The sequence below is a fragment of the Cupressus sempervirens genome, chromosome 9, assembly GCF_028749045.1.
Source record: "Cupressus sempervirens isolate cs-2001-9-10 chromosome 9, ASM2874904v1, whole genome shotgun sequence".
Lineage (NCBI taxonomy): Eukaryota > Viridiplantae > Streptophyta > Pinopsida > Cupressales > Cupressaceae > Cupressus > Cupressus sempervirens.
In genome coordinates this window covers 188,780,670-188,924,848 of record NC_143126.1, presented here as the reverse complement: position 1 = coordinate 188,924,848, position 144,179 = coordinate 188,780,670, and the positions used below count along the sequence as shown (strand labels likewise).

The 144,179-nt window shown below is 35.5% G+C and overlaps 1 protein-coding gene and 1 pseudogene across 6 annotated transcripts; one reads left to right on the top strand and one right to left on the bottom strand.

Moving 5' to 3' along the window:
* Positions 1 to 44,792: 44,792 nt before the first annotated feature.
* Positions 44,793 to 117,543, bottom strand: RGTA1 (RAB geranylgeranyl transferase alpha subunit 1). 5 transcript variants are annotated; one of them, XM_089799478.1, is made up of 9 exons: positions 117,415 to 117,543; positions 117,111 to 117,273; positions 116,786 to 116,945; positions 101,591 to 101,757; positions 101,382 to 101,486; positions 88,327 to 89,115; positions 87,945 to 88,131; positions 53,399 to 53,588; positions 44,793 to 45,485 (listed from the first exon to the last, which is right to left on the bottom strand). In XM_089799478.1, the coding sequence occupies exons 2-9, from the start codon at positions 117,218 to 117,220 to the stop codon at positions 45,100 to 45,102; spliced, it is 2,094 nt and encodes a 697-aa protein (XP_089655604.1). In that variant the 5' UTR covers positions 117,221 to 117,273; positions 117,415 to 117,543; the 3' UTR covers positions 44,793 to 45,099. The 5 variants fall into 5 exon arrangements, with proteins under 5 accessions (XP_089655604.1, XP_089655605.1, XP_089655607.1 ...); XM_089799479.1 differs by having other exon boundaries at positions 117,111 to 117,328; positions 117,415 to 117,510; XM_089799481.1 differs by having other exon boundaries at positions 101,591 to 101,762; positions 117,415 to 117,488.
* On the top strand, positions 115,161 to 115,825 carry LOC149538109 (polyadenylate-binding protein 2 pseudogene; annotated as a pseudogene). Its single transcript, XR_016355974.1, has 2 exons — positions 115,161 to 115,424; positions 115,529 to 115,825. The product of XR_016355974.1 is annotated as a polyadenylate-binding protein 2 pseudogene (transcript).
* Positions 117,544 to 144,179: the final 26,636 nt, after the last annotated feature.

Here is a 144,179-nt window from a genome sequence, read left to right as displayed (position 1 = left end):
AAAGCCTTCTCAAATTGAAATTTGAGTTAAAATCTTGAACAACTACTTCTCGCCTTTTTAATTTTTTAAATTCTCACCATGTAGTTTACTATACTTTAGATTATAGAAATAAAATTAGGGTTTAATTTTGGATAAATTGTAGGTCTATAGAATTATTTTTGAATTTTTGAATAAGTAAATACCACAATGGCTAAAACAAGAATTTCAAATCTTGTGGTTTATTATTTAGATTAAAGAACTATAATAAGGTTTAATTTTGAATGACGCCTATAGATTATAAATATGTAGAATTTTTTGAATTTTTTAACGAGTGCATACCACTATGGCTAAAATAAACATCATGAGTATGAGTAAATGGAAAAGACATGAGAAAGAGATAATACACTTCCACAAACTAGTTAAAACACCAAGTTTCACTAATCAATTCCATGATATTTATGATCATATTATCCATTGAAAAAGGGGAAATAATAAAATTTAGATTTCCACTAGGATCAATGAAGGAAATATTATCCATTTAACAACATGCTAAATTAAAAGACAAATAAAATTGTACTGTGAGTTACTGCATGAACAAGCCTAGCGCTACCTTAAGTATTCCCTTGTCTAGAAATTGTCATTGTATGGACTAAAAATTATGATGAAAATAGAAAAGCAATTATCAAATAAAATACTCGAGGAAATTTTGTCAATAATCAAGAGTGAATTTTCTAGTCTGTTGGACCTAGGGTTTGAAGCACAAAATTCAAACATGCACATTAACATGTGAGAGCTAGCAGAGAAATATGAGAAATTAAAAGCAAGTGAAAAGATTTATATATCAAAGGAATAACATGCAATTGTAGATTGGATCAAGATCACAAGCCTCATTATTATGATATTTTTGTGCAATGGGTTTAGGATAGTATTTCCTTGCTGGCATTTTTTCTGGGATTGGAAAGTAACAAAGAAGTGGGTGCTAGAATTTTTGAAATAATTTTTAATATTCACTATAAATCATAACCAATAAGATATAATTTAATTGATCACATTGTCTATTTCATGCAAGAACAGTTACCAATGATTAAAAAAGGTGTATAGAAGACATTTAGATTCACAACCTACTTGTGTTATCTTCTTTTAGCAAAGCATTGTGAAATATTTCACACAAACAATCTTCAAATTCAGGTCCATAATCCAATATAAAAATGGAAACCTCTGATAAGGATGACTAATAACATTTTTTTAGAATTACAACGATTTTGTAGATTTCTTTTTGGAACCAATATATCGCAAAATTACATGCACTTCAATGTCCATATCAGTTGTGTCTTGAAGAGATTGCATTCAACGCGAAAGTTGAATACAACTGGATAATTGATACTTTATGGAAGACTACACTACATTAAGGTTTTATGGTTGAGTGATAGAACCCTACAAACTTCCAATACATGTGACACAAAGGATTTATTTTTTGGAATATGTACAGAAGATGGAGAGCACAGATGTAATCTTTCATGGTTAGTAAAAGAAAGTGATATCTCCTAAATTTCCTTTTTCTTGTCAAGAGTCCACAAATGAGAAGAGGATTCAAAGTGGAACAAGATTTATTTCACAAATTTTAGGTTTGATGATGACAGTCATTGGCAGTATGATCCATTCAACATAATTAGATCAAAGCTTACGAAGAAAGGAACTCCACAAGAGCATGGCAACATGCGAATATGTCAATGATAGAAAAATTTTAAAAATAGAATCTAGTGATGTGGTGAAAAAAGAGATGGAAAAATATGCTACTAAAAACAATATTTCAATACAAGAATTGTCATCACAATTATACTATCGTACAAATAGAAAGGGAAAGTATAACCTAGTACATCCTCAATTTTTACTGGAAAGTTGAACAATGGTCTAGAGAATATATTCCAAAAGCCCTATTTGATCAATGCAAAAGTGGTAATTTGACTGATACCAAAAATTTTGATTATTGGGAAATGAGGAAGAATCTCAATGAGCAATTTACCTCTATGGGTCTTTATGAAGTGGATGAGGATGAAATATAAAGAAAAAATTGTAGAATAATAAGCATCTGGTTGAAGCATATTATAGTGAGGATGATATTGAAGATAATGAGTACGAGAAGGCTTATGTGGATCTTACATTCGCTAATTCCACTCCCAAAACTACTAAAATCTATTAAAATTTTAGTGGATTTGATATGGAGGTGAAGGAAAATTAAGAAACTTGCAATACATGCCGAGTGATGCTAGTGTCAACCAAGCCACAATATGTGCAGAGTAGAAGTAGTGTTGATCAAGCATCAGTATTGACTGAGTGACGGTATATGTGTTGAACAAGAAATTTAGTAGTAACTGAGTAATCCAATGATGACCAAGTGTAATCCAGTGATGACCAAGTGTAAGAACACAGTGATGGCTGAAGAACAACAGTTTAAAATTTTATGAGAAATTGTAATTTCCAACCAACAGAGTTGATTTCTTGCAATATGTAAAGCGTGTTGAGGATAAGGATGGATGACCTGGAACATTTAATCAAGGGAAATTATGTTTTTGTGTTTCTATATATGAATTCAAGAAGAAGCTTAGAGAAGTTTCTAGAATATAAAAGAGGAGAAAAATTTTTGGAAGGATTCGATGAATCTAACCTAAACCTAAGATCTACGGTGATGTTCAAGACAAAAAAGATCAGAATTACCTATTTGAGGTACAAGGGCTAACCTAATAAGGTTGGAGAAGTTGTTGATGTTATTGATTGGAAAAATTAAGCAGAAGGTTGAGAAGATTTTACAAGAGGTGAGGAGTGATAGCTTGAAGAGTTGTCAAGTGAATCAGAGACTAAGATGACAATGAAGGTTAGTCAGTGAATCAACATTTGAGCCAAACTGAGGTCTATAATTGCAAAGTGAGTTGTATTTGTCATATCAAAACTTGTTGTTACTTTCTAACCATTGTATCAATTTAAAATCCTTTAATCAAGGTTGACCTAATAGTCATATGTAAATCCTTTAAACAAGGTGGCATTCTAATGGATTGTTTTAAAATCCTCTAACAAGGCCACTCCTAACAAGGTGATTAAATCATTTAACAAGGCCTTTTGTAACCTTTAACAAGGTTGGCTCCTAATAGAACTCGCTTTAGAAGAGTGAAAAGAAGTGATACATATTTACTTAGTGAGTTTGATCCCAAATCAGTGAAAGATGCTCATGAATATCTAAGAGGTAAATTAGGGGTCGTTCCCCTAAACAAGGCTACTTAAGCTGAAATGGTGCTTTGCATAAAATGTGTTGATCATAATAGTTTACAAGATGACACAGACAATCCTAATTTAGGAGTTGTCGAAGGTAGTCATGAGGAAGAAGGACATAATGTTGTATCACTCATACACAGATTACAAAGGATGAATTCATAACTCACATAAAGATATCTACATGAAAAGATGCATGAGATAGATCAAGTGTATTTGGCATTATTGTCAAAGAGGGAGATGTTGTGAAGATGTTACCATAAGAAAGAGGGAGAAGATGAAAGATAGTTACCCATGCAGAAAGAAAAGAGAGGTTTGCATGAAAGAGGGAGATATTGTGAAGAAAAGGAGAACATGAAGTAATTAGTAAGAGGGAGAGGTTGAATAAGAAAGAAAGAGGTCATAGAATTAGAGGTGTTGTATGGATAAGAATCAAAATGAAACTAAGGATATTAATGAAGATTTAATATTGTAAATAGAGGGAGTTTTCTTGATTCAGTACAAGCTTTGAATTGCATGGTAACTAAAGGTCTTGCCATCAAAGCCAAAGAGAAAGATTGTTGGAAACTATAATGGGAACAATTGATATGTTGTCATTGATGTCACACTTTATTGGTGTGACAATTTGCTATCTGATTTGAGTGTCATATCTATTTGATTGATGAAGAGGATATGAGAAGTTGGTCATAAAAAAAGCACCTAGAGGAAAGGTTGAGTTATGAAGAGGAAACTACAAAAGAACACTTGATTAGTTAGAATTTGACAAGATAAAGTGGTTGTTTAATCATACAAGAAGTAAAGAAGATGATTATACTTAAAACCTAAAGAAGTGGCCAAAGATAGATCAAATGCATAGGCATGACTGAGCAATAGAGAAGAAGATCAAGGAACTTGCAATACATGTTGAGTGATGCTAGTGTTGATCATGCCACAGTATGTGTCAAGCAAAAATAGTGTTGACCGAGCATTAGTATTTACTGAGTGATAGTATATGTACGAAAAAATAAATTTAGTAGTGACCGAATAATCCAATGATGACTGAGTGTCAAAACACAGTAATGGTCAAGGGACAATATTTTAACAGTTTATGAGAAATCATAATTTCCAACTGACATAGTTGATTTTTTGGGAAATGTAAAGTGTGTTGAAAATAAGGATGGATGACCTAGAGCATTTAAATCAAGGGAAATCATGTTTACATGTTTCTACGTAAGAAATCAAGGAGAAGTTTGAAGAATTTTCTAGAAAAAAAAAGAGGAGATGAATGTTGTAACAATTTAATGAATCTGACCTAAACCTAAGATCTACGGTAATGTTTAAGTGACAAAAGATTAGACTTTCTCATGAGGTACAAGGGCTAACCTTGTTAGGATAAACCACGGACAGAAATAAAAACTACATGCAAATATAACCAATAACAAAAAATAATAGAACACACAGAAATGAACACAAGGCACCAAGATTTAACGTGGTTCACCCAATCCCTGGGCTACGTCCACCAAATAGCAAGTTCGATCTTATTACAATCCAGTGATTACAACCTGATTACAACGATCTTATGAAGTATGTACAGTACTTTCCTGATCAGTCACCACAATCTAACAATCTCCCACTTGGGGACTGATCAGGCTCCACACTAAACAACAATCTCCCACTTGGAGACTGATCCTGTAGCAATACCACTATCACATGGGGCTCCCACTGGATCAAACCATCCTGGACTCTACTGTTCTTTTATTCATGTTCAGCCTAAAAGACCAACCGAAGCTGAAGAGGAGTTCAGCTTCTCCCTTGTTACAACCTTTGTCAACATATCTGCTGGATTGTCATTGGTATGTATCTTCTCCAGCTTTAACTGTCCATCCTCCAAAATTGACCGAATGAAATGGTACCGCAACTGTATGTGTTTGGTCTTAGAATGTAGAGCTGAATTCTTAGCAAGATGAATGGCACTCTGACTATCTGTGAACAAATAATTATCCTTCTGAGGATGTCCCAATTCTTCCAAGAAGAACTGAAGCCATATCATCTCCTTGGCTGCCTCTGTAGCAGCAACATACTCTGCCTCTATAGTGGATAAAGCATTAATCTTCTGTAACCTAGAAACCCAGCTCACGGCTGCCCCACCAACAATAAAGACATAACCTGTAGTACTCCGCTTGGTATCAATATCCCAAGCCAAATCTGAGTCAACATAGCCCTGTAAATCAGTAGTAGAGCCCCCAAAGTGTAAACACTTATTGGATGTTCCTCTCAAATATCTGAGAATCCACTTGACAGCATTCCAATGCTCAAATCCTGGATGACTCATATACCTGCTAACGACTCCCACTGCATGTGCAATATCTGGCCTAGTGCATACCATAGCATACATTAAACTTCCTACAGCTAAAGCATAGGGTACCTTGGACATCTTATCCTCCTCTTCCTGTGTCTTGGGACACATCTCCTTAGTCAATTTCAAATGACCGGGTAAAGGTGTGCTGACAGCTTTAGCATTCTCCATAGAGAAATGTTGCAACACCTTCTCAACATAATTAGCTTGAGATAGCGTCAATGTTCTGTTCTTCCTATCTCTGCAAATCTTCATACCAAGGATTTATTTTGCTGCCCCCAAATCCTTCATAGCAAATGCATGTGCTAATTGGCGTTTCAGCCCCTTAATATGATCAATGTTAGACCCAGCTACAAGCATATCATCAACATATAAACATAAAATAATGTAGCTATCATCATCCAACCTCTTAAAATAAACACAGTAATCTGAATGACACCTATTATATCCATGCTCATGCATAAAACTGTCAAATTTCAGATACCATTGCCGAGGTGTTTGCTTCAAGCCATATAAACTTTTCTTCAATTTGCACACTAAGTTCTCCTTACCTTTGACCTCAAAACCCTGTGGCTGAGCCATATATATTTCTTCATCCAAATCACCATGAAGAAAGGTTGTTTTAACATCCATCTGCTCTAAATGCAAATCTTCAGTAGCCACAAGACTTAAAATAGTACGAATAGAAGTCATTTTAACAATAGGAGAAAATATCTCATCAAAATCAATTCCCTTTTTCTGTGCAAATCCTTTTACAACTAACCTGGCCTTAAATCTTTTCTTACCTCCTTCCTCTTCTTTCAACCTGTAAACCCATTTATTCTGTAAAGCCTTTTTACCTGCAGGCAACTTGCACAAATCCCATGTCTTATTTTTCAGCAAAGAGTCCATTTCATCTTTCATTGCAGACTCCCACTGAATCTTAGTATCCACCTGCACAGCTTCATCATAACTTTCAGGTTCACCAGCATCAGTAAGTAAAATAGAATACAAAGAGGGAGAAAACCTTTGTGGAGGTCTAATTTGCCTTGTTGACTGTCTAACATTCACTAGTGTGTGTGGTATTTGTTGTTGCATTTGTTGCACATCATGAGGAATGGCTAGAACATCAGCTTTTGGAGTATCATCCAGCACTACATAATCATCTTCTTTCTTCTCATGTTGTTGCAACAGATCTTTGTACAACACTTTCTCATTGAATATGACATCCTGACTTCTAATAATTTTAAAATTTTCAAAATCCCAAATCCTATAACCAAATTCATTAATGCCATATCCAACAAAGACACATTTCTTTGATTTAGCTTCTAGCTTGGTTCTATTTTCAGAGTCTATATGAGCAAAAGCTTCACAACCGAAGGTCTTGAGAAAAGAATAACTCACCTTCTTACCAGTCCATGCTTCCTCTCGAATACCACAGCCCAAAGGAGTAGAGGGACCTCTATTAATCAAATATACTGTAGTATTGACAGCCTCCGCCCACATGTGTAAGGGAAATCCAGCATGCAACCTCATGCTCCTTGCGCACTCCATTATAGTCATGTTCATGCGTTCAGCCACTCCATTTTCTTGTGGAGTCCTTGGAACAGTTTTTTGTCTACGAATACCATTAGTGGAGCAATAATCTTCAAATTCATGACTGCAATACTCACCACCATTATCAGATCTTAGACATTTTAATTTCTTACCAGTCTCATTTTCAACCAAGCATTTCCATTTCTTAAAAGTTTGAAATACATCAGATTTCTGTCTAAGGAAATAAACCCATACTTTTCTAGTTGCGTCATCAATAAATGTAACATAATAATGAGAGCCACCAAGGGAAGATACCTAGGCTGGTCCCCATACATCTGTATGCACAAGCTCTAATTTCTCCTTTTTGTTTTCCTTCCCTGTCTTTACAAAACTCACTCTCTTTTGTTTTCCATACACACAACTTTCACAAAAATCCATATTCACACATTTTAGTCCTGGTAAAACTTTCCTTGAATGAAGTACTTTCATACCTTTCTCACTCATGTGTCCAAGTCTATTGTGCCACAACGTTGTATCAGAATCTACAGCAGCTATTTGTTCTCCCTGCTCAACTGTAGTAATTGTTCCTGAATATTCATTTTTCTCTGAAACAATCAAAGTAGAAGGAACAATATGACCTGTATAAAGATATAAGGTGCCTACTTTCACACCTTTTGCTACTACAAGGGAACCTTTTGAAACCTTCCAATTTTTATCATTAAAAGTAACTACACAACCCTCATCACCGAGTTGCCCTGCTGAAATTAAATTTCTACTTAGTTTTGGAACATGTCTTACCTCATGTAGTAGCCAATTATTCCCATTCTGCATCTTAATCTTAGTTTTTCCCTTTCCAACAATCTGACAGGGTTCATTATCCCCCAAATAAACAAGCCCAAAATCCCCTTGGACATAATCAATGAAATAACCTCTATGAGGTGTAGCATGAAATGAAGCACCAGAATCTAAAACCCATGAATCATCAACACTCTCTAAAGACAAAAGCAAAGCATCCTCTTCGGATTTTTTACTTACCACATTTGCCTCCTTGTCTCCATCTAATTTATCCCCTTCATTTTTCTTTCGATTCCAACAATCTTTCTTTTTGTGCCCTAGTTTCCCACAGTACCAGCAATCATTTGGTCCTCTTGATTGAGACCTCCTCTCCTTTAACTTTCCTCTTGATTTCCCACGATTTCCAGAGTTACTTCCTCTTTCAGTCGTTCTGCCCCTACTTTGTGCATTTAAAGCACTTCCTGATGTAGATCCACTTGAGGATTTTCTACGAGTTTCTTCACTTAAAATAACACTGATTACATCATCATATTTTAGGGTACTAGATCTAGGAACAGAATTACTCACCGCCATTACCAAGTCATTCCAGCTTTCAGGCAAAGAACACAAAATCAAGAGAGCCCTAATTTCTTCATCAAAATTGATACCCACAGAAGATAATTGACTAGTAATAGTATTATACTCATTTAAATGATCTGCAACAAATCCACCTTCTGTCATTTTCATATTAAATAAACGCTTCATGAGAAATACCTTGTTTGAAGCGGAGGGCTTTTCATACAGTGTCTCTAGGGTTTTCATCAAATCTTCTGTCGTCTTTGTTTTTGTAATATTAAATGCCACCGATGGTGCCAAGCATAACCGAATGCTTCCGAGTGCCTTTCTGTCCAAAAGATCCCATTCAGCCTCTGACATAGTTCCTTGATTCTTGGCTTTTCCTTCCAACGGCTTCCATAAATCCTTCTGCTGTAAATAGTCTTCCATTTGCATCTTCCATAACTGGAAGTTCTGCCCATTAAACCTGTCAACCCTCAACTTACCCTCATCTGCCATCGCTCCCACTCAATCGTGAGACTCCCACTTAACCGTGAGACTTTCCTGCAGAGGATAACTGAAAGACAACCTCGCTCTGATACCACTTGTTAGGATAAACCATGGACAGAAATAAAAACTACATGCAAATATAACCAATAACAAAAAATAATAGAACACATAGAAATGAACACAAGGCACCAAGATTTAACGTGGTTCACCCAATCCTTGGGCTACGTCCACCAAACAGCAAGTCCGATCTTATTACAATCCAGTGATTACAACCTGATTACAATCCGTAATCCCTTACAGCTCAATACCGCCGCAAGAACCAATTTCGTATCACAACATAATGAAAAATACCCAACCCTAAGCCCTTTTATACAAGTATTAAACCACTTTAGGGTTATAACATGTCGGCCATATGTCGGCCAGAATCTAACAAACCTAATAATGTACAGTACTATTTATGAAGTATGTACAATACTTTCCTGATCAGTCACCACAATCTAACAAACCTAATAAGGTTGGAATAGTTGTTGATGCTATTGATTGGAAAACTTAAGCAGAAGGTAGAGAAGAGTTGAGAAGAGGTGAAGAGTGATTTCTTGAATGGTTTCCAAGAGAATCAAAGATTGAGATGACAATGAAGGTTAGTTAGTGAATTAACATTTGAGCCGAAATGAGATTTGTAATTGCAAACTAAGATGTATTTATTAGATCAAAACCTGATGTTACTTTGTAACCATTGTACTAGTTTGAAATTCTTTAATAAAGTTTGACCTAAAAATCATATGTAAAACCTTTAATCAAGGTGGCATTCTAATGGAATGTTCTAAAATCCTCTAACAAGGCCACTCCTAACCAAGTGATAAAATAATTTAACAAGATCACATTTAATAATGTATTTTGTAACCTTTAACAGGGTTGGCTCATAACAGAACTCACTTCAGAAGAGTGAAAAGAAGTGAGACATGTTTACTTAGTGAGTTTGACCCCAAACCAGTGAAAAATGCTCATGAATATCTAAGAGGTAAATTAGGGGTGATTCCCCTAAATAAGTCTACTTAAGTTGAAATAGTGCTCTGCATCAAATGTGTTGATCAGAATATTTTACAAGTTGATGCAAACAATTCTACTTTAGGAGTTGTCTAAGGTAGACATGAGGAAGAAGGGTAGAATGTTGTATTAGTCATACATAGATGACAAAGGATGAATTCAGAACTGACATGAAGATATCTACATGAAAACATTCATAAGATAAATCAAGTGACTTTGGCATTGTTTTCAAAAATGGAGATGTTGTGAAGATGTTACCATAAGAGAGGGAGAAGATGAAAGATGGTTACCCATGCAAAATGAAAGAGAGATTACCATGAAAGAGGGAAATATTGTGAAGCAAAGAAGGAGAACATGAAGTGACCAGTAAAAGGGAGAGATTGAATAAGCAAGGAGTTCATAGAACTAGAGGTGTTGCATGGATAAGAATCACAATGAAACTAAGGATATTAATGAAGATTTGATACTGTATATAGAGGGAGTTTGCTCAATTCAGTACAAGTTTTGGATTGCATGGTAAGTAGGAGTTTGTTCGATTCAGTACAAGTTTTGGATTGCATGATAACTAGAGGTGTTGCCATCAATGCCAAAGAGGGAGATTGTTAGAAACAACAATTGAAACAATTCTTATATTGTCATTGATGTCAAACCTTATTGGTGAGACAGTTTGCTATATGATTTGAGTTTCATATCTATTTGATTGATGAATAGGATTTGAGAAGTTGGTCATGACAAAACAACCTAGAGGAAATGTTTGATTTATGAAGAGGAAACTACAAAAGGATGCTTGATTAGTTAGACTTTGACAAGATGAAGTGGTTGTTTGATCATACTAGAAATGAAGAAGATAGTTATACTGAAAACTTGAAGAAGTGACCAAAGATAGATAAAATGTACATCCTTGGTCGAGCAACAATGCAAAAGATTAAGGAACTTGCAATACATGTCGAGTGATGCTAGTGTTGATCGAGCCACAATATTTGCCGAGTGGAAATAGTGTTGACCAAACATCAATATTGACCAAGTGACAATATATGTGTCAAACAAGAAATCTAGTAGCAACTAACTAATCCAGTGATGACTCAGTATCAGAATACAGTGATGGCCAAGGGACAATTTTTTAACATTTTATTATAAATCATAATTTCCAACCAACATGGTTGATTTCTTGGGATATGTAAAGCATGTTGAAGATAAGGATGGATGACCTAGAATATTTAAATCAAGGGAAACTATTTTTGCATGTTTCTATGTAAGAATTCAAGGAGAAGTTTGGAGAAGTTTCTAGAACATAAAAGAGGAGATAAAATGTTGGAAGGAATTGATGAATCTGACCTAAACCTAAGATCTACAATGATGTTTAAGCAGCAAAATATTAGAACTACCTATTTAAGGAGGTACAAGTACTAACCTAACAAGGTTGGAGTAGTTGTTGATGCTATTGATTGGAAAACTTAAGCAAAAGGCTAAGAAGAGTTGAGAAGAGGTAAAGAAAGATTGTTTGAAGGGTTTCCAAGTGAATCGAGGACTAAGATGAGAATGAAGGCCAATCAATGAATCATCATTTGAGCTAAACTAAGATTTTTAATTACAAAGTGAGTTGTATTTATTAGATCAAAACATGTTGTTACTTTCTAACCATTGTATCAGTTTGAAATCATTTAATCAAGGTTGACCTAAAAGTCATATATAAATCCTTTAATCAAGATGGCATTCTAATGGAATGTTCTAATGTACTCTAACAAGGTCACTCCTAACCAGGTGATTAAATCCTTTAACAAGGTCACATTTAAAAGTGTGTTTTCTAGCCTTTAAGGTTGGCTCCTAAAAGATCTTAGTTCAGAAGAGTGAAAAGAAGTGAGACATGTTTACTTAGTGATTTTGAGTCCAAATTAGTGAAAGATGCTCATGAATATCTAAGAGGTAAATTAGGAGTGATTCCCCTAAACAAGGCTACTTAAGCTAAAATGGTGCTCTGCATCAAATGTGTTGATTATAATCATTTGCAAGTTGATGAGACAATCCTACTTTAGGAGTTGCTAAGGTAGTCATGTTGAAGAAGGAAAGAATAATGTATCAGTCATACACATATGGAAAAGGATGAATTCAAAACTAACATGAAGATATCTACATGAAAAGATGCATGAGATATATCAAGTGTCTTTGGCATTGTTTTCAAAGGAGATGTTGCGAAGATGTTACCATAAGAAAGAGGAAGAAGATGAAAGATAGTTACCCATGCAGAAAGAAAGAGAGATTACCATGAAAGAGGGAGATATTATGAAGCAGAGAAGGAGAACATGAAGTGATCAATAATAGGGAGATATTGAAAAAGAAAGGAGTTCATAGAACTAGAGGTCTTGCATGGATGAGAATCAAAATGAAACTAAGGATATTAATGAAGATTTGATACTATACATAGAGGGATTTTTCTCGATTCAGTATAAGTTTTGGATTTTATGATAACTAGAGGCGTTGCCATCAAATCAAACGAGGGAGATTGTTGGAAACTACAATTGGAACAATTGTTATATTATCATTGATGTCAAACCTTATTGGTAAGACAATTTTCTATCTTATTTGAGTGCCATATCTATTTGAGAAGTTGGTTATAAAAAAGCACCTAGAGGAAAGGTTGAGTTATGAAGAGGAAACTACAAAAAGATACTTGATTAGTTAGACTTTGATAGATAAATTGGTTGTTTAATCATACTAGAAGTAAAGAAGACATTCATACTAAAAACTTGAAGAAATTACCAAAGATAGATCAAATGTGTAGGCTTGACTAAGCTATAGAGTAGATGATTAAGGAACTTGAAATGCATCTCAAGTGATGCTAGTCTCGACTAAGCTACAGTATGTATCGAACAAGAAATTTAGCAGTGATCAAGTAATCTAGTGATGATCGAGTGTAAGAATACAATGATGGTTGAGGGACAACATTTTAACAGTTTTAGCAGTCATAGGAACAACATCAAAATATCAAACTTGTTTGCAAGTTTCTTTGTCTACAATCTTGCTGCCCTTTTGAATTTTGAATTTTGAATGATTGTGGACCCTAAGCCTTTGGATCTGCCACCATGCTTGGACCTAAAACTTGTGCTTGTGATGTGCAGAGACTTGGTCAACCCACTAAATGGTTGTGGGTCCATTGGTGTTGATGGGCTGTCTTGTGTTGACAATTCTACTTTGGAGTGTGGGCTATCATGTGATGACATTACTGCTTTGGGGGGTGGAATCTCTACTTGTTGTTAGCTGGGGGGAGCCCAAAAGTTAGATGTTGGTTCTCTGTCAAGGTGGAAGAGTGTGTTTGTGGGTACCTCGATGATTAGTCTCAATACAGAGAATCCCAAGATAACTCATGGTCAAGATGGCCCAGTGATTTCACTCCCTGATAGTATTATGGACAATGTGACTTCTGGCCTCAAGCTTTGTGTTGTTGGCAGATTTGTTGCTTTTCGTCCTACTATTGAAATGGTACAAAAATGGGTGGATCAAAAGTGGAAGGTCAAAGGTAGTGCAAGTGTTTTTGCTATGCCTAGTGGACTATTATGTTTCAAATTTACCATGGAAGAGGATTTCAATACTATTCTCTCTAGGACTTAGTATTTTGGGAAGCACTGTCTGGCTCTAACTAGATGGCATCTAGGCTTTGATGCTAGCTTGGAGCTAAACAAACTTGCCCTTGTCTGGGTAAGATTACTGGGTCTCCCCTTGGAATTTTGGGATGAAAAGATATTAAGGTGGGTGGGGAATTCTTTCGGTTATTTTGTCACTGCTCATAAAGTGACAATGCAAAAATTGAGGCTGGTCTATGCTAGATTCTATGTGAATGTAGCACAGAATAGAACACTACCTATTGTTGTTACGTTGAAGACTAAATGGGGTGAGAGAGTTCAGACCATAGAGTATGAGATTGCAAGTTTGCATTGCCAAAGATGTGGGCAATTTGGCCACCTTATAGTGGATTGCAAAGCTAAAATACAGAAAGATAAACAGAAGAAGGGCTCACCAGGGATTATTATTGAAACCTTGGGGGAACCTTCTAAAGTGTCCAAGAAGGTAGTAAAGACACCCTCTAAGGCTTTCTCCACTATGCTCCCCACTCAGGAAAATGGTTTGATTCCTAGGGGGAGGGTTGCTATGGAGGATAAGGACTCAGATGAATACCCTTTCAAAAGAGATCTAGAGGATCTTTTGTGCTCACCTAAGGTGAGGTCTTCAAAGGAGGCGTTATTGGAAGAAGGGGAAATTGAGGTATCCCACTCTCTCTCAGGTTCCTCAACAACTCAAAAAGGGGACAGCTAGCAAGATACTCCTTCCAAGGAAATGGGGGTATCCCACTTTCTGCAAGGATGTGAAAATAGGGAGATAGTTTGCACCCCTCTAAGGATGGTTAAAGTTTTGTAGGCCGAGATTGCTGCAAAGGTACTGGCAAGTATTGAAAAGATGGATAAGGAGATGAGCCCTTCTTTGCCTCAAGATGAGGATAATGGAGAATGGGAAGTGCAGAAGAAGAAGAGGAGGGGGGAGAAAACCAGATATAGGTGCCTCAGGGACAGCTAGAAGACCATCGAGTAGAGTAACCAGGACAAAGAAAACTGCTAGGGATGTGGCTAGTGGTAAGCAACTTACACTGGAGACAATAAAAAAAGGTAAAAAATGAAATTCCTTTGCTAGAATATGAGGGGATTAAATAATCCCTAGAAGCAATATGCTCTCAAACAAATTATTTCTCAAGAAAAAATTGACTGTGTCCTAATACAAGAAACAAAAATGTCTAGTGCAAGTTTTGTTAAAATAGCAAGTTATATCTAGTCAGGGGCAAGGTACTTACATATGGATGCAGATGGAGCCTCGATGGGTATTGCCACCACATGGAACCTGAACCCCATGAAGGGGTATGAGGTCTGGAAGGAAAAAAAATTAATTATCAACTATTTTCAATCTAATAGTCATTGTTGGAGGCTGATCAATATCTATGCCTCCAATAGCAGAATTGGGAGGAAGGAAACGTATGATAAGCTAACTAGGATTACTGAAAATATGAAGGAAGAGAAATGGATGTGTATGGGTGATTTCAATACTCCCCTTTACAATTCGGAAAAGTTGGGTGGTAACAAAGAATGTTCGGAGAGCTTGCAAGACCTTAATGAATTCATGAGGAAGTTGGATTTGATGGATGTGGAGTTGCGAGGAAACCCATATACTTGGACTAACAATAGGAAAGGAGAGGATCTTATCTAGGTTAAGTTGGATAGACTATTAGTGTCAGGGAATTAGAGTAGAATGGGTAATTCTTATCTTGAGAGCCTCACCAGAATGGTTTTAGACCACTCCCCCATTTTATTCCATTGGGAGGATGGATTTAAAGGGGGAAAGAAACCTTTTAGATATGAAATAATGTGGGGGTCTCAACCATAATTCAGAGAAAGAATTCAGGATTGGTGGAACATAAGGATAGATGGTACTACGATGAACAAGCTTACTCGAAAACTTGATAATATTCAAAGGAATGTTAGAGCCTGGGCTAAAAGTTCATTTGGTGACTTATTTAAAATTAAAGGTGAAGTGGAGGAAAAGCTCAATAAACTCTAAGGTGTCATTTTAGAAGGGAATAATTTGAAGGAGAATATTCAAGAAGAAGGGATGTATAGAAAGAAGTGGAAAGAGATCCTTCAAAGGAAGGAAATCTTCTAGAAACAAAGATCTAGAATCCAATGGCTAAAGGAAGGGGATAAAAATACTACTTTTTTTCACAGGTCAACATCCAACCACAAAAGAAGAAACACTATATCAAGACTGAATGATGTAGGGGGAAGGGTTTTGAAAGAGTAGGAGGAGATGGGTAAACATGTAGTAGAACACTTTAGTAAAGCACTTGAGAAAGACAACTTTACTGGGAACCCGATTATCAGGACAAGTTTGATTAATTCAATCCCAAGGATTCTTGGAGAAGAGGGAAATAGTTTGATCCTTGGTAATATCATGTAAGAGGAAGTGAAAAGGGTTGTTTTTTCTATGAAATCCTTTAAGGCCCCAAGATCGGATGGATTCCCTCTAGCATTTTTCTAGCATTTTTGGGAGGTGGTTAAATCAGATTTGATTTGGGCCACTAGGGATTTTTTCAAAACAGGTAAACTACTAAGGAGAATAAATAAGACCTTTATTGCCTTAGTTCTAAAAAATTCAAATCCTCTAAACTTGCTTGACTTTAGACCTATAAGTTTATGTAATACTATTTATAAAATCTTTGCCAAGGTTTTAGTGAATAGATTAAAGCCTTTCTTGGAAAGAATCATTGGAAGTCCTCAAAAGGGATTTGTGCCAAGAAGAAAGATACTAGATACGGCTATAACAACCCATGAGGTTATCCATTCAATGGAAAAGAATAGGCAACCTGGGATGGCATTCAAGTTGGACATTTCCAAAGCGTATGATAAGGTCAATTGGGATTTCCTTCATGATGTGCTAGAAAGAATAGGATTTAGTAATAGGATCATTAACCTAATCATGATGATGGTGGGCTCAGTACGTTATTCTATCCTACTAAATGATTCCCCCTAGGGTAACTTGAATGCAGAGAAAGGCTTAAGGCAGGGTGATCCACTTTCTCCTTATCTTTTTATTATGATAGCTGAAGTTTTAGGAAGGTATTTCTTGAAATTAGTTAATATGGGTTGTATTAAAGGTTTTAAACCAACTACTAATGTTGTAACTGAGGTTATACAGCAATTTGTGGATGATACCTTCCTATTTGGGGAATCTTCACTTATGGAGGCAGAAGCTTGGAAGATGATTTTACACAATTATGAAGAAAGCTCAAGGCAGCAGGTGAATTACCATAAGAGTAAGATTTATTTCTTTAACACCGAAGCCTCGCTTCAAAGAAGGATTAGGAAAATCTTGGATTGCCAATCCGCTTGCCTCCCAGACACTTATCTAGGTCTTCCCCTTACTACTAAGGAAGTAACTAATGAATTCTGGAATACGATTGTGGAGAGAGTTCAGAGGAAGCTTGCAGGTTGGAAAGGGAAGGTATTAAGTAATGCTAGAAAATTACAACTACTCACTGCTGCTCTTTAGGGAATCCCTATCTACTTCTTATCCATTTTCAAAATCAACCAAAACATGGTAGAGAAAATTAAGAGAATTCAAAGGAATTTCATATGGTCAGGGATAGAGGAGAAAAATAAATTGAGTCTAGTTATCTAGGAAGATGTGTGTAAACCAAAAGGGGGGCTTAGGGATTAGAAGGCTGAAGGATCTCAATAAAGCTCTCCTCACAAAAATTTGTTGGAGACTGGCAGAAGGAAACATGGGATGAGGAAATATCATGAAGGCTAAATATTTGTCTAATACCTCCTTTAGTGGAACCTATATAATAATGACCTCCCTAGAGTTTCAAAGATTTGGGAGAATATTGTTAGGAATAGAGGTTTGTTGAGAGAAGGATTGAGGTGGATTACGGGGAATGGATTCAATATCATATTTTGGGAAGACATGTTGATTGATGGGAAACCATTGGCCTTGAGTAAATATTGTGGTTTAATGGAACTTCTCAAAGAGGATATAGGGAGAAAAGTTGGGGACTATATTGATCAGGGGAGGAGGTGGAAGAAGCTTCATAAGGAGGGCTACTCACATGAGGACGTTGTTCTCTTAAAGGAACTGGAAGAATTGATAAAAGAATAGAGACTCCCCTCACTGCCTCGGGAGGATATTATGGCTTGGGACTTAACCCCAAATGGGAACTTCACTGTAAAACCTGCATATACTTTCATGTTCAGTAAGGATCCTAGCCCAATTCTATGGCATAAGGTATGGATTACTAACCTTATTCCTAAAATCAATTTCTTTTGGTGGACGGCAAAGCATGGCAAAATTTTAACACTTGACAATTTGAAAAAAAGGGGGTTCTATATAACAAACCGTTGTTATCTGTGTAAGGAAAAGGAAGAAAGTATTTCCCACCTTTTCATAGAATGTCAGTTTTCTTTAGGGATCTGGACTAAGGTTTGGGAAAGATTTGGTATGGCATGGGTTATGAAGGATAACTTGGGCCAGTTTGTGGAGTGTTGGGATTGCCCCTTTTACCACCCAAGATTAGTTTTTTTATGGAATATTATTCCACCATATGTTTGCTGGCACATATGGAAAGAAAGAAATAACAGGATATTTAGGGAGGAAAGTAAGATGGTGGAAGTGGCTTTTGGAATAATGAATAAATTATTGAAGGAAAATTTAATAGTGGCTAAATGTAAAATGCCAAAGGAGGAGCCAAATAGACTTGAAGGCCTGGTGGCTGAAAATTGGGGTTGTCAAGAGGATTTCTTCCTTTTTGATAACTTAGCTAGGAGGAGGAGACAACAGACAAAATGGAAACCTCCCACCATAACACAGTATAAAGTGAACTTTGATGGTATTGCAAAAGGAGGATTTGGAGTGGCTGGAGGTGTGTTGCGGGACAGGAATGGTGATGTGTTGTTGGTTTATGCAGGTAAGGTGGGGAATGGTAGCAATAATGTGGCAGAGGCTATGGCATTATTATTGGGTCTTCAACTCTTTAGGGAAAGACAATTATGGAGTTAACAATAGAAGAGGACTCCAAATTAGTGATTGATTTAGTTAAGGGGGAGGCTAGATCGGGATGGAAGATTAGAAATATCATCTTGGATATTAAGAAAATTTTGAATGAAATGAAAATGGCCCACCTGCAGCACATCTACAGGGAGGGCAATCAGGTGGTAGACACGGCAGCTGCCATGGGGTTTGATGCAATGGCAATCATTGTTTGGGAGAATTTAGTTGATCTCAACAAATATTTAATGGTGTTGATATCCAAGGAAAAAGTTGGGATAAATTCAAGATGAAGTCTATAAACTTTAAAAGCAAGGCCAAATTTGGCAACACGACGATTTTAGTCGCTAAATTAAACTATTGTGTTTTGGAAGTAAAAGGCAGACATGGCCATACAAACGGCAAGTGGAGTGATTATGAATTAAGAAAAATGTCTTTTTCGTAATTATCAAAACCTGTTGTGAGTTTCAAATTGCTCTCCAAAGGGAAGTATGAAAGATATTATTAATCAAGGTGTCAGAAATTGTTGAGGTGAGAAAACTATGATTTTCCACATCCACAAATCCCATAATAACTCGGCATGGGATTTTGGAGCTCATCAAACACGGGTCTGCACTTTTTATTTTCATCTTTTCAAAAGAGTTAGGAAGGAGAGTAGTCGCAAAAAGATCGAAGCCGAAAAATTTCAAATGCGTATTTCTGAAGAAGGGGAGTCGATCATTCGAGAAATTGAAATGGAGGGGGATCTGAACCGGTTGGAGCCAACAAAAATTGAGAACTTTAAGGACAGAATGGCTACCTAGTTTTTACTAAAGGAAGGGGGTTTTTTGCCCTACATGATGTCCATGGCTAGATATGATGAGAATTGTGCGCACAAATTTGTGAATAGCTGGAATGATAGGAAGGTTACCATCAATGGTATCACCTTCCAAGTCACAAAGAAAGTTATCGTCATGGCGACCGGCCTCTCCATGAAGGGAAAAAAATGGAGGAAATATACCAAAATCTCTGACGAGGCCAGCATGAATAGCTTTTTCGTGGAGGGTGAGGAGTCGATTCGTTACAAAGGTGAGTTTAAAAGAGATAAGTTACCCACTCCCTGGGATGATGTGTGCCTGGTCCTTATGAGGTATCTAATGCTGGAGGGCAGGTTTGGTGTATGCTATTACTACCATTTTCCTCTATTGAATCATTTCAAAAATAGGGACTTCATTTCTATTCATTTTTTTCTTCTGCACTCTCTTGAAGACATGGTTGCTAATGTTAGGGAAAATAAGAGTAAAGGTTTAAATTTTACCATAATTCATCAAGGCTTAATTTTTTGCCTTTATTAGTTTCACCTCGCCTTATGTCCCCCCAGAGAGGTGGTTGTGGAAAACCCATGCCATGGTCAGAACCCCCCCCCCGAGCTCAAGTACGGGGATGAAAATGCACACCACCAGGCCATCCCCTAGTAAGGAAACTAAGAAAAAGAAAAATTCTGACATAGCCTTGGAACAAAAGGGAAACAAGAAGATTAAAATTGAAAAATTAGTGGAGGTTTTTGGAGAAGATTCGAGGGAGGATAATGGGGGTAAATCTAAAATGAGGTCTAGTAGGCTTGCCCAATCCTAGGCTAGGTGCAAACAGAAGTCCCTTAGATACCCAGTGGAGGAGGTTGAAGAAGATAGCTCTGGCAACAACAGTGATAGAAGGGAGGAGGAAGATATTCCCAACTCTAAGAAGGATGATGGTAATGAGGAGGGGGAGAAAATTTTTAACTCTGGGAACAATTCAGTGGATAATACTCAAACCTAGGCATCTGATGGAAAAGTGGGGAAAACTGAGACCAACCATGTGCCTGCCAACTTCTCCCTCAAACCTATTACCTTTTGTGAAGAGAATAACAAGAAGGATAATTCTCCCATAGCTATTTCATCCCCTATTAAGGAGAATTTGAAGGTTTCCTCTAACCCACGAAATTTGCAGGATAAATCACAGGTGCAAAAAATGAAGGAGGTTGTTGCAAAGGGAGACGTGGGGCCTAAAGATAGGACTGAGGTGATAGACGAGCGATACATGCATCTGGAAAGAAGGGTCAAACCTTTGGAGGAGTGATTCTTCACCTTCTCCAAATTCGGCCTTAAAGTTACCCATGCTGTGACAACAACCCTTCAATTGCTGGCATAGGAAAAGGAGGACACGGGCTTAGACATGGAGGACCATAAGTTGCTCTTCAAGTTTCTTGATGATGACTGGGCCCAGACCCTACTACATGCACAGGGGAAGGGGAAAAATAAAAACTAGGTTTTTTTATGTTCTTATCAGTTACTAGGATCTTTGGATCCAAAGACTTTTAATACTTTACTGGCAGTATTGGTTTTGCTAGTTGTCAACTGTAATTAAGACTTGGGTTAGCTTGGGTACCTTTTTGGACAGTGTGGCAATCTAGTAGTTAGTTTGTCTCCTTTTTGGTTTTAGCTTAGGTGCTAGTCTTTGTTCATGGTTGCAGACTTTTGGATCTTTGCTTAGTTAATTTTTTGAATACTGGTGTTTCTAGCTGGTAATGTGTTGGTTACCATCTTTTTTATTGTATTTGGGCTGACCCCCTTGCTTTTGGTCGCTTTTAATTTCAAAAACATTTTAATAGTTTTTAAGAAATCATAATTTCTAGCCAAGAGAGTTTATTTCTTGGGATATGTAAAGTGTGTTAAAGATAAGGATGGATGACTTGGAACATTTAAATCAAGGGAAACCGTGTTTGCACATTTCTATGTAAAAATTCAAGAAGTTTGGAGAAGTTTCTAGAATAGAAAAGAGGAGACAAAATGTTGGAAGACAGAAATGCCATCCTACATCATAGTTTTTCATGGGGAGAGAAGTTTCCCTTGATGGCTTCACCCCTGTGAGCATCACCTAGATCCAATGAGTGCTAAGTGTTCCATTTATTCTCATGAGAGATGGATTCACGTTGAATCACTACTCATGAAACATGGGTTATCGAGTTTGACTCAAAATCACACAGTTAAATCCTGATATTCACATCACAGTTTGACCCTTGACGAAATCTTTTAATAAGATTCCTTTGTGGGTCAGGTTGCCATACCTCCCCCTTCACCTTTGGGTGGATTATGTCTTAAAGGCAGTGGGGGATGCCCTCGGGGACTTCTTGATGGTAGATATTGCATCTTCCAATATGTTTAGGGTGATGTATGCCTGTATCTTGGTTGAGATCAATGTCTCCAAGGGACTCCCTAAAATGATTAAGTTGAATTCTTTGCATGGCCCTTGGATCCAGCTCTTTGATTATGAGGGCATCCCCTTCCAATGCAAGATATGCCACAAGACCAACCACCTTGCTGCTCACTGCTCCTCTGAAAAATCTAGACCGGAGAATTTTCCTTCTTGGTGGAAGGGGGTTTTGGATGATCAATATACAATTCAAAAAGCTTCCTCTGTTGGGAATGGTGACTCTTCTCAGGACACTTTGGTGGTAGACTCGATTGTTGTTTCTAATGGCATGATTGTCCCCACGGTGGTGAACTCTTCTGATCACCCTCTTTTAGATTTTGTCTCTAGCAATTTGATTGGTGTCCTTCCTATTGCTTCATCTTTGGATATTACTACCCCATCTCTGAATGTTTTTTTATCCTTCTTTTTTTGTAGTGTGTTCCCCGACTACGGGGGTTTTAGGGGATGGGTGTGGTGTTGCTGACTTTGCATGGCACAAGGCAATTGGTTTGGTGGAGAATGGATGGACCACAATAAAGGTTAAAATGGTCAAGCCCTCCACTTCTTTTGATATGGCATTACATTCTCAAAAGTTGGGACCGAAAGGGAAAGCTTGAGTTGCGGTTGCCCCTTTCTTTGGTTTTCCTGGCTCTTTTGGTTTGTTGTTCTTTGTCGTTTGACATGGTAAGTGACTTATTGACTATTCCTCTTTTTTACCATGGGGTTTCAAGTGCCCATTCAAAACTTGTTTGTGTGGCTAATGAGTACTATGTTATCTGCAATGCCACCATAGTCACTGTGTCTTGTTGGGTGACTTGTTTCACCTTTGGTTGATAATTTTGTTTGGTTTGGGCTTCATTGAAAATTTTATGATTTGTAAAGGGTTTCAAGCTCCCTTCAAAACCTATTTTCCTTAATCAAAAAATTTCTAACCATTGTATCAATTTGAAATCCTTTAATCAAGTCTGACCTAACAATCATGTGTAAATACTTTAATCAAGGTGGCACTCTAATGGAATGTTCTAGAGTCGTCTAACAAGGCCACTCCTAATAGGGTGATTAAATCATTTAACAAGGTCACATTTAATAGTGTGTTTTGTCACCTTTAACAAGGTTGGCTCCTAACATAACTTACTTCAGTAGAGTGAAAAGATTGGTGACATGTTACTTGTGGTTTCTCCCAAATTATGTTTCCACATTAAATCCTAGTGTCAAACTTGTGTGGATGTTATATGTGATGATTTATTGTTAATATTTACATTCTACAAGTTTGTTATATTTAGGACAGTGGATTGCTAGCTGATGATACTAAAAGTTGACTATAGAGACCAAGGTAATGAATGTCTGAAGTAGTTTAAGTGTTTGTTTCTTCAATTGGTACATCTGGACCTTGGATAACTGATTCACCCCCTCCTCTTAATTATTCTAAATATTCTAACACCAAGAACTCAAATTAAATATGAACTAAGTGACAATGTCACTGGTGGGGGTGAAATGGGTAGTTCTAGTGATCTAGAAAGGACATTATGACTGGACATGAGAATAGTGGATCTTAGTGATCAAGGTGGTGTAAAGAGGAAAATCTTATGACAATAATGTTAATGGAAACTCCAACAATTCTCACTACTAATCTAATAGTGACTTCAACAATTGTCACTACTAATCCAATGGTGACTATAATAATCTCTACTACTATAATTTCTTCAACTCAAAACCCTCATAACAATCCAAAAACTCCACTTTCTAGTGACAGTGAGACAAAATTAGGAATGGGTTAGGTTGTCCTTGATACGCATTATGTAATTATTAGAACCATAGATATAGGTGTGTGCAAGTACATAACTAAAAGTACAACTTCACCTTTCAAACATTCAATTGTGTCAACAAACGCATATATTCATTACAATGATTTTGTAACTAACTCTAAAAAAAAAAACAAAAAAGGAATAAAAATAATAATATGATATTGAAGAGGGATGTAATTGACATAGCTCATGATGCAGGACTTGCATCAAATAGGATATTTCCCACATATGACCCAAAAGAATTAATGATGGAGTCCATGGTTGTTGTGCCCCCACATAGAGATTATAATCCACCATAGAGTTAATTAGATCCATTTGAATTTCATGTTATCACCCTACAAATGGATTTATCCAAAGTTTAAAATGTGTACAAAATCAACATGTCAAAAAAGACCAACCATGTGATCTACAATTCAATGATGAAGTTAAATGGAGAAAAGGAAATCCTATAAAAAAATAGAAATGTCACACGAAAACTGGAAAATGAGAATTCAAAGGAGAAAGTAACAAATTAAAGGTGCAAAGAATTATAGAAAAGGATAAAAAATTGTTCCTCCAAAGAAGAAATTGCACAAAAACAACATATGGAGGGGAAACTAACAGTTTTGAGAGAAAAATTGGAAGAAAACAATAAAATCCTTGAGTATGAAAAATCCTCTTCACTAAGTTTATTCAAAGAGGTGGAGATTACAACATAGGCAAATAATCAATAAATAAGGAAGTGGAGAATGAGAGGGTAAAAGAAAATAGTAGGAAGAGAAAGTTGAGAAACATTAAATTAAAACTTGGTGAACATCAGTTGTCAAAATTGGGGAAAGAGCTACAAAGGGAAAAGAAAACAATTAAAAATAGATTGAATAAAATTAAAGAAAATAAATGGGAGCGAATAAAGGCAAGCGGTGATAAGTTGATTGATTGGATTGAGTTGAATGGAAGTGTTAGAGATGCCTTAAGGAAGCACAAAGAGCATATTGAGAATACCAAAAATCTTTATTAGATAATACTACAAAATAAATTTTGAATCAAATCAATAGAACTCATCACATGCATTTGGAAAACAAGGGAATTCATGATTGCTTTCGTGCAACAATAAAGACAACATGTATCTTTCAAAAATGTCATAAAATAACAGAAGGAGAGGAAATTTTAACCTCGTATGGGAGAAATCTTGCCCACATGAATAAAAAGAAACCAAAATAATAAGTCTTGGTTTTCCAAATCGTACTCCTAACTCATCAACAAAATTCATTGAAAGAGAATCTTACAAAGAAAAGTTGAAGGACATAATGAAGTTTGAAGTAGGCAAGTTTCCTCAAGACATAACTCTAGAAGGCATTAAAAATTGCATCAAAACATTGGCAAATTCGAATGTGATATTAAATGGAGTGTTTATTTCAATTCATTCTTCCAAGTATGGATTTATAACGAGGTTGCAAGTCATCCACTATAACATGATAAATATTGACCTTCCAAGCGAAGAAGAATGGAGCACCCTAAAAAAATTGGCAGAATCGTCTCATAATCGATAAATTATAGTATGTGAAAGTACTTTCAATCATCTCTATAATTTATTTCTAATGACATCAATTGAGTTTAGAGTTTGAACTTTTTCTCTTGAATAGGATAAATGTAGCAGAATCCAGATGCTAATTTATAGAGTTGAGCTGTCAAATGGGAAAATGTATAGTTGTAGAGAGGTTTGATATTGATTTTGATTATGGGTCTTCGCATGAAGAAAATCCACCTAAATCTATTATTTCTCCTTTCTTTTTATAGAAGGGAACTCAGGGTCATTTGTTAAGGGTTATGAATTTGGATATTGAATTTTGCAAATAGAATCACACATAGTTGAATTGTATTACTACTCAATGAATTGTACAATATGTGTACCACTACTTAATGAGGAATTATAATCCCTATGAATTGTATCATATGAATTTCTATATTTTCAAGAATTAAAGAAAAAATCAAAGAGTTGTATTAGATCACTTATGAGTTGAACAATACAATTGAAAATCAAAATTAATAGCAAAAGTAGATTTACACATAAAATATCATTTATCAATTTACAACCACCATGATTAATAATTATGTCATTTGACATTCATTATTATATAATATGCATTATTGGTGGTAAGAAACATACTACAATAATAAGTTTATTTTTTAATAAATACCAAGGTCATAGGACGTACTACTACTAAAATGAATCAAGTTGTCATATTACCTCATCACCAACATCCTCACCATCAAGTTCATATCTTCCTTGATTATTCATTGTGTTTTCTTCACTCTTAGTTTGTATCTCAAGTTCAATGCTACTAATAGATCCACTTCTAGTACCAACTCCAACACCAGTACATGAGTCACTATCATTCTTTTTAGCATTTCCAGTCCCACTTTTGTTTGAAATATTGCCCAACCCTCTTCTTTGACATTTGTTCCTCTTGATTTTCACTTCCCTATTGTTGTGATGTGGAGCCTAATTAGACTTGGAGGTTTATTTGGCATGGGTTCCCCCTAGATTATTTCTATGAGGTCAAGGGGCAATGTTAGGGTCAAGGGGCAATGCACTCACAGGGATTTTTGGGTGCAGCGCCCCAAAGCCAAAAATGACTCCACTATTGTAAAAGGTGTTGAATGTTATTTTTTTATTGGACGACTTATTCTTCACCATCAAGTTCATATCTTCCTTGATTATTCATTGTGTTTTCTTCACTCTTAGTTTGTATCTCAAGTTCAATGCTACTAATAGGTCCACTTCTAGTACTAGCTCCAACACCAGTACATGAGTCACTATCATTGGTTTTAGCATTTCCAGTCCCACTTTTGTTTGAAATATTGCCCAACCCTCTTCTTTGACATTTTTTCCTCTTGATTTTCACTTCCCTATTGTTGTGATGTGAAGCCTAATTAGGCTCGGAGGTTTATTTGGTGTGGTTTCCCCCGAGATTATTTCTACGGGGTCAAGGGGCAATGTTGGGGTTGAGGGGCAATGCCCTCGTGGGGATTTTTGGGCGCAACGCCCCCATAACCAAAAATGACTCTACTATTGTAAAAGGCATTAAATTTTATTTTTCTATTGGATGACTTATTCTAACCCTAATTTTGTATGCAGCAAAAGCTTGTAGAAAATGGGTTACGGTTAGGGATTTCATTATGTATGACGAGTTTGTATGTTCTTGTTGTGATATTGAGTTGTAAAGGATTATAGATTGTAATCACTAGATAATAATAACATTGGACTTATTGTTGGTGGATGTAGCCCAGGGATTGGGTGAGCCATGTTAAATCTTTGTGTCTTGTGTTCTCTTCTATGTGATCTATTATTTTCTAATATTGGTTATATTTTCATGTAATTGTTAATTCTGTTTGTGGTTGATCCTAACACCTATAGTAAGGAAAAGTAAGGACATTATACCTAGGTGTATAGACCCTTAAGAAATTTTCTAGAATCTTTTTTAATTTGTTTCTTAGATTTGACTTTAGGAGCCCCAAAGCATTAGAATCTCTCTCATCCTCCACAGAAGCCAATATCATGGTGAGATATAAATTAGTAAGCTTGAAAAATTCTGATATTGAATCTCTCAATATTTTGTTTTAAGCTAAATATTTCTAAAGCCTTGTTAGTAATCCCTCTTCATGGGTGTTCTGCATTATTTTATTTTGTTCCGTCATTATGTAAAAAAATAATGTTAGGTGCATAATAACTTTGTATCTTTGTGCAAAGACATTCATATGACCTTGCATTACTAAAGCTTCATTTGCTCCAACACAAACCAACTTTTTGGCAATTGTCATGGTATCCATAACTCTATATTCAATTAGATTACTATGTACTATTCAATTTATTTTTTGTCTTCACTCCATCCTTCATTTTAGAAATAGATGGTAGATGAGGTTGGCAGACAATCTTTTATATAGTATAAACATGCATGCATATCCAAGAAGTATTATCCATAGTTGTAACTTTGTCTAAAGATAATGTAATAACATTTGACACATTTATTTTTACCTTTACATTTCTTTTTCAACCTCAGCAAGACAACTTTCCCATTCCCATATGTTGTTTACTAACCACTGACTATTACGATAATTATGAACTCTCAAAAAGTGCAATAAAGAACTAATTGCTGGGTAGTTTTTCATAGCATGCACTCTACTCAAAATATAACTTTTCCCACTTGTTCTACTTCCATTATTTTTCCAGGATAACATTCAATAGAACCTTTAACTTGAGCAAGCTTCCTCTTTATTTTCTCCTAATAATCATATATTTTTTCATTTCTAACATGCTAACATTTATGTGTTGGTTTCCAAACTTCCATGTATTGTTCAACTCCATATTATTTCTTTTCGGTAAAATCTACCTATATGTTTTTCTATGGTGTCAATTTTTAGTTGTAACCTCTTTTTCTTCTTATTTATTGTTGCAAAAATTTTACATCTATATTGTACTGGAGGCTCACCTTCAATTGGATTGGAAGCTGGTTCAATGAACAAATACTTTGAGGCCCAATTTATTTGAAAATTCCTTGACATATCCTAGCTTTGATCATTTTCAAAATTGGATTTTCTTTTCCCTTTCTATCCAACATCATCATCTTTGGCATTCTCACCCAACTCCAAGTCCATTATATCATTCTAGCTAGTCTAGGTATATCCCTATACAAGTTCATCATCCACTAAAATATCATGTTCCTCGCCTTCTTCAATATATTGTATAAGTTGTGAATTTTGTAAATGTAGGTAAACTTGTGATTATGTACATTCTCAATGTTAGGATGATCTACCTTCATGATTTTCACCACAATATTTTCCACCGCCAAAGTCCAATGATAATGTTTTCCTTAACGTTGGAGATGTCAAACATAAAACTACTTAAAGATCCCACTTTAAGAGAAATATTTGGTCTAATGCAAGTTATTATGTACATTAAAATTCCTGCATAACTAGGATAAGGTTTGTTAGATATATCATCTAAATCATTATCATTGTTAGAACCCATATATAATCAAATATTAATGTTAACTTGTAAAGGAATCATTTCTAGTATACTATCATAGATAATAAATCTTTTCAAAATAGCGTTAACATACTTGTTCTGTGACAATCAAGGTTTTTCGTTTACCCAATCTTTTTTTATTTTTAATGCCCAAAAAATAGCTCATATATACTCCATGCCATATATCCCTAGAATTTGAGTCTTCATCTTGTTAATCATTTTGTTAGTGTTATTGAGAAATAGCATGTCAACCCCATATGAGATAATCAAAATATGATCATCGAAACATTTAATGAATAAAAAATGATAATTTTTCCTAATGAAACACAATTTCATGAAAAAATAATTGAAACCACATCCATAAAGACTATTTTAATCCATAAAGACATTGGTTTGGCCTGTAAACCAACTATTGTTTTCCTTTTGCATCAAATCCTTGAGCCTATTGTATGTTAATTTCCTCTACCAAGTCTCCATGCAAAATTTAAGTTTAACATTTATTTTCTCAATCTCAAAATCATTATCAGTAAATATAGATACAAGAAATATAATGAAGGATAATTTTCAATATGATAAAATATCTCAAGAAAATCAACTCTCTCAAAGTAGCTCTTAGTTACTATTATAACTTTTTGATTATGTAAGAAAACATTTGTTGCAAATTTCTTTTTGTAGATACACTTATAGACATTAGCTTTCCTTACTTTAGAATTAAAAACAAGATATCAAGCATCACACGTCTATAATCTTTGTCTCCTCCAACGTGTCTTGGTGTCAATACTCTATCATCTAGAAGAACGATTTCCCCTTACAAGAGTAACTTATAAACGAAAATCTAGTGGATTGTTCCTTTCAACAAGATTTTTTCCTCTGATGGATATTTTGAGAATAGGAGTATGGAGCTTTTGATATTCTTGATCTTTGTCAAACTCTTTATTGTTTTTAGTGTAATTTCTTTGGTTTGACTAGTAACTTCATTTGAACCATAACCTTCTCTCTCTCCATCACCAAATCCATCTATTATCTTCTTAAGGTGCAGTTCCTTGCTTGATTTTAAAATGCATCATTTTTCCTTTGGCTATTTATAACCAAAAATACCATTAAGCTCCTTGAATATTGTTTCTAAAGATAATTTTCTTGGTAATAGGATTCCATAGCTTGTAGTGTTTAACTCTATCACCATATCCAACAAAAGTTCATTTTTCAGCTTATGTATCCAACTTAGTCATTTTTTCTCTAGGAACATGAACATAAGCCTCATAGTCAAATACCCTTAACTATGAAACAAAAATTTTCTTACTTATCACCACATCATAATTGTTTCAAGAGCCTTGCAAGGGTTTTTTTCAACAAGTAACAATTGAACTTATAGCTTCCTCTCAAAAGCATATATCAAGCCTTGAACACTTACCATACCCTAGGTCTTTCCATAATGATCTAATTTGTCATTTCTCCCACTTCATTTTATTTAGTATATAAAGTAGTGTCATGTCTAAAAATTTAGGCATGCTTACAAAGCATTCATCAAATATCCCAGAATGATATTCTTCTCCAGCATCATGTCTTGAAATCATAATTTTACAACTTTTTTTCTTTTCAAATAAGGATTTAAATTCTTTAAACTTTGTAAAAACTTTAGATTTATAGCTTATAAAATACAACTAGGTGTGCTTTGAAACATTATCAATGAAGAAGATTGTGTAGATTTTTCAATTGCAACAATCACAAGACCAATGGAAATCTGGAGGCTAGGGTTTCTAAGATGGAAAAAAGGGTGGAAAGGATGGAGACTATGCTTCATAGCTCAGCTAATCAGAGTCAACATTATTAAAGGTCTAAATGATAACATCATTCAGTTGCATGGGATAATGGAGGAAAATAAAAAGGGTAAGGAGGATAAGGACATAGAGGGAACTAGGGTGACTGAGGAGGAGTCTTTGCAGGAGGAGAGCCCGAGTAGAAAGAGCATGGTGGAAAAGAGAAAGAGGGATGATTTGGCTTCTCAGAACAACAGTCACTCGAAGACCAATGAGGTTGGGGCCAAGGAAGGGATGGAGTTAAAGAAACAAGAGTTGGCTAAAGATCTTGTTCCATGATCGCACTTCCTGATTTTTGCTTGTTCCCTAGCGTTTGGCCTTTTGGATTTTGCTTTTGTTTGTTGGTCGGGTTGGGCCTGCTGTCTTTTTTGTTGCTTTGTAGCTAGACTTGAACTTTTAGTTTTTTTTTTTATGTTGTTAATTGGCAAGTTTTAGGAACCCCTGTAAAAAACTTGTTTTACTTAATCAAAAACATTCACAAGACCAAATACATCTGAATGAATACTTTCCAATTTATTGCTAGATTCATTATTACTTGTAGGAAAATAGTTTTTGTCTTGTTTACCAAATGTGCATTCTTAATAAAAGTTAAAACTCTCATTAGAGTAGGAACAACCATATAATAATTTTATTCAAAACAATTTATAAACTAGTTTCACTTATGTTGTCAAATCTATGGTGCCACAATATACAAACATTTAATGATTATTTAGTCACCAATCTATGGTACCACAACATACAAGTATTTAAAGATTTTTTGTCATATTAATATTCTTAATCAAGTAGTTACATCAAGCCTAAAAAATTCCCCTTGTCCCAACTTCTATCAACAACCTTCATTTTACTAATCTATAACCATAGTTTTCAAAGGCTACATGCAATGTTGAATCATTTAAATTAAAACTAGAAATTTTTTTCTTTGGTAAACCTGAAATATGCAAAACATTAGAGGAGGTTTTGAACCCTCTCACTATCGAAATACAAATGACATGAATAATATCGCCAAGCTAAATTTATATTCCATCATATTTTCCATATGTAGAAAACTACTCCTTATGAGGAGTCATGTGATATGAGAATCCAAACTCAATTAACCAATACTCATAGTCGTAACATTAATATATATATATATATATATATATATATATATATATATATATATATATATATATATATATATATAAGGTTCATAACTTGAATTAGGGGATTTCTACGTGGAGGAATCATTTTGTTTCTTTTGATTCCTACAGCCCCTCTTCACATGTTCTTTTCACAATTTCAATTTTTTTCTATGTTCTTTTTTTCTCAATAGTTTTAGATATATCCTTGGAATTATCCTTAGGTCCTCTCTTATCTCCTTTAGACCCTTTTTGGCTTTAGGTATTCCCCTTAAATTGAGAGCATCACTTGAATTATCCATGGTCTTTCTCCTTATTTATGTGCCAACAAAACTACAACAAGTGGGTCTCTTAGATTGGCAATGATAGTAAGACTGAGATTTTCTCATAACTCAAGTAAAAAGAAAAATGAAGCATAATGCATTTATCTTCTTCTTTATCCATAACATTTGTTTAGGCTAATTGAATAAAAATAAAAATAATGAATTTAAATGATAACCATAAATTCATCTTCCCTCATATTAATAGAAAAGAACTTTGTTTTCCGATATAGTTTGTTTGTTTTTTTTTAAAGTGATCTTACCTATTTGGTTCCACAAATCATATGAATTCTTTCTTTTATATATATAGGAGAACAAAATCTATAAGACACAATTTAATTGTACCTTGCACTTTTTATTCTCTCTTCTCTAAATCTTTGTCACTCATTTTTATGGATTCCTTTTCATTTTTAGTAGTCATCCATTGATATGTTTCTTCAAGGATATCATCTATTTTTAGCCTCCACAACCTATATCATATTACATTAAAAACTCTATTACAAATAAGACCTAAAAGAAGCCATGGTTTTAACATGCAAATGTGCAAACATTAGAACAATTGAAACAACCACTATAATTCAATAAACTTTCATTCAACCACCCAATATATATAGTTGGCCAAGATAAGTTACTGATGCTAGAAAATTGAAAGTGAAATAAATAATTGAGTTTTAAATCAACAATAAAAAACAAATATCTTAATATATTTCGCCATAATGTCTTTTTTTCTTGTGTCTACATTTGTGATCATTATGGTTGCTCCTCTTAGTGGTTGGATTTCTATTGCGCCCATGGGGATTCATTCATTTGCTCTCTTTTTTGAATTATTGTTGGTAGTTGTTGTCGAGACTAAGTAGAATATGGGGACTTCTAACCATTTTTCACCTATTCTCACTGAGCATTCTTCTGGTAGACATGGTCTTTGGTCTTTTGATGTTGTGGGAATTGTTGTCCAACCCCCCAAAACCCAATTCTATTGCTTATAGGCAAAGCATTTCCCTTGTTTCCAAATTTGATGTTGTTATTACTCCTAAGAGGGAAGAGGAAAGCTCACCCTCTTTCTTGTGCCAAGACCACCTTCATTGTGGTTTGTGGCCACATATACTAGATATTTGTTGATTTCTACCAATATTGGGGATTAGTGCATGATCTATTTCTCTTTTCCCTTCTCTATCAAATCTTCATTGATGGGTATTATATTATTGGAAGCCCTTAGTTTCTAGTATCATTGAGTTTTTCATGTGTGCTAAGGAATTTTGTGTTGCCTCTTTTCTTTCTTTATTGGTTGTGATATGGTATCAAGCAAGTTGTGGGATTGAGGTTCTCTCCCTCCCTCCCCCCCCTCCCTCCCTCCCTCCCTCTCTCTCTCTCTCTCTCTCTCTCTCTCTCTCTCTCTCTCTCTCTCTCTCTCTCTCTCTCTCTCTCTCTGACCTTGGATATTCTCATTCAACCTTCTTACCCAACCACTCAATGTGCATCTAGCATAAATTTGTCAACTCTATTGGCCACTTCTTGAAGGTGGATGATATCACTTCCTCCTTGGGTCTTTCTACTTCTGGGCACATTTGATCAATATTAACATCTCCATACCTTTTCATGGGAATGTGATTCTCATGGTTGGGAATGGGCCATGGAGTCAATTGTTGGGTTCCCCTTTAGACCATTGGTGGTCCTCTACTAGCGACTTGGCCATGAATCGTTCCCTCTTACATTGTAAAGGTGTTGTGACTTGGTGGAAGAGTGTTAATGGTGATTACCTGACTATCCTAGCTTTTGACTCTTCCTTTGACAACTCTTCACATATTGAGGACGATTCTTCCCAGGATGATATTTTGCCTCATGTTGTTATTATGGCCTTCTCAGCGCCATGGATCCTACTCCACTTACTCCTACTAAGGTGGCCTCGTCAAGTTACATGAACCCTTATCCACTTGTTTCTCATGTTCTCATCCAACATTTGGTAGATGACCTTCTTACCTTGTCAACACTCCACTCCTTGTGTTGCCACTCTCACTAAATGGATTCGACTTTCTCCCCCTTATGATAGTGTTTCTAATAATAGTATTCACTGAGCTTTTGTTCAATGAAGGAAAGATAGTTCTTCCTCTTTTTCCCTCCTCAAGTTGTTGATGAATTTCCACCCACCATTGATGTGGATTACTAGTGTGATGTAAAAACTAGTATCTACAAACATTCCCCAAAAATGGCATATTCTTAACCAATGGTAAGTGGAATTTTGGCATATATTTGTAAAGGGTTCGGACAAATGTTTTGTTGCTTCTAAAATAATAATAAAATAATAGAAGGAAAATAGAGAATGGAAGAGTGAAGACATAACACAATGTTTAATGTCGAGAAACCCCTTTGAGAGAAAACTCCATAAAAGAAGAGATCAATAGATTGCATTATTTACAACTAAAATTATAAACATTGACTATAAACTCTTCAATTGTCAAATTAACATCATAATCCCTGCAAAGTGAATTGGCATAAACTACACACACAAGAACTTGTTATATAAAAAATATGCAACCATAAAATGTGGCATCCAAATTGGCTTAATTCCCATGTGTTCACCTTGTAATTTCACCTATAAACCAATAATGGTTTCTTACAAAACCTCTTGGAGTTATCGTATGGTGTCCTCTAAGAATGGGTGCCTAAGGACCAAACTAAAAAAGATTTAATCACTAATGTTTCCATTGTTATTATAGAATCTCATGACAGGTATAAGTTATCATAGATTCTCTTACAACTTATAATAGCTGTCATCATTAGTGAAACTAGTTGATTCTCAAGCTAAATGCCAAGATCTTCAAACTAAACTATTTTTGTTACCATGACACATGCCAAGTAAATATAATCTAGTAACAAAATGTTAGTAAACAATTGATTATCAAAGCTAGCACGTAAATAATTTTGCGCTATTAAAAAAAAATTACCCTTGACATCCCTTATGAGTGACTTACAAACAATATTAAATGTTATTAAATACATTTCATTCTATAAACATAACTTTACAAGAAACATTTCCTTCCATTCGACATTGACCATGTCTCTTCTCCATTATCTCTACACACCTCAAGTTCACACTTCATAGCTTAATAGTGAAAACCTAAAAAAACCTATGGTTCACCCCATGCTTCATTATTTGCTCTTAATCCCATATAATTAATTTCTACTAATGTATTTTATGTTTTCTATCACATCCTATCTTACTCCATTAGTCTCTACTATTCTATCCTATATTCCATTATCCCCTCAAATTCACATCCCATTACAATATCATATTTCACATTATGTTCCATCATCCTCTTTGGGTCTTGTCTTTTTATCTTCTCTTAATTCATCCCTTGATCTATAATTCCCTCATAGTCGCATCCTATTTAAATCTAATACTTCACCCTATATTTAGTGAACCCTTTCTATCCCTTCCCAATAATAGCTAATAATTAATTATACGTTCCATTATTCTCCTATCTTGCCATCCCATTACAACGTTTCTTATTTATCCTTATGTTGCATTATTTTTCTTTTTGGTGTCCCTTTGACCCTTGTATATCGATACCACACCCCTCCACATTTCACCCTATGTTGATCTCATTAAAGTAAACCTTTCCTTCTGCTCTTTTTTTAACATCTCTTCTCCACTACTGCTACACATCGTAAGTGCCTAGTCATATCATATAGCCAAATCCTAGACACCCATTTCATTCTATATTCCATTTTTCCATCCTAAACCCATCCTTGAACATCTAATAATTCCATTATCCCCTTCTACTCGCATTCCATGAAGGTGTTGATGTTAGCAAAGACATTTACAATTATATGCTTAGCCAATATCTCATCATTGAAGGAAACATGAGTAGTGGTGCATCTTTTTTAATATAGACTATATAAGTTGGGTATTGATTGTGGATGTTTGTCTTGACTTATGGGACATTATGTAGGAGTAAAAGTCAAAATGATATCTATTATTTATCTAGAAATTATTTTTCTATTCATGATTGGCTAATTGAAAGCTTCATTTACTTTCTCAAAAGACCCTTTTAATTTTGGACAAAGAATTTTTGTTTTACCAAAGGCACCATTTGTCATAACCTACAAACTAGAGATAAAAGATAGCAGTTTTATCATATTGCTTTCCACATACACAAATGTTAAATTATTTTAAGTTCGAAGTGTCAATATGTTTATTTACCTCTGCTTTGAAGATTAGTACATGACATCTTTCTCATTGGAGTTTTTTCCAAAATAGTTTTCTGTTAGGATTAACCGTAGATAGAAATAACAGTTACATGCAAATATAACCAATATCATAAAATAATTTATTGTACCAAAGAGCACACAAGACACAAAGATTTAACGTGGTTCACACAATCCCTGGGCTACGTACACCAACAACAAGTCCAATATTTTTATTATCTAGTGATTACAATCCACAATCCCTTTCAACTCAATACAGTCACAAGAAGCTACAATATCATCATTCATTGCTAAATCCCTAACCTTAAGCCATTTTATACAAGTTTTAGCCGCTTACAAAATTAGGGTTAGAAAAAGTCATCCAATAGAAAAATAACAGCCAACGCCTTTTACAATAGTGAGTCATTTTTGGTTTCAAGGGCATAGCCCCCGAAAACCCCCGCGAGGGCATTGCCCCTTGACCCCACCTTGCATTGCAACAAGGGGCGTACTTGGGGCACTGCCCTAGGACCTCACAAAGGGTGTTGTCTCTTGACCCCATCTTGGGGGCGTTGCCCCCAAACCCCCGTAGAAATAATCTGGAGAGAAACTACGTCGAATAAACCTCTGAGTCTGATTAGGCTCCACGTCAGAACAATCTCCCACTTGTAGACTAATCAAACTCCACAACAATGACCTCCCACTTGGAGACTGATCATAACATCAGTAAACTTATAGGTCCCACTGGAATATCAAACCACCCTAGATTGTCTTTCTTTTATTACGTTCAATCTAGAAGACCAACCAAAGCTGGAGAGGAGTTCAGCTTCTCCCTTGTCACTACCTTTGTAAACATATCTGTAAGATTGTCATCTGTATGCATCTTGTCCAGCTTTAACTTTTCATCATCCAAAACTGACCTAATGAGATGGTACCGCAATTGTATGTGTTTTTTCTTTGAATGCAGAGCAGAATTCTTTGCAAGATGAATGACATTCTAGCTATCTGTGAACAAATAATTATCCCTCTATGGATGTCTCAATTCTTCCATGAAGAACTAAAGCCATATCTTCGCCTTGGTTGCCTCTGTAGTAACACAATACTCTGCCTTTGTTGTAAATAAAGCATTAATCTTCTATAATCAAGAAATCCAACTTGTTATCCCACCAACAGTAAATACATAACATATAGTACTCCACTCGATATCAATATCCCCTACCAAATCTAAGTCAACATATCCATGTAAGTCAATAGTAGAGCCCCCAAAATGTAAACACTTATTGGATGTTCCTCTTAAATATTTGAGAATTCATTTAAGTACATTCCAATGCTCAAGCCCTGGATGGCTCATATACCTGCTAACAACTCTCACTACATATGCAATATTTGGCCTAGTACATAACATAAGCATACATCAAGCTTCCTACAGCTGAAGCATAAGGTACCTTGAACATCTTATCCTCCTCTTTTTTTGTCTTTGGACACATCTCCTTAGTCAATTTCAACTAACAAGGTAAAGGTGTGTTGACAGTTTTAGCATTCTCCATATAGAAACATTGCAACACCTTCCTAATATAATTAGTCTGAGATAAAATCAATTTTATGTTCTTCCTATCTCTACAAATTTTCATACCAAGGATTTGTTTTGTTGCCCCCAAATCGTTCATAGCAAATGAATGTGTTAACTATTTTTTTAACCCCTTACTATGATCCATGTTAGACCCAACTACAAGCATATCATCAACATATAAACATAAAATAACGTAGATGTCATCATCTAACCTCTTAGAATAAACACAATGCTCTGAATGACACCTACTATATTCAAGTTCATGTATAAAATTGTCAAATTTCAGATAACATTGTCGAGGTGCTTTCTTTAAGCCATATAAACTTTTCTACAATCTGTACACTAAGTTATCCTTACCTTTGACCTCAAATCCCTGCAATTGTGTCATATATATCTCTTCATCCAAATCACCATGAAGAAATGTTGTTTTAACATCAAACAACTCCAAATACAAATCTTCAGTAGTCACAATACTTAACACAGTGCGAATAGAAGCCATTTTAACAACTAGAGAAAATATCTCATCAAAATCAATGTCATTTTTCTCCACTAACCTAGCTTTAAATCTTTTCTTATCTTCATCCTCTTCTTTTAACCTGTAAACTCGTTTATTTTGTAAAACTCGTTTACCTGCAGGCAACTTGCATAAGTCTTATGTCTAATTTTTCACCAAGGTGTCCATTTCTTCTTTCATTGCAGACTCTCATTAAATCTTTGTACCCACTTGCATAGCTTCATTATAACATTTAAGTTCACCAGCATTAGTTAGTAAAATAGAGTACAAAGGGGGAGAAAATCTTTCTAGAGATCTACTTAGCCTTGTTGACAGTCTACCATTCACTAGAGTATGTGGTAGTTGTTGTGGTTATTGCAGAGCATGAGAGACTATTGGAACGTCTTCCTTTTGAGTACCATTCAACACTATATAATCATTTTCTTTCTTCTCATGTTGTTGTAACAAATCTTTGTACCACACTTTCTCATTGAATATGACATTCATGCTTCTTACATTCATGCTTCTTACAATCTTACGATTTTCAAAATCTCAAAGCCTATACCCAAATTCATCAATGGCATATCCAACAAATACACATTTCTTTGACTTAGCTTCTACCTTAGTTCTATTTTCAAAATCTATATGTGCAAATGTTTCACAACCAAAGATTCTGAGAAAAGAATAACTCACCATCTTACCACTCCATGCTTCCTCTGGAATACCATAACCCAAAGGAGTAGAGGGACCTCTATTAATCAAATATACAACAATATTGGCAATGTCTGCTCAAATTTTTAAGGGCAACATAGCATGCAACCTCATGCTCCTTGCACGCTCCATTATTGTCATATTCTTGCGTTCAGCTACTCCATTTTCCTGTGGACTCCTTAGAATAGTTTTATGTCTATGAATACCATTAGTGGAGTTATAATCTTCAAACTATTTACTACAATACTCACCACCATTATCAGATCTGAGACATTTTAGTTTTTTACCAATCTTATTCTCAACCAAGCATTTTCATTTCTTAAAAGTTACAAATAAATCAAACTTCTGTCTAAGAAAATAAACTCATACTTTTCTAGTTACATCATTAATGAATGTAACGTAATAATGAGAGCACTAAGGGAAGATGTCTGAACTAGTCCCCATACATCTATTCGCACAAACTCTAATTTCTCATTTTTATTTGCCTTCCCACTCTTCACAAAACTCTCTCTCTTTTGTTTTCCATACACATAACTTCCAAAAAAATCCATATTGACACATTTTAGACCTGGTAAAACTTTATTTGAATGAAGTAATTCAATACATTTCTCACTCATGCGCCCAAGTCTGTTGTTTCATAGTGTTGTATCAAAATCTACACCAATTGTTTATTTTTTATCCCCACTCAACTGCAACAATTATTTCTAAACGTCCATTTTTCTCTGAAACAATTAAAGTAGAAGGAACAGTATGGCATGCACAAAGATATAAGGTGTATGCTTTCACACCTTTGCTACTACAAGGGAACCTTTTGAAACCTTCCAATTTTTATCATTAAAAATACCTACACAACCCTCATCACTGAGTTGCCCTGCTGAAATTAAATTCCTACTCAGCCTTGGAACATGTCTTACCTCATGTAATAGTCAATGATTCTCATTTTGCAACTTAATCTTAACTTTTCTCTTTCAAACAAGCTAACAGGTTTCATTATCCCCCAAATAAACAAGCTCAAAATCCCTTTAGACATAATCAATAAAATAAACTCTATGGGGTGTAGCATGAAATAAAGCTTCAAAATCTAAAACCCAAGAATCATTCTAAAGAAAGATGCAAAGCAACCTTTATGGAAAAAATATAATAATTTTTACATAACCCATAATAGATCTAAAATAAATATGTAATTGAAATCCACATACAAGACAATAGACAACATACCTACAAAATGTGATACAAAATATACCCTAGGAAACACTAATCGAAGAAAAACCAAGCCTCCAAAAGCATCCATCACCATATATTGTTCAGTAAAAAAAACATCATTGCAATACAATCATGAAAGCCTTCAAAGTCATAGCCACAACCAAACAATTTATGTGAGCAAACATGAATCTACACATCCCATGTCATGCTTTCAACCTTCACAAATGCTCCCTTGATTAACCTAGCAAACCTTGTCTTTATCAACTTTCCTTTTTATCTTTTTACCTTTTGTCTTGTCTCTACAACTACCCTTGTGGCTACTTATATAATACTAAGTCCCACAAAACCACCAAGTGGTATTACATAAACCATGTGCTACCTAACCCATTGATCCAATATTTAATATTGAAAATTTAATCCATTTTTCCCAATATTAAATAATTGCATCAAATATTATCACAATGTTACAATACAACTCATCAAGTATATCCCATGGAAATCTTTCCATGTTGCACATACATCTAGGTGCAACATTGCATAGTAAAATAATATAATATAATATAACAATAATATGCTATGTGTGCAACACCCATTATCTCAACATTTTACCCATGTAAACCCTATCAATTATATTTTCTTGATATGTATCTTATTGTAGATTCTACAATCACATTATATTATAAGATGGCAATTGTTAGTGCAATTTCATAATGTTTTAGTGTAGTAGTTTCACCTTGTAGATAGACATCTAACTGGGTCTCAATAATATCAGTATATCATCCTTTAAGATGTTTCATTGTCAAGTTAGTTAATTAACTCTTGCTGATTTTTATTTTGTACCACCATGAACTGATTGACTGATTATATATGGTTGGGTCCCCAACCTGGCAATATGTAGACTATTGGCACAAGGGAAACTCAATTTACTCAAGTGTTGTTTGCACTACTATTTGTAATAGCTAAGTTGTGGCCCATATTATCCACCAAACAAATCATGGTTGGACAAAATTTACATAAACAAGAGCCAATTAACTAATTTCCCAATAATGTAAAAACTTGATGGACCACTACCAATAATATGAAGACCCAACTAGATGGTGATTTACAATGTCAAACTACTACAATAAAATCTATATATGAGAGTTACAAAACACATCTATCTCAAGGATATATTCTATCAATTCTAGATCTTTGCTTCATTAGCTTCACATTTAGGGGATCTCCTACTCTTCCATCTCATGTGGGGGTGATGATGATATCCTAATTACCCCCATCTATATGTGGCAAATCACATGTTGCTAATTCAATCAATTCAACTATAATTGAGGAGTTGCTAACTCATAGAGGTGTGGTAGATCCTATATTGGGTGTTATAGCTAACTCGAAGAGGAGGGAGGGGGGAATCACTTGAGTTGGGGACTACAATCAAGGTTGGTTAGAACAAGTGAAGCACTTGCTTTTATGATTGGTGAGGCTAACTTGCATGAAAATAAAATTGGTGAAAGTATTATATTGTAGGTCATAACCCAAACCAATGAAAAGGTATAGCATCTTATGATCAAATGATGAATCTTATCTCATGTGGTGTGATCTCTTTGAAATCTGATCCATTAAACCATGAACTTATACAAGTGATTCCCCACTGCAAATGCTAGTTATGTTTCCTACCAAGTCCAACATACTTTGCCAATGATTTCATTTGTGTCCCTAAGTTGCATTGGATGATTGGACTGAATGACTAGGAAAAATATAATAATATAGGTCATGAACATGCAATTTCATATTCAATTTTTCTTCCACTTAATCTTGTGAACATTTCCTCAAAGTTTTATTGGATCGAGGTACATGTGCAATGTTTGTAGCTGCTAATTATTTTATTCGGCTTTTCTATAGGTCAACTACTCATGTCTCAATATGGGTGTAACCATAGATTAAAATCTCTCTGAGAAGTGGCAGAGATCTCTTCTTCTTGTGAGAACTTTTGCAAAATGAGAAAACTTAAGTTTTTTCTGGCGATAAATTTAAGTCAAGAAGACCTTAAACTCTGACCGATAAGTTCGCCACTTCTCTGCGATAAATTGTGAACTTCTCGTGGTAACTTAACTACTCTTAGGAAGCACAAGTAAAACTAGGACACCCAACGACTTACCAATTCATTGTTTATTTTGCAATTTTGAGTGTTTGGAGAAGAAAAGAGTTTTGGTGGAGAGAAATAGTCTTTGGTAACCTTTTAAAATGATAACAAGTGGATCTGAAGTGTGTTTGAAGGAGATTCAAAGAGATTTTTCAAGCAAATCCAAATTAACAAGTTTTCTAAATTCTTTTTCATTTTAGTGGGAAAGGGAAGAGGAAGATGTAAATTAGTTTCATATTGTACTTGACATTTGTATTTTCTTATCTTTTTACAAAGAGATTTCATTGTTTCTAGTTTTTTTAGAGTTCAGCGTGTTTGAATATGAATGTCAGCCATCGAGATTCCATATGAGGATGCAATTTTGTTACACACACACACACACATCATCATCATCATCATCTTGTGTGGTTTCTTTACTCATTTACTAACTAATTAGATGTATATCCTTATTGAACTTTGCAAAAAAAATGCATTTCTAATTAAATTCAAGTCATTTTACAAATTCCAGATTTTTTTTCAAGAAGTTACCGATTTATGTCGAATATTTGCCAAGAACTTTATTTTTTGCATCATCAATAAGTGGCAAACAACGAGATTTTGAACTATGGGTGTAACAGTGTTTAGACAATTCTAGGCTTCTATTATTCTAGTTGGGTCATTAAAGGAAGTGTACAAGGAAAATATGGACTGCATATCATCCATAAACATAAGACTGCACATTAAATTTCCTAGTTATTTGGCATGCATCTAGATCTACTTGAAAGAGGCCATTGCATTTCACTCTGCTCATAGAATGTGCAATAGCTTTGCAATACCTGTAAGTTATTTGAATCTACCCAAACGTATTTCAAAACAACATGGTAAACTAGTCATGCACTTATTAGTACCATCAATGTACCCAACTATTGAAGTAGCCAACCTCTTGTGTCTACAATGTCATAGACACATAAGTAAACTTATTATCAAGGTTGAATTTCCTCTAAAAAGCAATTATATCTTTTTAGCATTTTCTCAAACTCTCCTCTAGGGAAGTTGGGTGTACCAATCTATTGCTTATGTTTAGATAAAAGAAAATGACACAAGCAATCAGATCCCACCTTTTTTTTGTAATTGGTTGTATCCATCGCTAAGTCCCTGGCATTCTTTAAATCTTAGAATTTTTAATCTCTTATCCCATTATGCCCTTTGTTTTGCTCTTTCTGCCATGGCAAATGGCAAATGGCAATGTCCCTAGTTGATCTTGTAAGATATTTCCATCAGGAGTGTTGTTGACATATAAATCAACTCGCTTCTGCCTAACTCATGGAAAAATTACTCCAAACCAACTTAGAATAGAACTACTATCAAGCAAAGTGCATGTTCCCGCATATCACTATTATTCATCACAATTCATAAGAGTACAGAGTTGCTTTATTTGTATACAAATGATTTAAGCTTGTCATTTATTGAATTCAAGATCGTCTAGTGAAATTAAAATGTTTCTCATGCTAAGAAAATGCAAAATCTTTATTTGAATATGAAGCTACTTGGAAAAAACAAAAGCAACATTTATTTTAATGCTTTTGGATTTCAAATGTGTCAAGTTTTTGAATCACCCAGAAGCAATAAAATAAATCAAAATGGATTGTGGAAAACTGATATTCTTAAAAACACCATTGACAACCTTGTTGTGCTGCTTAATTTTCTTTTTTAATATAAATATTGACAAATAACCTTTTCTAAAATAATACCAACAACACCTCAAGCCTTCTTATTTTCAATGAAAATAAAATTCAAGGGCAAATTACAAATTACACATGTCAAGACAAACCATGTTTCCAAATTTTTGTTGATTAGTATTTTCCATGTTGTATGATTATGTATGACTAATAAAATTTAGAATGCAAACAATAAGGTAAAAATAGTTTAGGAGTAGATTACCTCCGATATAGCTGACATTTAGAGTACAAGTTAAAAGAGTCAAAAATAAAAATAAAAGCTCGTACTTGTCTATGAGCTTGCATTAGATGTCATAAAATAAGTATCGTTAGGCCCACATAAAATGATTATCATATTCATATAGAAATACACTGCAAGTTCAACACCATTCACCACCATTAAAATTATGTGGTTGCCCATCATTAATAAAATCCCATAGCTACCATTTAGGGTGTTTTTTAGTGGTGAATATTCATAATCTTGTGAATTTTACAATTTTTTTGGTAGTAGTTTGGCTAATAATTTAAGATTTAATGCAACCTAAATCGCCACATTTTTATTAAATTTAGTTCTAAAATATTTAAAATTGCTCAATAATTTATTTTATTAAAAAATTAAACTCAAAGATTTGCCACAATATTCAATATATGATTAGATTTGATTCACCTAAATATTATATATTATCAAAAAAATTAAAATTAATTCACCAATAATTATCATAATTATTAGTTACTTTAGGGATATATTACAAATATTTAATTTTCACTATTGATTTAAAATATAATGCAATTATCTTCATAATTTCCATGAGATAAAACATGTTCAATTTTGATATATAATATTCCATGACGATTAGCGAACTTCCTATTATTATTGAGATTCACCAATAATTTCTACTAAAAAATTATGATTCCACAATAATCGCCAACATAAATAATATCTAAAATTAAAAAAATTAAAAAAATTGGCTAATAAAGATTATTTGGTTTTTCAAAATAATGAAAGATTCACCAATAATTTATATCTTTTTTTGGAGGGGGGTTTTTTAAAGTTTACCCTGCTACCATTTCTAACTAGCATTAGCATGTATCGAACAATTTCTGTGCGTGTCCACTGCACAAAGAATTCATGTTGTGCAAGTATGATGTTTCTTCAGAACCAGAATGTGAATTTTTAGGAAAGTTGGTGAGCTACAATAGAGACTAAGAGCACCATCATGTGACCTAGCTTTATCCAAAAGCTAAAAAACATGCCACACTCATAGATAACACTTAACTCACACATGCCCCATCCAGCCATTTCAGCATTGTAAGAATTCTTTTCAACATGATTTTACAGTTTTCATCAATAGCAGGATTTCCTGCAGTATCGAGTTGTTGAAGATGCAAGCCCTTGAACATTAATGTGATTTCCAAAGAGCATTCAGGATTGTCTTGCTCCATGTCTTCACTAAACTCTTTGGTGATTGAAGATGAATTATTTAGAACAGAAGGAAAGGAATACCTCATGGTGTCAACAGAATGTGATCCAATTTCGTTGTATGCAATATTCAGTGCCGTTAATGTCCTTATTAGTCTCAAAGGAGCAAGTGCAGTAAAATTGGGCAGGAGATTGTAACTAAGATTCAAGCAAGATAGCAGCTGCAGAGCTTCCAGTCCTGTTCAATAGAATCAACTTTAATTTGGAACTGGAACATGTTGAATATCATCAAAATATTACTCAAGACAGTACATCAAATTCATCCATCACTTTGCCCATTTTGTGCATGTGGCAACTACAGTAGTAAGACTGGTAGCTTCAGCAAAATATAAGAGAATTTGTCATTTTAATTAATAAAAGGCATAAGATTTCCATAGTTTTTTATGGTTATTGAGAATGCTTCTAGATGCAACTGCATAATGTTTTTTAGTATCAAAATGTTTGAATCGCACAACAGGATGATGAAAATTTCAAGTACACGGTTTGTTGGAGATTCATGCTTTTATATATGTTGTAATCTTTGTCAAGCTCAATTAAGTGTTCATTAAATTTCAAAGATTGGTCAAGTATTCTATACAGTGGGCCAAAGTTTGAATAACTGATTTTTCGGTATCGACAATAAATAAATATGCAAAATTTGGGTCACAGTTACACATCACAAGCAATTTGAAGACTACTTATCCAGCATAGCATGTTACGATTTTAATTTTTAGATCAGTATCTCTTACTAGGTACTACACACTAAATTCCTTCAGAATAAGAAGGCAGCGGTCTTTAATAAACATGAGTAGTCAATTAATGGATTAAAAAGAATCTTAAATATCAAGATGACGAGAATGCTTAACTAGCTTGTCTAGATTTTTGACTAAAATCAATGATGCATGATACATCAAAAATGTCAAGATATCAGACAAGACCCGTTTGATCATTCTTCTATATTTTTCTTAAGATTTTTGTTGAGAGAAACAACATTGACAGAGCATACAAATACAACAATATGGGACTGAAATTGCTTGAGAAGGAAGGAAGGCAATGAAATTGCTTTAACCAAAGGTAAAAAATAGGTTGATGTGGACTTCAGGGCTGACGAATTGATCTTAGGTTTTAAGCCCTGCACTTCCTCAACACCATTTTAAGGGACAATACACATTTTGTAAATTCTAGCAGAAATTGCTAATGTTTTATTTGGTAAAAGAACTGTTTTCCACCTCATTACGAGCATCTGATCAAATCAAATATGGAAGTTAATAATTAGATGTGAAAATATTTGCTACTTAGGTATTCGTCCCACATTCCATTGTTGATGAGTGGAAAGAGGTAATAGATAAATTTGAATGGAAAAAACCAAAATCTAGAGTACTAAATATCATTTTTTGTTTCTCTTCTCATGAAAATTCTAACATTTAAAAAGGTACTTGGACATTTTGATTGGTGTTTTATAAATTGCTGGATTTCTCTAAATATTTTTACCAATATCTTCTGACTTCAACACTGTTCAAAGGGATTGAGGACTAAGAATGCCAATCATTAGACAAATGGCACATCTTAAATTGAAATTTTCTCCAGAATTTGTGCTTATTAGATTGGATCCTCGAATGAGAATAACGTCCTAAAAATTGGAGAATATTTTTCTTATCCCCAAAAACACATGCCAACATCCCTGTTTGAGAAAGACATAACACTCTTTGACATACATTTGGACATCCGAGTCTCCTTCAAATACAAAGTGCTCCCACGGCTGGTGCTTCAACAACAATTGGTGTGTGAAAATCTTGTTGAATTTTATATGGGAAAGAAGACCCTATTCATCACATTTTTTTGAAATGTACTGAAGGGTGGAATTGTTTATGTTGTCTCGGTCCAAGTTCAACAATTTAAAGTTGTCCAAGGGGACACATCCATAAGGATCTTGACATTTCAGGGACAATATCTCCCTGACATTTCAGGGACAATATCTCCCCCTACCATCCCCAACCCCTTTCTCCCTTTTTCTTTTAAACTAGGGACATGCAATTTTATTCTTGTATTTTGGGAACAGCCTATATTACCTATATTACACAAACCCAGGAATCTACATTTTGTTTTGAGGACTAGTCAATCTCGTACAAACCAATGTTTTCAGCATTTAGCACAGAACCCAACATTTTTCTGATATATACTTCAAATAAATTTACGTATGACATGATTTAACTCTTATTAATTTTATTCAGTTATAAGTTATTTATATTTTGAAATTTAAATATATCTTTAATATTATTTCAACAGCCACACTTACAATCCAGGAATGATTTCATTATCCCTGAAACTCAAAAACACTCTCACTAATTTTTATATATTTACCCTTTATTCAATGCCATATTTTAGGGCAAGATGTGTATGTTTCAGGATAGCTGCAAAACTCTATAATACATGATATGAATATCTGCAATTATCTTCCTGTAAAACATTCTTTCACAAAGACAATTCCCCATTCAGCTTGGTACAACACTTCAATTGGTGTAGATTTCTTCCCTTAATGCAATTCAAGTTGCATTTCTTCATAACAACACATCATTTGACAACGTTAATTTGAACTTCCTTTTGAGTCAGGGTATGGAGAGAAGTTTAAATGATTTAATATAATACTTTGAGCCTACTCTCATTTGAGGTTGAAAAAAAAGTGTAGAAAAGAGATGTCTGAGGCCTGGTGGGAAGGTGAAGATGAATTTCGATGGGACATCCAAAAGAAACCCAAGTAAAGAAGGGGTTGGATATGTGTTATGTGATTGTTATAGAGGTTCTATGTTGGGTGGTTCTATTGCCTGAACCAGAAGCATTATGCAACATTAGAGGAAGTCAAAAGGTGGAGATTGAAATTTATCTCTTTCAAGATCTATCCTGCTATAGAGTCCAAAATAGTCTTATATATCATATAGCTAAACAATGGACTTTGCTTCAAAACTTCACTTTGGTAGAAATTAAGGATATAATTTATTAGATTAAAGTTTTAAACTTGCCACCTTGAATGAGAAGGATTGACCACCTTAAATACTAAATGTGGTCAACAGTGGTTATGATAAGTTTATGTAAGAAAGTGAGGTGGTTAAAGTGCTTGGAGGCTTACAGTATGCTACAGCTCATGGGAGCAGTAGGGAAGACTGTTAATAATGTCAGATGGTGCCATTCCAGAATTTGTTGTCTCAAGTGGCATATTTCTAGGATGCATAGCTGGCTCTAAGAGCCTGGTTTGGGAGTTAGTTGCAAGTTTCTTGTTGAGAGGTAGTTCTCGCATTTTCTTTAGAATGGTGCACGGGAAACATCCAAGAACCAAGTCAAGGACTCGTCTGGACCAGCATGTAAAGAAGACATTCACTTGTGATGACATGGTTCATTTGAATCTGGTAAAAATAATTTAGGGATCTTGGTCTTGGCCGATACTTGTTAGTTAGATCACATGCAATGATTTTTGTTAAGGAGGCTTTCTAAGGCAATAGTGAATGAAGAAAGTAGGGTTTGTATGATGGAGCTCTTTTCAGATTAAAGATGAGTAAGATGCACAAAAAGGAGATCTTGCCTCTGGTAAGCAGCAGGTAGAAGATAGCATCAACCTTCAATCAAATATTCAGCTTAAGTGTCTATAATGCAGCTGCAGACAGACATGCATGAGTTGAGGGTAGATAATATAACTCTGGAGGAGTTATGACATAAAAATAGTTACCTGTCATATAGTTCTAATATTACATAATGATACTCTGGAATTCTGTAGTAGCTTTGCGATGCCCCAAACCAAGATAATAGTTGAATGTTTTTAAGATCTTGGTCTTTTTTGTTTGTTCTTTTTCTGTTACAGCTGGTTCTGGAAAGTCTGCTTCATTTGAAGGATAGTTTTTGTATCTTGTACTTCGGGTTTTTCTAAAAATAGTGATTGGATCAAGTTTGTATTGCCATGCATAGTATAATGGAGTTTCCTGACAAGGGGACGCTAGGACATTGGGATGGGTTTTAGGGACAGGGGAACCATGGGGCTAAATTTGGGAGCAGCAGAGGAATGGTGGAAGAGTGATGGCAGGGAGGCAGAGCTGATATATAAACTGAGGTGAATTAAAATCTTCAAGGCAAAGTATGCAATACAACATCTCTATGAGTGCCCTATGAAAGAAAAACCAGTTTTCACAAAATTAAAAGTTGCAATCAGTATGTAATGGCATGTACCACAGCAAGCAATCCAATAGCATCCCAACCAGAGGTCGTGGTCATATTGGGGAACATTTCCCCCAAGTCCCCAAGTCTGGGAAATGTCCCTCTGCAGGGGACCCAAGGCATTTTTTTGAGAGTGAGGTGGGGGAGGGTAGGGGAAGGAGGGGGGGTAAGGTGGGGATGTTAGGGGTGGCAATGCATACCCTTGGAGCATTGGACTACTGAGTTAGTTTCCTCATAAGATTAATGGTGTCTATACCTTAATGAAGTTTGTATGGATAGCTGGGCTACGGCCCCATTTGTAGATCCCTAATATGATATTTGTAAAATAAAGCATTATTGCCATACTGTATCTCACTTAACAAAATACTGCACACATTGATTAATGTTCCATACTGTTAAAGATTGTAGCTGTGATAGAGATCTCTATCTCTCGAAATCTAGAAGTTAATGTCATTTATTGTAGGCATGGATATTTGAAGAATTGTAATTAATTATAAGAGTTCTGGGAAACTGAAGAGACTTTCGATTGTTATGGGTCTCTTTATTGGTTATATATTTCGCTTCAAGCAAAAGGATTGTACACTTGAATATTTTTATCAATAAAATGATCTTTTAGTTGTGTGGCTGGGTTTTTCCCTTCATTCTAGAAGGGTTTTCCTAGGGCATTTCTGGCGTTTATAGTTTCAGTTTTGGCTCTTTCTTATTGCTGTTTATCATCATTGATTTCTGGGCTTAAAACTTAACATGGTATCAGAGCTTGGTGGATAACAACAATAAAAGTCATTTTATGTGCATATATTGCTCAGAACATTTGCTGACATCATGATTTATCTGTCGTGATCATTATCTTGGCCTTGGACCGTTTTATGGTTATTGTATCGTGGGTTGTTCTTTCAGTTTCAGTCATATTTGATATGGCTCGTTTTTTTGTGTTAGATCCATTTAAAATTCTCTGTTCAGGAGATGATTTTTTTTGGGTATCAAGAGGGTTATTTTGCAATGTGTTGCGGTGGAATTAAATTCTCATATTACTTGTCTATGTCAAGGTTGTTTTCTTTCTTCTATGAGGACTTCTCAGCTTTATTATATTGTGGGTTAGATCAGTTGAGGAAGGGTGTGATAAAATTGTCAAGGAGCGCCTTTCAACCATTGTTAACAGTTGTACCCTTCAACATGTTTTTGTTGCTGGATATTTCCAGGAAATACGAGGTGAGTCCAATTTGTGAAGGACATGTTTACAGCACTGTGGAGCATCTTCGCCACAAGACATCCCTGCTTTAAATTCAGAGGAATGCCTTTCTTGTCACTGTTTCGCTGCTTTTATACTAGCTCATCTTCCATGTTACCCATTTGCTGGTTAGTCTTGAACAGATGAATGGGTAAATCAATAAGCTTAAGGACTTGGATTGAGGCAATAAAAGGGATTGAGCATCATTCTTGGTTGATATACTAGAGTGTGTGTCATCGCTGTAAGATTTATATCATGTGGAGGAATGAGCACTGCTAATACTTCTTGCACCAGATACATCAGCGATCAGCCACCCAGTATTTGCAGAGATCAGTACTGATTGTATACATATTTGAACATCAAGCTCTGCAAGTAATTCAGTCAACAGTTACTCCTCTTCATGGTGGTCTATGCAGGGTCAACTCTGTGGCAGTCACTACTGGAAAGACTCATCACCTGTCTTATGTGTTGCAGTGAAGTAATAAATTTCCATGCATGCATTTTTCTTCTGTCATCATTTTTTTTTACTCTCTCATGCCGTGAGCACATGTTCTTCATTGTTAATAATGTGGCATCGATATCTGAGTCATGGCTCTGAGTATGTTGAGGTGGCTCAATTTTAATATTTGACATGGTAACAGTTGGACGTCATCAGTTCATTCTACTTATTGAATTGATATTATCAGTTACTTTGATTAACTTTGTCTCCACATGTGCTCAGGTAAAACTCTTCGGATTCTTGGTGAATTTATTCAAGATGAATGGTAGAAGAGTTTAGTCTTATTGATTTCATATCTGTGAGATGCAAATACTTTGGAGAGTTATGTGCCTTCTTCATTTATGATTGTGCGAATCATATCATGGCATCTATGTCGACTGCCGGGGTTGATCGGTTCCTTGACTTCACAAAGATTATACTTCAACAGACAAATGAAGATATTTTTTATTCTTGTTTACATATGAAAAATGGCGTAATTTGCAGGAGTACAGTCAAGTAACCTGAAAGGGCTTGTGCAGCCAATGCCCTTACAAGTTCTGAGTTTGCCAGTCATAATTTCTGACAGCGATATGATTGGAGTTGCTTTTATCGGGTCGGTGAAAACCTTTGTTTTTTGTTGCCCTTGATTACGATGTCTCTACAAGAAGAACTTGTTAGGCAGACGGTTGAGGGTGTGGAGGAGCTTTGAGAGAGAAAGGGTATCCAGAACTGTGGTCCTTACTCTGCATTGGAGGAACTGATATGAGATCTCAGAAGAGAGTTCATATTGTTAGAGCTATACTTAGCTGATTAAAGGATATGCTGGGAAAGAAGAAAATGCAAGAATTCAGGAATAATGTTTGCTTTGAGCATTAATCTCTATATTTCCCTTCATGATATGTTGATTCTTTGAGAAGTCAATCAGAGATAAGTTTTATATATATATATTCTGAAATGTTGATCATGAATGTCATGTATAAATATAACTATAAATAACATGCATTTAGCATTGATTTTTTTTTTGGCTGATCTCTCTTCATTGCAGGATGTATGAACATGAGGATGTTGTTTAAAATCATGGGGAGATGTTGAGTTTAAGAGGGAAATGTTGAGTTTTAGAGGGAGATTTTAGCTTCAGAGGGAGGATTCTTAATTTGGTAGGCTCCATAATTAAGAAGGAGTACTTATAGAATCCCCTTTATTCTCATATATGCTTGTGATGCTTGTGGTATTTGTAAAATTTGAGACTTAAATGGAACTAAGTCTTATTTTGTTATGCCTATTTCTATTCTTGTGTGAATAAATGAGATTGTAAAATCAGCTATGATACATCATGTTGAGAGAGTCCATGATATCATGTTGAGAGATTCCGCAATGGGAGTTGGATGTCACGTTGAGAGATTCCATGATAGTTCACGCTGAGAGAGTCTGTGATTAAAGGCTTAGCTGTGAGTCTTACAAATCTATCATGTTGAGTGATTTCATGATTATTAACAATGAGTAAATTGCTCTCTTAGTGTCATGTTGAGACATTTCATGACAACATCATGAAAATTGTTTCCTACAGGGTTTTCATGTTGAGTGATTCCATGAATTATGTTTTGAATCAGTATGATCAGAATTTATCATTGACATTTTTGGTTGAAGCCTTGTGACTATTCAGCTAAAGATCTCTCTCTTGCTATGAGGGAGTGTTAAAGACTGTAGCTGAGATTTTTATCTCTTGAAATCTAGACATTATTACCGTTATGGTCACCTTCAGCTGAAAATGTCATTTATTGTAATTTTAACTGTAAATTACATGTATCATTCACATGCGTTGAGACATGAATATTCGAAGAGTAGTAATTAATTATAGGAGTTATGGGAAACCGAAGAGACTTCCGATTGTTATGGGTCTCTTTATTGGTTATATATTTCGCTTCAAGCAAAAGGATTGTACACTTAAATATTTATATCAATAAAATGATATTTTAGTAGTGTGACTTAAGTATTTCCCTTCATTCTAGAAGGGTTTTCCCAAGGTATTTCTAGTGTTTATTGTTTCGATTTTGGCTGTTTCTTATTGCTCTTTATCATCATTGATTTCTAGGCTCAAAACTTAACACATACTATCTATGACACCATAGTGAATCACATCCAAAAATATATAAGCAAGCTCCCGTAAGCAAGAAAAAGCTTAAGCAAAATTAAAGTGAAGACTGACCATCTATTGATCGAAGCCGGTTATGACTGATATCCAGATTCTGCACCCATAGTAACTGATCCATGCAGCCAATTCTGGACAATGATAATCCATTTAATCTTAACCATATGTTTTTTTTTCTCTGTGAAATGAAGTCTGTGCCAACTGACTCCCAGATGTAATCCTGTAGCTTTTCTTTGCTGCCAGTTACCTGCCAACCATAAAAGATAAAGTAATGGTGTTTTATCACTACATTGAAGTTTACGAATTAGAGTACAGAAAAAAACATTATATTGTCCCCACAAATAAAGTAGATGCTAAGATCCCTATTAAAACAATACTGGACAGGAACATTTATAATGTTTCCACAAATAATGTAGCTGCTAAGGTCCTTATTAAAATAATTTTCTTAACAGAGACATGTTGCTAAGTACTTCAGATGCTTAACAGACAATACAAGGGTGGATGGAGCTTGATCCTGATAAGCACAAAATCACAAAAATGCATATACATAAAATCTCATTATTTAACCACGATTGGAATTGGGCTTGATTACTAACATCAAGATTTAACAGAAGCCCTATAGTAGAGATAAACAGAGGGAGGAGACGCAAGTTTGTAAACCAACATTTCAATACTCATGAGTGATTCCAAGTGCTGAGCAACTCATGCGAAGACTTGCTTGCAACTCACAGATGAGCCCATGCCAAATACTCACTAAGCTTTCCAGCAGCAAGAATTGACAGGGGCTTGCCCCTGCTTAGCAAGCATATTTGGATGTGTCATAAACCCTCCTAAGACATCTTAAACTCTGAAAATTTCTGCATTTATCTATGTCTTCTTCTTTGTCATTAACAATTGCATTGGAATCGACTGAAAAAGAGAAATTTTAATTTATTTTTCTATTTCAATTTCATATACATTCTGATCTTATTAATTTATCAGATAAAAGATTTAATTTCAATATCTATTTCAATTTCATATACATTCCTTTCAAATTGGAGTGTATTTACTTCGGCTCGCACAAAAATGCACAAGAAAATGAGTACCTCAATGACCCTATTGTTGTGTAATACAGCCTTCACCTTCTCATGAAAGGGCTGAATTGATTATGAGGCAATTGACTCGAACAATATTGACTAATATAACAATTAGAGTACCATATATGATAAACCCAGTGTTTATAGAAGATTAGATTATTAGATTTAAGATAAGCAGAGGAGGGTGCAGCAAAAATGATAGGAGGCACTGAATTGGAGGAAAATATTGTTGAAAATGAGGTTGGTCCTGAGTCCTAACCTCATAGTTCAAGGGCATAATTGAGATCACAACAAACACAAAGAAGTATGACACCAACTATAACTAGCATGTATACAAGGAAGAGAAAACAGACATTGTTTTTCATAAGGGTAAAACAAGTTTTGAAGGGACCACCTAAAACCACACAAAATGCTGTTTAACAGATAAACACAGACAAAAAAACTGACAGTCAACAGAAGAAAATAAAAGACCAGGGAAGTCTATTATGTCTTCTTAAGTGTTTCAATAGCCTCTAGATTCTGTTGATAGAAGCTTGTGGAGATCAACCAAACCCAGCAAATATTTATTTTCCTCCTCAACGGACTTCTTCAAGCTGCCATACGTGTGCGAATAAGGTCCCTTCTCAGTCAAGGGACTAGCCTGTTTACCCTTACTCTTCTTCACACCAATGTTTTTATCACCAGAAATAGAAGCTCCCATAGTGCTCCTATCTTTGAGGTCTTTCAGCTTCTCAGAAAGAATTTAATACCTTCAACACTACTATAGATAGTGTTGTGACAGATGCTGACCACTTCTTCCAAGTTTACATGCCCTTTATATATCCTGTCTTCTACCCCTTTGATATGCTTTTCATAGTCATTCTTCGTTAACATCTTTTTCCACATCCTCTAAAATACCATGCATCTTTTTATCCTCTTCTCATTTCCCAAAAGTCACTTCATTCTCACATTTAGAATCAAATTTATTTTACAAAGAGCGCAATCTAACACTGATTTTGTTGATATTCATTAAAAAACACTTGCAAAGCCTAAAGTGGCCAAAAGCCTCACCCCTAGCTAACCTAAGGTTATCATACAAATCCTTTCTATTGATATTGAAGCGAGGACAATAACCTGGGAGGTCATTGGGAAAGGGGTCCATCTCCTCTCTACCATTATCTGGCTTAGGGGAAGGGCCTTTCCTCAGGTTTCCCATGATTTCCTTCTCTTATCTCTAATTTTCTCAACAATTTCCTTTGTTTTGATACTTTTCCCTTTCTCAGTAGTGGACTTCACCTTCTCAATAGTTTTCATAACAGATAAGTCGTCTATTATTAGTTAATGGTTATCTTGTAAATATCTTAAGCTTTAGTTTGCTTTCGTTTTTTGCTTTTCTCTAGAATAGAATGTTTCTATTCTTTTCAATCATTCTTTTGTATAAATTGACCTCTCGGTCTTTGTTAATAACAAGCAAGTATTTACCAATTACCTCGTAATATGGTATCAAAGCGAATACTTAAATTTTTTTGGAAGAATTTATAATTTCTTCTAGAAATTATTTGTTCTAATTTTTTTCAAAAAAAATTTAGTCGAATTTCTCAAAAACCCGCCTAGGGTTTTCTACCTGGAGAAATTTGAATCAGACTAAGCCCGGAGAAATTCGAGCTAGGGTTTGAACCCTCTGTGCTAATTGCGTCTTCTGCATTCTGTGCGGGTTGTCTTCTCTTCAGCAAACTGCAAAATGCAAGTTGCAAACCGCATCTGAACCCGCAATTTGTTGTTGGATAAACTCGCGATTTGAGGAAGAAATCATTGCGGTTTTTCCATGCTTCTCAGCTCGTGATCAGAGGTCGTGTCTTTTCTGACATTTTTTAAAAATGGCTCTGTGATTTCCTCAATCACACCTCTACGCTTTCCTAAATCCGCCAATGTTTTTGGAAGGTCAAATCTATCTTTTTGGTGTCGTCTCAACCTATAGTCATGCTCTAGGCAGCAGAAACAACCATTTTTTTCAAGAAATCCACCATTTTTCTACAAATTTGACCTTCAATCCGACAGCTAGGGTTTTTCTCGAAACCCTAATTTTTGGGGTCAAAAAAATTCTGATTGTAGATTCTTGGTGGGTTTTTCGAGAGCTCAATTGGGTTGTCCATTTTTTTGGGTGCCTCGTTTTTTCATGCCTCAATTTTCGAGCCAACGGATCCAAAAAATGACAACAAATTCCTTTTGGGTTTTCCGAGCTCTCTTCTAGGTCACTCTAATTCTTCTAGGTCTTTCATATTTTTGCCTCGAAGAACGTGCCTTGATAGATTTTCACAATTTTTCATTGAAAAACGTGCCATGGCATCTCTAACGAATATTCACAGTGCATCATCGCAATCTTTGAATATCGGAACACCAATCAACTTGTTCTAGGTGTTATGCAACGTTCGACTTCTTCGGGTCCTAATCAAGATACATGGGATTCGAATAATGGAGAGGCAGCGATGCTTCTCAAATTATCTGTAGCTGATGATCAGCTTTCTCAGATTCCATCCAGCAAGATAGCTGCCGAAGTTTGGACACATCTGAAAGGTCTTCATGAGACTTCTGACAAGAGCAAAGCCTTGTTTCTGAAAAACACTCTGTTTTCTATTGTCATGGATGAGCGCACCACGCTCCAGGCACACCTAAATCGGATTCAGGAAATCCATGATCAGCTACTTGCCATCAATCGCAAGATGGAGGAAGAGGATATTGTGGTAATCACTCTTCAGAGTTAACCAAAATACTATGAGCATTTTATTGACTCTCAACATCACATCTACTAGTGTTTATCTGAAGTTCACTGATCTCTACACCCTACTGCTTCAGCAAGATCGGTGGAAACAACAAATTGGTAGTAGCTCCAGTTCCACCTCCACAGAACAAGCCTTTGCTGTGAAATCCTTTTAGAAGGATAAGGGCAAGTTTCAGCAACCATCTCAATAGAAGTCTTCTGCTCCAACATCCAATGGTACCAAAAAGAACATTCAATGCAACTACTACCACAAGTATGGTCACATGAAGGTTGAATGTCGGAAGCGCTTAGCTGCCCAGTCTAAGCAATCAGGTTCGCAACCCAAAGCAAACAGTGTAGAGTACACTGCGCAAGCGGAATCTACCTTTTACGCCTTTATGGCTAAAAGACCTGCAAATTATGTGAAGTCGTGTACCTGGTACATTGATTTAGGTGCCTCTCGACATTTCACTCATCGCAGAGACTGGTTTACTAACTACCAGCCTTATTCAAATTCTGCTATTTTTGGTGGCGGAGAAGAGTACACAGTTGTCGGTAAAGGAAACATTTCAGTCTATGGGGAGGAATTTCATATTCCTTGATGTGTACTACGTTCCAGGGATGGAACTCAATCTACTCTCAGTCAGTTAGTTGCTACAACATTCTCCACACTTGGTAGTCACCTTCAGTTCACATCAGTGCACCATTACTGATCGGGTGACTAAGTCTACTGTTGCAGTAGGTCTTGAGGATCATGGTCTTTTCAAACTTACTGATTCTGGTGATTCTCAGGACTTAGCTATGGTTGCTTGGCGATCTTCTGTTAGCACACTTTGGCATCAGCGATATGGGCACTTAAATGTGCATTATCTCTCACAGCTTGCTCGAGGTGAGCTCGTTCTTGGTTTGCCAGAGATTCAAACTCAACACCTTGGAGTTTGTGATGCATGTCAGGTTGGGAAGCAACATCGCACACCTTTCACCAATGGCGATTCTTAGCGAGCTTCTCAGGTACTTCAACTTGTTCATGCCGATATCTGCGGCCCTATGGCCACTCCTTTTGTTCTTGGGTCCAAGTATTTTCTGTTGTTTGTAGATGATTTCAGTAGAAAAATGTGGGTGTATTTCCTTAAAAAAAAATCAGATACATTTCTTGTATTTTAGAAGTTTAAACCCTTAGTTGAAAAAGAGTCTAGGAAATCTATTATTACTCTTAGATCAGACAATGGGGGGGAATTTTGTTCTAATGCTTTCTCCAGCTTCTTGGATACACATGGCATCAAATGCCAATTAACCACAACCCCACATGCCACAACAGAACAGTGTAGTTGAACGTCGAAACAGGTCAATCACCGAGATGGCTCATTCCATGCTCAAACATAGACATGTTTCGAAGCAGTTTTGGGCAGAAGCAGTTAACACTGCAGTTTATCTGTTGAACCAGTCACCCATAGTGGCGGTCAAAGGTAAAGCTCCGGAAGAGGCCTGGTTAGGTCGCAAGCCCAAAATCAGTCACCTGAAGGTTTTTGGCTCTCTTGCTTTTGTTTGGATCCCCGATGCTTCACGCACCAACTTGGATGCCAAGAGTCAGAAACTGATGCTTGCTGGATATAGCAGTCTTCACAAAGCCTACCACCTAATTGATGTTGAGACATCTCGTCTCATATACAGCCATGATGTAGTCTTTGATGAGCAACGAGGACCATTCATGCTTGTTTCTCTTGTTCCTGATCCAGCAGACCAACCTATGCAAGCTCATGATTTGGGAGTTCGGCTTCCATTAGGTCCACCTGATGGGAGGGCTCCAGTAGCTCCTGCAGCTCCAGTTATTCTAGTGATACCTGTACAAACACCTTCGGCTTCTCCTACAAGATCACCTCGCTTTGTAGATGCTTCACCTAAGTTTGATCCAACTTCTTCTGATGAGGATCTTGCTGATCAAGCATCTCCTAGTACTACTGTTGATCATTCTCCTGTCCGGCCTAAGTGGTGGGCTAAGACACTTGCTGATCTTCGTGATGATGAGCTCATTGATAGGAGAACTGCTCGAAAAAAGAGCAAAACTAAAGATTCTGTTAACTTTTCTCTTATGGCCAACATTCATAATGTGTTTGAACCTCAAACATATTCCGAGGCTAAATGAATTCCAGAGTGGGAACAGGCCATGACATCTAAAAGAGCCTATTGAAGAACAACACCTCACTCCTTTCTAATCTTCCACCAAGGAAGAAACCCATTAGCTGCAAATGGGTATACAAAATCAAATACAAATCAGATGGTAATTTGGATAAGTACAAAGCTCATTTAGTGGCAAAGGGTTTTTCTCAGCGTCAAGGCATTGATTATGAGGAGACTTTTGCTCCTACTACAAAGATGAGCACCATCAGATTAATCCTAGCCATGCCAGCACAGTTTGGCTAGAAGGTTCATCAAATGGACGCAAAGAGTGCTTTCTTGAATGGTGATCTTCATGAAGAGGTCTACATGACGCAACCTCCTAGTTTCAAGATTGTTGGTCAAGACCATCAGGTTCTTAGATTGGTAAAAGCTCTCTATGGCTTGAAGCAGGGCCCTCGGGCATGCTACATCAAGATTGATAAGTACCTCAGTAATCAAGGCTTCAAGAGCAATTCTTCAGACTCAAATCTGTACATCAAGACTACTGACAGTGACATCCTTTTTCTGGTTATCTATGTGGATGATTTGATCATCACTGGCAATTCGGCATCTTTGATTCAGGGAATCAAACATAACTTATGCCAATCTTTTGATATGACTGACTTTGGACTCATGCATTATTGCTTGGGTGTTGAAGTTTGGCAATAGTCTTCTCGTATATTCACTCTTAGTCCAAATATGCCAGGGCCCTGTTAGACAAATTCCAAATGCAGGATTGCAAACCTACATCTACACCTATGGAGAAAGCTCTCAAGTTATCAGCAAAGTCTGATTCTCCTTCCGTTGATGATACTACATACAGGCAACTAGTAGGCAACCTCATCTACCTCTCTGCTACTAGGCCTGATATCAGCTTCACAGTCAGCTATATTTCACGCTTTATGACAGCTCCTAAGGCTGATCATTGGATGGCAGCAAAGTGTCTGCTTCATTATGTGAAGGGCACTTCAGATTATGGACTTCTGTCCTCTTGGAGTTCTAATCCTAAACTCAGTGGGTTCACAGATTCAGATTGGGCAGGCTTTGTTGATGATAAAAAGTCAACATCTAGATACGTGTTCAGTCTGGGATCTGGTGCAGTCACATGGACCAGCAAGAAGCAGCAAGCAGTTTCTCTCTCTTCTATAGAGGCTGAATACAGAGGGACTGTTAAGGCAGGATTTGAAGCTGTTTGGCTTCATCGGATGCTTAGGGATATGCAGATGTCACCAGCAGGACCAACTACTCTGTTTGTTGATAACGAAGCATTATCAAGTTAGCAAGGAATCTAGTCTTCCATGAACAAACCAAGCATGTGGATGTTCATTGTCATTACATATGACAGTTGGTTGAAGATGGGACTATAGATCTGCAGTATGTTCTTACCATAGATCAGACTGCAGACATTCTCACCAAGCCTCTTGGTCCTAATAAGTTTGTCAAATTCAGAGGACAGCTTGGTTTGTTCGATAGATTAACCATTAAGGGAGGGTATTACAATAATAGATAAGTCGTCTATTATTAGCTAATGGTTATCTTGTAAATATCTTAAGCTTTAGTTTGCTTTCGTTTTTTGCTTTCTCTAGAATAGAATGTTTCTATTCTTTTCGATCATTCTTTTGTATAAATTGACCTCTCGGTCTTTGTTAATAACAAACAAGTATTTACCAATTACCTCGTAATAGTTTTCAATTCACCGGTAAGTGGTTCCATCCTTCCACAAAACTTGAACCCTCTCCCTCTTTCTCTTTCTATCGGAAGGGGTGCTGAAAATAGATTTCCATGGGAGCCATATTATCTTCCTTTGATGCCCAATCTTATCCCCTTACTCTGAGTTCTTTTCTTCATGGTCTGCACTCATATCTGAGCAATGTCTAACAACAGGGTAATACTTATAGATTCTAGGAGTCTTAGAAGTAGCTAGAGAGGGAAGGGATTTCATATATTCCATGATTAAAAGGATAAGAGAAAATGTAAAATGTCATAACTTGAGTGAAATAGTATTTTTCCAATAATCATGTGATTCACATCATATATTGGCTGTTGTATATACATAACATTGTATTCCATTTTTACTCAGATGTAAAATAAATCACTTACGCAAAATTATACAAACTTATTCTATATATTTTAAAATATATTTTGAATGATACATATGCTTTTAAATTAAAAGTATTTTTCCAATTGGCCAAGTTTTTTCCAGTTGCCAAGATAGAGCCAAAATCAGAAATGCCAACTCTGGCAAAGTCACAAGTTTTCAAACACTGGCTGCAACGATTGACTGAAGAATCCCCAACCAAATCTGATCTGATTTTTCTGATTTGTTTGGTTGTAGTCAGTCTAGCGCTCAGTCCAAGAATGGGGTTTTTATTTATGAAACATAATAAGATTGGCTTCCAGCTAACTAGATTGTGCCAATAAGTTTTATCTGCAATGCTGATAATTACTAGAAACAATATGAAACATTTGCTCTCCTACACCTGGCATAGAGGCGAAATCACCCTACCATCTTACAAACCCTCAATGTCCATCTATCTAATCCATCATAAATCCTTAATGTTTGAATGTATCTCACAACTGATCTACTGATAGTTCTGATCTGGAGAATGTTGCGCAGATCCCAATGCCCAATCCAAGGGTACGGATAGTGGAGGACAAAAATGGCCCTAGGAATGGCACTGGTGTAGAGGTTTGTACGGCTGGTAGATATGATCCCAACCTTCACAAATCTGCAAAAAAACCTCCAACTGCTGTAAATATACACAACGATGAATTTACAATTGAAGGAAAGTTGGGCTTTTGTCCAACCTTTTGATCTTCATTCCCAGAAGCTTCAATTTTCTGCTTTAACTCTTTCTCAAAGCTCAAACTCAAATCTCAAACATAAAAATGAATATTTGGATGCTCAAATGAAACCCCTCAATGTATTTTTATAGGCTCCAAACTCTAGCCATTCACTTCCCTCTTATTCTCATTAAGTTTATTTAAAATTAATCCTCTTCTAGAAAGTCCAAACCAATTTAGGGTCTTAAATCATTCATAAAGTGTTGGGGGGGCGGGGGCGGGGGCGGGTGCCACTCTGTAAAAAATTATTATAACATTGAGTGTGATGTAAATAAATCACTTTGTTTTTATTTAACATAAAACATTAGGTAATAACTCAATTATTCCAAATTTATTCATTAATCCGTCACCTAGAGCCCAAATTGAAAACTGTTCATGTCCATGCCATCCTAGTGATGTCTAAATATAGCAGGTGAGCTGACAGTCCCCTCCTAAAAATTAGGGAATTACAACCAAAGACTCCAGAATGATACCCGAGATCTTCTAATGCAGTCCGGTCGACTCCCAGTCAATCCCTAAAAGCGGAAATCCCACTTAAAAATAGAATTGTCTCAAGCTGTCCAAAACAACTTTAAAGCTCCCTGCTAGCCTCCACAACCCCTAGTTGGGTCACCTAACCACTCTGCTAACCTATAGGAACCCCTGATTATAGGCCAGCCTTTGCTGGCAACTAAGTTAAGGAAGGGACATTACATTGATGGACTGGAATTGTCAACAACTGACCCTAAAATAAAGACATGTGACTTTGCACATCATAACCATAGTTACTAGGAGATAAAGACTAACATGAATACAAGAAACAAGGATATTTATTAATGTTTTAATTAAGAAAATTAATAATTCAATGTATATGCAACTTTGAAGAATGCAAGCAATAATGTGAAGCAAATTTGAATGGAGATGGTGCACAAAGTGCAAAAATAAGGGTAGAGCAAAGAAGTACAAAAATCTTGTTTCAAAAAACTGGCCGATTACCTACAAATGATATCAGCCTATCTAACCAAGAAATGCAAACAGAGAAATAGATTACAGTGAAACAACTCCTAGGTTCATTGCAATTACAGTGAATTCTATTCTGATTGGTAAAGGAAACCACTTTCAAAACAATGTCAAGGAGCAATCTATGGTTTTGGATGTGCTAGAGATCAAAATCAATTTGGTAAGAGACTAATATGGACTCTAAAAGTTATCACCTCAATTCTAATAACTTTATTGGAAAATTGCCAAACTACTAGCCAACTACAGAGAATTTGGAGAACTAGGCAATATTCATTTTGGGTATTACACATCTGATAGCCTCTTTATTTCAAGGCTTCTTCCCAGTCATTTGTCTTTCTATGGATGAAAAAGAAAGCATTTTGAACGGTCCATAGTTTTTGGATAGGGCTAGTTTGTTCACCGAAGAATGGAGGCCAAACTTTGATCCCTTGTGCAATTTTGATATTTCCATGGCCTAGATTTGCCTCTATAATCTACTTGTAGAATATGGGCTATCAAAGAAGAGACATCAAGAATCTATGCTCACATGTGCTAAGATCATTTTTTCCTCCCCTCTTCCAATATCCAATCTTCTCAAATCAAAATAGACAGAATTGAAATCCAAATGCCTAGCTCTAAATGTTCTTACTATTCAAAATATGGACACGTGGTGATTTCTCATTTGGATATGGTGAATAACGATCTGCCCACTGCACCCCACCCGACCCTCAATGGAGATCTCAGCTAATAAGAACAATTTTGCCTAATATCGAAGAATTGAGAAGAAATAGATCCTTCAACAACCCCATCCAACAAAGAGTTACCGCAAGCGTGATTAGTCCAACTCTCCTTTGAGAAACATTCATATTGTAATGAACCCTAATAGAGTTTGTCTTAATTTTCTCACAAAACCCCAGATTAGGGTTTGGATTATGTTCATTTCATACTAAGAGAATTCTAATTCTCTATCATCATCATATTTATAAACAATAATTGACTTATAATACATACATAAGCTTCAATTCTTTAATCCCCTCCTAATGACTAACCCTAAGGCAGATGGTAAAATTACCATTGCTCAAGTACAAAAACAATCTACCTCAGGCTCCCTCATGGTTCTCACCCATATTGGAAATTTTCTCTCTACAGTGATCAATTTACTTCTTCCCCTGTGCAAACTCCCTACCCATTTGGTTGTAAGAGTTGGTTGTAAGAGAGAGTGATTAAAAGATTGACTTAATATATATTATTATCTTACAGATATATGTTAGATGTAATACTTCTAAATAAGCAGCCAAGCTCATCATACATTTAGCAATTAACATATTTAAGTCTCAATTCCTTACTTCTATCCTAAACTTAACCCCAAGGAGAACATGGATTTACTTGTCATAGGGCAATTGACACCAATACACTCTTTTGATTTACTCCACTTCTCCCTACACAACACTGACTATCAACTCCCAGGATGTAGTAATCCGACTCCAAAAATGCAGCAAATATGGCTAAGGAAATTTTATATAATGCAATGTAACCCGAGTGCGCACACCCAGGTCAAAACCCTTATGCACCCGGTGCGGGTGCATCACGCACCTGAGTACCCCCGCTGGCAAAAATTCCACCACCGCACCTCGACCGCACCAGTTGAGCACCCGAGTGGGACGCGGTGCTCAGGTGCATGGCGGGTGCTCTAGTGCAAGAGTGCTCATGGGGAGCGGCGAGCTAGATGGCCAAAAAAGTCAATAAGAAAAAAAATTTGCATTTTTTTTTAAATTTGTTTTTTAGGCATGCTAACCCTAATTGGGTGTGGGTCCCATGTGGTCTATTTGAAGGTTTACTAAGACCAATAGACCTCATTTTCATTTCACCATTTCATTTCATTGTTTCGGAGCAGCAAGGAGCTAAGTGAGCAAAAGAGTTTGGAGGAGTTTGTGAGAGCTTAGTGGGTGATTTTGCAAGGGATTATAAGATCAAGCAAGATTGCAAGAAGATTTGATTTGGCAAGTGTCTCCTCAAGTTCAAGGTAGGTTTTTTTATTTTACAACTTTTTTTTGTTTTAGAAATCAATTTATAATTTTTAAATTTACTATTTAGTTTTACTTTCAAGTTTCAACTTAAATTTTTGAATGTTTCATTCTTGAATCTTGTTGATAGTAGATAGTTGATAGTTCTATGATTTTTATTATCTATATTAATTTTTTCATTGTTCTTAAAATAAAAATATGGCAATATGGCATATGCTGAAACATATTTACTATTTAGTATTTAGCTTCCTTTTTTTATATTTTTAAATAGTAAATGCTAAAATTAGATAGTGAAGTTTTAAGTTTTAAGTAGGCTGAAACTAATTTGCATAACTTATTTTTACTTGGGCTGAAATGTATCATGATCATTTTTATAATTTTATTTTCATTTTATGAAATGCAATCTTATAAATGGCATCTAGATCTGGCCAAAGTGCAAAAGACATAGAAATTAATGAGTCAAGTGCATCTGATTATGAGCCTGAGCCCGAAGGAAGTGATCATGGAGCTAATGTAGATGGTCAATCTGAGGAAGAGCCTCCTTAAGTTGCACCAAGGGTGCCTTCAATTGATTGCCCTTCAGAGATTTTGACAAAGTATGCTAAGGGTCCTTATGATCCAAAGTCCCCTCTAAAACAGTTTGCTACGAAAATTATACGCCCTACACCTTCAGGTGGTGGCACATGTAAATGGAAGTGTAATATATGTGGCACGGAATGGTTTGGCAGCATTACAAGAGTTAATTCACACCTTTTTTGGAGTGGCTATGGCGTGAACCCATGCATATTCTTGTCAAATCCTAAGAATGTGAAATACAGAATTGAAGTGAACAAACTATGAGGCATTCCTGATGATAGTGATGTTCCAGTGCCTAGATCTTTGTCTGCTAGGCAATATGTACAGAATATACAGCAATTACAGGGGCAGCGAGATACATCTACTCGTATCTTGTATCAAAGAGCAGGGACTATGTCACCTACACCATCATTTTCCTCACCTACACACAGTTCAGCAGGGGATAGCGGTAGGGGGAAACGGAAAGCAACTACAAGTTGTAGTGGTAGTAACCCCATTGCTCATTTATTTAACATGCACACAAGGGATCGATTAGATGATGTTGTTAGTGATTTCTTCTTTTCCAATGGAATCTCTACACATGTGGCTCAATGTCCCTATTTTGTGAGGATGATGTGCATGGCAGTGAACGAGGGAGAGCCATCATATGTGCCACCAAGTGACCACAGTGTTGGATAGAGCCTATGACAAGTTTGGGATCTTGATAGAGCAAATGACAGCATGTTGGATGGATTCAGGCTGTAGCATTATCATGGATGGGTGGACGAACATTAGTCATCATCCACTCATCAACATTATAGTTACATGCACTGAGGGCCCATACTTTTTGAAAGCAATTGATTGTTCAGGGCATCGTAACGATGTTGATTTTCAATTTCATGTGCTTAGGGAAGCCATTGAGGAGGTTGGGCCACAAAATGTGGTCCAAGTTGTGACAGATGCAGCACATGTGTGTAAAGCTGCAAGGAGGCTTGTTGAGGCAGCCTATAGGCATATTTGGTGAATTCCATGTTGTGTGCATGCCATGAATAATGCATTCAAAGACACGGGGAAAATAGAAAGGTGGTTAATGATGGGAGAAAGGTGCAGATGTTTATCTACAATCACCATACATCACATGCACTTTTCAAGAGCTTCGCAAAGAAGCAATTCTTGAAACCAGTTGAGACCAGGTACACATCATATTATATTCTCTTGGAGAAAATGATTGAGTTGCAAGAGCCATTGCAACTCATAATTATGACACAAGAATGGAATCGATGGCTTGAGTCCAGAACAGCGCAGGGGAAGAGGGTAAAGGAGACAGTGAAGAGTGATCAGTTTTGGAGTGATGCAAAATACAGTCTCCATCATTACTCCAATGTTTTAGGTGATTAGATATGGAGATGTAGATTCACCTAGCCTTGGAGAGGTTTATGACTGCATTGGTTCCATGCTTGGGCAGATGAGGGTTGTTGTGTGTGAGAGAGACCCCACTCTAGCATTCTATGCAGAGCACATTGAGACTATCATTCACCACAAGTGGGACAAGTTGAACACTCCTTTGTACATGGCTGCCTATGCATTGAACCCAAAGTGGTACATACCTAGGCCTAGTAGAGTCACACCACTTCAAGATGATGAGGTGAAGAATGTGTTCTTTCAACATTGCCAGGATGTATGATATTGAGACTGCTAGTGAGATTCGCACTGAGTGGTCCAAATTTGCTAGTCGTTTAGGTGATCCTTAAATCTTGATTCAGTGCTCTAAACTCTTTATAATTATAAGTTCTTTTAATAGTTAATTGTTACTTTACTTATAAGTTATAACTTTATTTAAGTTATTTTAATATTATGTTGTAAACTTGTAACTTGTAGGATACTCAGATATTGCAAAGGTGGATCTCAAAACCATGGCACAAAAGAATCCCATTTTGTGGTGGAAATGTCATGGGTCACAGAAGTCAAAGATCACCTCACTAGCCATCCAACCGCTTTCTCAGGTTTGTAATACTAATTACTAATTCCAGCCATTTATAATCTTTACTTTAAGAGTTTTACTTTACTAATTTTAGTTTATGATTCATCGATTCAATAATCATAGATTTACCATTTATCATTTGTTACAAATTGTATGAACATTTGTTTGTAACTTGTAAGTTGTAACTTTCAACTTTGTTATCTCAAGTGTCTAGCTCCTCAGCTACAAAGAGGAACTGGTCCACCTATAGCTTCATTCACTCTATTAAGAGGAACAGACTTACCTCTAAGAGAGCGGAGAAGTTGGTTGCTGCACATGGTTACTTGTAGCTCAAAGATCCCAAGACACGCGAGTACAAGGAGAGCCCTGCTGCATGATGGGATGTGGAGCCACCAGATCCAGCTCAAATTGATGAGGATGACGATGTAGCAGAAGCCAACGTAGGGCTAGTTGGTGTTCCTTTAGAGAATCAGGATCTTACCCACGAGGAGTCTAGTGGTTCCAGTGATGAGGACTTCAATATAGGGGATGATTAGAGAGCACTTGAGATGATTCCATTCTCATTATTGACATTTTGTCATTTTGTTGATTTTACTCACTTTGATATGGCTATGATACATTATTATTTCACTGTTTCATGCTATTCGGCTCATTGTCATCATGAGCATCTTTATGATATATGATATTCATAGAATCATATTTGAACAATGAATTTTGAATCTTGCATCTTGAACTAAGTTAATTTGTTAAATGGTCATTGGTAATGGTTATGAAGTTTCAAGTTTCAAGTTTGAACTTATGGTTTGTGAATCGCATTTCAATTTTCTCTATTCAACTATATTTGGTTGTTATATAATATATTGAAGTATCATTTCATAATTACCATTTCCAGTCATATATATTATATATATACTATGCAACCCCCCTCCCCCCGTCCACTCCCCCGCTGCCGCACCCCTGTCATCCCCCCGCCATCACCAAATTGAGGCCCTTTTTTCCCACACCCGAAACTCGTCCCGACATCCCCTCCTACCACCACACCCCCGTGCCGGCATAACACTGATATAATGTAAAAACTTGCAAGGAAGCAGTACTAAAATTCAATTACATCAGACCTAGTTCCACTATCTATCTGCTAATCAATATGCAAGGGTAATTACTAAACAAGATCACATATTCTTATTCATGGTTTGAATCATTAAAACATTGACTTACAATCACAAAAACAAAATAACAATGGACCCTGGAATAACCACGAGTGTTTTGCAATCTCAACTAATCACATTTACGAACTCCTTAAAGGACATACGTTCTAAAGGTACCAGCTTCGATACCACTGTTGCCGGAGATAAGAGTTGGCTTTCTAAGCAACCATGTTGTGTGGTGTACGTACAAGAGAACACTTGTTTGGTGTGGAGGATTAGATCGTTGTAATGATTGTCGATTCTCGGGATGACTACTATAACTCCTGAAAAAATCTACTGCATACACTTCACCAATATTCCCGCACTCTACTATTGATGTCAAACTCTGCTCGCAAATAGAGACTATTGCTCACAGTATGGGGATGTTAACTGCACACTCTTCTTCCACACGTGTGATATTCCCAACTTCCCTTCTCGGTGAAGAGGATAGCTAAGGTACCCTAAACGCCGCGCCTTGTCTGGTTGTTATGCTTGATGCCCTCAAGTATGTTAGCTCTTATGGCTATACTATCAATCAGTTGAACCCAAATGCTGAAGACCGATTCTGCTAAAAACCTATTACTATCAGACTTCACAAGTGTTACTAAACGTAAATGCAATTACTCCTTGGAAGCGAAATCCATACCACAATGACGTCTCACATTGTCCTTCACTTCTGTAATGAAAAAAGACTCCACTGAGAAGCTGGGGCTATGTCCAACTCCTCAATTGTCTCACAGGGTTTCATCCTTGAGAATATCCAGTCACATTCAAGCAACCTTGTTGTTTTAAATAATGTTATATTTCATGGTGATAATCCCAAGGATCTCATTGCTTTTATAACCTCGATATGAGGGGAATTTCAAACAACTAGGCAATGTGGGATAAAAGTCATTTTCACGTTCTAGTCACTTAAGTTTTTGATTAGATAAACAGGTTTTACAGGGACCCTGAAACCCAAGAGTTAAAACATTAACAAGGCTGAAAATAAGCGTGAAAAGCCCAGCCAAAAGAGTTCAAGTTCAAAGGCTGATAATAAGCACAAGGCCCAACCGAAAAACAAAGAACATAGAAAAGACCAGGAACAGAAACAACAAGAACCGACAAAGGCAAAAGCCTTGACAAAAAGCCAAAAAAAGGCACAGATAGAAACAAAAGAATAGGCAGTGGATTAGTCCTTGTTCTTTCTCTCCAACTCTTGCATGACCTGAGCAACCTCATAGGCCATCTAGTTCTCCTCAGCCTCCTGTTGGTTCTAGTCACTTAAGTTACTTTAGTCATAAAATGACTTTAAGTCATAAAGTAACTTTATAAATCCACTTTATAAAATAAATTGAATTAACTATAGAAAAGCTCATCCACTTAAATATTTCCCAACGAAACCAAATAAACTCCTCTGATTGGCTAGCATCCTTACCATCAATGTTGTTAGCCTATCTGGATGGGGAGATAGACCAACAAGGCACCAATAAGGCCTAGCGCGAAGAAGGGGACATTACAGTCCTCCCCTCCCAGGATTGCTTCCCCTCAAGCAATCTTAGTATCAGATGCTACAAGATTGATTCACTCTCCCAAGTGGCATCTTCTTATGGAAAATCTTTCTAGCGGACCAAATACTCCTTGATGGATCGGTTATGCAGCTTCCTCTCCTTGATCTCAATCATGTAATGTCCCTTCTTTGGGGACATTAGAATTATTAAGAAGGAACGAATTTACAATATTAAATTTGACTATGTAAGCTGGAGATTTATTATTAAAGGTCAAATTAATATTCCATGTGGTCACGTGAGGACAAGGAGGAATAAGTCAGTTTATCAGAGAGAAGTTGAAGAGTCACCAAGAATAGGACGAAGGCCAGAGGGAAGTCAAAGAGTCTCAGTTTTGTGATTAAAAGGGGAAAAAGACTCATGGCCGAGCATGCTTAATTTTATTATTCAATTCAAATTTCCTCTCTTGTGAGAGTCTCGGAAAGCTTCAGCTTTCAGCTAGTTGGAGGACGTAGCCCCTCGTGCTAGTAGACAGTGGACGCAAACCCATTGTCCTAAGGAACATCACTTCAGGTGTTTCATTCGCACTTACAAGTTCTTATCCTATCATTCCAATCTGACTATTGAATTTGTATTTAGGATTGGTTTCTATGTATTGGTTATTATATTGCTGCTGTATAATACAATAACGTTTTAGTTGTTAGTTGTTCTATTGTTGTTGTATAAGGCAATGACATTGTTGAAGATATTATAAGAGTTTGCTGGTTTCGTATTATCAGTTTGTAATTCTTGGGTATCTATTCAAGATCCTTGGATGTTATTGTGAAATAACGGTTATATTCATGTGAAAAATCTTCTAGTCTTATTATAGCATTGTATTCCATTTTTGTTTATATCTGAATTTGAATATTGTTTTTGAGATAAGTTGATAAAATTTCTATTGGAATTTCTACTGGTTATCGGTTGTGTTGGAAACTATCTGCCAAGTTTTGTTACTATTTATATTGCTCAAAGAGAAACCAGTTAATATCCGGATCAGAATATTACAAATCACCTTAGCTGGAACCAAAACCAATTTCCCTTCTTCATCAAGTGGGGATAATCCAACGGAAGGTGCTACATGCAGACCGATCACCTTCTAGAGGCAAGATACGTGAAAAACATTATGGATTCTACTGTCATCTGGCAAATCTAGCTCGTAAGAAACCTTTCCAACCCTCCTAGTAATGCGATAGGGACCATAAAGTCTAGGTCAAAGTTTCATGGATCCACCTTTCTTCAAGGAACTTTGCATATAAGGTTGTAGACGAAGGTAAACCATGTCGCCCAACTCAAAACTCTACTTTGTCTAATGGCGATCGATGTACATCTTTTGCTGGTTCTGGGCCTATAGGATATTCTCCCAAAGAGATCGGAGGATGTTCTACTGATCCTGTATCCAATCTCCAGCTAATGGTGCTCTACTGTCCTGTAAGGCTAGATCTATGAATGATAGAGGTTCGCTACCACAGAGGGCCCAAAATGGTGTCATCTAGATGGACATGTGGTAGGAGTTGTAGTAGTACTCCCCTCAATATAACCATTTAACCCAAGCTCTTTGTTGCCCCACTACATAGTTTCGCAGATAACCCTCCACTCATTTGCTTATTATCTCAGTCCACCCATCTGTTTGTGGGTGGTAACTCGTGTTGGGTGCCAACTCCGTACCTGCCAATCTAAATAATTCCTGCCAAAAAGTGCTGAGAAATCTGCTATCTCTGTCGCTTACTATGGTCTGAGGTAGACCATGTAGATGAAAAACCTCTCAAAAAAATAACTCGACTACCTGAGAGGCTGACCAATCCACTGCTATAGCGTAGAAATGAGCAAACTTAGTCAATCTGTCCACAACCACAAAAAATAGAATCTTTGTCTACACTCTTCGCAATCCTGTAATGAAATCCATGGAGATACTCTCTCACTCTGTGCTGGAATAGGGAGAGGCTGTAATAATTCGGCTAGGAAGTCGTGCTCCAACTTGTTCTGCTAACAAGTCTGACATTCTCTGACATGCTAAAGAACACCATCCTTGAGTCTCTTCCAAGAAAACCTTTCTCTAACTTGCCTATAGGTTTTGAAGAAACCTAGGTGTCCGACTGATGGTACATCATGAAGAGTCTGCATAATTTTTCCCTTGACCTTAGACTATGGCAAGATAGATCCTATCCTTATAAAAAATCACATCATCGATTACCTTGTACTTGTTGTCTCGGAGCTACTCATCCATGATCTGACAAGCTTGAGTATTCTTAGAATACTCAACCAATAAGTGGGACTTCCAATCTGTTGATATCTCTAAAATGGCACAACACTCAACCACTAAAGGTCTCCTGGAAAGTGCATCGGCAACTATATTGTTCCTACCCTTAACATACTCGATGTCAAAATCATAGGCCTGAACTTTGCTGACCCACTATTGCTGCCTTTCATTGAGATCCTTTTGTTCTAAGAAATATCGCAAGTTGTTGTGGTCAATCAACCGTGAATTTGCCACCCACCAGGTACTGTCTAAACTTGGCTAAAGCGTGCATAATAGCTAGTATTTCCTTGTCATAGGTGGAGTACAATCTCTCACTGTCCTTGAGCTTCCGATTCTCATGAGCTATTGGATGCCTATCTTGCATCAGAATTGCACCAATTCTGCTCCTTGAAGCATCACACTCTAAGACAAAAGGGCAAGAGAAGTCAAGAAGTGCCAAAACCAGGCATGTGCACATCACCTTCTTGAGCTTATCAAAGGTCACCTCTGCATCATTCGTCCACCTAAATGCCCCTTTTCCGTGTGAGATCTGTGAGGGGAGTTGTTGTCTAAGAGAAGCCTCTAGCGAATCTCCTATAATAAGAGCAAAGACAGAGGAAGCCCCTCAAATCTGATGCGCTCCTCGAAGGTGAGCGCTTGTATCTTTTCCTGGTGTACCTTCACCCCATCTGCACCAATTATGCGTCCAAGGTAAAGAATCTCAATCAATCCGAACTCACACTTTGATTCCATCGCAAACAATGTGTGCTCCTCCATAATGCTGAGTACCTCATCTAGGTGTTGCAAATGCTCCTCTCAAGTTCTACTAAAAATCAGGATATCATCAAAAAATACCAACACGCTCTTGCACAATTATTTTTTAAAAATATGGTTCATACATGACTGAAATGCGATCAGCGCATCCAAGAACTCATAGTGTCCATAGTGACATCAGAAACTTAGTCTTATGCACATCCTCCTCACAAACCCGTATCTGATGGTACCCAGATCTAAGATCTATCTTTGAGAAATAGTGTGATAACCCCATTAAAATAATATTTAAAAATTATTAAGATACAAAAAAATAAATAATATATATGTGAATAATATAATAATATTAATATGAAAATATAAATTATTAAAGATCATAATATAAGTACTATATAATTATATGTATATAGTAATTAGATATTAAATAATATACTATTAAATATTAATTATAAATAGATATAGATCTATATATATATATATATATATATATATATATATATATATATATATATATATATATATATATAATCATAGTTACACCGCCTTGAGGACGGCGGGACAGCGCGATGAGGGGACAAGTTTTCGGGATGGAGGGACAGAGGGGCCTTAATTTGGGGACGATGGGGGGACGGTGGAGGACAAGAGGGGTGAATATATCTATGCATATGGTACTTAAAAATGCTAGTTATGAAAATATGTACTGCAATATAGGAAATAAAGATATAAAAGAGTGAATACTTGAACATTGCATTGAATTGGAACATCGAACATTAAACATAAATAGTCGAATCTGCAAATAGTGAATATCAGGATGTCCCTCATCCTCGGCGGAGGTGGTCGAATCTGGTGGCGCCACTGGGGACGAGGAGACAAAGTCCCCAAGTCTCTGGAGTATTTATGTCTCCGAGACGTCGGGCAAAAAGGGGGGGGATGCGTCCCCGTGTTACTATGTAAATAATATTTATATCACTAATACTATTAAGAATGATATCACTATACATATAATATATGTTATGGATAATTGCTAATATAATATATGTTAATATACTTATTATTAATATAACTATTATATTATAGAAAGGCACGACTCTTACCATTGAAATATATAAAAAGGGGATAAAAACGTTGGTAAGGGGATCATCAAGAAGAAGAACATAAAATATATAGGCAGTTAAGATTTAAAAATCTAATGGCCCTGAAACGGGTCATTACAATTGGTATCAGAGCTGGTATCCTGCCAGCCTGAACGGTTAAATTGAATCATTCCTGAATTTTAGTCAGACAAATTGGAGTAGAACAATGCCACAAGCACCCAAATGAATGGATTTTATAATATCAAAACTACAAATTAAAGGTATTACAAATCGTAATCTCGGAGAGCTCACAACACAAGTTCCATATTTCCAACCGCCTTCAATTGCAACATCTATGTTACACGATTCAACCCACTCAATGAAATAATAAATCTGCTCTTCCTCGGTGAAAGAACAGATGAGTTAAAGGATAACATCACCATTGAAGCAGAAGCCAGAATTGATCATATATAATCACACAACGAATTTATTAACAACAAAGCAGTGACTGGGTTATAAAGAATCTTACAAAGTCCACACTTTAATTTGGACAGCGATTTCACAATAAACAAAAGAGAAATATAAGAAGCCACAACTTTAGATTGAAGACCTTGGAGCATCGGTGAATAAGCAAAGAAGAAAGTTTTATATGCTTGAATAACAAAATGACATACTCTGCTGGAGAGAAAGTCCAATAACCACTTAAGAGGACTGAAGTTGAGAGAGTAAAACTCAGGAAGGAATATATAAATCAAGGGCCAGGACTCGTTAAAAAAAATTGCCACCTCCAAGATCTGTAGTAGGCGATGACTCGGGTTGTTAGTGTTGGTGCAAATCCGCATACAAAGAATTGAAAGTCGGATAGGAAGCTCAATGTGAGGAAAACTAACAAAGACGGTTTAGTCTATCCCATTCATTTACCTGAAAAAGACAAGAAAGACTATGCACTGGCAGCAAAATAATAGAAACAATAGAGAATATATGAAATACGACATTGCCTGACATTTTGTTATGCAACATATTGTGTTTAAAAAGCAGAAGAGGTGGCTTAACACGTCCTCTACAATCAGCTACGTGTAGATTTGCAGAAGCTGTGTACCATAAATTATACATGATATGACAGGTACTGAATTGGGCATGATATGCTTCTTTGTGTCAGGAAGTCATCTAATGTGCAACAAGAGAATATCGCTAACAGAGGAGGCTGAAGGAGGAAAAACGATACACAAGGAGATCAACCAACGAAAGTGGAGTCAGTAATCAAAGTTAGAAATGAGATTCAACACAGACACCAAAACATTACTCTTCAAGACCATTGTTGTAGCATTAGCTATTACTACTGGTATCAACCGTGTTTGTAGCATCAACAATTCATATTGTTGTCTCTTTAATATATGGGAGTTATCGGATATAAACTAAAAATCCCTTGTTAATGCTACAAATTGAGCACAATGATAGCTACAGTCAGCGCATGGCCACAAATATATGGAATACAATAAATGGGATCTTTTTGTTACCCTAGAGTGTTATGTCCTCAATATAGACAATATGCATCAAAATATTATCATGTAGGAGGATGTTCAGATCCAAATAGATCATATGCTGATCTTTCCATTTGCCTGCACGAAAGTATAAATGATCAGATCGTCTAATAATAGTGATAAAAGCATGAAACAAGGCAGTGGGGACAACATATAAGTCATGCAATAAATGCTGGGAAAAACATACAAGGATGGAAAAAAGGGAATACAAATCCTCTAGAATGCTTGGTATCCAGAAAAATATCCTTGTCCAAAAGGAACATCAGTGGGAAAATTAAAGAAAGACACCGAAGGTTTTGGATTATAAAAGTAATGTCCTAGACGGAAGATTACAAATGGGCACAAGGAAGTTTAATTGGCAGTAGACCCATTATAGAATTGTCGAACACCATTATGGATTAGCATGGAATTAGAGAGCAATATCTCGTCAACCAAATTTGGAAATAGCGAATAGTATGCGTTGGAGAACTTTGGGAAATATATTGTACATGGATTACATGTAGGGTTAAAGAGACAATGTCGATATTGGAGAGAAGACAGGCAAGAGAAAATATGTAAATGGATCCCACTAGTGGACATCAAATAAACAAAATATAATTGGACTACATATACCACCACGTAAATAAAGTGTGTCACATATTAAATTACGAAATGTCCATTGCCTTATATCCCGTACGAGACACTCCACATTCATTGTTACATACGGATTGAAGAAGTCAAAAGGAAGTTGGAGGTAAGTATTTTTTATTTTTTTTAAATTCCCATGTGGATATGAAATTTAAGAAAATATAGATTGCGAATTGGTTATAGGTTCCTCATTATTTGCATATGAATTTCTTAATCATAGCCAAATATTTGATAAGGAAATAATATGTTTGAGGGGTATATATTGGAATATGTAAATAGTAGATCAAATACATATTATATATTCAAAGTATACATTTAATCTATAATGTATTTGAAGGATCTAATATTATTATGTTGAATTGTATTAAGTAAAGATGTGTGAATAATATTACTAGCAATTCGTGGTTGAATCCATAAGAACTATTGTGTTAGCTATGTAGTGGATAGGGAGTGTGGATAGGGGGAGGAGTAAATCGGTCCGTTGGGGCACAAGAAACCCAATATGGATTAAAGATATGAGGAAGCCCCAAGCTGAGCGTGCCCAAACCTAAAGCCGCAACAAATCTACCATCCACGTCAAAATTAAACATGTTCCTAGTGGGTAGAGAGTGTACACAGGGGGAGGAGTAAATCGGTCGCATTGGAGCAAAATGAATCCCAATATGGACTAAGGTCTGAGGGAGCCCCAAGTTGAGCGTGTCCAAACTCAAAGCCACAATAAATCTACCATCCACTATGAAATTATACACCCCATTATAGTACTAGCTATAGAAAAAATATGCATCTTCAATCCAACTTTTTTTCAAGATAGGAGAAAGGAGCACGACATTCACGATCAGAGTGGTTAAACATTTCCTTACCTTTTTCTTATTTCAAATTGTAAACAGGATTATAACATGTGTACTATGTGTCTACATCGTGTCTTCATGCATTAATATGTCTGCTCTGTGTCTTCTTCATGTCTTCATGCATTCATATGTCTATCTTGTGTTTGCATCGTGTCTTCATGCATTTGTGTGTCTACCTTGTGTTTGCATCGCATCTTCATGCATTAAGTGTCTACTTTGTGTCTTCATTCATATGTTCTTGTACATGCTATTATATACTAACATGTTTACTTTGCAAGTGTCTAACACATATGCAAGAAAGAGAATAAATCCAAACTATGAATTAACGATGATCAAATCAATTGCTTGAGGACAAGCAAATTCAAGAGGGTAGGACTATGATAACCCCACTAAAATAATATTTAACAATTATTAAGATACAAACAAATAAATAATATATATGTGAATAATATAATAATATTAATATGAAAATATAAATTATTAAAGATCATAATATAAATACTACTATATAATTATATGTATATACTAATTAGATATTAAATAATATACTATTAAATATAAATTTTATATATATATATATATATATAATGATATAAATAAATAATATTTATATCACTAATATTATTAAGAATGATATCACTATACATATAATATATGTTATGTATAATTGCTAATATAATATATGTTAATATAATGTATGTTAATATACTTATATTATTAATATAACTATTATATTATAAAAAGACATAACTCTTACCATTGAAATATATAAAAGGGGGATAAAAACGTTGGTAAGGGGGTCATCAAGAAGAAAAACATAAAATATATAGGCAACTAAGATTTAAAAATCTAATGGCCCTGAAACGAGTCATTACAAATAGATTGCCCCATGTAATTCATCTAGTAACTCATCAATGCAAGGAATAGGGTACCTATTCTTAATAGTCTTCTTGTTGAGAGCATGGTAATCAATACACATGCACAGAGTGTCATCTTTCTTCTTCACCAAAACTACCGAAGAAGCAAAGGGATTGGAGCTAGGTTTGATGTGTCTCATATCCAAGAGTTCCTTAATCGTCCTTTCTATTTCCTCTTTATAGTGCCTGGGATGATGAAGTGGTACTGACGGGTTTGGCGCCCTCCTCTAACTCAATGATATGCTCAAACCCTCTATCTAGGGGAATACCCGGGGGTATGTCCTTGAAAACCCTCTTGTGCTTACCAAGCACTGGCTAAATGTCAACATGAAGCTGTTGTCCTGAACCTAATGTAGCCTTAGAGGAAATGAAACATTGTGCTGCCCACTCCATGTCATCATGCCTCGTGATAGCCTCCATCCTATGAGCTGAAATCAACCTAAGTTCACTCTCTGGCATGGCCTTGAGAATCACCTGCCAACCAGCCTATAAGAATTCTAGTTGCATCTTATCATGATCAACTGTGTACCTGCCAATAGTCTGCAACCACTGTCTTCCCAACATGGCGTCTAATACATCCAAATCAACAACATAAAAATCTGCCTCTGCCTCTAGAAGAAAGTCATCAAAGTCAATTGAAAGTCCTGGCACTTTCCCTATGCACCTCAATCTATTGCCTCCTGCCACTCTAACTTTGAACTCGGGTATGTCATCAACTTGTAACTTTCTCTTTGAAACCTAGTGCGTGCTTATGAAGTTGTGCGATGCACCTGTATCTAAAAGGCACACAATACGCTGCCCTCTAACTACATCCTTCAAGCGAAAAGGGTCACCCATGGGATCACTAGAAAGGGAAGCTATGATTCCTTCTTCCTCTCTTTAGGAGGTTGCTCCTCACTTTCTTCCTCATCCCTGTCATCAACATCGCTGCCCCACTACCGCTCATCCTCCTCTTCCGACAAAACCTTGACATAATGTATTTTACCTTTGCCAAGGCATTTGTGATCCGATGTACATGGCTCCCTACAAATGAAGCATAGCTTCTTCCTCCTAAGTTTGTTCAATGTCTCAAAGTCCAATCTAGGAGGGGAAGTCCTATGTTGATTCTTGTTCTTTTGGAATGACGTAGACCCCTTATAAGGTTTCTTAGGAGGCTGTAGTATCGAAGAAGGTGAGTATAGATCATGTGCAATCTTAATAGCATAATCCAAGGTGTTTGGTTTAAGGACCTTGACCAAACCTCTAAATCTATCCTGCAAGCCCTTAGTGAACAACATTACCTTACATTGTTTTGTCATATCTAGAACCATCACCGAGATCCGCTGAAACTCATCAATGAAGTCATCAAGAGATCCACCCTGTCGCAACTGCGCCAAATCCCTGTGTCCTTCCTGTCAAAACAGGTAAGTAGCTTAGAGCTGAAAATCTCCTAAGATGTAATGAAACCATGATCCTAGGTGACCAACCCCATGATGCCACCAATCATGTGCTACTCCCTCTAAATGCATTGTGGCGAATCTAATGGCTTTTGTCTCCGACATGGACTTAAGTGTCAGGCAGGTGCCTAGCTTGTGAATCCAAGCTCTAGTGGATGTCTTACTGCTGCCATCAAAAGTGGGGAGAGATAATTTGTTCATGGTGTGCTTCAAGTCCCTATTTGGTGCCCTAGGCCTCCTGTCCTAGTGTGGTCTCTCTATCTCCCTTTTTTGATTCATGTATTGAACAAAGGTCAAATTTTGTTTAATCTGATCAAGGAATAGATCCCATTCATCATACATAGTCATAATATTATCCGGAAGTAAGCCTGGTGCCACGGGTTGGGCTACCTCTTCCTCGGCATTAAAAACGGACATCAATGGTCTGGCAATGTTGTTGTGTGGGAGGCCTAACAACACAAGGTGATCTTGCCACACTACCACCTCCATTGTCATGACTCAGTGCTCTCCTGTGAGTCAGAGCTAGTTGTTGCATAACACCTGTAAGCTACTAAAGTGCAGTAGCGATATTATTTTGTCCATCTCTAATAGCCCACAAGGTTTCCCTCGCTTCTCGTTCCTATTCATTCCCATCATGTGCCAGCTGAATGATCAGTACCTATTCAACTTGTATGCTTGTCCCAAAAGTTAGCTCCTCATCAACTGTATAACTGTCCTCAACATCAATCTGATCTGAAGATCCTACCTGTTCAGGTCAAATGTGACTAAAATTGTATGGTTTCCTATTCATGCCTATCTAACATTTTTCTTGTTTAAACCAGCCTACAACTTAATAACTTACCCACAAGTTGGCAGGTCTTCTGGATTTGATATCACTGTAGTAATCTGACTCCAGAAAAGAAGCAAATATGGCTACGGAAATTTTATATAATGTGAAAACTTGCAAGGAAGTAGTACTGAAATTCAATTACATTAGACCTAGTTCCACTATCTGTTTGCTAACGAATATGCAAGGATAATTACTGAACGAGATCATATATTCTTATTTGTGGTTCGAATCATTAAAACATTGATTTAAAATCACAAAAACGAAATAAGAATGGAACTTGGGATAACCACGGGTGTTTTGCATTCTGGACTGATCACATTTACGAACTCTTCAAAGGACATACATTTTGAAGGTACCAGCTCCAATACCATTGTTGTCAAAGATAGGAGTTGGCTTTCTAAGAAACCATGTCGTGCGGTGTACGTACAGGAGAACACTTATTTGGTGTGGAGGATCATATCGCTGTAATGATTGCCAACACACGAGATGACTGTTGTAACTCTTGAAAAAATCTACTACATACACTCTACCAGTATTCCTGCACTCTACTATTGATGTCAAACTCTGCCCATGGGTAGACTGCCACTCACGGTATGGGGGTGTTAATTGCACACTCTTCTTCCATGCGTGTGATATTCCCAGCTTCCCTTCTCGATGAGGAGGATTGCTAAGGTGCCTTGAACGCCACGCCTTGTCTAGTTGTTATGCTTGATGCCCTCATGTACGTTAGCTCTTATGGCTATACTGTCAATCGGCTGAGCCCGAATGCTGAAGACAGATTCTGCTAACAACCTATTACTATCCGACTTCACAATTGTTACTAAACGTAAATGCACTTACTCCTTGGAAGCGGAACCCATACCACAATAACGTCTCACATTGTCCTTCACTTCTATAATGAAAAAAGACTCCAATGAGAGCTTAGCGCTACGTCCAACTCCTCATCTTGTCTCAAGGGGTTTCGTCCTTGAGAATATCTAGTCACATTCAAGCAACCTTGTTTTTTTAAATAATGTTATATTTCATGGTGATAATCCCAAGGAGCTCATTGCTTTTATAACCTCAATATGAGGGGAATTGCAAACAATTAGGCAATGTGGGATAAAATTCATTTTCGTCTTCTAATCACTTAAGTTACTTCAGTGATAAAATGACTTTAAGTCATAAAGTAACTTTATAAATCCACTTTATAAAATAAATTGACTTAACTATAGAAAAGATCCTCCACTTTAATATTTCCCCAACGAAACCAAATAAACTCCTGTGACTAGCTGGCATCCTTACGATCAATGTCGTTAGCCTATCTGGATGGGGAGATAGACCAACAAGGCGCCAGTAAGGCCTAGCATGGAGAAGAGGACATTACACAGGACTATAGCAAGAGAATAATGAATAGGTTATACATATACAAATACCTTTTGAACATATTCATATAATATATAACATACATAAATATAATCATAATCCACGCAAAAGCTCACAACCCTTCATAATTCCAATCCATTTGAAAAGTCACAACCCTTCATAATTACAACCCTTTGAAAGAGTCACATCCTTTCATCATTATTGCCTTTTGAAAAATTCACTTCCTTATTTTTTTCACATTCCTTTCCTCTTCTATTAATCCTTTTTAACTTCTCTTTTTTTCTTCTATTCTTTTTCATGAACTATCCTCGCTCTTATATCTTATTTTGAAGGAGTCACGTGTTTTTTATTACATATCTTTTGACCTTTCATTAGATTTAGTTAATTTATATTATTTTGTATTTACTTATTTATTTTACATGTTTATTATAATTTATTATTAAGTCCTATTTAGAAAGGTAACATACTTTTCTACAACATTGTCTCTTGTAGTTAATTGGATTTATTTATTCATTCATTGAAATTTTATTATTATTTATCTTATTTTATTGATAATAGATTATAACATATTATTGTTATTGTATTTTTAGTATTTCGTTTAATTATTTTTTATACAAATAATAGTAATATTTTATTATTACTTCATTCTTTATATTTTAATACTAATTATAATATATGATTTTATTATCATTATTTTATTATTTTTCCATTATTTAATTATTATTAAATTTCTACCTTAAAATGAGGGACACATGGACTCTTTAATAATGCTTGAAAATAAAAAATTATATTGCCCAAATACACCCATTACTTTAGATGGTCCAAATGTGGATAAAGTCTTGGAAGAAGATAGCTTGAGCACTCTAAAAGATGTAGATTGTTACATCCCAAATTTTGACCTAATTTTAAATTTAATCATACCCATTAGACTGAACAAATTTTTCTTTCATAATCATGTGAAGTAGGTAGTTATTTATATCCGTTGTTTAATAGAGATGGTCGTTATCCATTATTTGTCATGTGATGTTTAGCAGTTGCTTGATTTTGGAAATATGATTAATAATTAAATTCTTTATCTATATTAAATGTTAATATGAAAATTATTATGGAACTTGTTATTATCATGGAAATATTGCACAAGTGATTGCAGAAGAAGATGAAGCGGGGAAGCATTGCTAAACGGGATCAACGGAATGGGATACTAGCTTAGTCCAATCATCAGGTTGACAGGTATGACCTTAAATTGCCTTGGTAAGGACCTAGCGACTTGAACTTCAGGATACAATTGAAGGACTTGCATGAGCTATTAAATAAATAATTTAAAACGTAAATTAACTTAATTAAAAATAATAATACCTCAAAGGTTTTTGATTGACCTTTTCTCCACATCATTATAATATATACCCATGTACCTACACATAGATATAAGAATAAAGTGACACCATAATATTATTTTCTTTATAATGTAATGATGCCACCTCATAAGTATATCTACGTGCATATAGATAGATATAAACCATAATTATTTTTTATTTATAACCTTCAAATCTTTTTCTATCTTTTTATTCATTTTCTTGCTTGAAATCGATTGAACACTTGGCATATTTATTTGGCGTCTAAGAGCCAAGACACTTCTTTTTATGTTACGGCTTCTTGGAAGCCAAAGAGACATATGATCTCTTTATATTATGTAGTCGAGAGAGGCGGTAGATATTCATTTAATTTTTCCATCACCCGACTTCCTTGTTCAAACACTCGACTTCCTTATCATTCCCCTTTTTTTTTCAAACAAGCTTCATTCTTTTATCACCCGATACCTCTACAGATTTTCGTCCGATACTTCTGCGTTTATGAACATTGCCAACCTCTTTCACACACTGCATTGTATTACTCCTTTCTTTGCTGAAGACATGATTATAGTTCACACAAAGTTTACGCCTGGAGGTCATTTCAAGGAAGAGTTGAAACATTAACGTCTAGCAAGGCTCCCATCTTTTCCAAGTTATGTGGTCAATCATATTCCAAGTATTGTTATAAATTTCATTACCAATTGTTACTACATTTTGATTTCCATAGTAGTGAGCTGCAGTTTATATTCAGCATACTTAGGTATCAACGATTAGAACCTTTAAGAAGGTGGTATTTATGATAAATAAAAGCCAAGTAACCATGTTATAAAATCACGATTTATTTATGCCACTAGAAATCAGAATCAAATGATATTTTTCTGCAAGTCTTAAAGAACACATTCTTCAAATCATAGATTGTGATAAGCTGGAAACATATAACATTCATGAATCAGTTGAAAATCAATGGACAGAGCCGACTGCTCTGAGATCCGAGCACCTAGGACTCACTAGCTTTACAGCCATGGAAAAGGTGAAGAGGTGAGATGGAATCTACAATGACATAGAAATAAAAGTCAGATATGATATAATAAATCTAAATTAATTTCATTTAATAGCGCATGCTCGTCCATATTATTGTTCCCTTGTTGTCAAGTCGAGCGGTGGTGATCGGGTCAATGAACCCATCAGAAAACCTTGGCCAAAGTTGTTTTAAAGCATGTTTGCCATCTATGATCACTTGATGTCAATGGAGCCAGTTATTCAAACATGTCCATTCATAATTGTGCAGACATTCTAAACACCAGAATGCTCAAGCGGCTGGACTAAAAGTATCCCAACCCAGATTCCGAGGTAGGGAGGGCCTTTCTAATTCAATAGATTGCGTGGGGATAAGTATGGTCCGAGGTTGGGAGGTTAAGCCTAAGTAAATGCTTCTCCTCTTACCGAAAGCCGAGGCTTGCACAACCAACTAAAGACTCACCGGATATTACTTGTATGTTCTTCTTTTCATGTTAAGCATTTACTTTACTTATATGTATGGAAAAATAGTAAATCGTTATATCAGTTATTACAGTTGATCATTGTTAAGTTATTTTAGTTAATCGTTATTATAGTTATTACAGTTAATCATTGTTACAGTTATTTCAGTTAATCGTTATTATAATTATTACAGTTGATCATTGTTACAGTTATTTCAGTTAATTGTTATTATAGTTATTACAACTGATCATTGCATCAGTTGATCATTGATATAGTTATTTCAGTTAAATGTTGGTAGTTAAAAGCAATTAATGTCCCATGAAAAGGAATTCAGAATATTTGTTCAAGAATTTGTTGAGGAAAACTCTTTCTAGATCGGCTTTATTTTGTTATGAAAATTCGTTTGTTACATAGATATGGAAACAAACCTAAAAAGCTCTTAAGAAGATGAGGTGGAATTCATTTCTAAGGAAATTTTATAATTTTCCCCAAAAAAAAAAAAAAATTCAAGGCAAATTGTGGAGCTCAAAGCAAAAGAGGAAGAAAAACAAGAAAGTGGTGAGCACAGGATTATATTGAGGAGTGGGGAGATGGGTATGTGGAGATGTGGATGTGTGAATCAATATAAAAATAGTCTTTAACCTTTAATACTTAATTACTTCACAATTTAATCAAAATCAGTACATATGAAAAATCAAATGATGAGCAACACAATTTATGTGTAAAACCTTGCAGGAGAAAACAATATCAAAACATATGGCTTTTATTAATCTTCTTTCAACAAATTTTGTATGGTACAAATCCCTAAGAAACTCTTATTTCTCCAAGTTGCAGGCACCAACCTCACCAATATGAAACACCAACTTCACCAGTATGAGGCACCAAACTCAATATTGATTTCTCTTATAAAATAAATTCTATTATTCTTTTCTCCAATCTGCTATTATGCTGATTACAAATCTTCCATAAAACTTCTCACAATCTACTCATACAATCTGTATATTTTCCCCTTAAACTCTTCTCTAATATTCTCCACAATTCCTACATTAAATCTGCAACCAATGTCCTTAGGAATTGCCCTTTATCTGTTGGTATGTTTGCTTTATTTATTTATCTTTCACACACAACACAACTTTTCGTTGTAAATCATATTTCATTTTACATCTTCGTTCTTCAATTGAGAAAGGGTGACTTTTGCTAAGAGAGGTGTTATTTAAAATAGATGCACCTTTGAAGAATTCTCCTCTTGGCTTTTTTAAACTTTCTAATCACTGCTGGTAATTATTTTTAAAAGGTCGTTTAAACAAGTCCCAGGTGCTGCATCTAATAGTGGCCGCATCCTTTGTTAACAAATGCCCCATCTTTCACATAGCCAAATTCTTCTTTGCTAATATTAATATATGTTTTTAATACAAATTGCAGTTTTATATTTATCAAAAGTTGCTAACCATGATCACTGTTGTAGCTGCATAGGAGCATGACAGATTAATTTTAAATCTTTGACGGAGACTGACTTCATCCAGTTCTATGTTGACCAAACCTCCTCAATAATCTAAATCACTTTTTATTAATGTTTTGCAAATATCATCACTGCCTTATCCTCTTCTTAACCAATTAATTAATAATCACACTTGACAATAATAATGATGCCATCACTGCTATAAATCTTATTCTTCTGACATTGGCAATTTGTCCAACAGAAACGATATTGCCAACAAGGGAATTTTGAATGGTACTCAACAAAAAATTGGCATATACATCAATCTAAGACCTAGAAGGGTGAAACCCCTACTGGGAAGCCATAAAGATTCTCTCATGGGATATTGTGTGCTTAAATAAATGGAACTTGATATTTGTGAGGCAATTATTTTGATTCAAGAAACCAAACTCTTTCTAAGAGATTCTCTTTCAAAAGGATGGCATAGATGGAAAGGGCTTGTAGATGTGCGTGGAGCCTCTAGAAGATTGTCGATTCTATGCTCTCCATTAGCTATTAATGTGCAGCAGGTGGGATCTAGATGGAACTAGCAACATTATAGACTTACTGATTTCTCCACAAATTTAGTGCTTTTTCTTTTCAACATTATGACCCCAGTGATCATTAGATGGAAATAAAAGGGAACCAACTAAATGCCATGTTAACCTCTATGAATAAAGAGATGATAATCTTGAGCGGAGATTTTGATGTTATTCTTTTTTCATTCCACTTGTTGGCTATCCAGCAATTAGATTATTGAGAGAAAAATATTGTAGTTCTTTGTTTTGCACCACTTTCTCATCTCCCTTTTCATAGATGGTGATTCTACACTAGCAAAATACCCAATTTTGAATCTTAAAACATGTGATTTCGTAATTCCAATTTTATAAATTTGGTTGAAGATGAATGGGAGTAAGCAATATTGCTAAAAAGGACCCAAAAGTTCATCCTTGCAAAATATAGTTCACTAAAGAACAACCTTTGCCTTTAGAGTAAAACACATAAATGAAGAATAATAGAAAGAGATTGGATTAAAACACTTCCGTCATGGAAAGATGTTATTGGTAGACCAAGCAGAAATCAAACAAGGCAAAGATATTTACTGGAGATAGAAAACTAGGGAATTAGTGTAAAAAAGACTTCAATAGAAAACTAGGGAATTAGTGTAAAAAAGACTTCAAATAAACTAAGGTTAATCATCATGACATGTTCCAAAGCATATAGCACCTTCCATTTCAAAAATTGAAATTTTGTCTCTTAATTTTTATCGAAATCACAAGTGTTGTCATTTTACACTACTAAGATCAAAATATACTTCCTGATAAATGCCAAATATCAGAGAAAAATGGTGTTGCTGTTTTGGTTTATATGATACTTGATTCTCTCTCCAAAGTATGCAGTTAATGAAGTTTGAAATTTGTAAAACGTCCATATGATAAAAGCAGACTTTTTAGGGATGATAAATCCCTGAATCCATGAGAAATTGAATCTCCATTCAAGTTGAGGGGAAGCTTTTTTAAAGCTCTAAAAGCTCACACAGCAACAATATTTTATGAATTTCAGAAATAGATGAAAGGTAAATCAATTTACCTGATCAAAGAGAATCATGCTGGACTGGTCCTTGTAATAGTTTGCATGTGAGGGGTCAATCTCAATTAATTCGCTAAACAACTGAAAAACTTCATCTGTGTGCATTCTTATATTTCCTAATATTGAACCACTCGACAGTGTGTCCCGAGCCATCAACAACCTTGCAAGTGTAAGCTTTGCCCACTTACTGCAAATATAACACATAAACACATTAAAAATGATTAAAACATAAGCAGAAGTCACTTTTCAGAAAGAACAGATTAAAGACAGTGAAGTTAGAATAACATCCATTTTACCAACCCCCAACTCCATTTAAATATCCAGAAATAAGAAAATTGGGACGTGAAACTACAATAGCAGAAAAGTAAGCAGAAAATCTTACGAATCCATCTCAATTTCAAGAAGCTCCCTGAACGCCTTAATTTCCCTCTCCAATGTTTCATTTTGCCATGATCTTTCAGGATCATGAATATCCTGGCAAAATTGGGACATGGGGAATTTATCCTGACTGATGTCCACAGGAGAAAAGATGTTGCCTTCCCAAGCAAGTCCAACAGTCTCCAATTCCCGTACCATGTTGTTGGCTGTTGCCAGTTGTCCATCTAATCGAAAATTCAGTACCATTGAACTTGCAAGATTGCACCCATTTGAGGAGACTATTCCAAGAGAGTCTACATTAACTTCAACAGTATAAGTTGTATTTTTATTTAAATCTGGTGTGAGTCTCAAAATTGCAACCCATGTTTTTGCATGTAACCCATTGGCAGAAAGTGGTTTCCAGAGCAGAAGTTCACTTTCAGCAAGCAGTGAATTTATTCTAATGGTAGAAGTGTTTACCCCACTTACTGGCTCACTGAAATGAAGAATTAAAGGAATCCCTTCTGAAAAAACAAACTGATCTGTGCAATAGGGATTATCAAAACCTACATGTATATGGGACTGCTCCTGCAATTCTATAACCAGTTCTGAACCATTAGAAGGCCAAGTTGCCACTAATCTTGGACCATTTTGTGAAACCGTTTGACCAAGCAGCCATAAATGATAAAACCATCCGCTCTGATCATCTGAATCAGTAAACAGAGCTTGTTGAACAAGTTCATATTCCTCTGTTAACACCTGCTTGGAATTGATTTCCTCAAATTTGTTTTCAAGCAAGCTTGATAAGAGCACACTGCAAAAGTAGACTTTAATCAGGCCTTTGACACCATAAAATTGAATCCAAACTTTAAATATAAATGCAACTGAAACTACAATAGAACCAGCCATTCCCAACTTCTTGACAGAAACATGACCCGGGTAACACAGGAATAAAGAAAGAGAATATCTGAGAATTGAAATACTACATAAAACATTTCCAGATTATATTTTACAAAGAAACTACCAATGCCATTAACACCAGTAAATTTACATAAAACTAACAAACAGCCAAGCCAATAAGAAATTCTATATAGTCAATGTTCTTGCACATATAGCACATAAACTGACCAACAAAATCGAAGGGAGAAACTTATGCGTGCATAAGAGATTGAAATTTACTTAGTCACTGAACCATTGGCTGACACAACTGGATGTTGAAGATAAATAAAATTATAAGAGTTAGTTTGCACTTTAAAAAAATTCTAGTCATGCCTTCATATTGTGGATATGTTTTGCTGTTTGTTTGCAATAAGAAAGGGGTCAATGGTAATTACATTGGTGCATTTCAAGGGATTGATAAAAGCATAATTCTAACCCATATACTGTGAGAAAGAATAGCTCAAGGAATGGCAACACTACCACCAGGCAGAAAGAGAAAATTAGTTTGCACTTTAAAAAAATTCTAGTCATGCCTTCATATTGTGGATACGTTTTGCTGTTTGTTTGCAATAAGAAAGGGGTCAATGGTAATTACATTGGTGCATTTCAAGGGATTGATAAAAGCATAATTCTAACCCATATACTGTGAGAAAGAATAGCTCAAGGAATGGCAACACTACCACCAGGCAGAAAGAGAAAATGTACAACACTGAGAGTACACACTCACTCACCTGATCAACCAGGGATGATGGTGAACTATCTTGAAATGTGTTGTAAGAATATTTTAAGGCAATCGCAGCCCATAGGCATAAAGAGGACCAATGAAGCAATCAAGAAAACTATCTACATCAGAATTAATGAAGCAATCAAGAAAATTATCTACATTAAGCTAACTGCAATGAGCCACATAAGGAACAAAACAGTCAAGAGAGATGAATCTGAATGCAAAGGCAAAAAAATGAGAGAGTCTAGCCTTCAAACAAAAGCCATAAAATTAAAGATTGTGACAGAATAGCCACTCAAATAATGGAAGATTGAAGTTTATAGAGAGAACTTCCAATGTCAGTGGCAAACTGTTTTGCTCAAAATAAATAATATCATATAATATAATTACAATTTGAGTAAGTTCAATAAAAGGTCAAGGAATGGCAATGAAGAGTTGTGTCCCCATCAAATGAAGAGATATAAGGAGGAAGACCAAATTATTTGGGGCATCAGCAAATTTAGGAATTTGGATTAAAAACCAGAAAAAGTAGAGAGAGTAATTAAATTATATCTGGCACCAACATCAGTGATCCATTTGGGAGAGAATGCATCGCTCGAGAATGATATGAAATTAGTGAAAAGATGTGACTTTCCCCAAAAAGAAATGAAGATATAAAAAAGGAAAAGCACATTATTGTGTAAGTATAAGAACAAAATTTGAGAAAGTAAGAAATTAGAGAAAAGCAAAATCAAATAGGTAAGTCTATGTGTGGAGATTGACAATAGGTAGTCAGTATTATAGAAGTAATTGGTAAAATACTTGCTTGTTATTAACAGAGACCAAGAGGTCAATTTATACAAAAGAATAAAGCGATGTTTCCTTAGGAAACTATCAAAAAGAATAGAAATATTCTATTCTAACAGATAAAGCTAAAAAAGTGAAAGCTAACTAAAGCTAACTAGATATTTACAATAGATAACCATTAACTAATAATAGACAACTTATCTATTATTGTAATAGTCAGATCTGAGTAAATCAAAGCAGAATTAGCAGATCAACAAATGAAATAGGAAAATTTTAAATAAGAGGTTCTGAGATCAAATTTGGATAAAGAATGATTGTAAGAACCCTCTTCAAGCAGATTCTTCTGAATTCAAATTTTTCATCTTGTTTCTGTTTGTTTTGATGAATAAATGTGGTATATTTGCAACGTTTGATATGACAATATAAAGTAGCAAATAAAAGATACTATAATAATAATTTTTCCATCTCAAACCTGAAACTGCATGAGAACTGCACAGCTGAAAAATCCAGGGTTTTCTACCAATTTGAATACTCCAGATTTTTACAATATAATGACAACCAAATTCATTAAATAACCCCTATTATCTAAAATAACAATACCCAGTACATTTGGGAGTTACAATTAATTGAACTTGCAAGTAATACATGCCTTGAAACCAGTGTTCCAAAATTCATGGCAATTCATGCGAGTTTAGGCAAGTTACAGCAGTGGAGTTTGTGTCGCCACAACTTGGCAGGTCATGAGCCATGACCCGCATGACCAACAAGGTTAGCAGGCCATGCCATGACTCGTCTAGTCCAATAGCCATATGACCTGCGTGTGACAGCAGGCATCTGCCTAGCTAGAAACCAAAAAAGACACTTACATTTTCCCATGTTTCTTTGCATATTTTTATATTGTTGCCTTAAAAGCTATCTTATTTGCTTCTTGTCAGAAGAAGAAAGGAAGACAAACAAAAGCCATAGATTTGCAACCAGCAAAAGAAAAAGAACATCGAGGAGTCCACAAATCACATTGGGGAGTCCATAGGTTTGCATTGAGAGCATCAAGGAGTCCATAGCAGTTGTTCCAAGACTGCTCAACTCATTTGAAAGACAGTGTTAAAGTTTGTAAATTTTGTTAGTTTTTTGTATATTTGTGGATTTTCCTTTTTTTGGTTAATATTTTTTAGTTTAACTTTCCAAGTCTTGAATGTCTCCTACTAAAATATATAATGCATACTTCAATAAGAGAAGTCGAACAATAGAAAACCCTAGGCCTTTTAAGAAAGACTTGTAAACATGTATTTACAATTTTTCCAAAAAAATGTAGAGTTTGCTGATTTTTCTATTAGTTAATAGCTTTATGAAATCCAATACCAAATATTAATTTGTTCAAAATATGTCTTATTGCAGAAGCCTTCACATTTTGTAAACATTAATTTTGCCCAATGCCTCCAAAGGATGAAGCATATAAATATACTGAAGACTTTCCTAGTAGACAAAAAATCAAACAAAGTGTTTTTTTAAAGAAATTAATCATAGTGACATGAATAGATTTAAATACCATATTGTCGGCATGCTTGGCAATGATATTGAACCATATAGAAAACACATTTCTATCATGTCTGTTAGAAACACGTGCACAAGATAAGGGGACTAGGAAGAGGCAACTGGAAGAGTTATGTGCTATTGGCTCTCATTCATCCACATCCACAGTCACAGACTATGTTGGAGAAAGTTATTCCGCATCCCTTTTGTCCTAGTGCTTCTACTAGTGCTACTACTTTTGCATCTGCTCCTCTTAGTGGCACCATTAGCCTTGGCCCTAAAGTCTGAAAATCCAAGTTGGATAATTATTTTGTGCCATAGTACTCTTGGAGCCCAACCCTCACCTAAGAGCATAGGTTAAGGAAGTTCATGATGCTACAAGAAAATAAATTTTCAACTTTTGCAACATTCCATTTATTGCAGCCAAGTAAATTCTTTTTTATTTGATTACTTTAAGTTAAAATTTATAGTTTGAAGTTTAATTCTACTTTGTTTAATCATAATCTATTTGTGACAGGTCTCCTTATTGGCAAGGCGTGATAGATGTAGTAAATATGTGTGGGGCAGGGTTTAAAGCCCTGTTGATGCTAAGTTAAGTGGGCCCTTCTTGTTAGAAATGGTAAATGATATGAAAGTTGAGCTAGAGGACCACTGACACTCTTGGAGACAAAAGGGTTGCACCTTCATCACAAATGGTTAGACAGATACGAGGAATAGGACACTTGTAATTTTTCTTGTTACCTATTAAGGTAATTGATCATTCTACTTCCCTAAATACATTGAATAGATTATATTTTGATTTGTTGATTGGTCAACAATATTTGATAATTATTTTTCATTATTTACAAGATCTGCCGTGTTCTTGAAGTTCACTGATGCTTCGTCACATGTGAAAAAATGCCACATACTTAAGTAAGGCTACTAAGGAAGTCATACATGAAGTGGGGGAAGAAAATGTGGTGCAAGTTGTAACGGATAATGCAACAAACTATGTTAATGCAGGTAAACTTTTAACTTTTTAAGTTTTGATGAAGAAGCATCTATAAAATTATTTAAAATTATCTTAAAACATCTAAACTTCTTATTAATTTAGAATTAGTACATGTAAACTTTTAATGGAGGCACCCGAAAAAAAGCTTAGTTTCCGAATGCAGCCCATTGTCTTGAACCATGTTGGAGAATATTCGCAAGCTTGAATGGATGAAATCATCTGTTGAAAAGGCCAATAATATCTGCAAATTTATCTACAATCATGCATTGGTCCTTTAGCATTATGAGACAATACACTGAACAAAAGGAGTTGGCTCGTCTTTGTATCACGAGATTTGCCTTAAATTAATTGTGAAAGGTCATGACCATTATGAAGAGGTGTGACTCTCCCTCAGATTGGAGGATATAAGGGGGAGAAGATTTCATTTGAGGAAGATATCCAAAAATTTATCCTCCAAAAAGTATTCTCCAAAAATTAATCCTCAAACTTCTGATCAACAATTAAATATTCTTCTAAACCCTTGATATAATCTCCAAAAAAACACAATGTTGGCTTTTGGATGAAGTCAATCTCACAAGCAAACATCAGTTTGTCTTTCACAACCCTAGAATGCCAACACAATTAAGAATCTTTGTTCTCCAATGCCAATACCAACAAACCCTGGTTTCTACTTCTCCATTAGAAGAGCACAAGCACAAACTTCAAAGTCTTCAAAATGTCAAAATGAATGAATATTTCTCTTTTATTTTCAAAAAGCTAATATATTTTCCACAAGAGGTCAATTTCATTCATGTGCACTTTTAATCATTTACAATGATATAAATACTTTTATTTCAACTTTATTGAATGCTTTAACAAATGGCCCCTCCAAAATAAGTGTTTTTAATAATTATTTTAAAACATACTTTATATTTGTTTTGTTTTTTTACTTTATAAAGTGCTTTAATAAATGGGCCTCAAATATTAAAATCATTCATTGCACTTTAAGTCACTTAAATGAAGGCTCATGGCCCTTTTGAATATAAAGTGCACATAAAATTTAGTTTTATGATATTTTATTATCATTAAAATGACTTCAATAATAATAACTCCATAAATACTCATTAACTGGCCAAACCAAGTTAACCAACTGAACTATGAGATTGATACTGCAAACACATCACATCCAATTGTCTTACTATAAATAGCAACACTAGACTCCACTAACAAAGTGACTAACTATAAATAGTAAGAGTGTGAAACTAAGTCCTGAAACATCAAATGAAGGCTCAACATGAACCAGACACTTCTCTGCATAAGGCAACCAGAACTGCCACACAAAGCCCTCTGAACAACTCCATTAGCCTCCTGGTCAGCAAAATAGGCTAATCCAATTATAAACCATATCATCCCAAAAAGGGGACATTAAATGATAGTCTGATCTGGAAATGGTTCTGATCTACAAGAAAGGAACATGGGAATCAAGGGAGGATTTATAGAAGAAGAAAGGAATGAGAAGGAAATAGGAAGTGACTCTTTCAAAAGGTAATAATTATTAAGGGTTTTGACTCTCTCAAAGGGCAGAAATGATAAAGGATTGTGACTCTCTCAAAGAGTATTAATTGTGAAAGGTCATGACCATTATGAAGAGGTGTGACTCTCCCTCACATTGATGGATATAAAGGGGAGAAGATTTCATTTGAGGAAGTTATCCAGGGGAGATCAATTTGGGGAGTAATATATTATTCTCAATGACAACAATGAAAAGTGGCAACTCAATTGTTATGAAAGGTGGTGACCCTTCCACCAGTAAAGGAGGATCCATTCCAAACATTGAAGGGGATAAATTATGCTGTGAATCAAAGGATAAATAACCTGTATATCAACAATCAATACTCGTAAAAGGACAGGTCAGAGTATAAGGCATTAGCAGATCATCTCAGCAATTCAACATTTTCAGCAGTCCATTAATCGTCAAAAATCATAAAGCCCTCATCAGTAAATCAGCCTCAAAGACACAAGACACCAGCAAATAAAATATCACATATTCAAATAAAACAGCAGAGGAGAAATATAGAAAATGGAAGCTTAGCAAGTAATCAGATTAAACTGTCATCTGATAATATTCAAATTTCCAATGGTAATGTACAGATCATTGATTAGCTTCTATTAATATATATTTGCACATCTCTGTGACATAAATGTTATATATTATAGCAGAACTACGACAGCCCATCGAATAACGTAAAGAAGGAAGTTGCACTCAAGGGGAACCACTAAGAGCATCCTGGCTACAGTGACAAGTAAGAAGAGCCACGATTAGGGCACCCTATTGCACTGTGAAAGGGAAAGAATGGCTAAGGGCACCCTGCAACAATTTCCCTTCCAATCCATATATTAAGGGACTGCTAGCAAAATCCGAGATCTCTACCCATGTAGAATGGAGGGTGATTGCATGGAGAGAGAGAATGGTTGTCTGAGGGCAACCTATTATGCCTCCTTGTTCCATATCTTAGATGACTGAGATATAGATACTGTCTGAAATCCACCTTGTAAGAGGGAGGGCTTGAGGTACAAAAGAAGGGTAGCGAGCGTGCTCATATGTAGGCCATCCAAAAAGAGCCATTGTGGCCTAAGAAAAAGAGGGCACTAACAGAGTCAAATAACCTCTTATGACTTTCGCTTGACTCCACAAGATGGTAACTATCTATAGGGAGACGAGACATGATTGGGAAAAGTGGGTACAAGCCACCAAGAAAGAGGGTTGTGGTAGACATCCACTCTTAGGCTTGGTCCAGAAATGGCTTCAAGCTGACCAATCATGTCTCTTCCCCCAATGAGTTTTTACCTGTCTTTCATGAGGTTTCTAGAATAGGGTCGGGGATGTGTTTCTAGTATGAATATGGATTAGGGCCAATTTTTAGGGGGCGGTAGGGGACAGCTATTAAAAATAGGGAACACAGAGAAATTTCAGATATGCATATATAATAACATTGATAAAGCACCTCATAGACACATTAGAAGCTTAATACATTAAATTAGACTTGAATTGAGATTTCAAATTTGAATCGATAAGCAAAATAAAAAAATTCAAATGCTTTCATTGTCAATATATGGCATATAGGTAGCAAAAATGTCCAGAGGCAAAAATGCCCAAAGGCTCCAAATTTCAACAATGAAATGACATAAATATTAAAAAGTAAATACTAAACTAAACTACTAAATAATAAGCATAGAAGTTCACAATAATATATAACTATCCATAATAATTAGATGGTAGGTCTAAGACTCTAACTCAAGTGCATTGATGCCCTAACTTCCACTTTCAACTATTGTGCACTCCATTACTAGTTGTTCCTCTAGCTTCTCTTTTCCTTTCCGAAACATGAAAATGACTTTCATTTTCTTCTTTTTGGTTATTTTATGCTTACATTAGGTTTTGGTATTGTTAGATGTGGTTTGGTTGTCCTTGTGGACCAGCCGACCATTTTTCAAATTTAAAATGCATTATTTAACACCAACAGTCCAAAAATGACTTGAGCCATAGGGAACTCTCGAGAAGGGTACCTTAAGTTGTCCCCATTGTAACATCCACTTTTTCTGGGTCTTAACTAACAACTAGCATATCAAAGAAATACAGTTACAACTTCATATTCATAGGAAGATAGTTATAACAATTATGTTCATGTGAATGAGATTAATGGTTATAATCAATTAAACGGAAATTTCATAACTAACAATTGATAGCATCATCAATAAATGTAAACCTAGAATGAGTTTTTCATACCCTAAATTCTAAAACCAGAATCTTCCTAGGGCAACATCTGCAAAACCTAGGTTAATCCACATATACCACTTAGGGCACAAATAGTTGTACCACTATAAATTACCATCAAATACAACTATACCATTTAGGGCATCAAATACCACTGTATGATTCATTTTCTTTCTATTGCTAACTATGGCAATAACATGCAGTTAGAAGATACACTCGTATTCACATAAATGAAAGACAAAAATAACAATCCATCAGATAGACATATCTCTTGCATATAGATATATTTCATGTTTAGTTGGAAGATCAATTGATCTAAACTAGTTACCAATTACATTGACGTTAAAAGTTGCTTTCATTAAAGAAAATAACTAAATCAATGATATAAATCAATCCATTATATCTTCTACTTGTTAAAAAATTGTAAAAGTAAAATACATGTTACCAACAAATGTTTGAATGCATAACTTATCTTTGTCGGGTGCATGTCTTGGCATCTTGTGGAGAGGAGAAACATTGTCAGGGGCTTAACCTCCCAACCACGGGCCTAAACTTATCCCCACACTATCTCTAACAAGAAAGGCACTCCCTACTCGGTAATAGACATGGAACACCTTGATCAGCCATTAAGCATCCTGATACTAGGGTATCAATCCCACCGCTCGACTAGGCATCAAGATCTAAATATTGGACTACCATGAGCCGACCCTTGGTAATTAATATCTCTTTTCTTTTGAGCTTACAATTACTATTATTAATGGTTATTTTCTTTTCATGCAAGAAAATAGCTCTATGGTTTAATGATTTTCAACTGACCCTTCATCTCAGCCAAGATAGCCCTCCTAGATGAATTTTTCGGATGTATGCTTAAGTGTTTTTTTTCTGAATTATAGTCACAGATAATTTCTTATGTACCTTCCCGACTCATCACAGATTCATGAAGTATACTTTACTTCCATCTTCTTATGCTTGTTGTCCTTATCTCAAGACTAATGAATAGACGTCCTTATATAAGGTGTATTTCACGAATTTGACCAAGTAAAATCATATATCATTATGAGATTAATTCTAAATGGAAATCACCAGCAATCAATTGTAATTCATTATTCAAATTGATGGAATATGAATCAAAGTTTTCCATGGAATTGGCATTCTGATTCAATATCAAAGCTTTAAGAAAAGAGGCCTTATTCACTTACATTCTCACCCATCGAGTGGCTACCTATACCACACGAGCCATGAAATAGCTACAAATTTAGATGCACATATTTCAGAGTTCACATCAAGATTCAAACATTACCTGGAATGTGCTCCGCCTGAAATCAATTCTTACAACTTGTTGTCGTATTCTATCAATCCAAGATGCACGACAAGCACAACTTTCCAATGACTCTACCCAGGGGTCTATATGAACTCGGAATGGAGGAAGAATTTGTGTCTAGCAAATGTAAGAACTCGAGCTATAGTTCTGAGGAAATAACGATGCAACAATAGAAGGTAATCCATGCTACAAAGGGTTTGTGCCTTGCAAACAAATAGAAACTCGGACAATTGCGAGAGGAAGAGGAACGCTTCCCAGACAGCGGGGAGAAAGATAGGGAACAAATCATCTGCACATTATCTTAGTTACAAGAAGAGGCTGGCGGTGAGAGTTACAAATACAAACAAGAAGTCATCAGCACAAATATTTAAAATGGCCATCTCAACTTATAAGGCCCGAAGGAAAATAATATAGGAATATGAAAGGTGGCCTCACATTAAATAATAATAGGCCATAGCCAAGGTGAAGGAAATAATAATATTGTCTTAGTATATAGTATCATGGTATCTATGGATACCTATATATGTATGTATGTATGTATATACATATACATGTGTAAAACCCAACCATATATTTCTTACGTATACACCAAATATCAAGTATGCGTATACATCCTTATATATATATATATATTATATATATTATATATATATATATATATATATATATATATATATAATTGGTTTATGTATGTCCACATATACATGCATGTACATGTATAGATATTTAGGAATCATGATGTCAATATGGTAAGACATGCTTATACACTAGGAGGCTCCAATTAACAACACAATTACAAAGGCACGAACTTGCTCAATTTCCAATTCATGCTTAGTGATCTCTTTTACTATTAAATGATATGTAATTTAACAAGTTAGCTCATGGTCGTCCAATGTACACTCTTGCTTGCTTAGTCGTTTACCCTTTTAGCCATGGTGATTCAAGGCTCGTACCTATTTGCTCTGTGATGGTGATGCCCCTCGTGCCCAATTCCTTTCTAGCAATGCTTCCCCCCTTTGACGTGTTCCTACAAGGGAATTCTCCATGATTATATCATATTCCTCAATATAATAACAATTTACCATAACCAATCATTATTCATAAACCATCATAATGGCTAACTAGCATGCCAACTTCATATGAAACTATAATGATTAATCATCTTACCCTTTCACATGATCGTAACTAATTTTACTTGTCAACTGACTTCCCAAGAAACCTCAATGACTTTATGAACAATTTTAAATTGAGCCAAAAATTGGGCTGTAACACCCGGCCCAAGGCTTCTAGCCATACCGCTGTACCCTGCTGCTCTCAAAGTGGCATTTCGGGGACAAGACGTGATTTGGCAAAAATGGGAGACCTTTAGGGACGGCAAATTCTAGTCCCTATATCATCCCTAGAACGAGTACGGGTAGAATTTCACTGGGGACACCAACCCATGGAGCATAGGTTTATACTATACAAATATAATGCAGTTTGACTAGCCATTATGATTAACTATATATATAATGTATATTGCATATGTCTTTCATGTTGTGATTGCAAAATGCAAATTCAAGATCATAGTATTGAGGAAGATTTATTCGGTAGGATATAATCCTAATTGTGGTTTTAGGGCAGATTAAGGATATCACAAGTAAAATTAAAGATTGTGATAGAATGGCCACTCAAATGATGGAAGTTATAGACAGAACTTTCAATGTCAATTAAAAAATGTTGTGATCACTGTGAAAGACTACAAAAGTTGAAAGATGAAGTTACAAAGATTGAGGTGTAGAGTAAGAAGCTCTTCAACATGAAAACCCAGGTTTAAAGTAATTTGATCCGTTATAGCCAAGCACTTTGGTTTCAAAGAATAGCTATGGATTAGTAACATATAAGCACCCTTCCCCACATGTTGGTTGAAAGGGGTACAAAAATGAAATCTCTTTCAATGCTAGGCCTCTGTGGAACCAAAAGCCTCAAAGAAGAGGTAGATGTGATCCATAATTGATGAGATACAAAGTTTGATTGGGCAATATGAAGATTACAATGTAGTAAATATATCTTTATGCCCAGAAACCTGTTTCTATATACAGAAACAATACCATTCTAAACTATGGAAAGACTGCTGAGATTGTTTGATTGGAAAGTACTAAAAAGTACAGAGCTCTGATTGTGAGAATTCTACTGTTGTAAATACTCCTATTCATCGGTGTTCCATTTGAATGTTGACCCCTCCCACTTGCTGGGTTCATCAATGTTAATTATTTGACTTTTCTTGTATGTTATTTATCTCTATCTCCAACCTTCCTTTATGTTCATTTTTTTTCAATTGATTTTTGAATAGAAGTTGGTTCACTGGCACCAGATTGGTTCCTTCCGGCATGATAATCACTTGTATCTATTGGATTTTACTCCATTGATGTTTGTCAGTACTAGCATCACTGCAGAGATTTCATCATGGTGAATAAGGAAATACTTTTGCTCATTAATCACAACTTGCAGCAACAAACAAATTACATTGCATACAAACAGTTCACAGTCATCTAACAAATGTTGACAGACTGGAGATCTGAATCACTGTCTGTGGTAGCTGTTCTCTGTTTCGAACAAATATTATTTTAGATTATATCCAAAAGTACCTTGTTCAAAAGGCTTTCACATGAGCTTGCAAGAGCTCTGTTGCTAGTGCATTGCATTGTAATTGATTAATGATTTGGATTCATTTTGAACTTTATGGGGCCAACAGTGGCAAGCTTAGTTGTTTCAAAACAAATCAAAATAGGTAAACTGAAACTGAGGCTGGTATTGTCCACACTTGCGGTTGTGCCAAGCAGAATAATTGCTGAAATTTTCATTTATATCCAAAAGTACCTTGTTCAAAAGGCTTTCACATGAGCTTGCAAGAGCTCTGTTGCTAGTGCATTGCATTGTAATTGATTAATGATTTGGATTCATTTTGAACTTTATGGGGCCAACAGTGGCAAGCTTAGTTGTTTCAAAACAAATCAAAATAGGTAAACTGAAACTGAGGCTGGTATTGTCCACACCTGCGGTAGTGCCAAGCAGAATAATTGCTGAAATTTTCATTTATCTTCTTTGTCGTAAATTCCAACTCCTCCTCGTTGGGAACTTTTTTTAATGCTGCAACAAATCTAGAAAGCACCAAAATACCAAACAGAATATGTAAATGTGTCCTCCAAATGCCCTTGAATGCAAGCAAAAAAGTCAATATAATTTAGACATCACAACTTATCACCTGCGATAATTCCATCCATGAAAATTGCGGCCATCTGCTTTAAGAAACTGATCTAAAAGATGAAATTCACGATCCAAAGAGGAATCCAAATAACCCATGTTAATTACCCATTTCCTGTGGTACCATGCACTATATGACTTGAAGTTCCTTTTCAAAGCTCTCTCCACCTAATCTTTGCAACATAAACAAGAAAAATCAGACTATCATGATACATAATAAACTGGCCAATGGAACAAAGATCAATTAAAATTGCTAGTTCCAAAAGTGAATAACCTAACAAAGATTGTCCCAAAGCCTGATAAAGCACTACTTAATTTAATGACATCAAATTTCTTCACTAGAAATTATGAACAAAGTATAAGTTATAGCTCTCTATAAGTTATATCTCTCTCCACCTAATCTTTGCAACATAAACAAGAAAAGTCAGACTAGCATGATACATAATAAACTGGCCAATGGAACAAAGATCAATTACAATTGCTACTTCAAAAAATGAATAACCTAACAAAGATTGTCCCAGACCCTGATAAAGCACTAGCTAATTAACTGACATCAAATTTGTTCACTAGAGATTATGAACAAAGTATAAGTTCTCAGATACCGATTCGTGCCAGTAGGGCCTGGCTTCCGCATCCGATGCAGACGGATGCGGGAAGCCTCCGGATGCGCTGCGGGTGCTGCCCGGAAGCCACCCGCATCCGGATGCCTGCGGGTGGCTTCCGGGCAGCATCCGCAGGGAATCCGAGAGCATCCGGACGCATCCACGGGAGTTAGGCGGAAAATTAATAAAATAAAGTATATTTTAACTTAAAATATGAAACAACATGTGACTAAAAGCATTTTTTAAAGCATTTTTTCACAATAAAACCCTAAAACGACCCTAGAAGACAACATAGAAGCATTCACAAGAGTCATTTTAGAGTTTTGTTCGCACCTACAGCCACTCCTTCATTGTGAAGCTAAGTTCAGCATTTTTGAAGAGGATCGATCGAAGAGGGAGAGATAGCTTTCTCAAAGAAGTTTAAACCATTCAAGGTAAGTGATCAATCCTTTTCTTGAGTATTTAGATGATTTTTTTTGAGTTTTTGATGATTTTTTTAAGTTCTTGAAGATTTTTTTAAAGTTTTTTTTCAAATTTTTTTTTTTGAAAGATATGTAGAAGCAACTTTGGGTATCTATTTTAGTAGTTTTTCTCACTTCTTTCCACTTGTATGCATGATCATTGATGTTCATCGTTGTTAGGAACTAATTAAAATTTATTTATTTTCTTATAAAATAGGTTGCAAAAAACTAGACAAGAATGGATACCGGTGGTAGTGCTAGTCAAAGTTCAGTGGGGGGCCAAGGAGGGGAAGGGACTGATAATTTTAAAATTGATGTAGGTTCTCCTTTGTGGAGACATACAACACGGATATCACAGGTTTTAGGAGGTGGCTCATACTATTGGAAGTGCAATTATTGTCAAAGTAACAAAGGCAAACCTTTCAATAGCTCATATTCTCGAGTGAAGCTTCATTTTATGGGCCCTGCTGGCAAAGGATTTGGAATGTGCAAAGGCAAAAATGGTACTGGGATGACTAGTGCAGAAATACTTTCATTTGTAAGAGAACAAGAAGCTGCTGATGCATTGATCAATAGATCAAAAAAAAGCTACTATCAAGGTCCTTCTTCAAAGAGCAAGCCAAAGACACCCACTGAACCAATGGCATCCTCCCAACACCCATTCTTGCAGGTACCTGTGCCAGAAGAGGATGAGGAAGAAGTGGAAATTTCAACCCGTAAAAGAGGCCCATTGGACACCGCATTTAAAATGGGGGCAAGAGACCGCGCTGATGAAGCTATTGCACGTTGCCTCTATGCGAATGGGCTTTCTTTCAACTTGGTGAGATCACCATATTGGAAGGAAATGGTGGCAGCAATCAAAGAATCACAAGCTGACTACACAAGCCCGGGCTATGAAAAGGTGCGTACAACTTTATTGCAACAAGAGAGGGCACATATAGAGAGAGACCTTCAACCAATAAAAAAATCTTGGAAAACTTCGGGTCTAACTATTGTGTCAGATGGTTGGAAGGATACAAGAAACCGGCCACTGATTAATGTGATTGCAATTTCCCCCAAAGGGGCAATGTTTTTGAAGGCCATTGATTGTGAAGGGCAAGTGAAGGATTCGGAATTCATTTCTAGAATTCTCATTGAGGCCATTGAGATGGTGGGTAGTGAGAATATGGTACAGGTGGTCACTGACAATGCCAAAAATTGCAGGGGTGCGGGTGCTTTAGTTGAGAGTCGGTATGACCATATTTTTTGGACTCCGTGCACTGTTCACTCCCTTAACTTGATCATGCAGAGGATTGGCACTGAAGTAGATTGGGTGAAGAAAATATATGAAGAGGGGGAGGACATACAGATGTTTGTGACCAACCACCACATGTCACAATCCATTTTTAGAACATACTCCAAATTGGAGTTGCTGAAGGTAAATTAATTTTTTTAAATTACTAAGTTTCATGGTTTTGTAATTTAGTTGAAAATTAAAATTTATAATTATATTGTCAATTGACATATTGTTAACTTGCTTAGGTTGCTGAGACCCGTTTTGCATCTCATACAATCGTTATGAGACGACTCCTCAAGGTAAAAGATGCATTAAGTCAAATGGTCATCGGTCATCAATGGGGTGTATGGAAGATCTCAAATTCAGAAAGAGCACAAAGGATCAGGAATTTGATCTTGAATGAGAGTTGGTGGGCTCGTGTGGCATATGTATTGGATTTCACCGAGCCCATCATGACTATGCTCCGTTTTGCTGATACAGATACACCTTGCTTAGGGGATGTGTATGATGGCATGGACACCATGGTTGAGAAGGTAAAACATTCTATACAAGCACATGAGAGTGACCCCACACAATGTGAAGCCTTATGCAAACAAGTGCAAGCAATTATCAACCATCGCTGGAATAAGATGACTACCCCATTGCACCTCCTTGCATATGCCTTATCTCCTAAGTACTATAGTGAGGAGATAGCTGGTATGCCGGATAGAGTTGCACCATTTGCGGATGAGGAGGTTACTGAGGGGTGCCACAAAGCCCTTTCAAGACTCTTCCCACTGGAAGAAATGCATGAAAAAGTGAGGGAAGAATTTGGGTTGTTTGCTTCGGGGTTAAAGCATTCTCCATTTGCACTAAAGGACCAAAATAGAATGGGAGCTATCACATGGTGGTACATGTATGGTCAACCTTTCAAGCATCTTCAACCTCTTGCAATCAAAGTCCTATCACAAGTAAGTTTTTTATTTTGTTTTGTAAATTTGTTTTAAATTTTTATGTTTACACTTGCATTGTAGAATTTAGTGTTTCACACATTCTATAAAATTAATTTGCTTTTCATTTGTATGTTTTGTGACAACTATATAGGTTGCTAGTTCTTCTGCTGTTGAAAGGAATTGGAGTACATACTCCTTTATCCATTTAGTGAAGCGCAACCGGTTAGGCTCCAAGAAAGCTGAGGACTTGGTCTTTGTCCACACCAACTTGCGTCTTTTGTCACGTAAGAATGATCATTACAAGGAAGGGGCAACAAAGCTTTGGGATGTAGCCCCTGAGTGTGCAGATTTGGATGCAACACTTCATGATCTTGTTACAGTTGGAGACGGTGATGATGTTAGTGTGGCACATGGTGCATCTTGAACATGACCTATTTGAACTTATTGTTTAAGAGTCAAGACTAAACGCTAATGTTGGACAAGCACATATTGATATTGATATATGAATATCATATGAATTTTGAAATATCTTGAATTTTGTTTAAGGGTTCAATTAACTGTTAAGTATCATAGATTCATAGTCATATTATGCTTTATCAAATGATTTGTTTTTGTATCTTTCTTGCATTTCGTTGCATATGTTAATATATATATATATATATATATATATATATATATATATATATATATATATATATATATATATATATATATATATATATATATACGTTTCCTCCCGCATCCGCATCCAAAAAAAAAAAAATCCCCGCATCCCGTATCCGCTTCCGGAATCCGCTTCGGAATCCGCATCCGAATCAGTAACTTAGTATAAGTTATCTGAAATACAAACTATGTCCATTGGGCCAAATTGATGGTGGTTAAGAGGCACACATTGGGTTCAATCCCAGCACGATCACTTCAAAAGCCCCACTGGGGTAAGGTGAGCTGGCCTAGGAGATTTCCAGGTACATGTTGTGAGGTTTTCATATCATCTCATTGCAAATGGTGACCCCCTTTTTTCCTTAGTTGTCAATAGGTGTTAGTGTAGAGGTAGGTTGGCAACAATTCGAGAGCTCAAGATGGTCAGGTCAAGGTCTTAAAGTAGTATAATTGTCCAAGAGCAGTTATCAAGTTGAAACCTTTAGATAGTCATGATGTTCAAGTCATGGGAGAGATAGAATAAAGTGGTTTATGATCAAGTTGAAAATGTGCAACCATGAGATGTATGCAAGGAGTATGTTGGGACAAGCCTGATAGGGCTTGACAAATTCTGACATGAAACTGATGTGATTGAAGTAATATCAGTTCAGCCTATTGTCCAGACGCAAATGGTCAGACTAATTGTCAACCAAATCCTTGAGAATCTACTTTGAATGTATTGTATGGACCAACAATACTGAGTTCCCCTACACTAACACCTATCAATCATCCATAAAGATAGCTCCTTTCGGAGCATTGTATGGAAGAAAGTACAGAACTCCTATGTACTGGGATAAGTTGGAAGATAGGATAGCACTTGGTCCCAAAATGCTATCGAAAATGGAAGGTCAAGTCAGACTAATCCGACAGAGATTAACAAAAGCTACTGAGCTGCAAAAAAGCTTTGCAAATGTAGAGCAGATGCCCCGACACTTTGAGGTAGGGAAGAAAGTGCTCCTATGAGTCAAGCCTCAGAAATATGCCATCTTGTTTGAGAAATCCTCAAAATTAGCACCTAGATATTTGGGAACCTTTGAGGTTTTCAGGGTTATCAAACCAATTAAATACAAGATTGCTCTAACCCCCAGCTTTAGCCCAGATGCACAATGTGTTTCATGTCTCCTACCTTAAGAAATATATGTCAGGTTTTTCTCATATGATTAACTGGAACTCATTGCACATGCGAGACCTAGGGGTGGTCGTGATCAAGCCTGTGAGGGTGCTCGGGGCACATAAGCTTTGCCTATGGGCCATGGATACAAGCAGTGTAAGTTCCAGTGGGACCAATACTCAAAAGACAGTGCATCTTGGGAGGATTATGATGAGATTCATCAGCAACTCCCTTATTTTTTTAATGTTTATAATCAATCAGCTTAAGTTGAACAATATGTAATGTAAATATTTACTCTTACTTGGTTTTCTATCATCAAGGACGATAATTCACAAGGGGGAGAATATGTCACATTCCTCCAAAATGCTTTAATTGAAATAGTGGTTTTTGTGAATTATGCCCTAAATGATTTTTGGATTTAGATTAAACAGTAAGTTTGGAAATTGTGCCCTAAATAGTTTTTGGTTTTAAATTAAATAGTGGCTTTGTAAATTATGCCCTAAATGGTTTATGGATTTAATTTAAACAATGGTTTTGTAAAGTTATGTCTTGGATGGTTTCTAGATTTAATCGAAAGATGATTTTGAAATTATATTGTTTAGTAATGAAGATTATGTAATATATTGTTGTTTATGATCAGGCAAGTTGAGATAGATGTAATTGTTTTTTTACATTATGTATTTAATGATACTTCTATGCTATGATAACAGACTCACTACTGTTGTTTGACAAGTGGGTACAGGACCAATGCAGCCTCTAAGAGAAAGGGGGAAAAGTATTTTCAAAAAAGAGGGATGAGGTATGTTTATGATCAATGGGCACATGATCTCTGAGAAATGGCAAAGACAAATGAGTCCATGGTTAGTGTGACCTTGGTGATTAGGGTTCACCAGGAGCTTAGAGTAGTATTGCCTAGTGGCTCTCAGTTATAAGACTAGCCTTACTTTGACTTGCACGTCGTTTGACCTACTTATGACACTTGAAGAGTTGTTGATAATGTGGCATTCCTTAATCTTAGTTTACCCCACCTTTAAATAAGTGTAACTTATAAAAATTAAAAAAGGTTCGCTTTAGAATAATTATCCAACCGTAGCATAACTATTATGAATTATCATGTACAATTGAACATATATACTTGATGCGATTAGTTAAATGAATTGTTATTATTATTATTTAAAATTAGTCAGATTTTAACACAATTATATCTTGAATCCTATTAAATTACATCTATATATTTGTTTATTAATTTCAACGCTATCTTGTATCTTGGTTTAGTTTTTTGTTCAACATGAACAAACACCCATTTCAAACAAAGCTTGTGATATGAACTTCTCGCCGGTCTCTTTCTTTATCACTACGTAAGACACACATAGCTCAAAATTCTCTAAAAAAGTAAAAGTTAGTGGGAGTCCGTGTACGTTTCTAGTCTGCAATTTTTTAGGGGGAAAACAAAATTGTTCTCAATAGCCTTGACCGATGCCACTTCAGTTGATACTTCTCATATATATATATACATTAACATCTTACTCTATCTTCTTGACAATCTTGGAAATTTTAATCTTGATAAATAGGAGGTATTTTTCACAACAAGTCAAACTATAATATTGCTATCAGGATTTAACTATGTAGTTTTTGAGTCAAACTCATTGACCCATGTTTCATGAGTAGTGATTCACATGAATCCATCTCTCAAGAGAATAAATGGAACACTCAGCACTCATTGGATCTAGGTGATGCTCACGGAGGTGAAGCATCAGGACTTCCTAGGAGGTTACCCATCCCCAGCTTGAGCACACTTAACTATGGAGTTTCCTACATGGTTAAACCCACTGTGCTTGCAACCCCATTTGCAAATCCTTCACGAAGGTTGTTGTGCCTAATGAACCATTCATTAGAATGCCCCTTAAGCTCATCAATTGATAAGTAGGAGGTATTTTCCACAAGTCAAATTGTGATATTACTGTCAAGATTTAACTGTGTAGTTTTTGAGTCAAACTCATTGACCCATGTTTCAAGAGTAGTGATTCACACAAATCCACCTCTCATGAGAATAAATGGAACACTCAGTACTCACTGGATCTAGGTGATGCTCATAGAGGTGAAGCACTGGGACTTCCCTGGAGGTCACCCATCCGAGTAATACTACGCTTAACTACAGAGTTTCCTCCATGGTTAAACTCACTCTGCTTACAACCCCATTTACAAAACCTTCACCAAGTGTTGTACCTTATGAACCATTCATTAGAAAGCCCCTTATGAAACATGGGTCAATGAGTTTGACTCAAAAACTACACAGTTAAATCCAGTTAGCAATATCACAATTTGACTTGTAGAAAATACCTCCTACTTTCTAATCTTGTTTTTAATCAAAACTAGATGTTACTTACTCTTATTAGTTTTAGTATAGTACAAACATAGAATTTAAGGCATGGCCACGTATGAGATTGCCTTAGCTGAGGCTGGAGCCTTCCAAGTTGAAACGGCTGTGATGACTCAGTTGTTAGACTATTTGAAGAATATAGGGAACATGGAAGTTTAACCCTGGCCCAGAAGTGTGGTGGGAGAAAAGCTAAATATAAGAAAAAGCACAAGGATGAATCAAAATATCAAGTGGATAAGTAAATGGAGAGTTAATACGCAAGAATGCACATATGTAAATGCAATAATTAAAAGGTATGTGAGAGAGAAACTCAAAGCAGTGATGTGGACAAAGCATCTTGTATAAAAAAGAAAATATAATGCCACATTCCAATCTCACATGTGACCATGAGCAAAACCACTCTATAGAGGCAGATATAAAATTGAAAGCTAAAAAGCTATTTGCCCATTTAAAAAATAGCTCACACCATCTTAGGTTCTAAACAAGATGGAAATCACCCAAGAAGTGATTTGACATGATTTATTGTCTCTGCACACCAAGGTTGGTACAAATAGTTACTCTTATGAAGACATTCAAGCGAAATGTGCTAATATTCTAAAAATTAAATCTCAAATTACTTTACAAGAGAAGCGAATTGTGAATAAGAAAGATCACTTGATCAAAATCCATAGCATTAGAATTTAGAACCATGTCACCAAAGAAATAGTCAAGAAACAGAAGTAGGGGTGGGGATTTGTTACTTGGGTCTCTTGGGCTATTGTGTTGTTTCCAATCTCAGGTCCCCTAGACTATCTGGTCTCCTGGACACCATTAAAGAATTTCATTTCATTTCATTTATTTTGCTATTTTAGTAGTAGAGGGATACAATTTTCTGTATCTGTTCAATTCCAATCGGAACTTTCAGATTTTGCAAATCTTGAGAGACTAAAATAGGCCCTGAATCAGGCAAATCAAATCCTCTTAAACCTAAAAGTCCATACAGCTGTGTTCTATACAATCCATAATCATAAACTTTAAGATATTCCAAGAAACTTGCCATAGTCAGCCTATGGGAGTCAACAGAGACCACTAAAGGTACTCTGAACTCACTAATAAAAGGAACACAAAAAAGATGAGAAAAAGGCCTAAAATCTGCAAAAATCACAAAACCTAGCTAATTCAATTTGGAAAACTCAGTACTAGACTTAAAATACCAAAAAAATAAAGAAGAAAAAACGAAAAGCTGTGATGATGGTTCAGGATGTCAGCAGAGGACTGGGCTAAACAGAATTTAGCAGGCAGAGACATCAACTATGTGTGGAAGGTTGACTGGTGGAATTGACAAAGCAAGCAGAGCAAGGTAGTAATTGCTCTGAAAATGGCAAACGATCTTCTAGAAATTTGAAATCAGCAAAGACAGTGTTTGCTTCTGCTCATACCATAGTTAGGGCACTTGGCAAACATTTTGAGCACTATAAGAAAGTGCTCAATGTAAGGATTAGGAGGAATTGACCTTTCATTCAATATAAAGTTTGAACCACCAAAAGAATCAACAAAGGCTTTGAATTCCAACAGAGAAGTCAGATAAGGTTATATCAGTGGAGTATGTTCAGTATGATGATGGCAATAGGGGAAGTTATGGGCACTCTACAAAAACTTGTGATGCTTCACTTAGGGATTTTTGCAACCAATGTCGAGAATCAGATATCACGGCGTTCTAAAACATCATTGGGACCTTATTACAATAATAGATAAGACGTCTATTATTAGTTAATGGTTATCTATTGTAAATATTTAGTTAGCTTTCGTTTTTTTCGTTTTATTTGTTAGAATAGAATATTTCTGTTCTTTCCGCTTTGTTCTTTTGTATAAATTGACCTCTCGGTCTCTGTTAATAAGCAAGCAAGTATTTACCAATTACCACGCAATATGGTATCAGAGCATATTTCTTAATTTTTTCGAAATTTATAATTTCTTTTCCAAAATTATCAGAGCCAATTTTCGAAATTATTCTGTGATTCTTGCTTTCTAAAAACCTCAGATTTTCGACTAGGGTTTTTTGTTGAGTTTTTCAAAAATCGCAACTGTAATAGTTTTCAGCTAGGTTTGAAAAAAAAAATCTGCATCCCGAGCGATTGTCTGCTATCCATGATTGGAAACTATTGCATCCCGTGCGATTTGCATCTGTCTGGATCTTCACATAGTGATTTTCGCAGGGGAAAAGTGCGTTTTTCTGGAAAATCGTCAGAGATTTTACACCAAAAATGGCTCTACGTTTTTCTTCAGATGACTCGAATTTTGGAAATCAGACATCTGCATTTTTCATGGTCATTTTTTTCCTGTGCTTGACCTCAAGGCGTTGGTTTTCTGACCTCCATACTGCCGTGACCAGCATTAGTCGACTGAAAACCACCACTTTTTTACAAAATTCGACCTCCATGGCCGCCGACTGATATTTTGTTCGAAACCCTAATTTTTGGGGTCGAAAAAAATTTTTTGTTTGCAAATTCTTGGTGGTTTTTTCGAAAGCTCAACTGGGTTGTCGTCTGTTTTTTCTGGGTGCCTCATTTTTCGTGCCTCGATTTTTGAGCCAGCGGATCAAGAAAACGACAGCAAATTCCTTCTGGATTTTTTGAGCTCTCTTTTGGGTCATTCTTTGATTCTTCTGGGTCTTCCGTATTTTTGCCTCGAAGAACGTGCCTTCACAGATTTTCACAATTTTCATTGGAAAATGTGTCATGGCATCTCTGACAAATATTTTGCTCGAGCATAACTCCAAATTCAATGGTCGCAATTATGGAACCTGGAAGCAGCGCATCATTGCAATCTTCGAATATCGGAACACCGATCAACTTGTTTTGGGTGTTACGCAACGTCCAACTTCTCCGAGTCCTGATCAAGATACATGGGATCTAAATAATTGAGAGGCAATAATGCTTCTCAAATTATCTGTGGTTGATGATCAGCTTTCTCAGATTCCATCCGACAAGACAGCTGCTGAAATCTGGACACACCTCAAAGGTCTTCATGAGACTTCCGACAAGAGCAAAGCCTTCTTTCTAAAAAACACTCTGTTTTCTATTGTCATGGATGAGCGCACCACGCTCCAGGCACACCTGAATCGAATTCAGGAAATCCGTGATCAGCTACTTGCCATCGGTCGCAAGATGGAGGAAGAGGATATTGTGGTAATCACTCTTTGGAGTTTACCAAAATCCTATGAGCATTTTATCAAGACTCTCAACATCACATCTACTGGTGTTGATCTGAAGTTCACTGATCTCTGCACCCTACTGCTTATCACTGGAATGACTGGAACTGCAGGAGCTACTGGAGCCCTCCCATCAGGTGGACCTCATGGAAGCCGAACTCCCAAATCATGAGCCTGCATTGGCTGGTCTGCTGGATCAGGAACAGGAGAAAAAGGCATGAATGGTCCTCGTTGCTCATCAAAGACTACATCGCGGCTGTATATGAGACGAGATGTCTCAACATCAATCAGGCAGTAGGCTTTGTGAAGACTGCTATATCCAGCAAGCATCAGTTTCTAACTCTTAGCATCCAACTTGGTGCATGAAGCATCAGGGATCCAAACAAAAGCAAGAGAGCCAAAAACCTTCAGGTGACTGATTCTGGGCTTGCGACCTGACCAGGCCTCTTCCGGAGTTTTACCTTTGACCGCCACTGTGGGTGACCGGTTCAACAAATAAACTGCAGTGTTAACTGCTTCTGCCCAAAACTGCTTCGGAACATGTCTGTGTTCGAGCATGGAACGAGCCATCTCGGTGATTGTCCTGTTCCGACATTCAACTACATTGTTTTGTTGTGGCATGTGGGGTGTGGTGAACTGGCGTTGGATGCCATGTGTATCATAGAAGCTGGAGAAAGCATTAGAACAAAATTCCCCCCCATTGTCTAATCTAAGAGTAATAATAGATTTCCCAGACTCTTTTTCAACTAAGGGTTTAAACTTCTGAAATACAGTAAATGCATCTGATTTCTTTTTAAGGAAATACACCCACATTTTTCTACTGAAATCATCTACAAACAATAGAAAATACCTGAACCCAAGAACAGAAGGAGTGGCCATAGGGCCACAGATATCAGCATGAACAAGCTGAAGTACCTGAGAAGCTCGCCAAGAATCGCCACTGGGGAAAGGTGTGCGATGTTGCTTCCCAGCTTGACATGCATCACAAACTCCAAGGTGTTGAGTTTGAATCTCTGGCAAACCAAAAACAAGCTCATCCCGAGCAAGTTGTGAGAGATAATGCACATTTAAGTGCCCATATCGTTGATGCCAAAGTGTGTTGATGGAAGATCGCCGAGCAGCCATAGCTAAGTCCTGAGAATCACCAGAATCAGTAAGTCTGAAAAGACCATGATCCTCAAGACCAACTGCAACAGTAGACTTAGTCGCCCGATCAGTAATGGTGCACTGATGTGAACTGAAGGTGACTGCCAAGTGTGGAGAATGTTGCAGCAACTGACTACGAGTAGATTGAGTTCCATCCCTAGAATGTAGTACACATCAAGGATTATGAGATTCCTCCCAACAGACTAAATCTGAATGTTGCCTTTACCGACAACCATGTACTCTTCTCCGCCACCAAAAATAATCGAATCTGAATAAGGCTGGTAGTCAGTAAACCAGTCTCTACGATGAGTGAAATGTCGAGAGGCACCTGAATCAATGTACCAGGCAGATGACTTCACATGATCTACAAGTCTTTTAGCCATAAAGGCGTAAAAGGCAAATTCTGCCTGCTCAGTGTGCTCTGCACTGTTCGCTTTGGGTTGTGAACCTGATTGCTTAGACTGGGCAGCTAAGCATTTCCGACATTCAACCTTCATGTGACCAAACTTTTGACAATAGTTGCATTGAATGTTCTTCTTTTTGGTACCATCGGATGCTGGAGTAGAAGACTTCTGCTGAGATGGTTGTTGAAACTTGCCCTTATCCTTCTGAAAGGATTTCGCAGCAAAGACTGATTCTCCTTCCGTTGATGATACTACATACAGGAAACTAGTAGGCAGCCTCATCTACCTCTTTGCTACTAGGCCTGATATCAGTTTCGCAGTCAGCTATATTTCACGCTTTATGACAGCTCCTAAGGCTGATCATTGGATGGCAGCAAAGCGTGTGCTTCATTATGTGAAAGGGCACTTCTGATTATGGACTTCTGTATTCTCGGAGTTCTAATCCTAAACTCAGTGGGTTCACAAATTTAGATTAGGCAGGCTCTGTTGATGATAAAAAGTCAACATCTGGATACGTGTTTAGTTTGGGATCCGGTGCAGTCACATGGACCAGCAAGAAGCAGCAGGCAGTTTCTCTCTCTTCTACAGAGGCTGAATACAGAGGGACTGTTAAGGCAGGATGTGAAGCTGTCTGGCTTCGTCGGATGCTTGGGGATATGCAGATGTCACCAGTAGGACCGACTCCTCTGTTTGTTGATAACGAAGGCGTTATCAAGTTAGCACGGAATCCAATCTTCCATGAACGAACCAAGCATGTGGATGTTCATTGTCATTACATACGACAGCTGGTTGAAGACGGGACTATAGATCTGCAGTATGTTCCTACCACAGATCAGACTGCAGACATTCTCACCAAGCCTCTTGGTCCTGATAAGTTAGTCAAATTCAGAGGACAGCTTGGTGTGTTCAATAGATTAACCATTAAGGGAGGGTATTACAATAATAGATAAGACGTCTATTATTAGTTAATGGTTATCTATTGTAAATATTTAGTTAGCTTTAGTTAGCTTTCGTTTTTTTAGTTTTATTTGTTAGAATAGAATATTTCTATTCTTTCCGCTTTGTTCTTTTGTATAAATTGACCTTTCAGTCTCTGTTAATAAGCAAGCAAGTATTTACCCATTACCTCACAATAGTCCTCACATGGGAAGAGAATGCCTTCCTCTAGTGGTTCTTCTGAGGGACGGGTTAAAATATGACCTGTCATACCATGAAGTCATTATTGTTGATAGATCCTCATTGCATGTGACCCTTCATCACAGCTCAAGTGTGGTTCCTGTAAATTGATTGTCATCTGCAAAAATGAAACACCTGCCTGGAGTAGTTTGGTTTTGCCAGATTCTTTTATTGACATTGTCAGCAAGGAGAATATGGAGGAGAAGCTGTATGGAAGTGATGTTCCTCAACATGTGAAAGGCAACATAGACAGAGACATGGAAAACCATATTCTTCCCCATTACACAGACATTTGCAATGCCAATGAAGACATTGATGCTGCCACCAACAAACTAGAAGACATGAAAATGAGGCTTAAGGAGATAGAAGCGGGAGTTTCCCTCAATAATATGTAGGCCAAGATTGATTACTTGTGCATTCCAGAGGAAGTATGACATCATTTTCAGTCTTGTGGCACAGTGAATCAACTTACAATTTTGATAAACAAGTTTGGTCAGCCAAAAGGGAATGCTTATGCTGAGTCCAACTTCAGATAATTCAGAATGCTCTTCTTCTCAGTAAGTCTGAGCAACTTACAATTTTGACAAACAAGTTTGGTCAGCAAAAAGGGAATGCTTATGTTGAGTTTGCTGAACTTGAGACAGTTCAGAATGCTCTTCTTCTCAGTAAGTCTGAACTGCATAGTTGGCAGTTGAAGGTTACCACTAAAAAAGCATATGTTCCAGGAACAAAACAGTTTCAAAGACGAAAGTTCAATCCCTATTTTGGATGCCATCCATGAAGACCTTATGTTCCACCGTATTTTTATTCTCCTTTTGGTTATGGGGAAATGCCTAGATTCAGGCAGATCATTCAATAAAGGCGTGTGGAGTTTGGAGTTGGAGATGGTGTATTTGAAGTGCTCTCTACTTCCAGCAACTTTCGTTTAGGAGAAGATATTTTTTAGCAGAATTTGGAGAGGTTTCAGTCTTGCAAAGCTTCTCTGGACTTGATTGAAATATACCCCTGTTCGTGGTTGGTTGGATTGGACTTCATTTGGGAGATTTTTGGGAGATTGTTGTGAATGTGAAGTCTACCAGTCATGCAACCATTGGATTCCTCCATCGATTCTCATTTCTTTGTTGTCTCTTCATATTTGAAGAGCTTAACAATTGTACAGATATGGCTGCAGAGAGGATGTATTGTATCTATGAGAAGTGAATGAAGATATTGCCCTGCTTGAAGAATGCGTGCAGCCATTTTGTCCAACCACTATAAAACTATTGTTTTGTATTGTGGTTTTTAATCTCTATTTCAGTATTTGAATTCCTTTTTAATTGCTTCTTTATTTTTAAAAATTAGTATATAATGGGAGACACTGTATGCGATTTTACTCCATTATTGAGGATTTTGATTATGTTAAGGTGACTGACGTTGTTTACAACTCTGAGCCTAAATTAAGCCTACCAAGTATAAGCCAACTTCTTTCTCAAGCAGTACCCACATTGCCGTGCGAAAACACAAAGTTCCAACTTTGATAAACATAGAGCCCTCGTGTCTGTGTGTAGACACGTCTAATTTTAATGAAAAACACCGGTAATTTATTATATTAAAATAAGTTATAAAAACAAAAGACAACGAGGGAGAGAAATTCAACGTCTCCAGTCTCAGTAAGCCAGAAATAAATAAATTAAAGAGATTTTATTTCTATTTTCAAATAGATTTTTCAACAAAAATACCCGAGGTTTCACAGCTCACAGTTCCTTATAAGAAAGGAAATACATAAAAAGATTACTTGCCACGGTCAAATTAAAATTAAAATAAGCCAGGAAGACAGTACCAAGCGAAGTTCGCCGTTAAGGATCTCCCTGATTACATCACCATCGGTTTCAGATTCCACCATATTTTTTACAGCAATCTTACGGTAATTCCATACGGTGTAAATTTCAGGATTGATTTCAGCGAGACTAGCACTAATCTCGAGAGCTTCTTTACTATATCTGCTCAAAAATAATATACATATCAGATCAGATGTTTTTACTTTCATATGTATTCCTAAACCTTTTGTTTCTCCATGCAAGATTTTTATACCCTAATTAACAAATACGGGTTGTTTTTAATGCAGAGACAAATGGATGCTGTAATCTGGATTAGACTTGGCATACATTTTGTCGTGATGATTCTTAAAGAATTGAGATTGCAGGGACTGAAGTCGAGCTGCCTCTGCGGCTTCTTTTTCTCCATCGCCTGACGACTTTCGAGGTCTCCCGTGCATTTTGATCTACTCAAATAAATTTCACTGCTCTTTGTTTTTTATTATTCTGTTCACTACACAAAATAGCCGATGCATTCAAGGCCGGAATGCTAGTGGACTTTGAAAAGGCTGTGAACAAACGTCTACAAGTGTAATAATTTTGCCTTCGCAATTAAGATTTCTATTTAACTGCAGTAACAGTGAAAATGGCATACCTGTACCGTTTTCCTTACAGTTGCGCAATTTTTCTCTCTACACGGTATGCATTCCAAGCTCTCTGGACTGAATCTGCACATCTCACGCTTGGAAATTTTCGACTTTTATAGTTTGTGTTTTCCGACAGGGAACTTAATATTGTTGCGTATTGAATTTGGGAGTTGACAAATAGTTTGTTTTTATATTTTTACTTGATTTCTATATGCCTTAAGAGTTTATTCATTCAAATTAAATTAATAATAATAATCCTATGATCTTGATTCGTAGTGCTAATGCTTCATTGTGTGTATGTAGGGGAAGGTACCTATAGTGGTTAGAGATCTATTAACCATTACCACTATCTAATTTTTCTTTTACTTAAGGTTTTATTTAACTATCATTAGTTTATTTGTGTATTACTATTGGAAATTTGTGAATCACTATTAGGACATTTGTGTTCTATTATTGGGACATTTGTCCAAAAATATTGATGATTTTGAGTGAATGGTTAGTGGTGCATTCATGCTCATGTATCAGTGGACACTTTGAATTACCACTTTTTTAGTCGTGCTTTTAGAATCGATTGTGTAGAGATTTTTTCATCGACGTTTTGGATCACACTCTTTGATCCATCATCAAGATGAAAGAGAGAAAGCAATAGGAGAAAAAGGAGAAAAGTGATCCATCATCATTTGTCTCCTCTTACTTTCTTTCTTTCATCCTGATGATGGATCACAGAGTGTGATCCAAAACATTGATGAAAAAATCGTTACACAATTGATTATAGAAGTACAATTGAAAAATTCTTATAGACTATGGAAACTTACTCAGTATTACCACTTTTTGATTGGTGAAATAATCACCACAATATCTTAAGCAGTTTAAAAGATATTAATATTTTTATTTCAAAAAAGTTCTCTAGTGAGTTTTTAAGACCTTAGAGGCCCCTAAAAGAATCAAAATCTAGACACATATATCTTTAGATGCATGGGTCATTATAGAGCTCTTTATACACTTTCCAATGATATATTATACAAGCAAATCATACACCCAAATCAAAAGTTATGGCTCCTATAAGTTATGTCATCAAGACTCAAGTTTTGATATAAAAAATGAAGAAAGAGAAAAACCACTTGGGTGGGAAACTGAACCAATAAATCATTGGGTGACAAAAGAGGAAAGTTTCACTTTCTAGACTAATCTAAGGCGGTGATTGGTGCTACATATATAGGAATAAAAGAGGGTTTTGGGACACAAATCTAGAAGTGTAATTTGTGGCTATCTCTCACAGATTATTATAATAAGGAGGTACTTGTAGTTGTAGAATGTTATTTTTTCTTAACATTTTAGCCAATAGGCTATTTGTGGGAACTTTGTTCCTAGAAATTAAATTTTTGACGAAAAATTTGCAAGTTGGCCGGGAAAGTTGTCAGTTTGGCCGAAAAATTGAAAATCCTTCCCGTTAATTATTTACCAGCAATTTTTATCTCCCTCCACTTTTTTTCTATTAGATATAAGAGTATCAGAAAATACAAAGCAACCAAAATACCGCCACGAAAATCAACAAGGAGGCCAAGTCTCACTAAGGAATAACAATATCAGCTGTACAACATAACAAAAAGAGGAGCAAAAGGACTATCTAACTAAGAACATTGTAGTAATTGACCACCCAAGCAATCCAACCTAAGGGACCCTCCATCCAAACAACACTTTTATGTTCTTGAATCTGCATCAACCTGAATAAATCTTCTTTTCTAGCATTCACTTTCTTACTGATTTCTCTGTTCAGCCTAATGCAAGCTTGCTCAAAAGCCTACAGATCATCTAGGGTTCTACGCCATTGGTATCCATGCTTCAACTCATGCAGAAAAAAGCAACATGCCCATCATGAAGGAACCTTCTCATCTTGTCTCGCTCAATCAGCATAGTAGCTTGCACTTGCAAAGAAATTTCAAAATAAGTGATTTTTCGAAAAAACTCAGTAAGATCCCTCGGCTTACCTTGGTACCTCTCCTCGTTCCTGCAATTTCAGATCTGCTAGAGAATGTTAGACGACAAAATATTTCAAAATAAATTGGTATCTTTAGGAAGACCATTAATATGACCAGTGATAATATCAAGAATATTAACATCAATAGGATAAACAATGCCAAACATTCTCCATATTTCTTTAGCAAAAATACAATCTAAAAGAATATGTCTACCAGTTTCAGGAACTCTGCATAAATTACAAATATCAAAATTAGATGAATCTCTCTTAATAGGCAGCTTGTCCAACATGACTAACCATCTAAAGCATCTAAATTTAGGCTCAACAGAATTCTTCCACAAGATATCAAAGTATTTTTTCCAAACATTAGCATCATAAGAAGAGTACCAAACAACATTGACATGATCAATAATATCAATATTACAATCAAGGATTATATATATATTCTTGGCCTTAAGCAGATTCGTGACAACTCCACGAGGCCAGTTACACTTAAGGTGCCTTTGAGAATCAACATGGCATATAGTGGGAAGACCATTAACAACTTGCACAATCATGTTATAAGTTCTTTTATGGGAATCAGGGATATCATATTTATTTTTAAGCACATCCCAAGGAGTGATTTGATTCTGCTCAAAGAGATCTATGAACTCTTTAATACCTTTCTTAGCCCACAGTCTGGCAGAACATCCTTGGGTAAGGGCCAAAGGTTTACCATTTAGGTGAAGATTCCACCAAATGGATCTGTCACCATGGAGTTGATTATCACAATGAAAATCCTTATTAGTGATGAATTTCCTAACATGGTTCCAAGCCTTCCAAATAGATCTGAAGACCAAGGAACCTTGGACCATGATAGGAAAATTGCCAATAATGAGGTCACAAAAGGGGAGATTAGTCCAAGATTTGGCTTTCTTAGGCACACCCCTCTCAATGTTGTTTCTAACCAACACTTTCTAAGGACAGTCACCCTCCATGGATTGAAAAATCCATTTGGCATACAGGACAATACCCTGAATTCTTAAATCCCTTAGCCCAAGTCCCCCAAGGGTCTTGTTAGTGTGGCACCAAGCCCACTTAACAAAATGAATTTTATGATTACCCTTGCCATCAGACCAAAGAATTTATCTAATGGAATTCTGAATTTCAACAATATGATAATTGTTAAAAAACCAAGTAGAGGAATAGTAAATGGTGTAAGAGGACAACATCTTCTGGCAAACCTGAATTCTTCCTGCCAGATATAACGCCCTATTGTGCCAGTTGTTAAGCTTCTTATCAATCTTCTCTTTAACCCATGACCACATGTCTTTGAGGGCAAGTTCCACCGAGAAAGGGATACCAAGATATCTAGTGATCTTATTGGGGCCTCCCCATTGAAAATTGTATTGAGCAAACCAATCCGGGGTGGGACTGCACATCCCACCCCAAACAAACTGATTTGGCTTGAGATATTTTAGCCCCAGATATAGAACAAAAAAAACTAAGTTTATATTGCAAAGCCTTAAAATTACTTTCTGAAAGCTCAAAGAACAACGCAGTATCATCCACAAACTAGCAATTGATGAGCTCTTCCTCATTAGGCAAATAGATACCTCTAACATCAGGAGATAAAGAATTATCTCTGAGAATATAGAAAAGAGCCTCTGAAGCAATCACAAAAAGAGAAGGTGCCAGAGGGAAACCTTGTCTAATGGATCTCCCTAGAGAAAAAGGAGCAGGGAGAACATTGTTAACTTCCACCTGAGCAGAAGCACCTGCACAGTATTACAAAAGGAGGGAGGGAAACTGAAGGCCTTTAACATCATAAGAATAAACCCCGATTCAACCCTATCATAAGCCTTCTCAAAATCCAAAAGAAGTTGTCATGCCATAAGTTTCACAAGGTGATAACATAACCAATAATTTTTATTTTTTTTTGGAGAGAGTGACAGTAAGAGCACAGTTAATCAAGTTTGTTTTGATCAAGATGGAATGAGGAATGTTAGCAACTCAATTGGTTTACTCAGCACAAGATCTCAAGATCCTCTTGCGATGGTCATCTTAACCAGTTTTAACCTATGCAGATAGATATGGTTGTGGGTTCTTACCTCCTTTGTTACCTACATGGACATCCCGAATACCTAGGTGGTTTCCCATTTTCATTATTGAAGATGCCAAAATATTAATAATGAAATGCTATTTTAGTTTTACCGTTTAATCCCTAGTTTAGTTTACTAATATTACTATGATATTACTATGCATTCTCTATCCACTAGTTATCATTACTATCTCATGGAAGAATCTAATATTATTGTATTGCAACACACCTGACTAAGCATAATATGTCAACGAATTTTTTGTTGGACTATCATTGCTACCCTCATCAACTATTCATAATTCCTTCTTTCCTAGAATATCTAATTCAGAATTAGAATATCTATATACCTTTGTTCCTCAAAATTATCGTCTAATTTTAAATTGTCAATTTACCCAAAAAGCACAATTTAAACATTCCTATTATCTAAAGTAAACTATTTAAAGCACTTCTAGTAATAAATAATACAATTCTCTAATTTCTAAAAACATAACTACCTAAATTGACTTACTCACTTATTTATTTTCCTAAACTTTATCCTAATTACGCTACATCCTAATTAACTAAAAAAGACCATAATCCATTTTCATTATTTAATTAATTCCTAAACATGTCTACATCCCACTACTTTCCTAGACATAAACATCAAACATTAAAAAAAATGCAGCATAATTATCATATCTCGTGTCACCACAAGTGACCCCACCATATCCATAAATATGGATTCCCAAGACCCCACTAACCTCCTTCTAGAAAATCAACGCATTCCCAAGTTGTAATTTAATTATGTTGCTTGCTTATTATGTGGGTAATTTCCTCCTAGGCGTGAGAGTTGAAGAGTCCATAGTATGATTCACCTTACTTTGTCTTTTTGCTAAACATGACTTAGGTGGCAAAAAAGGCATGGAAGAGCCCACAATTTTAAATTGTTTGTTTAAACTAAGTAATTTCCCCTTAAAAATGTCGCCTATTCCATCTTGCTGCCCATGTAAGCTTAGATTTGATGTTATAAGGGATGGATGGGAAGTTGACAAGACTTCCATCTACTTCATTAATAAACTTGGATGATTTTGGGTGCTAGAAATCTGATCAAGATTTGATGCTTATTTATTGCAAAGAATTTTGCTCCACTATGGTCGCCTCTCCATTATTCTAGAAGACTATATTCTTTTTTTATAAGTTTCTCTGATGGTGTTAGTGAGTAATTTATATATATATACTTTTGCTTTTATTGTTGACCAAGGTACAAGTCTCATTCTCACAATAATGAGTGTCTAACATATGGTTTGTCTTTTATTATCATTAGTTATATTAGAATATAAAATGGTCATATTGTTATTTTAATCAAATTAAATATTTTAATGGACTGTAATAAGAGTGGGGTGGTTTTTTTCTTCTTCCCATACATTTTCCAGCAAGCTAATTTGCACTTCCAAGTCTTAGGTAAGTAGTTGATCTTGTTGGCTATATTGTTCTCATACTTCCCTTGGAGGGTTCTAAAGTGGAAGGGTGGCATTTTATCAAGTACATGCAAACTATTACATGATCTATAAAGTAAAACTAAAGAATTGTGTTCATTGCATTTTTCATAATGCTCCCATTTAATTGATAAAAATGTTTCCATGTTCCTCACAAGGAAATATAAACTTCTGTATGCATCTTTTAAACAGCTAGTATCCAAAAACAAAATGAATCATTTCCATGGTATAGAGAAAAGATTGTACAATGTTTCTATCTATCAATGCATTTGTTCTACACCATGTAAGAATTAGAATTGATCACAAGGTCTCTAATCAATCTAATAGCATAGAGATCATCACAATAATGGATAATATATTACATCATGTTAATGTCTAGAAAGCTTATAACTTAAGCATCTCATACAACGTTCTCCTTACAGAAAATTGGAAAAGGTGGAGATATCAAAGTGATAGAGTGTAGTGCATCATTCTAGAAATATTATGATTCGAATTCCTTTTTCAACACATACCAATTTAAGCAATGATAAACAACATCAACACAACCTCAGATAACTGCAAGGTGATGGAGACCTTACTCACAATATACAATGGAGAATTATACAACAAGATACCTCAAAATCTCTTTACAAGAGACCACTAACAACATATTGCTACACAAGAATGCTCATCATTGGAGAGAGCTCATCCCTCCATGTCAACACTAACCAGAAAGGTATCTTTCTCCATGCAAATAATGAACTTCTTGACCATCAACTTTCCAAACTCTTCAAGTGAAAACCTGCAAAAGAAAGACAAATTGGAAACCATGGAGGCTCACCTCCCAACCTAGGCCTCAAGGAGGCCACCCACCGAGCTCAGAGAAACAAGGTATAAATAGTTTCATGCTTCACATTCACATGCCATGCATATGCACAATAAATTGACAGGATTACACAAGATACTCTCACACACCCCATCCCAAGGCTTTGCACAAAGATTCAACAAATGAATCAAGAATCGAGTGAAGGTGGGCTCTCATCATGAGGAGGATTGCATAGCCTTCAAAATTCACATCTTTTCAATATCAAAATGCCCTTTCGGGGCAATCAACATCTTCCCTTCCTCATAACACCTTATACCTCCCAAGATGCAAGTGAGCAAGATAATTTGCATGCCATAAACATATTCAACCATCTCCACACAAGGGAGAACTCCTCAACTCCAGGTGTGAGCCCAACTAACCCCTTCACCCCAAGCATCTCTTCCCTCCCAAGGGTGAGTGATGCCTCACACCCGATTCACAAGACATATAACATGAACAACAATTTCAAGAGAGACTCACACAACACTACCCACATGCAACATACAACAAGATGCATTCACAAATACACCATAAGACACCTCGATCCCATCATGAAGTGAAAACACCATTTCTAACCTACATGCAGAATGAAGGGACTTCGTGGATCATGTTACCAACCTTCCTCCAAGCAAGGCAATGAAGACTTGCAATAGAGCTCCCTCCTCTTTCTTCAACCTTATTAGTCTCTAAAAGTAGAGAGTTGCCAAGTGAGTTTCCATTTTAGCCTTGCCTCTATTTATAACCCTCTTATTTTCGGATTCAATGAAGAATTTCATTTTCATGGGGTCTTGTAGGTCCACTAGACACCATAAAGGTCATTAATAACCTCCTAACCTATAGTACTAACATGGGTAGAGTTAATTTTAATCACAATTTACCCTAAAGTTACTTTATGACCCTCCTAAAGCTAGGTAATTCAAATTTCCATTTTTTTTTGTTAAAGGTGACAACCTTGTCCTCTCTTAACTAAGACAATGATCAAATTCCTTAATTGAGGTATTTATCATGGAATAAGGTGGCCACATGATCCATTGATGAATAACATGTCATTTCTCATAACAAGTACGAGTGTCAAGTGACACATACATAATACACTAAAATGTCACACATGATACGTTCAAAATCTACACATGAAAAACATACTACACACACACACATCTCACATTTATGAAATAAGCACATAACAACGAGGTTCACGAATCTTACAAAGATTCACCTCGGTAGAGTCATTTAACATGTGTCTATACCTTGTTTCCCTGTTAAAGTTTCCATGGTTTCTCTTCCTGCACACTCAACATAAACATCAGTAGCTCAATAAAATAATATACAACAAATGCAGATAATGCACAATAATCTAATATCACATAATTTGCATAACATTTAAAATCAACTTCCATCTAATAATCCTCATAAAATATTCAAAACATTGAAATATCAAATATGTGTATCAACAATGATCTTTCTTAATATAACTCATTATCATTCCCCCAACTCTTTTAGTGAAACTCTAAATCCTCTTTAGTAAATCATGAAAACATATAAAATGAATCTTAACATATATGTCCTAAGTGAAAATTGCTCATGTGCAGACTAGGTACTAGTACCTTTTAATCAAGTTAGGTATAGTTACATTCCTAGCAATATCCCTTTATCACCTTATGAATGATTTGTGTGATTTCTTAGGGTTAACCCTCAAACTGATAGAATGTTTCAATAATTACATCACAATAAGTTAGAACCAATTCCAAACCATGTCCATATGTCTTATAGTCATCATAACCTATGCTCAAAGTTGTTCTTAGTAGAATGAATGTTCTTTTATCTTTCCTAGTTGCCTGGTAGATCATCCCCAGTATCTCGTGGCCAAGTTCTTAATTTGAACATTTTGAATCTCATTTTCATGTGATATTGACCTATTGTTATTAGATATATTATCAACATTATGATAATCTAAAATCTAGATCAGTCTCCAAAAGAATCTCATAAATCCTTATTAATAGCGAAAATGTCAATCATGACTTAATTTATCTCCTAATCACATTCATTCCTTAATATTTATAATAGGATATGAGGGTAGGCCTTACAGAAGCATGGTTGAGTTTTGGTGTGAGCATTTAAACCATGCCATGGCTTCCTAACTAGTTATGAGATTCTCGAGAATATATCTAACCTTGATAAAACCAGTATGGGTAGAGTTAACAAATTTAGGAAGAATATTAACTAACCTAAGAGCCATAATTTTAGCCAAAATCTTATATGACACATTAAGAAGGGTAATCAGCCTCCAATCCCTAATGAGGGTAAGGAGCTTAATGATCCCTCTATTAACATCTTGTCCCAAGGAGCCAATAGACAAAGCTTCAGAGTATGAGTCATGGAGATCCTTACATATCCAACTGATATTGGATTTATAGAACTCAACAGGAAAACCATCAGGACCCGGGGCCTTATCATTATTGAGAGCCTTGATAGCTCCCTCAATCTTGTCAATAAAGATATCTTTAGCAAGCACAACAATATCATCCGAGTCCAACTTTTTAGGAATAAGCATTTTGCATTTATTTCTTAAAGACTTAGCCTCTGAGGAGTCCTCTGAAGTAAAAAGAGTCTTGTAATAATCATCAAAAGCCTGAATAATAATCTCAGGGTCTGAAATGTCTTGATTATCAATCGAGAGTCTATCAATGGACTCTTTAATATGTTTATGTTTAAGAAGATTGAAGAAAAATTTTGAGCCCCCATCCCCATGTTGGAGCTAGTGGGCTCTAGATCTGATCCTGGCTCCATGAATCCTAACTTGTTGATGCTTCCAAAGAGCATCTTTGGCAGCCATAACCTGGGAGAGAAGATCCATATTGGAGGGATCTCTTTGGATGTTGTTCTTCACTATTTGCAATTCAGAAGATAATTTTTTTTCAACAAACCTGTAATCCTTAGCCTTTTTTTTACCAATGGTTTGAAGAAAAAGCCTCCATGAAGAAAGGTTAGATTTTCATCTATCAAGATGGGACAGGTGTTGAAGGTTAATTTTATTTATACCTCTAATAATCTACACAACAACAAGGACATCCACATCCATGAGGAGGCTGGTGTTTATGATGAATTTACTACTACTAGACTTGTGCTAAAGGGGACTACTATTAAAATTAACCTTAGTCAAAATAGGGTGATGATCAGACGAAGTGGTGGCAATAACCCGAATAATAAATCTAGAGATGTCAGGAGGAAAAGAGAAAAAATACTTATTGGCATAAAATCTGTCAAGCCTGGAATAAATCCTAGCATTTCCCTATTGAAAGTTGCACCAGGTGTGCCATAATCCAGGGTTAGTTTTCATGTTACCAGCAATAGGATCAAAAAGATAGTTAGAATTTAAAAATCTATTCCAATAAAAAAATTCATTATCCTTCCAATGAAAGGGAATGCCCCCTGACTTATCATCCTGAGATTCAATCATGTTGAAATCTCCACTGAAGAGCCAAGGTATATCTAGGAGGTCTATAAGCCATTTCCAAAGTTCAATTCTTTCCTTAGGGTCATTTGAAGCATAAATAGCATAGACCCTGAAGGTCTTGTCATCATATTGCAAAGTAACCCATACTGCTCTCTGACAAGGAGAACATCCGTTATTAGTAATATGTTTTCCCCATTTATTATTAATAAGCAGGGCGATTCCTCCTCTACCTCTCTCATGGTTAGTGCAAAACTTAATAGCTTATTTCCAAATAAAATTGAGATTGGAATCCAAAGGGAATCCCACAAACTTAACTTCCTGCATCATAAAGAAGTCTATAGAATGCAGAGAATTTAACAATTGCTTGATAACAAATTTTCTATCAGGGGGCTCTAAACCCCTCACGTTCCAAGATCGGCAATTCATTGAGACAAAATGTTAGAGGTGGAGCATGCAATACCCTCTTGATTAGTTAGGGCCAAAAAATTATTTGAGGACTCCCTTGGTTTAGGCACAAATGGCTTGTTTTTTGAACCAGGTGGTCTTCCTCTTCACCTGGCAGCAGGAGAGTTGGTGTTAACATCGTCTTCAAAATTTGCTAGAGAATCCACATCCATGCATTGCCCATTATTAGACTTCGGGGGAACGGAGGCATTCGAAATAATTTCAAATTCATAATCCTCCCCAATCTCTCGAAATATTTTCTGGGGAATTTTCAAGAGAACTCACTGGTTTGGGGCTTACAATTGATATCAGCATTCTGATTGATAGTATTCGTGTTAGTCAAAGCAGGATCAATTAACAATCTAACATGTTGATTATTACTGTTGTTGGGGCAACATTTTTTAGGCACAGAGACACTATTTCCCCTTCTTCTTTTTTTCTTATCCTAGACAATAGTAAAAACATCATCTATATTAAGATCAATAGCTAAATCAAGACTAGGGAGCATCTAAGGACCTCTAGATGTAGGAGTGGTATCACACAAAACATTCTGAGGCCGAACAATAATAGCAGAGAGAGGGTTAGGCACAATTTTAGTTGAAACATTCTTAGGCCAAACAATGATAGGAACAACATTGGTTAAAACATTAGTGGGGATAGGGGTTTCGGTGGGGGGCGACAAGGATGAAGAAGAAGCAGGGGTTGAATGACAAAGAGCATTCTCAAGGGGAGGATTACATGTGATGGGGGGATTAACCATATTTTTAGTTGAATCATTAGAGGGATTAGATTTTTTCCTAATGACCGGACAATCCTTACAGAGGTGGCCTTCTTTACGGTAGAGGAAACAGGCATTCAACCCCCCCAAAATCTCTATAGAACATATATAAGCATCATTAAGGATGTTAATTGAAATATTGGAAAAAAGGTCCTTACCAGGTGAGAGAGAGATAAGAATCCTAGCATCCATATGTGGGACGAATCTCACAGTTTCATCCATTCAAATAATTTTACCAATAGGCTCAAGCAAATATGGCAAAAAATGCCATAAAAAAGGGGGAATTTTTTACCAAAATCCATCTTGGAGTCGAAAGTGCGAGAACCTCCTCATGGATGGCCTTAGGTGACCAAGCAATAGCCCTAAAAGATTTTGAACCCACATTCCAATATTGTTTATTAAGAACCTTCGTGTGAGCATCATGATTCACAAAGAAAATCACATATAAACCCTTTTGTATTTGCCTACAGAATGAAATATGCAACCCAAGTTTGTTATTCTAGTAATGATGGAACCAGTCATCCATAAATTTCCTTGGTGGACATTTATCAATTTCAACAGCTGAGAAAAAAATCACAGTATCTCTTAATCTATTTTTTTCCTTAACAATTTCTTCCAACATTTCAAGATTAGGAACAATGGCAAAAGGAGACAAAGAAGCCGAAGGGGTCTTACCGGATTCGAAGACATCATTGTTACCCGTGCTTGCAAACTCAAACCTTGCCCTATCATTAATGACCAATGATCGACCCACAGCCTCAGAAAAAGACTTAAGTTGATCGCTGCTATGGGAGGTTGGGTTACTAATGCCATTACCTGGAGTAGATTTAACCGCTGTCAAAAATGTAGTACCTGGTACTTACTCGGTGGTCTTGCCATTACCACTCACCTCAGACATATTAAAATCTTTAATGCTGGATGTAGAAGGGGATATGCCCGGATCAAGGAGCTACATGGAAGAGTTGCGCTGTCCCCTACCATCAACATTGGCATTGCCAGAGGTCACCACCTTGACAAAGCCCTGGGCACAGACCCGATCGAAAATCAAATGTGGATCGAGAGGAGCAGATCCGATCAGAATGCTTCACATAAAATAAAAACCCACTATCTAATTAAAATGTATTTGTTGTTCAAATGTCGCTCATCACCTCCAAATTCACATTGACTGATCAAGTTTGCATTGTTAGATTTGCAGAGACTATTTTCCCTGCACACGGCTCAAATTTGCATTCACAGATTTCACATTCACAGATTTCAAATTCACACTCGCAAATTTCAAATTTGCATCCTGATTTTTCAAGGTTTCATCATAAATCCTCCCTCCACTTTTAACTCTTGTTTGAATATTTATTAGATGTTATCTTCACTTTTAACTTTTTTCTTTTCTTTTTCTCTATTTATTAGTTGTGATCTCCACATTAGCTCATGTTGTGATCTATTCATTTAACTTTTGATTTTTAAAATTGATTTAGATTTTAGTTTTTAAATTATTTTAATATATTAGTTGAATATTTTCTTTAAATATTATTTTTTAGTTTCTATAATTTATTTAGTCAATAGAATATTTGTTAGACATATTATTTTTTTGTATTTCTCTTATTAATTTTTCATAATAGATTTTTTGATGGGTTTTTTTTGAATGAATATTTTTTCCATATTTGATAAATTTAATTTAAATAAATAATATTTATTAATCTATTTAAAATATTTTAGTAAATATTATGTTATTTAAATTAAAAATTATTAATAATCTAATTTGTTCATATAAGTTTATATTTTAAATATCCACTTTAAACTATTTTTTTCTTTTCTTATTTATTTAAAAAATAATTACTTGTGATCTCTTGTGATCTTTATTTATTAAACTTTTGATTTTTTAAATTGATTTAGGTTTTAGTTTTCAAATTATTATTTTTTATTAGTTTAGTTTTTTCTTTAAATATTGTTTTTTTAGTTTCTATAATTTATTTAGTCAATAAAATATTTTTTAAAGATGTTGCTATTTTTCATATTATTTTTTTGTATTTCTCTTATTAATTTTTTGTAATAATTTTTTTGATGATTTTTTTAAATGATTATTATTATTTTATTTGATAAATTGAATTTAATTGTAAAATCTTGAAATTATTGAACACATTTCTTAAGTAATATTCAAATTTCCTAAATATTGTAAATTTTTACGTTTTAATCTTCAACTTTTTTATTTTTGTATTTTCATTTTTTAAAAATTATATTTACATTATCTAATGTTCATTCTACATTTTTCTCTTAAATTTCATCTCCTATCGGCGCACTCGTTGCATGTACAAAAGCAGGCGACTGCCAGTGTAATATTATTTGAATTTCATATGGTTGTAGCATATAGCATGTTGTATCAAGTGCTTATGTTCTTGTAATTGTTTGGTTCTTACAATTTTCTATTTATTTATTTATTGTGTTGTGTGCGTTTGGATTAGTAAGGGGAGCAACCTTCATCATTACTAATCAAAAGAAAATAGAGGAAAATGCTAAGGAAATATTCAAATGAAATAGTTGCAATTAGTTATTAATAGAAGGCAACAACCTATGTCACGATGGTAAGTTGTGCGCTTCTCATCTAGGAGGTCTTAGGTTTATGTTTACTTGAGCTTAATAAATAATAATATTAACCTCAATAGATCATTATTAATCTTGGCTTTGGCCCATTACTCATAAAAAATAATTAATTAATAGAAGAATTATGGTAAGATAATTAAATAATTTTTTTAAAAAAAATAGTGGGGGCAATTTTAGGTGTCTACACCATTATAATTAAAAATAATACTCAAACTACTATTATGCCTATAAAAACTCGAGGAAAATGTGATATTCTTGATGGGAACATGAATAATAGTAATTGTCACTCTTATGAAGATGTCATTATGACTAGGGATTGGAGAATGGTCAAGAAAATGAAAGAACCTTCAAAATCCTTTAATTCTCATAATGGTTGGATCCTTTTTTTGGAGAAATTTTTTTTGCAAACTCATGTTGTTGCAAAACAAAAGACCTTGAGTCATAATCATCTTATGTAAAATAAAGGTCACCTCCACCTATAAGTCCAAGAGCCTCATCATTTTCTATGATATAGAGATCGAGGTATCCCCTTTCAACAAGAGAGTAACTCCTTTGATCTAAGCATTTCAACTACCAATTGCTTCATTATTTTTCTTTGGGATGATGATCCTCCTAAATTGCACAATCATAAAGCAATAAGTTCTTTCTTGGAATGTGAGAGGGATATGTCTCCTTCATTGCAAATATGAGGTCAGGGAGGCTATTATGAAATAGAAACTTGACATTGTATTTTGTAAGAAGTTGGACTAAATTGGCCTTGTCATTGTTCTTCTCTACCTAACATACATGGAAAATGTTGTTTTCTTTTATTCGATGCATATGAGGTAAGGGGAGGGGTTGTTATTGGTTTAGCTCCTTGGAATGCCATTAATAAAGGAGAAGAATCATGTAGTTTTTTTTCCTTTCCCAATGGCAAACCCATGGTTTCTACTCTTGTTACACTCTTAAAAATTGCCAAAGAAAGATATGAATTATAGAAATAAATTACTACCAGGTTACCTCATGTTGATTTGATTACTAGAGGAGATCTCAATATGGTTGAGCATCAAGTAGATCATAGTTGATTTTCTTAAGTAGGGAAATGAATAATTTGATAAATTATTATTCTATGAAAATTATTTGGGAGTCATAGACCTTGTTCATAAAGAAAAATCTCATCTCAAGCTTACTTGATCTAATTGCAAGTGAGATTTGATAGAAATCTTAGTTTGCATGAAAGGATAGTGTGTCAAAGTTGACTACTCTACCTATATTTGAACATGTTAGATAAATCAAAGGGGGGTGAATCAACTATACCAAAACATTATTCACAAATTTAATTGTTAGAGTAATTAGATGTTTTCTAATTAACTCTATTCTACTTAAGCTAAACTTTAGGCATCTAATTATTATTAATTATTTTAATGCAACCTAGGTTTTACCTTTTAGGGTTTTGATCTCCTTTATATGGATTGATCTCTTTGTAATAATTCATTCACTTTTGATAATAGCAATTTCTCTTTTTTCTCATCAACAATCTCACATCTATGGATCTGGGAATTCCAAACTCCATAACTTTTGCTTCTCTCTTCCGATGACAGGTGTTTGCATGGAGGTGATTCTTGAGAGCTGTGGGGTTGATCCTTCATCAAACTTTAACATGGTATCAGAGCTTCAAATATTCATTCCCATTTTATGTTCTCAAGGTTTTTGTCTTGGTTTTTAGATCTAAGATTTCAAAGGTTTTTGTATTGGATCTAGGGGGAACTATTCAATTTTTTGCATTTTTGCATTCTGGTGGATATCTTGGTTGTTTCAGGTCTAGGGATCGATTTTGTTACTTCAGATAATTTTTCATGGTTTATTGTATCATCCTTATGTCTCTTCTAGTCTATTTAGACATCATTTTTATGCATTCTTGCAAACGCACTGAGATAAAGTGCCATATTCCATCTGTATTTTCATTTCAGTTGTTTTGTCTTATTTTGCCTTCTGATTCAAACAACGTCATCTGAGGGCACTCATACAGATTTAGTATTCTTGAGATTCATCATATCTTGTGCCTTATTGGACATGCACTACTCTAATTGAAGTGTCATGGGAGGTTGATATTTTTCCTTTGTTTGCCATCTTCCTTTGTCTAGTGAGTTTCCCTTCTATGACATGACATGTCTAAGATTAATCACCTTAATACACGCATATGTATTCCTTTGTGCATCTTGATCGTGGTTTCTTGACATGCAGTACTTTTGGCCCACTTTTCTAGTTGTCTGTCACATCACCCTTGTCTGCATTAGGGGGGTTCTTATGTTGTTTCTCATGCTTCCTTAGTTTGATGGAGTGAGCTATGTATTCATTATTTGTTCCTATGTACTAGGCGGATGCAGTGGCTGGGCACTTACGCATTTTGGTGAGATGGACCATCTACCATATAGACACTCTTCTTTTCATTCCTACAAGTTGGTTGCATCCATCCATTTTCAAATGATCAGCTCTTCAAGCTTTGGTGTTTTATGTCATCTGTATCCTCGAGTTTAGTTGTTTGCCTTGTTTGTCTCCTAATTTGAGTGAGAGGACTAATGAAAATTATAGTCTTCTCTACCTGGTTAGGTTCTATTTCAGTGGAGGTTCTTCTTCAACATTTGCTTTTGATAGGGATTTGCAACTTCTTATGCTTTAGTGGTTTTCTATATGATCATCTCTTTTGTTCCTATCTTTTGGGACATTCCCTAGTTTGGAGGCTTCTTCAGTCCTTCGCTAGTTCTTTCAACATTCTTTCCATCTCTTTTTGGAGTAGGGTTTTTCCCATGTGGTTTTCTCTATTTCTCCTCTTTACAAAGATTTGGTTGTTCTTGGGTACCTCATTAGGCTTTTTTGTCGGGATCCAAATTTACTTTCAGTAGTAGTTTCTAGGTTTTTAGCTACTCCTTAAGTTTATCTTAAAGGGGGGTGTTAGAGTAATTAGATATTTTCTAATTAACTCTATTCTACTTAAGACAAACTTTAAGTATCTAATAATTATTTATTTTATAAATTATTATAATGCAACCTAGGTTTTATCTTTCAGGATTTTGATCTCCTTTATAAGGATTGATCTCTTTGTAATAATTCATTCACTTTTGATAATAGCAATTTCTCTTTTTGCTCATCGAAAATGTCACATCTATGGATTTGGGAATTCCAGCATCCATAGCTTTTTTTTCTATCTTTTTATGATAGGTGTTTGTATGTAGGTGATTCTTGGGAGCTATGGGGTTGATCCTTCATCAAGCTTCAACTTTAATGAATCAAGAGTAGTCTTAAACTATTTAGATTGATAAAACAAATAAGAACATAGAAGTACATTGACACCATACACCGTGAACATGAGAATTAATGTAAAAACCAAGATAGGAAAAACTAAGTAGAAACTATTTCTTATGAATATAATAATCAATTAAGGTGCTTTTAATGAGGGTTAACTAGTGGCTTTCTCACTGTAAGTAACAATCATTATCAATTGGGATAATTGCCCTGATACAATGATGATTGATTACAAAAAGGTCTTATAGACAAAATTAAGAACTTGTAATGTTTCATCTACATGTACATGAAATAATTCTAATTAATAACACACAAATAAATGGTTGCAATATATCTAGTTAGGGATCTCTTTCCATCATTTACCAATCTTCTCCAAAACTATATACACATTTTTTTCTCTAGCTTTACTATGCCTTTGTCATTATCCTTCACATTTCTTATTCTACTTGCACACTTTACTACCAAGTATTCATTCACATATTCATACATTGATCATAACACCTCCAATACACACTCACTCACTTACTCAAATCCAAATAGATTTTCTCGATATATACATATACTTTGAACCATATACATAAGTTGGCCTAGCAAAACATGCCATGTTGAATACAAAAATGTTTTTTGAGTAAAGTTCAACATACTAGCAATGGACCTAAAAGATAGGTCACACATATGAGAAATTCATACCATACTACCACATGACCCAAAAATAGGTCATACTTAAGATAAGTGTGTTAGTCAACACAATCACTAAAATATTACATATGTGATATGTCCCAGAGTCAATAGGGATGCCACAACCAAGACCATGTCTTGATCTACAAGAATTCAACATCAATTGAAGGACAACACCTATTCAAAATTGAACACAACTGACATACCAAAATATTTTGATATACTACATGAATATTTAGATAGAAGAGATGCTCGAAAAGAACTTTGAATGAAACAACTAATGGTATCCACCCAATCTTCCCATTTTTGCATTCAACTAATACCACAAATATACTAGAAAGAAATATCACCATTCCTAAAGCAAGGATAACCATCCACATAACGTATTTCCATCATATATTGCATAGATAGATCAATTGTTTACAACATATAAATCACAATCATTTGGTACATAGGTTTTGACACCAATGACGATAACTCCAACAACAACATCTCAATGCTACCCTCCTTTTTCATGTGTGGTAGATTTGGTTGGTGTTTAGAATTTAATTTTGAAACTAAAAGGAGGTGATAGAAAATGGTTGTAGACTATTATTTCTCAATGTGTGTTATTTTACAATCCTTTGGAAAGTGAATTTATTGGTTGTAGAAATGTGAAGACAAATCCCTTAAGGGGGCCTTGCAATTCGAGAGAGAATATCTTATGTCTAATCCAAGTGACTTATCTCTTCAAATGTTTATAACTAACATTGAAACAAAACTTCATAAACTTGAAATGTATAGAAAGAAAGGGGTAAAGGTTAGGGATAGATCACACCAAACCAAGGAGGTAAAGGCACTAAATATGTTTTCAATTACTTAAATTATAAACATTAGAAGGAAATTATTAGAGTAATTCAAGATGATTTTGGGTAGGTTTTTACTAATCCATATGATATTAAAACCTTGTTTTTATAATTTATATATTTTTCTAGAGAGGATTCATATTACTAAGGTGTTCAATTGACATTAGAAGACATAATCAAGGATATTATCCCTAGAATTGAATGTTGAATATAGTTGATTTATTGATCAATATCTCTCTATAGAAGATTTGAACATGTTTTTTCAATGGCTTCCAACAAGAGTCCTAGATTGAATCATTTTTCTATTGAATTTTTTTTGTATTAGAAATAATTACAAAATATTTACATCATAATAATTTGTTTGTCAACATCGACCAAAAAGATCAACAGTAATACCATATATATATCAAAAGGAAACATAAGCTATGCTACAAATAAGTTTCATCATCCATTGTAAAATAATAAGATTGATAGAGAGTTTTGAATAACTATAGTAGAGTTATATACTTAGTCATACTATATCCCATGATCCTATAACAGTATTTCTCACTTCAGTTTTATGTATGTCATATCTCTCAAGGGGGGTCAATATTAGGAATAATGCATACATCTCATTGAGGATCATTTATGTATTTGAGAGCTTTGTTCACTTCTTCTATCTCTTAATTGGAGATTCTCTTATCTTGCATAAATTGTTTAATGACTTTAAGTTATTCTTGATCAAGCATATATTTATAACTATGAAAAAGTGAGTAAAAATAACATCTAATTTATTAATCAGTAGTATTCCTTCTTTGACCAAGATCATGAATTAAATTTTTAAGATCTCTAGCACTACAGAGACCTGCAACATGATATGAAGGAATGTGAGTTTAAGATTAAATTGAGTACCAATTCTCTTTAAGCCTTGAAAGACATCCCCATTCTTCTTAGACCATAAAAACCAAATATTTTAACAAAAATAACATAGACCAAGAATTGTTAAGAAGTTCATCATAATAGTTAATAAAACTAACTAAGATTTCAAACTAAGGTAGTCCAGACCATGTTAGGAGCTCCAAGAAACATGAAACCCAAAAATAAAGGCCAAATAATAGTAGCAAGAGAAAATTCAGAGAAGAGATGAAAAAAAATCTTAGAGGTAGAGCATAGAAAACACACAATAGGGGAGAGACCAATAATAGATAACACATCCTTGATACTAAAAAATTTCTCAAGTGCTCAGGATTTTCCACGATAGACATATTTTCTTAATTTCACTAGGCTACGCCAAAATCAATTAAGGACAAATCATCATTTGGACCCTAACCAATTAGAATCCAAAGACACATTTATTCATTGTATAATCTTAGAGTCATCCTTAAGCATCAAGTGATTGCTTTCAGCAATGATATCATGAAAAAAAAATCATTTTTCCACTTCAACTATTCTAGAAACTATTTTGATGATATAATTTTGCCAAGAAAGAAAGTCCTTCTTGCTTTACACATTAAAGTGTATAACTTCTTACAAGAGGGAGGGAACTATACTTGGAGCAGAGTTCATCCCAAGAACCTGTAGACACTAAAAATGGCCAATTACTCGTATGCAATGACATTATTAACATTCCTCTTAAATTGTGGAATAATTTTTCAAATTAATTTGTGTCTTTTGCTATATTTTAAGATCAAATCCATCATTTATCCTAAAATGCATAATTAAGTGGTTTTAATCAAGTACTTTAATTATCAAATGTTTAATCAATATTTCATCAATTATTTAACTATAAAATTATTAAATGACCCACGTTATTTAATTATTCCCCTTTCTTAATATAACTAATTAAATAAACTATTACATTTCATTAATATTCCCCCTTTCTTAAAAATTATTACATTTATTGTATAATTAATTTAGGTTCTCTCTCATGATTAAATAAATTATATGTATTCAATTAAATTAATTATTCTTCTCTCATTGGCAAGAACTTACAATGTATTGGTAAATTGGGAGCCTCTCATTGAGGAGCTCTTGGGTTCAAATCTACTTGAGTTTAACACATAATTATAATTAATTTTAACAATAATAAATGAATAATAAATAATCTAGGCTTCAATTGATTATCTATAATAATAAAAAATTGATTATTCTCTCATAATAAATAAGTAATTATTTCCCACATGTGCAAATAAATAAATTATTTTATGAATTTAATCATTAATTATTCTTCCAAAACTAACTCTACTAACTTCTAGATTATTAATTAGTTTTATTTTTAGACTATTCAATCACCATTGTTAGTTCCTCATATAATAACCATTTAAGTTTTCAATCAATTCAATCAAGTAATTATTCTAAATTAGTCATCTATTCTTCCAAATTTATGCAAATATTATGCAATGAGTTAACTCATATGTGCATTTAGTCTTGTAATCAATCAAATTGATTAATAGTTCAATCAATTCTCTTAACAAATCAATCAAATTAGTTATCTAATCAATCACTCTTGTTAACATGGAAATCAATGCAGCTTAACTCTCACTCACTTTGATTTAATTATTCAATCACTCTGTTGGAAATGAAGAGAGTAACTAAGAGGGGAGGGGTGAATCAGTTATCACAAAAACAATTACATGTTCCTAGATGTGAAATCAAAATTTTCATTGATAATGCAATTCTTTGTCTAACTCGATTAAAACTATGTTCTTGTTGTAACTCGGTTAACAAAGTTGTCTTATGATTATTAATTTGTTTTAACCATTAGTAAATTAATTGTAGAAACATAAAGCATAAAAGAAATAACATGAACACAAATTACACCAAGATTTAATGTGGAAACTCAATTTGAGAAAACCACCATGCATCTAGTTACAATATTTTTCACTCTTCTAAAGTGAGCCCTGTTAGGAGCCAACCCTGTTAAAGGCTACAACACATATTGTTAAGTATGACCTTGTTAGAGGATTTAGTTCACCCTATTAGGAGTGGCTTGGTAAGAGGTCTTCAAACACTTCAATCTTGAAATGCTACCTTGTTAGAGGATTTACAATATGAGTGTTAAGTTAAGTCTGTTAGGATACTTCTTCACTACTACAATGGTTAGAAGGTAACAATAATTTGACTTGATTTATGAAACAACTTCTTTTGTAGATTCAAATATCTATTTTGGCTTGACCTCTAGATCCTTGATGGTCATAATATTCTTTGTTGCTTATCTTTCACACTTGCCTGCTCTTCCTTCGATCACATATCTATCTTGTTTCACACTTTCATTGCACCTCTTGACCTTTCTTATATATCATAAGCTTTGACAAGTTGGTTTGAAGACCTTTTCAAATAATCATTAAACATCCAACTTGTTGGCCTTAATTAGTCAATTAATTAACAAGTGTAATCTATTGATAATTGGTTAGTACTAAGATTAACCACTTAGTTAACATTGTGATTTCTTCATTGCCCGACTACTCAGTTAACACTAAGATTTTCTTGGTTAATAATGACATTTTTGTAACATCAATGACAACATACAATTTGTAGAATTGTATCCAACAATCTCTCTCTTTAGCATTGATGGCAATGCGACATGTTAATCATACAATGATAAAACTATGAGCAATTAAATAATATCCTTTGTTTGATTCTTATTCTCATCTGTACCAACTCCCTCTATGATTATGCCTAGATTTATCTCAGTAGCTTCCAAATGAATTCTCCCTCTTTCATCTATCATCACTTTGCTTTGAACTTTTTTCATTATTCTCCCTCTTTGCTATATATTCTCATCATTTGTATACTTTCCCTCTTGAGATACTAAAGTCTCCCTCTTTGACATCAAATGCTAAAGGATACATACTTTGGATTTAATATGTATTTTTGTATTGATATGTTTTGAATTTCACACTTGAAGCGTGACAATCTACATTAACTTGATAGATCTTCAATAAAGCTTGGTTGATGCATCACTATCTTGTGGTTTAATGAGCATCAAATAAGGGAATAACCCCTAGTTTACCTCTTAGATACACAGATGAATCCTTAGGTAATGCCTTCATGAATATGTTTGCTATCTGCTCCTTGGTGTTCACATGTTCCAATCTTACCTCTTTATCTTAAACCAGTTCCCTTAGGTAATGATACTTGATTGCAATATATTTTGTCTTTGTGTGCATCACAAGGTTTTTGGATATATTGATTGCAATTGTGTTATCACATAGATAACCAATGGTTCCTTGATTTCCTCCTTCATTCCTGACAATAATTGCTTGATCCATATTATGTTAGAATAATTAACTACTGCAACAACATATTTTGCCTCTGTTGTTGATTGAGAAATACAATTATGCTTCTTGTTTGTCCATGATACTAATCTGTTTCCAAGAAATAATGCTCCTCCACTAGTGCTCTTTCTTTCATCAATGCTTCCTGCCCAATTTGCATTAGTAAAGGTTATTAACTCAAGGTTTCCTCCTTTCTTATACCATAAACCATATTCTTCAGTTCCTTTTAGGTACCTCATAATCTTTTTTACTACCATAATGTGATTTTCTTTAGGATTTGTAGAAAACCTTGCAACTATGTTGACTATCAATGCAATATCAGGTTTGGTGTGTACCATATACTGAAGTTTCCCAGTCATTGATATGTAGGTAGTTTGATTTACCTCCTTTGAATCATTATTCTTTGATAATTTATGTCCATTAGACATAGGTATTCCAATTAATTTAGAACCTTCCATTCCAAATGCTTTCAATGTTTGCTTGATGTACTTTGATTGAGTAATGTATATGACATCCTTCATTTGATGAACTTGTAGGCCAATAAAGAATTTTATCTCTCCAAACATAGACATTTCAAATTCTTTCCTCGTTTCTTTAGCAAATGATTTGCATAACATCTCATGTCCTCTTAATATGATATCATCCACAAATATTTCTGCTAGCAATATCTTGTCCTATGCTCCTTCCTTTATATACAAATTACTATTATCATTTGTTCTTTCAAAACCAATTTTTACCAAATATCTATGTAGCCTTGCATACCATGCTCTTGGAGCTTATGGATTTTGTGTAGTTTGCATACCATGTCTCTTTTGTTTGGATCAATGAAACCTCTAGGCTATTCAATGTAGACTTCTTCCTCCAGGATTCTATTTAAGAAAGTTAATTTTACATCCATCTTATATACTTTGAATCCTTTATGTACAACATATGTTAGTAGTATTTTGACTCCCTTCAAATCTTGTAGCAAGGGCAAATGTTCTCCATAGTCAATACCTTCTTCTTGTGTATATCATTTGCATACTAGCCTTGCCTTGTTCCTTGTTACTTCTCCTTTCTCACTTAACTTATTTTTGGATATCCATTTTGTACCAATCACATTCTTATCCTTGGGTCTAGGTACAAGAGACTAGGTATTATTCTTTTCTATTTGCTCAATTTCTTCATTCATTGCCTCTATCCAATCTTCATTTTCTAAAGCATCTTTTATAGATCTAGGTTAAAATTCACTAAGCAAGCATATAAATTTTAATTTGTTCCCTATTAGTATTCCATTTGTCTCTCCTCAAATTATTTTTTCAAAGACATGATGTCTTCTGACATATTTTGCAAGTTTAGGTTCCTTCCTTCTTGTTTCTGAACTAGGTTCATTTGGTTCTCCATGTTTTTGATCTTTTGCCATTTGCTCGGGCTCCTTTATCTATGACTTAGGTTCCTTTGGTTGTGACTCAGGTTCCTTTGTTTGTGACTCAAGTTCCTTTGTATGTGACTTAGGTTGCTTTGACTGAATTGATTGCAACTCGGGTTACAATTTTTGTGACTCGAAAGGCTCACATTATTGTTGCTCGACTCCAACTGTATGTGAGTTGGGTAAAGTCTTGGGATCCTCCTCATAGTAAATTTTTTTTTTGTAGTCTTCAGGCTCCTTGCTACTTTATTCTTCACTTCTTTTTACAAAGTCATCAATCTTTACATGTGCACTTTCAATAACTTTATGAGTAGTAAGATTCAGACATTTACATGCTTTACTCTTATTGGAGTAACCTAGGAATATGTCTTCATCACTTTTTGCATCAAGCTTTCTTTTCCTTATATCTTTCAAGATATAGCATTTGTTTCCAAATACTTTGAAACAACAAACATTGTGCTTCTACCCATACCATAACTCATAAGGCATTTTATTTGTACCTTTCTTTTGTTGAACTCAGTTTAGTGTATGAACTACTGTGTTGATTGATTCTCTCCAGTATTTCGGTAAAACATTATTCTCAATCATTAGTGTTCTTGCACACTCCATGATGGATCTATTTCTTCTTTCTGCTATGTCATTCTGCTTTGGTGTTCTAGGTGTTGATACTTATCTTTTGATTCCTCTTTCATTACAAAACTCATTGAATTCATTTGAGATGAATTCACCTCCTCTATCATATCTTAGGTATTTCAGATTCTTTCTTGTTTCCTTCTCAACTCTAGCCAAATATCATTTGAACTTTTGAAAAGCATTAGAATAAACTTTTAAGAACATTACAGTCATCATTCTAGAATAGTAATCAACAAATAAAATGAAATATATGTCTCTACAGTAGCTTTCTATACCTATTGGTCCACAATGATTTGTATGAGCTAGTTCCAAAACTTCTTTAGAATTGAAATTCTTACTTCTAAAACTTCTTTTACTCATCTTTCCAATTTGACATTGTTTACACATGCCATCTCAGGTTTCTTCAGATTTGGTATGCCTCTTACTCTCTTGTTCTTTCTTATGGTAACCAGGTTATCAAAATTAACATGACACATCATTTTATGCCATAGTCAACTTTCCTCTATTTATGCCAACAAACATGTATTTTTAGTAAGATCTAGGTTAAAAAAGTTACCTTTTGTCTGATTGCCAGTCCCAGCTAGGTTTCCTTTACCATCTAATAGTTTGGCTTTGCCATTCATGAATTCTACCTTATATCCTATGTTGTTCAATTGTGCCACACTTAGTAGATTATGTTTTAGTCCTTGAACCCAGTAGGCATTGTCACATTTTACTCCTTCACTTAATGAATTGAATCCTTTTCCTTTTACACAACACGGTTCACTATTTCCAAACCTAACACTTCCACCATCATAGTGTTCTAAATGTTCAAACTTAGTTTTATCACCAGTCATGATATGAGAACAACCAATATCTATGATCCATGTATCATTTTTTCTGACATGAGAAATAAGTGTCATCTTTTCATTTTCCTCATTATCATATTCATCCTTAACAACAATATAGACTACTTCTTTTTCATTGTCATCACTATCAGAATCTTTAGCAATGTAACAAGATTTATTACCTTTGTCTTTGTAGTCCTTGTAGTTCTTGAAGTCTTTCTTGCTTGTGAATCTGTTATTTCTTCTCTTGTCTTTATCTTCTTTGTTTGTACATCTTGCAACAATATGACCACCTTCTTCACATAAGAAACAAATCAATGGAACTTTGCCTCTAAATTTACCTTTCACTTTTGGTAATATTTTCACAAGCAAGGCTTCAATGATTTCAAATTCATCATCAATATCATTCTTCTTCACTACCAACCTATTTGCCTTTTAAGTTTCCTCCTTTTCTACCAAGAGTGAGTTTGGCTTTGAATGCAGATTCAGAGCTGCTAGGATTAGGAACATAGTTATCAAAGTTGTCCAATTCAAAAGAAGTCAATCTTCCCACAAGTGCATCCAAGGTTGTATCATTTTTTAGATTGCATCTCATCTCTTGAGTTGTTGAAACTCTAATTGCATAAATAGGAAGAAGAGTTCCTAATACCTTGCTGACCATTGTTTCATCATTTATTTTTCCTTATGCTACTCTGATTGCACTCACACTTTCTTTGAATCTTTCACTGTATTGGACAATGTTCTCACTGTCTTTCATTTTCATTTGATCAAACTTGCCTCTTAAACTTTTTTCCTTGGCCCTTTGCACATTTTTATCACCTCCATAGACTTTGTACAATTTTACACACATTTCAAATGCAGTTGGACAATCTTTAACTTCATCAAATTGAGAATAGTTGAGAGAGGAAGCTAGATCAATCATCATTATATTGTGATCTTTTGTCTCCTTCATTTATTCCACAATCATATGTTTAAGTGGTGATACATATCCTTTTTCCAAGTAGAATGACCCAGTATCTCCAATGCTTGATAGGTGTAGCTTCCTCAATTCATGCCATATTGAAAAGTTATCTCTATTAAGCTTGGGAATCTCCCTTTAGTGTGACATCTTCAACTTTAACTTAAGTCTTTGAAGCCTTTCTTGCGAGCACCAAATGCTCCAATACCAAATGTTGAAAATGAATAGAGTAACTACG

What these genes read in the sequence shown, in the direction of transcription:
- RGTA1 (XM_089799478.1), bottom strand. Translation starts at nt 117,220, where the DNA reads ATGCACGGGAGACCTCGAAAGTCGTCAGGCGATGGAGAAAAAGAAGCC. An exon ending in TTAACGGCGAACTTCGCTTG is followed by an intron (nt 101,758 to 116,785) that starts GTACTGTCTTCC and finishes TGCAAAGATTAG; the next exon opens with GTGGAGAGAGCTTTGAAAAG. An exon ending in TCTGCTTGGCACTACCGCAG is followed by an intron (nt 89,116 to 101,381) that starts GTGTGGACAATA and finishes CTACTTTTGCAG; the next exon opens with TGTGCTCTTATCAAGCTTGC.